The sequence below is a fragment of the Botryllus schlosseri genome, chromosome 14 (genome assembly GCF_051294905.1).
Source record: "Botryllus schlosseri isolate E-star chromosome 14, Bs_hap1, whole genome shotgun sequence".
Lineage (NCBI taxonomy): Eukaryota > Metazoa > Chordata > Ascidiacea > Stolidobranchia > Styelidae > Botryllus > Botryllus schlosseri.
The window spans coordinates 15,570,356-15,709,383 of NC_137249.1; the positions used below are offsets into that span (position 1 = coordinate 15,570,356).

At 40.9% G+C, this 139,028-nt stretch overlaps 8 protein-coding genes and 2 non-coding genes across 11 annotated transcripts; 4 read left to right on the forward strand and 6 right to left on the reverse strand.

Moving 5' to 3' along the window:
- Positions 1-5,078: 5,078 nt before the first annotated feature.
- LOC145455561 (stress-70 protein, mitochondrial-like) lies at positions 5,079-14,688 on the reverse strand. The gene is made up of 16 exons (XM_080333547.1): positions 14,533-14,688; positions 13,768-13,820; positions 13,604-13,710; positions 12,898-13,060; positions 12,632-12,833; positions 12,142-12,248; positions 11,941-12,076; positions 11,138-11,257; positions 10,380-10,520; positions 9,094-9,252; positions 8,344-8,481; positions 8,195-8,285; positions 7,540-7,671; positions 7,380-7,474; positions 6,718-6,840; positions 5,079-5,429 (listed from the first exon to the last, which is right to left on the reverse strand). Exons 1-16 carry the CDS (start codon positions 14,623-14,625, stop codon positions 5,220-5,222), a joined length of 2,070 nt encoding a protein of 689 aa, XP_080189673.1. The 5' UTR covers positions 14,626-14,688; the 3' UTR covers positions 5,079-5,219.
- On the reverse strand, positions 5,646-5,751 carry LOC145456607 (small nucleolar RNA U6-53/MBII-28). The gene has a single exon (XR_013920666.1). It is a non-coding gene; the product is annotated as a small nucleolar RNA U6-53/MBII-28 (small nucleolar RNA).
- Positions 11,337-11,441, reverse strand: LOC145456608 (small nucleolar RNA U6-53/MBII-28). Its single transcript, XR_013920667.1, has one exon. It is a non-coding gene; the product is annotated as a small nucleolar RNA U6-53/MBII-28 (small nucleolar RNA).
- Positions 14,689-15,153: 465 nt separating the features above from the next.
- On the forward strand, positions 15,154-19,094 carry LOC145455423 (putative ATP-dependent RNA helicase DHX35). Its single transcript, XM_080333393.1, has 2 exons — positions 15,154-17,230; positions 18,042-19,094. The coding sequence occupies exons 1-2, from the start codon at positions 16,044-16,046 to the stop codon at positions 18,961-18,963; spliced, it is 2,109 nt and encodes a 702-aa protein (XP_080189519.1). The 5' UTR covers positions 15,154-16,043; the 3' UTR covers positions 18,964-19,094.
- Positions 19,095-19,097: 3 nt separating this feature from the next.
- On the forward strand, positions 19,098-22,749 carry LOC145455422 (cap-specific mRNA (nucleoside-2'-O-)-methyltransferase 2-like). The gene is made up of 7 exons (XM_080333392.1): positions 19,098-20,070; positions 21,024-21,166; positions 21,227-21,391; positions 21,448-21,980; positions 22,042-22,173; positions 22,232-22,328; positions 22,397-22,749. The coding sequence occupies exons 1-7, from the start codon at positions 19,098-19,100 to the stop codon at positions 22,481-22,483; spliced, it is 2,130 nt and encodes a 709-aa protein (XP_080189518.1). The 3' UTR covers positions 22,484-22,749.
- An 18,470-nt stretch (positions 22,750-41,219) lies between these two features.
- On the forward strand, positions 41,220-42,639 carry LOC145455829 (peroxisomal membrane protein 4-like). Its single transcript, XM_080333846.1, has one exon. The coding sequence runs from the start codon at positions 41,220-41,222 to the stop codon at positions 41,820-41,822; it is 603 nt and encodes a 200-aa protein (XP_080189972.1). The 3' UTR covers positions 41,823-42,639.
- Positions 41,892-46,235, reverse strand: LOC145455826 (CCA tRNA nucleotidyltransferase 1, mitochondrial-like). Its single transcript, XM_080333842.1, has 8 exons — positions 45,247-46,235; positions 44,981-45,191; positions 44,126-44,252; positions 43,874-44,067; positions 43,488-43,600; positions 43,294-43,428; positions 42,362-42,493; positions 41,892-42,042 (listed from the first exon to the last, which is right to left on the reverse strand). The coding sequence occupies exons 1-8, from the start codon at positions 45,640-45,642 to the stop codon at positions 41,905-41,907; spliced, it is 1,446 nt and encodes a 481-aa protein (XP_080189968.1). The 5' UTR covers positions 45,643-46,235; the 3' UTR covers positions 41,892-41,904.
- A 1,063-nt stretch (positions 46,236-47,298) lies between these two features.
- On the forward strand, positions 47,299-58,416 carry LOC145455827 (sphingosine-1-phosphate phosphatase 2-like). The gene is made up of 6 exons (XM_080333844.1): positions 47,299-47,785; positions 49,158-49,329; positions 50,908-50,997; positions 51,053-51,185; positions 52,224-52,344; positions 56,584-58,416. Exons 1-6 carry the CDS (start codon positions 47,379-47,381, stop codon positions 56,876-56,878), a joined length of 1,218 nt encoding a protein of 405 aa, XP_080189970.1. The 5' UTR covers positions 47,299-47,378; the 3' UTR covers positions 56,879-58,416.
- Positions 58,417-58,892: 476 nt separating this feature from the next.
- Positions 58,893-66,894, reverse strand: LOC145455828 (heparan sulfate glucosamine 3-O-sulfotransferase 1-like). The gene is made up of 2 exons (XM_080333845.1): positions 59,326-66,894; positions 58,893-59,045 (listed from the first exon to the last, which is right to left on the reverse strand). Exon 1 carries the CDS (start codon positions 63,283-63,285, stop codon positions 62,158-62,160), a length of 1,128 nt encoding a protein of 375 aa, XP_080189971.1. The 5' UTR covers positions 63,286-66,894; the 3' UTR covers positions 58,893-59,045; positions 59,326-62,157.
- A 340-nt stretch (positions 66,895-67,234) lies between these two features.
- On the reverse strand, positions 67,235-105,420 carry LOC145455825 (uncharacterized). 2 transcript variants are annotated; one of them, XM_080333841.1, is made up of 24 exons: positions 103,095-105,420; positions 96,411-96,475; positions 96,172-96,345; positions 93,636-93,784; positions 92,815-92,965; positions 90,695-90,735; positions 90,302-90,354; positions 85,400-85,536; positions 84,689-84,813; positions 82,382-82,600; positions 82,122-82,226; positions 81,898-82,055; positions 80,399-80,612; positions 79,529-79,688; positions 77,312-77,468; positions 73,795-75,911; positions 73,365-73,442; positions 72,995-73,122; positions 72,444-72,522; positions 72,196-72,345; positions 71,467-71,621; positions 70,813-70,920; positions 70,318-70,449; positions 67,235-69,822 (listed from the first exon to the last, which is right to left on the reverse strand). In XM_080333841.1, the coding sequence occupies exons 1-24, from the start codon at positions 103,130-103,132 to the stop codon at positions 68,773-68,775; spliced, it is 5,943 nt and encodes a 1,980-aa protein (XP_080189967.1). In that variant the 5' UTR covers positions 103,133-105,420; the 3' UTR covers positions 67,235-68,772. The 2 variants fall into 2 exon arrangements, with proteins under 2 accessions (XP_080189967.1, XP_080189966.1); XM_080333840.1 differs by having other exon boundaries at positions 92,815-92,989; positions 103,095-105,418.
- Between the last annotated feature and the right edge of the window lie 33,608 nt (positions 105,421-139,028).

Here is a 139,028-nt window from a genome sequence, read left to right on the forward strand (position 1 = left end):
CACCTAGCATGTAACCGACTCGACTCAACTCGAACAATTTTTATTTAATCACCCAGTCAATCCGAAATCGAGTAATTTTACGAAAGATCGCACAAAACTAAATCACAATTTTCAGTCACGAATCATCAACGGGTCATGTTTTATCATCATGAACTAGAAATGTGACGTAATAGCTGATCTTCTACAGCATGGTAGCTTTTAAAAGTGATGTGATAATGTAGTTTGTTGCGATGTCAGTGATTTATAGCAGATTTAGGGTGAACTTCAAGTTCTTGTATCTAAAAAAGATATGTGGCACTGGAATATATTGTCGAATACTTGAAATTTCGAAATGCCGTCGCGGGCCGCACAAAATGCTCTCGCGGGCCGCATGCGGCCCGCGGGCCGCGTGTTTGAGACCTCTGATGTACATAGTACAGCAAACGGATTTTACTCAAAAGCCGGTATTGGTCTCCATTGATTTTGACGATGTTCTATACCGAGATCGGTCATGACATTTGGCACGGTAAGTGTTAGTATCGACCGATGTAACAAGTTTTAAGTTTGTCACTGAACTATGTGGGTGGTAATTTCGTTTCCAAAGTCGAGTAAGAGCTGACTCTTCATTTATCGCCAACAAATTTACGCAAAAGCCATTATTGGTCTCTATTGATTTTAACGATGTTCCATACCTAGATCTGTCATGAGCTTTCACACGGTATGTCTTGATTTTAGTATCGAACGCGGTGCCAAGTCTTAAAGTTGACACTCAATGATTGAGGCAGTTATTTCGTTTTCGAGGTCGAGTATGGTAGAGATGCGCGCTGATCTGATACTTAGCCTACCTACGTCATTGCGGATCTCACGCAAAAGCCGGTGTCGGTCTGTGCTAATCTATAGTCTGCGTTCCATAACGAGATCGGTGATGATATTTCCAATGGTATATCTCGATGATCGCATGAAACAGCTAACCAAGATTCTCGGTTTGCATTCAAGTATTCGCATAATTTTGTGTTCGCCAATGTCCATTTCACTGTGAAATTGTGGCCTTCAAACCATTTGCTTACAATCCCCTGTCAATTGCGATAGCTATTTCATTTTCGATGTCGGCTAACAGCTGATCATTCGATCAGCCTATTCCTCGATCTATTTTACTCAAAGTTCGGTGTTCGTCTGTTTGCATTGATTTTGACAGTGTACCATACCGGAATGGGTTATGAGATTGCGTATGCTACTTCTCGATGATTTCTTGTAACAGTATACTAAGTTACGGCTTTTATTCATGTATTTATATATTAATATATTTTCCAACGGCGATTTCGCAGCAGACTTATAGACAGTAAGCCGTATGTGTTGTGTCACAGTCTCCAGTTTCAAGGCCAAAATGTCCTACGTTGTTCCGAGACCGAAGTTCCGAGGCTGCTGTCCTTAGTTCTTCAAAGACCATTCAAATTGATGTTCTGGACTCAATATGACAGGCCCAATCTATGAGATAACAATTGCGTATGTGTCCGAACTCGTTGACCTTTCCAGTTAGGCTTACGCAATCTCTCGAGTTCTAGTCATTGGAATTAGTCAGGTCAAGTCAAGTGCGAACATGAGTCGTATTGAATCTTTATTCCGTACGTAGTTTACGCAGTTGCCTTTGGAGCGAAAATGAGAGGTCTAGAAGTTGTCCAGTCTATTGATCTAATCGTACGCCGGGTGCCTCCGCTTTGGTTGCCTATTATCACCTGGTCGTAACCAGAGATAGCCACAGTCCGGTTCAGGAGCAGGAGCAGGATTTCAATGTTTTTTTACCTGGCCGGACTGGATCCGGATTTCGAATTTGGGGTGACGGTCGGATTTTAGGGTCTATCGATTTGCGTAATCTATAACTCTACCATGAAATCAAAACGCATGCTACTAAGGATGACCTGATACTTGATTCGTGGCATAGGGACGATTCTTAGTTCACGTACATTTTGTAAAATAATCCTTTGATTAAAAATAAATGAATAAAACATTTGTTACCACACTTCAAGTCACGGCTCACCGGCAAACCTCTCGCGGCACCTACGTTACAATCACTGTTGTCGGGAAATTCATGTGACCATCATAAAGTTACTTTTTTACGTTGGAAAACGCCATTGTGACGTCATGTTGATAAAAGTCGCTCGCAGCCCTTGCCCCACCACCCGATATTGTCACGAGCCGCCACTGGTTCACACACAGAACGCGAACGTGAACCTCGCGTTCACACCATCCCTACTGAGATATAGTAAATCACCGACCAAGTGACGGTGCGACGTGCTTTTCGGGACTTGAGCCAGAAAAATGACCTTCTTTTAGTCAACCAAGCACGAAGTCGGAAAACATTTACGATTTTGTCCCAGTATTATAGGTATCAAAATTTTGAAAAAGTGTCCTCTTTTCAGATTCCCAAAATATGGTAAGCCTAGTTTTCGCACGGGAAAGGTTGATTAGAAAAGGGTTAACACCAACCCATGTCACGTGGGGTGGATCATTAGGGAGTGGAGTCGGAAAAATAACCTTCTTTTAGTCAACACATCAATAGTAATAGCATAGCCTTTATAAGGCTATGGTAATAGCATAGCCTTTATAAAGGCTATGGTAATAGTGATATTTCCAAATTCCCCGTATTAATGAATCGGTAATTCATCTTTTGTGATTTGTATAAAGTGTCTTTTTAGGATCTCAAAATATGGTAATGGATATACTATCCCTAATAATTTCGTTGGTTTTTGTCGAGCACGTCCTGAGGCTGCTCAAAAATAACTTTTTTTTTCAGATTCCAGTGATTCACTGGTTAAATTGTGAGGTTACCCAACATAAACAGTGGCGAGATAACGTAGTGGTATAATCCACAGCTACTACACCAACGGGTTGTGGGCAATGTTCCCTCTAAGCTGCACACGTGCGCAAATGCGCAGTGCTGAAAGGGTCTCTGCGCACAGAAAATTTACGCTGCGCACAAAAAATCAGAAGTGATGTTTTTTTTATAGTTGTTGCGCACTGTTGTCCAATGGACCACGCAGGCGCGCAGATTCGTGAAAATTAAGATGGAACATTGCCAGGGCCAAATAGTGTTATCACTGAAGTCTGAAACCGAGGTACAAGTGCGCCCCGCAAAGGTAACTATTGCGCTCCGTGAAGAAATTAGAGTTCACAATCACCTGCGCCTCACGGAAGATATTTTTTTTGTATGGCCTCGTACACGTGAGCGATACTGATATCATTTCAATAGCGCATTATTTTCTGGGAATGGCGAAATAACATGGTTTAACAAATTTATAAATAACAATGGGCTAGCTCGAAGTTAATCTGCGAGAAACTAACGAATGATAGTCTTCTTCGCGTGGCATGAACATTGCGTAAGATTTACTCAGGACCGTAACTTTCGCACCCCAAACCCCCCAATTGGAGAGGTCGAGCTCGAAGGGGGTCGAAAATTATTTCGAGAATTAACATAAATCATGGTGTATTTTTTGAAATTTTTCAGGATTTTTTTTCGCGCTACGCGCGTTTTATTATTGTAAGATATCTGATTATTGGGTACCCTTTCCCAACAAAAATTAGGCAAGATTTATAGAAATGGGCAGTTGGGCGTCGGCCATTACCGCACCATGACGCGCCAAGACATATGAAGTTGAAGGCTACGTAACATGCGAATCCAAGAAGTGCGCCAGAACGATCAGCAGCGAGAAAACCTTGGGCGAAAAAGACTGCCCCGGTGCTGACCGAAAACTTCGATATCTACAAATATAGGCCTATGTGTAATTGTCCATGTCCATGGGCGCTTAAATGGCTGGCGCCGAATGTTCCTGTCCTGGCGATCCGAGTCCCACAACAAGACAAATGCCATATCGAGGGAACATTATTTTCCAGTTAAGAAATACCAATTTGAGATCGTGTACGTCTTTTACTTTAGTACGTTTTGGCGATTTCAATATCTTTTGACATAGCAGATAGGGGGTCACGAAATAGCATCTTGTAACGAAGTCATTATATGGACGGGTACGCCCGAAGATGTTTTATTATTATTTAGAGGGCCTATCTATTCCAACACACCTCACTGGATAAGCTCTACCGGTAAATCTGATTATGTGAGCAGGGAGAGGATAAAAATTGATAGCAATATATATGCAATTCCCGATCATATTGGCCGATGCAATCATGAATTTTAGAAATTTTTTCGCGCTTCGCGCGTTTAGGGACGTCACTACTAAATGGGCACCCAATGTACATGATAAGTACCGGAAGAAGCGTAGAGCCGTAGGGGGGTCTGGGGGGCGAAGCCCCCCAGTAGTTAGTTTTATCGCCCTATTGGAGGGTGGTTGCGCACTGTGGTCCGAGGGCCTGCGCAGTGAGTTGGCGTGTTTGCGCAGACTCTTGAAAAATTAGAGGGAACATTGGTTGTGGGTTCGAATCCTACCTAACTGTTGGTTTTATATCTAGGCACCTTCTCGCCATCTCATCCGCGTAAGCGCCGTCTTACAAAGCTTAGAAGTTAACCACAGTTACGGAATCAAACTAAGGAATATCAGCCTAGTGTAAATGACTATTATAGTCGATAAACACCATGAATACCACAAATAACTCTAAAAAACGCTCCACACCAATTTCGGTTCCATTGTAACAAGTACGCTATAAGCCGCCGCAGAGCCAAATTAAATCTAATTTATCATGAAAAATTTTAATTTTTCTGCCAAACTCGGTAAATTGCTGAGCTGTCTTCAAAATAGATGCAAATCCAGAACTTTCAACAGCAATAACTTCGGTCTCAAGAAATATCGGCCTGGTGCACACGACCGTAGTAGACGAAACACGATGAATGTACTACACAATCAAGGACCAACCTCAAACTAACCCACACTCCCCTGTCAAAGTCGACATAGGCGCACAACTGCGCAGCCAATAGAACACAACCCCAGCACTACACAAATTCCCAATGGTACAAGCCCTTACAGTGCAAACCTCTACCAATCAAATACATTATATATTTCACAGGGTAAGTGTCACAATTTGCCGCAAAATTCAAAATTCCTTCGAATGAATGCAAAAAACAGCTTTGACACAATAGCAGACCACATTGTGAATGGACTCGGTTACTAGTAAATTGTATTGAAACAAGATTTTGTTTTTGTTCGAGCAGGCTTGAAACTGGTACAACGCTAAGTCCACACAGCTCTGCTGACGTGGATTTTCAAGACAAAAGTGCTGCTGAGGGCTGTACGCATTCACTGCTGCTGCTTTTTCTTGTCTTCTTCCTCTTGTGTCGTTTCCGGCGACGATGATGAGTCGCTACTGCCTCCGCTTTGATCTCTGTCAGCCGCCATTTTCTTGTAGGCCATCTCGAAAAGCTTGAGACTCTTCTGTTGTAAGCTGGAGAACGCTTCCCGAATGGTCTCGACAGACTCGTTGTCTTTGTTGGCAAGAACGTCTCTGAGCTGGAAAAATAACGTCGCATTACGATTGGTGCTTTGCTATAGAGATACTGCAGTTCTACCATCCAGGATATGGACTTTGACTGGGAAGCATGTGAAATTTGAAACCCGCAGTTCAAACCGAGCGGTATCGGCCAAGGACTTGATTCAAAATATCCAATTAATTCTTTAACGATTGAAAGCCAGCTAATGATAGATTATCTTACTCGCAAAAAACCATGTCCTCAGTTTAATGAGAAAGTTGAACTCATTGCTCCACCAAGAAATCCCTCAACAAGGACTTCCCAGGCATCTCAGTATTAGCATGGCTGAATCATCACCGGACATGGTAGCACATAAACATCAACTCATTCACCAACTTCGGGCATGTACATACTGAGAATTTATCAATAGCACAGCTGGCTAACATAGTACAAATGTGATTAAATAGCTGGTTCGTGGTACAGAACTTGAATATAGCTTTCAATACAATATCCATTGTAAAATAATATTTATCGAACTCGAACTCAAGAGTTCACGACACACTAATGGGATTTAAACAGATTTAAAAGCAAAACCAAAAAGGCAAAGTATGACGCAACAATCAAAATCACAGACCATGAAATTCGCATTGTACCAATGGCAACAGTAACAAACTATGAAGTATACGGACTATAGTAGCAACGAAATTCGTAAATAAACAGTTACACGCACGAAACAACACGCACTAATGAGAAATTTGTAGGTTACAGAGAAAATCTTTTTGTCTACATAAAATAGGTTTGTTCAACTGAATAATAGTAGACTCCAGTACTTTTAGCACTATGATGACAATATGTTCACTGTCATTGCTCGTGGTAGGTCTTTATTTCATCTATAAGTACTGGAGTCTACTATTATTCAGTTGAACAAACCTATTTTATGTAGACAAAAAGATTTCCTCTATAACCTACAAATTTCTCATTAGTGCGTGTTGTTTCGTGCGTGTAACTGTTTATTTACGAATTTCGTTGCTACTATAGTACCGTATGTCCGTATACTTTATAGTTTGTTATTGTTGCCATTGGTACAATGCGAATTTCATGGTCTGTGATTTTGATTGTTGCGTCATACTTTGCCTTTTTGGTTTTGCTTTTAAATCTGTTTAAATCCCTTTAGTGTGCCGTTAACTCTTGACAAGAGGCACCCGAAAAGTCTTCGAATTTAATAAATATTATTTTACTATGGATATTGTATTGCAAGCTATATACAAATGTGATGTTCCTAAGATGCAGCATGAAACTGTTCTCAACTTAGCACTTGAATACTGTACCTTCTGAATTTCCTCCTTGATGGCATCCACCTCATCAGCAGGAAGCTGATCTTTAAACTCGTCCATCTTGGTTTCGGTATCGTGAATCACATTTTCCGCTTGATTGACGATCTCGACAGTTTCCTATCATATGCAAGCAGTTGAACTACCAATAGTATAATACCTGAATTTACAAGTTACCCTGTATTTAGATGTTCAAAACTATGCACACCGGCATATACATTCAACCTACAGCTAAAAATGCAAATTCTTGCGGCTACTCATCTTTGATGATGTTGCAATAGTCTGCACAGGACTTAACTTCATATAAACAAGCATTTCAAAAATTATTAAAAGCCCCCACAATATGTTGAGTAAATTGCCTCAACTTGGCACTAAAAAATTCCAATTTATGACTTGCCGCACAGCAAAAGGCGACAAAACAGCCATAGATTATGTTGTAATCAAAACTCTCGAATAAATATATTTTCGAAACATGAAACATTGAAAGCATCTAGCTAGTCGGATAATGTGACTAAAAGCTGGTAGATTGTTCCACAGAACGACAGTCGAAGAAAAGGCTCTGAGCCATAACAAAGGCTTCTACGCATAGAAATCGGCACCAGAGGATTCAGACTGCAGCGCAAAAAGATAAGGCCGACATTTCAGGCACGGCAACATACCTTTCGTTGTTTGTCTTCTTCCGCATATTTCTCAGCTTGATTGATCATGTTCTCGATGTCGTCCTTGCTGAGTCCGCCGGAAGATTGGATCACGACTGAAAACAGAAGAAAAAGACTCGATGACAGGTTGCTAGATTCCCGACAGGCGAAAAACAATTACTTTGTTGTTCCCGGCCCGTGCCTTTATCCTTGGCGGACACATTCACGATGCCGTTGGCGTCAATGTCGAAAGTAACTTCGACCTGAGGCACGCCTCGCGGCGCTGGCGGGATGCCGACAAGTTGAAACTGACCTGCGAAAAGACGAATTCCCGTTTTAACTACTGACAATCCCAATTTACGGGGCACCTCGCTTTAAACATGATGTGGTCTCAAATCAAACCAAATAATACAAAAAACATTTTGGGACCAGTCAGTTTCCTCAGAAATACGCTGAATCCGAATGGTTCCGTTCCACTCTAGTTATGCCAATAGTGTTGAGGTCATGCGTCATCGCTTCTTGAAGCTTTTCGCAACATTTCTGGATATTCTCCGGGTGACTGCTTAATGGCGTCAAGAACGTGCAACAGTGAAGAATGCATGCCAGAAGTTGCGCAAAACGTTGAAAGATGACGTGTGACCTTGATACCATGGAGATTGATGAAGTGCAATGGAAGCACTTGTGTAAGTTTTTTTAGCTTAGCCTACATTTTGAATACGGTGGCTTTTTGAGAAAAAAGGATGAGACGGCCAAAATTCTTTCACTCTCAACTCTAAATGTAGACCACACCATATTTAGAGTACATCGCCCCTTCAAGTCCTGACAAAAGACATTACCCAGCATTTTATTGTCGAGAGCCATTTCTCGTTCTCCCTGGTGCACTTTGATCTCGACTTGGGTCTGTCCGTCAGCGGCGGTGCTGAAAACCTGAAAATCAACAATGGCCTCAGTGACAGAGCGAGTTCTGAAGCGCGGGCCTGCGTACCTGGCTCTTTTTGGTCGGAATGGTCGTGTTTCTTTGGATGAGCTTGGTGAAGACTCCGCCGAGCGTCTCGATTCCGAGCGACAGCGGCGTGACGTCGAGCAGCAACACGTCGGTGACATTTCCGGCCAAAACACCGCCCTGAAAGTTCAATAATCAGTGTTTGGGAGATCGTGAATCAAGAAAGGAATGGATGTTTTTCACCACTCGGATTTGAGTTCAAACGTAGTCACATATTTATACGATACACGTCTCATGTGGAATTCACAACATTTTCAGCCAAGAAGATGAAATTGATAAATTGCACGTAGGCAAAATCCTGATCTTGAAAAGCACGGAATCGGGATTTCCGTATTTATGGTGTGACCAGTTCCTAAACAACAATTAACAGAGTCTAAATTACAACAATTCGAGTTGACAAGTGTAAGACGCTTTTTCAAGTTCGAAAATTTTACACCCCTTTCCACCAGACTCAATTACTTTCATCCCGGCGTGGAAGTACAGATTGATCAAATCCCAGCATCCAGTAAATGTGGTACAAAGCTGCAGTACAGTTACATTAATACAGTATAGTAATGTATGGACGATTGGGCGTTGAACGCAATAGACGAGAAGCTCACATCACAAGTCAAGTTTCCTTTCGTAAGTCAGGTGACGACAACAGCATCTTGCACTTGAGGCGGAGATAATGAAGTTGGATGATCGATAGAGCATTCTATCACATCGGATTACATTCACATCACACACACACACCTGTATGGCGGCGCCCATGGCAACGGCTTCGTCGGGATTGACCGACTTGCTAGCAGCTCTTCCGAAGATTTCTTGCACGGTCTGCTGCACTTTCGGCATTCTTGTCATGCCGCCCACAAGGATGATATCCTTGATGTCGCCCTTGCTGATGTCGGCATCCTGTTAGCGAGGGATAGTTACCATCCAACTAATCAGTTTATATACTTTGTATCTTGAAAAGTAGAAGCGATTTCGCGACAAGGTAGCATCGCTTTTATGAGCGAAATTGTCACAAAAACACGTAAAACAGTCCGTGTATCACGGCAACCGAATATATTTTTAAAGATTCTACCTATTTGTATTCTCGTTAGTCATTTTTGATAAGTCGCGAAGGTACATCTAGCTACATCAAAAGTAACAGACTTCGATCACCAATCTAGCATCCGACCCCCTCGACACTTTGAAAAGTAGAAAGCAATTTTGTGACAAGCATGCATCACGAGAGTGAAATTGTCATAAGAAACGCATGACATATCCCCAGTATCACGGAAACCGAATATATTTACAAAGATTCTACAATCTACATCCCTGTAGCGTAGAACTGCTGAGAGCGTGTGCCCTAGGGTTATGTTGTGTTCGGTAGTCACAAACTATGAACTTTTGTGTCTTGATTTGAAAACTCACAAAAGTTGAATGTTAAAACAAGAATCTCTCGTACCAAAATTTTCCAGTTGTCAATCTATGAAGGATATGCTTTCTTTTATAGTTACAGACTATATAATATATATATATATATATTGACTAATTTGAATTTGACTGACATAATTTCAATTGAGAAGATTTAAAATAGTATTTTGGTAAATTGTGATTGCCCAGATTGAGTTAATCCTATCGTGTTCTTGTTTACAGTCAAAAATATATAATTTTTCATTTCGATTTTAGATGTAGACTATAACATAATTGCAGGAAGGGAAGTCAAATTGATGGATGAACTTTACCAGAAGTGCAAAAGGACAAACACTTGAAGATTAAATTTGTAAAAAAGAAAAACTGCTACAGGCAAATTCTTTTTTTTCCAAGTCATACCCCTACTGTGCCCCCTCGACTAAATCTACATTTTGAAACTACTCGTACTCTTCAGACGTTTCATTTACTGCTTCCATTCGAAGTAGTTTCGACATCAACATATATCATAAACTGTCACTTCTTCTTAAAGTGAGCAGAAATTCACGACGTTACTTCAACTTCTATGCGAGCAGCGACACTTCGACCTGCCCTGTCTGCAGCGTCGTAATATCAGATCTCACCTGGATGGCTTTCTCGCAAGGCTTCACTGTTCGCTTGATCAAATCGCCGACGAGACTTTCAAGTTGAGCTCGCGTCATTTTCAAATTCATGTGCTTCGGCCCGCTGGCATCCATGGTCAAGTATGGCAGGTTGATGTCGGTCTGTAATATTTTCGGTAGAGAAATCACACCAATGTTACACTTTGCAATGACGAGACGGAAGTGAATCGCTCCGTGAAAGCAATCGGTTAATTAATCCGCCAAAACCAGGACTGGCGAGTCAGTTCACCATCGCGGTACCGCCATCACCACCAACAGACATTTTCGATATATATCGATACCGGGAAACTAAACACACCGACACGTAATAATTTCCTCAGAGCTTCGACATACCTGTATATCTATTAAAAAACCATACGTTTATCGCATTTCATGCAGTTACTATTGTTACCGAGAGACTCTTTGATATACACAAAATATATTCCGATTGATGGATCCCCTGAAGCTTGAATCAGAACAGGCAACTGCCATTGGCAAACATTGAAAGAATAATCCTATTTTTTTCCTCGCAGCTCGCAGGAAAAATTACTACTGCTGATGTGCTCAAGTCTGTCTACCAAAAAAACTTGACAGCTTTGTAACTGCAACGTTTTTTTTAGTAACAATGGAGAATATTTGGCTTGATTTTAGAGTAGCTGGAGTCTGAGCGTTTTGACAAACTTAATCCCGTATGCGTTACTCACTCAGACTCTACTGCCCTGGTCAAAACAACAACGCACCTGCAGCGCAGAGGACAGCTCCATCTTTGCCTTCTCCGCAGACTCCTTCACTCTCTGCATCGCCATCGCGTCCTTTGTGAGGTCGATCCCTTGTTCTTTCTTGAAGGTTTTGACGAGAAACTGTGACAAAAAGCAACCCGTCATTCTCGAGAAAGAGCGGTGTACAGACGTGTAAAACTAAGACGCTACCATCAACCAGCGTCCTCAGTGGTTAGAGAAAAGTTGAACTCAATGACTCGCGCGCGTGTCCCAAAGCGGGGCCGCGGCCTGTCTCAGTATTAGCATGGCTGAATCATCATCGGACTTGGTTGCTGATAGCTGACATTTCCATAGACGAGGTGGACAACTGTTACACTAGATAAAATATCGGGAAATTGCATCCAGTGTAAGGGTCGGTAACCTATTTTGCTCTGCGGATCGGATTCAAGATGGAAAATTTTTTACCAGCTAGTCTTCAAATACAGGAATATTTTTACGGGAAGGTGTTCCAGCAGCAAGTTGGTAGAGTCATTATATTAAAAACAATTTTCACGCTACTACGAGTTTGAAAATGAGACGTATATTCAATCCTAAACAGTGATGGTTTGGGCATACAAAACACTCCTTTGCCCACGACAATCAAGTTTCGATTAGGAGATTAGATTGAATTATTCATCAGTCCTTAATCATACGTTGCTGACCACTGCTACAGTGGACACTTCTACGCATCTCACGAGCTATTGACATTATTTGCAATTGCTGTGAGTTTGTAAGGGAGTCAAACATTGCTGTGATTATGCTGCTATCAGTAAAACCATCCTTACTTGTACAAGAGTGTTGTCGAAATCTTCACCACCCAGCATGGTATCTCCGTTTGTTGACTTGACTTCGAACACGCCCTTTTGAATTTCAAGAACAGATATATCGAAAGTACCACCGCCGAGATCATAGACAGCAATTCTAAAGAAATCGTCAAGAAATTTGTTAATCTCTGCAATTGCAACATGCCACACTTCAAACCATACATTTTATCCTCAGTCTTATCGAGTCCGTACGCTAGAGCGGCGGCGGTCGGTTCGTTAATGACACGAAGAACGTTCAGGCCGGAAATTTGCCCGGCATCCTTCGTCGCCTACATGTTATGGAAAGGTAAGTTACAAATGACAGATCCCGAGTAACATTAGCGATCATTATTCTTTACTAGTATTCCTCAACATTGTAAATTCGATTCGACTGAGGAAATTAACAAGGTTACAATAGTCCTGGAGTAGTTTCCAACCTATGGGCCATGGCCCAGTAGCGTGCCTTGCCGAGCGCCGTTTCCAGTGGATACACATACATACAGTCAGGGTTGTCTAATAGTCCTGATTTGGTAGGGCAATTTGTCTCGGATTACTCGAACGCAGAAATTGATATATCTTGCAAGGAACATCACTGTACTGTACGAGCATTCAAAGAAAATTCGGGAATTGCATCACGATGCACACTTCCGAATTTGCAATAATGCCAATGCACCTGTCGCTGGGAGTCGTTGAAGTAAGCTGGAACCGTGACGACAGCATTTTTAACCGGCGTGTTCAGGTAGTTCTCTGCCGTTTCCTTCATCTTCATCAGAACGAAGGCACCAATTTGTGACGGAGAATACCTTTTGCCATCTGTCCCCTCGACCCACGCGTCTCCGTTGTTTGCACGGACGATTTTGAAAGGGCTCGATTTACTGCGTACAAACAGTAGCCCAAATGAAACACCGCAGAATTCGATGCGAGATGTGAGATACTTACAGTTCTTTTTGAATGAGCGGATCATCGAATCTTCGGCCGATCAGACGTTTCGTTGCGTAAAATGTGTTCCCGGGGTTTGTGACAGCTTGTCGTCTGGCTGGGGTACCCACGAGTCTTTCGCCATCCCCAGAGAATGCGACGGCGGAAGGAGTTGTTCGGGATCCTGACCATAGGATAAAAGAATACAGGAGTCATTTCTACAACACGAAACGATGCAACCGAAATATTTGTGTTAGTTGGGCATATACTATCATATGTTAGTGATTTCCTTAAACAATTTTGGTTTTAGTTTTTCATTAGCGGTGAGCTGCTAACATCACTTGTAACTAATTCGGCAAGGCTTCCACTCATAGAAGGCCACCAAATTTGTGCATCAGTCAGTTTCAAAAACAATTGCATGCTGCATGGGTTCTCTATATCACAGTTCATCTTAAAAGGTGAGGGTAAGAAACAAGAACTTTCACCATGCAACAGCAACAATAGACACTTTCTATACAAGTGTTCTGACAAATTTGTGAATCGGGGAAAACCCTATGACCAGACCATAGTAGAATACGTAGCAATGTCACATGCAACTTTTGTTCAATTTCTCAATTGTTTTATGCAAGAAACCATTTTGTCACACACAATATATATAATGCAGACAACTGTTTCCAAACTTGCCACCAGATATCTTATTCAATACCTCTAGCTCCCCACGACTCACCTTCTGCATTTTCAAGAACTTTTGCTTGCTTGCCCTCCATGACAGCAACACAAGAATTAGTAGTGCCGAGATCAATGCCAAAAACAGCTCCGCGAACTGCTTCCGATCTGTAATAGATTTCAGTATGAATTCCTAGACTTATAAATAAAACCAGAATATCTTACGCTTGTCGTCTGCCTGTAACATTCTGACTCTTGCAAGCATCTAATATTGAAACCTGAATGCAATCGGCTCATTATTTATAGCTTGATAGAAAATACATGATTACACAAATAGAATAGGGACACTGGAAAACCCGCAAAAGCGAGCCATATTTAGGTAATTGTATCTTTTACAATATTTTCACTGTATGCCCCAAAATATCATGGATTAGTTATGAAATTGAACTGCCGGTAACTGCACAGAAGGGTTTTGCGGCTGTCTGGAAGGGTTTTGCGGGTCACTAACAGGGTTTTGCGGTTTACTACCCAGGTTTTGCGGTTGTATAGGAGGGTTTTGCGTGTTAGCCCACTAGCAGGGTTTTGGGCGTGATTAGTCAATCTCAACACCCTGCTAGTTACTCTCTTCTACAACCACAAAACTCTGTTAGTCAGCCGCGAAACTCTCCTAGAACTGCAAAACTCTGGTGTAGACAACTGCAAAACCCTTCTATACATCCGTAAAACTCTGATAGACAACCGCATAACCCTACTATACAACCGCCAAGCTCTGGTTGTCAACGGCAAAACCTCATTTTCACCCGCCAAAGCCTTTTAGTAAACCGCAGAACTCTTCTAGTTACCCGTAAATATTTTACAGCAACTTAGGATCATTAAAACATCACATATCAGTGAAATCACCGTTAACAAGATAAATGGTTATTCTATACGGTATATCACGGAACGAGACCGTGGCCTGGGCCTCAAGACACTCGTCGTTATGTTACTCACATTTTGCTTTTTCAAGTGAACGTGTCTGGCTGTTACATGGCGACAAAAACTTTGTCCTCGGTGTCGGAGATAAGAAGCAGTTTTGGATAACATTACTATATTCTAGAATACGTCACTAATAACTGAATGCAATCAACAAAGTTAGCTTCGCAATCGCAGACATTACACAGCAGCACCGCAGCGCAGACACACGCACCCCTTGCGGACAAACTGCGAACAGCAAAACTCAAGGACACATCAGTTGCGCAAGTGTTGCAAGCGCGCAGCACATGCTTCCCGAAAAATCTTCGATATCAGAGTGCCACAAGATGTCGTTCTTTATTCTCGTTGTCCTCAAAGTCACTCAACTATGACATAGTTGAGTGACTTTGGTTGTCCTATGCAGGATGTAGGCAGTAGGCCTCGTCGGCTGCCGCAAGGAGGCAACTTCGGACAAGTACATTCGAATGGAGGTAATTTAGACGAAGGAAACTTCTGTTGTAGGTGGACTATCATGACCAATTATATATATATCATTGACAGAACCGAGGGCTACATCAAAAACATCATGTTGGTTTGCTCTCTAGCGTACTCTCGCGAACCGACATAATCTCATTTTCATTTGTACGCGCCACAACTACATCAACACGAACATTATTATTATTAGTCGTTTTCCGATGAGATGTTTTGGTAGTTCGTGATTTCATAACGCAACGGCTGTATGAGGGGGCTTCATCCAGATCTTCGGAAATAGCAGAGCTCCAAGTAAGGCAACATTTATAGTAATGTATGGGGTCAAGTTGCATTAGCACTTTCGGTGATTGGATGCACATTGCACATACATCGAGTTGAGCTGAGAATTTGTGTACAATTTGGGAGACCGGGTGAAATAAGTGTAACCCGAAGGGGAGTTCCATACCGACCTTTATCTCCATACTATGGTATTATAATCAAACCTCCACGAGATATGCAAGTGTACGAAGTACTAACTCCGTCCGGCGTGTCTGAAATCACACTTTTCTGCCTTCAATGCTTCAAATTTTGTTAGCTACAATATTATAATTGCTCAACTCAATTTACTTACATTTAATGCCATTGCAACAGATCAGAATAGGGTTATCTAGGACAGGAGAGGTCAGCTCAGCTTTAATTAATGTTACCTGTCTGGCATTGACATCGGCAAATCGCAACTTTTTGCGAAATTCAATTCCGAGAACTTATAGCATACATACCGTATGCCTGCATCATTTACTTTTTCGTATATTGCTTCTGTCTATAATACCGTTACCATAGCTTTGGATCTTAAAACCTAGTTGCAAACCAAACATGGTTTTCCGTACCTTGGAAGATGGCCCTGTTCGTGGTTTCCGCATAACATTGTGTCTCTCCCTGTCATGAAAAAGTTCTAAAACAAGCATGATGTATGGTAAATAAAATGTTTTAATATGATAGTATTTTTCATCAAGTTGTTTTGAGCCTGAACTAAAAACGCATTTCATTCAAAGTCTTAATATACATTCCTTGCTATAATCATGTCACAACAATCCAACCGTCAGAAATTTTGGAAGCCTGGAGACTCATCTCCACAACAACAGCAAGTCCTCCAGGAAAGAGGAGGAAACGGTGATACTGCCGTCATCTACGACACGACAGAAGCCGACAAGTCACTGGAAAATCAACGACAAAGACTGCCCATCTTCAATTACAGAAATCACATTTTATTTCTTTTGGAAAATTACCGTAGTCTTATCATTGTCGGTGAGACGGGGTGCGGTAAAAGCACACAGATACCTCAGTATCTGCTGGACGCGGGCTGGATAACAAAAAAGAGTAAAAAGATGGCGATAACCCAACCGAGGCGAGTTGCTGCTGTTTCTCTTGCGACGCGAGTGGCTGATGAACGACGTAATCCTTTGGGAAATGATGTTGGATATGCGATCCGATTTGATGAATGTTGCGATGAAAGAAACACGGTCATCAAATACATAACAGACGGTGTTCTGTTACGCGAAATGATGACCGATCCGTTGCTCAAGCAATATTCTGTTATCATGGTCGACGAAGCTCACGAACGCAGCTTGAATACCGACATGTGCATTGGACTGTTGAAAAAAATTCAAAAGCATAGACCTGAATTAAGACTCATCATTGCCTCGGCCACCATCGATGCTGAGAAATTTCAGAAGTTTTTTAATGTTAACGACGACCAAGGGAATGACACGTGCACAATTTTATCAGTAGAAGGGCGAGTTTACCCGGTCGAAGTTTTCTACAGCAAAAACCCAGTGCCTGACTACGTAAAAGCCACTGTTAGCACCATAACGGATATTCACATGTCTCAAAAAGAAGGTGATATCCTCGCCTTTCTGACAGGGCAGGAAGAAGTGGATCGAGCCGTGACTCTTGTGCGAGAGCAAGCGCGAGCCGCCGCAAAATCAGGGATGAAAAAATACTTACTCGCCCTACCGATGTACAGCACTTTGCCTATTAACGAGCAGCAAAAAATCTTCGAAAGAACATCTCGTAAAAGTAGAAAGGTTATAATAGCGACAAATATCGCAGAGACATCAATTACCATCAATGGAGTCGTATTTGTAGTGGATTGCGGGTTCGTCAAGATGAAAGGATATAATCCAAAGACCGGCATTGAATCTCTTATTGTTTGCCCCACGTCGAAAGCTTCCGCGCTACAACGTACTGGAAGAGCTGGAAGGAATAGGTATGTCTGATTGCATGATGTCGTACTTGATTAATTATATTCTTCTAATCAAAAATTTAATTGAATCTAGACATGGTTTGGAATTCATGCCAGGGCACCGTTTGTCACTTGCAAATTAATAGCCTAGAAATGAAATTGGAAGTTAGGGTTGTTCAAAAATAACTTTTTTTTCTTCGGATTTTGGAGGTTCACTGATTGAATTGTTAGGTTGTCTAACAAAAAACACTGAATTTCAAATTTGAGTGCACTGCAGTGGTTCTCAAACTTTTTACTACACGCCCCTTTTATCGTGATATCAAAAAATATTAAAGAGAGCAATCGGAACGCTTCTGCTGATTGGAATTGTGTCGGATTTGTTTTGCATCATTTTTCTAGAAAACAATTTCATGGGGTTGACAGTAAAACTTGAATTCTTTTTTTTAAATTTTTCATAACAATATTCAAAAATTTCAATTGGCTCTGCCCCTACATTCATTAGTCAAGATGCCCATGTTGTATTACCAGTTGTGCTGTGGCTTTTAATGTAACCTATTAGAAGTTAATTTAGGTAGACTCCAATAGATTTCAGCATCATTTGCCTGTGATAACGGTACATTAGTTGCTGTTTATGCTGGCAATACTAATTTTAGAATCGGCTGTAATTTGAGCTGAATTGAAAATTTCCTGATATATATATCCTGAAACGGGTTGGATTCCGATCTGCAATCGTTAGCAACATTGACTGACAGTCTCATAGCGATGTAGCAAATTACTATTCCGCATGCAATATTTATTGTGTCTATCATACTGACTGCAAACATGATTCGTACAGGTTCGGAGAAGCATATCGACTATACACAGAAGAATCGTACGAAACCCTCCCAGATGCGACCGTTCCGGAAATGCAACGCACCAACCTTATACCCGTTATCCTCCAACTGAAGTCGCTCGGCGTCGAAAACGTTGTCAGATTCGATTTTTTATCACCACCCCCAGCGCAGTGCATGGCAAACGCACTGGAGACCTTATACGCATTAGGCGCCATCGATGAAGAAGGCTACCTGGTGGAACCCCTTGGATTTCAAATGTCTGAGTTTCCGTTGGACCCGTTGTTCGCGAAGATGATATTGAATTCCGAAAAGTTTGGCTGTTCGGAAGAAATCATATCCATCGTCGCGATGTTGCAAGTGAACACTGTGTTCTCCATGTCAGCAAGAACCAGGGCAATGTCAATGAAGCAACATCGAAAATTTGCGGTTTATGAGGGCGATCACATCACCTTGTTGAACGTCTACAACGCATTTGTGACGAGAGGAAACGAAACAAAACAATGGTCAAATAGTTACTGTTTAAATTACGAACGGTTGAAAAGGGCATGTCAATTGAGAAAACAGCTCGCAAAATATCTAAACCGATTTGATATAAAGTCAGTCTCGTGTGGAAGGGACACGGAAAAAATTCTACGTTGCATAACGTCAGGATTCTTTGCCAACGTTGCAAAACTGCAAATGGATGGGACTTACTGTTCGTTGAAGGGAAAAAACACGTTACAGATTCATCCAACTTCGGTGCTGGCCACGGAGAAGCCTCCTAAATACGTGATATTCAACGAGATCCTTCAGACGACCAATTATTATATGCGGGACGTGTCGGTTATCAATCCGGACTGGTTATGTGAGCTGGCGCCGCATTATTATGAATCAGGCACCGACAGATCGATCGAGGCCAAACGCATGGGACCTTTTCGGTTATGATCTTATTTAGAAATCGTATCTTGGCGTTATTTTCATAAAGTTTATTGAGTAACGCTGTCTCGAATTGAACTTTTCATTCATATGCATTTATGATTTTCACAAATAGAGTGTACCTACGAATGTAGGCCTTATTTATGGAGTTTGAACCGGAGAAAGTGTTTGAAAAAGTGCATATTTTGAGCGATGGCAGCAACAAAAACTGGGAATTACCTGCAATCGAACTTTACTCCGTCAAGTCTCATTTACAAGACAAACGTTTGGTCGAATTGAAAAATTCTTTGAACCAACTGAAAGGGTCTTTGAACGGGTATGAGATCGAAAACTGGCATAAGCACACAACATATTGCAACCCATCTGGATCCGTGAACCGTGAGATTCGACATCAATTTCACCCAGAGCTGTGCACGCAAGCATGGTGCAAATTCCATGAATTACTGTGCTTTGACGAATTTCTTCCTGAATGGGCGTTGGCTTCACGAAATATAGCTGCAGTTCATCTATGTGAAGCTCCCGGCGGGTTTATCTGCAGTTTGAACCACTTTTTGAAGTCGCGCTACAAACATGTTCGATACAAGTGGATAGCTTGCACTCTGAATCCCTATTACGAAGGCAACGATGCTGAATCATGTGTGGCTGATGACAGATTGATATTTCACACGTTGGGTCAATGGTGTTTCGGAAGCGATAATACTGGAGACATATTCTCGAAATCCCTGCTTGATGATATCCGTAAGAGAGCAACGGCAATGGAAAGCGTTTGTTTATTGACTGCTGACGGGTCTTTCAACTGCCAGAATGATCCAGCCAAGCAAGAGTTGAACACGGCACGATTGAAATTCACAGAGCTGATGTATTGTTTACACATTCTTTCTCCCGGTGGATCGTTTGTGCTAAAGATTTTCACACCGTTGGAATATACATCAGTTCAGCTCCTGTATATACTTGTTTGCTTATTTGGTTCTGTAACAGTCCGCAAGCCAGCGACCAGCAAACCCGGAAATTCTGAGCTGTATGTTGTGGCCAAGGATTTCAAAGGCATAAGTTCGGAACACTCGTTACTTGCTGCCCTGCATAAGTCTTGCATTGATGACGATCAGAGCCCATTAGGTAAGTGTTTGAATGTAAAAGTTCTGTGTGGACAACTGGACAACACACTCCAATCTTTCATTATGGTGTGTCAAGCACTAAATTCTTGTGCAGTGCACTTGTGCTATGATTAGTCATTACTGCCTGTAATCTCTCAATTTTCTGTTTGAATATGATTTTTCGCAGACTGAGTATCTTCAGTTCGAACTATTGCATTCATATTAATATCTCTCACACCTATCTAGGACTAGACTGAAACAAATTTGAAGCTAGTATTCGCCGAGATAGGTGTTCCTACAATAGACTGTTTTGATCGTTGTGTTGACAATTTACATTCTTAGTGTCACAACCAAAATATAAACAATAAATTCCATGAGGCTCTCGTATAACATGATCTAATTTGGATCATCATCAATCTTGCTATGGTATGAGAAATGATCAGAATCTCCAGTAGTTCATCTAGTATTAGCAGAGATGAGCGGATTTGGAATTTCTATGTCCCAATCCAATCCAAATCCGAACCTTCAAATCCAAATCCTAGTCCGTAACTTTTTCATATTCAAGTCCATGTCCAATCCTAATCCGATTCTAACTGGAAATTCAGAAAAAATGCTAATTTATGCAAGGAAGGAATTGGAAAATTTTCTTTCTCAACCAACGATTCCCTTGATTCAAGATAACTTAGTAACCATAAGTACATTAATAACTGATCTGAATAAAGTTTTGTCGCCATTCGCCACACGACATATCGATCTCCCAGAAAATAGGTAAATCCAATCCAAATCCTAATCCTTTCAGAAAAAAATCTCTAATCCAATCCAAATCCGACAAAATTTCACGAATCCTAATCCATGCTCATCTCCGAGTATTAGTCAAAACAATTATCAATTAATCACCAGAATGCTTTCAAGTAGTAACCATATACTTTCGAGGGATGAACTTATGATCAATGCGTTCTTTCTAATTCGGTACAGAGTTGTTTTCAACGGATTGTCTGCCTGGTGAGTTCGTTTCAGCGTACATATCATGTGTGGAAAAATTTGTCAAATACCAGACGGACGCGATACAGCAGAACATCCTGCAGTTTGAGAATGGGAAAAAGCTGAATCTTGACGAAGTAGTAGTTATGGTGATACCATTAACGAGTTGCCGTAAAGACACGATTTTTCAATCGTAGATTCATAAAACTGTTGCGGCGTTTGCGGTCGAGAAGATGAACATTAAGAGAGTACCGAGGAATCAATGTATTGTTAAGAATGGAATATTAAAAACGATAGCTACTTCCAACGTCAGTTTGAGACCAAAAATGTTTGGAACTTTCGTCGATAGGAAAGTAATCAAGGTATGTATTCAAAGTCTATGATATCACTGCTTTAATTTATAGTTTTCTTTTTCTAGCCAGTTATTCACGACGCTGCACAAAATCTGACAGAGATAACGTGGGTCCCGCGGAACGTCGATGGGCGCCAGTACGATCATTTGCTGACCTATGGAAGGCCACTGAACTCCGTCAGAACGTCGCTGTTTTGTGAAACGAAGGATCTGTTCGCGCTTCACCGCTCCGACAGTACAAGTTTTGAACAGATCACCGACTACGATATGAATGAAATCCGACCGATAACGGACGCTCTTCGGAGTATGCTGTCGAATGGAAATGGTCAGTCTTATGAAACGGAACTTTTGACGGACGGGAAACTGTGCCGAGAACTTCTCGGTCAAACCTGTGTGGATCTTCTACGTTGCAAACAATTGAATCTGCCTACCGCCAATTCTTTGGAGAAAGGTGCCACACTTTTTGCAAGTTTGATAAAACGCAATTATGAAATGGGCAGTGTTCGTGAATTATCAACAACTGGTTCTTTGATGAAGCTTGTGTTGCATGCTATGAAAAAATTCAATTCGGGAGCGAATTTGGTGGTTATCTTGCCGAGGTATGTACGCGAGTTTGACATAAATTGTGCGGATATCTCAAACACTCCATTTTGTGTTCAGTGCCTTCACCCGGCTTACTGCTGGTTTGCTGCATATGCTTCGAGCTACCTTCAAAGACTTTGCAATTGCTGCGATACCATCGTCTGACCCCTGCTTAGTTGTTATTTGCAGCAGCTTTGCTCATTCGCAAGGGTATGATGTTGCTAAGACTCGGATTGATGTTGTGAATATTTCCATCCTATATTCTTAGATACCAGGCACATTTGGAAATAGCCTTACGAAGTTCCGACGAAAGACCTGATGATGCATGCCTTTTGGGGCTCATGCCTATTCATCAGTTGGTGGAGGTGAGTTTAGGAAGCCCTTGATTAAGCACATGTTTAGACTCATTGTGACAGCTGAAATATTGTTGCAGGACGAACGTTTTGTGAAGATTTTGAAGAAATGCAATCATATGATTGTCACTGCCATGCTGAAAAGTTATAGGGATTTCCTTGTGTAGTATGGTTATTTTGAGCATTAATTGCGACAATGTCGAATAGGCTAACTAGTATTACTTTATTACTATGTTTTTCAAAATATTCTCTGATATTGCCGGTTTCCAATTACAATTGTGAATTGGATGTCATATGTCCGTTTCACCACCAATGTATTTTTGCCACATGTCCGTGATATGGTTCGCTGCACACTTTCTCCGTGACATTGATTCATTAAACCACGCCGAATATGATTTTTTCTGTAAGAAAGAAAGAAATGTGTGCAAGTCAACGTTGGACATTGTAGCATACGCAATTACATTGGGTCACCATATTTGGGAATCCGGAAAGGAGGACTCTTTTTACAAATTATAAAAGACAGAAAGTAGAAAACTACTGATTCTAAAATTTTTACCAGGAACCTTGTGTTGACCTACACCCGAATGACCCGCTCGGGGTGTTCAAAAATGACTTTTTTTTCTCTCAAATTGTACTGGCTACTTGATAAAATTGTTAGGTTACCTAATTAAAGGCTGCATACCAAATTTGGTTCAATTCCAGCCAGTAGCCGCATTGCTGTAGAAGAAAGTTTTTTAATTATTATATAAAAAAATGTTCTGTTCATCCCATGAAATTGTTGGGTTGTCTATGGAAACCACCAAATTTGGCTCAATTCCAACTAGCGGAGGCGGAGTTGTTGCCATCGAAAAATTTAGATTTGAATAAAATAGGATTTACGGTGGGCAGACCTGAAATGAATAATTGAAGAATATGCCACAGTAAATACTACTTTTCTCAAATTCAAATTTTTCGACGGCAATAACTCCGCTTTCACTGGTACACTACGTTGATATGATTGCACACTTGAGCAGTTGTGTACTTATGGAGAGTAATAGGATATAACAAAGTACAAACTATGAAATTAAGTGGTATATGGCGGTCGGCGAAGTAGATGTGTCGGATTGTGGATTCGTGGTCCGGCAATCACGAAGAGAATCTGCTTGAATATGAGCCTTGAACGTGATCGAAGACTGTCGGATTGCCTGCGAAATGACGTTCCACGGTCTCGATCCGGAATACTTAATAGGGGATGCGTGTTATTGTAATTCGTGTTGAACATATCGTAATTGGACGAAGAGGCCACTCCTACGATGTACTCTTGATTCCGAGGTGAAGCAATGTAGCGTCGGCCCGCCACCTAAAAAGGTTGAAGACACGTTGTGTAGGAGTATTTTGTTGGGAAGGACTTGTAATCAATGGGTCGATTACTCATCATCATCAACATTGGTTTATTAGCAATTTTATCAGTTCAATACACCACAAAAAATGCGATACATTGAAAAGAAAGGAAGATGTCGAAGTGACTAGGAGTTGTCTATGGAATCAGACACCCACCTTGGCCTAGGCGAAGTAAAGAGGAGGCATGCATATACTGAATGAAAGTAAAGAAGATAGTATAGAAAAAGGAAGCGACAAGAAACAGGGCTGCATGTCATGGGAAGCGAGATCGATAGGTCAGTCGTGGTCCGGTAATCTTGAGGTCGAAAACAAAGGCCAGCAACTGCGAAATTGGTGACATCGCTGGCCAACCAATTTCCAACACTAAAAATGCCAAATACCTTGGTGTTTTACTGGATTCGGACATGTCCTAGAAGAGTCACATACATCAAAGTTACAATACGGAATTCTTTGTTGGGGTGCTGCCTGCAAGAATACGATCGACTCACTGCAAAAACTTCATCCGTATCATTGCCAAAGCCCCACGGAGGCCTGGATATGCAACTGACAAATCGCTTATTAAAAGATTTGGTGTTCTAAACAAAAGATATGAGAAAGCTAGAGAGATTGCCAAGTTTATGTATCAGCTCCATTGCGGTCAATGTCCCTCAAATTTCAACGACTACTTCACCTCGGAGTCAAAAGCGCACAAGTACAGCACACGCGCGTCAACGAAGAACAACTACCATATGATCAGGACGGAATACAAGAAATCGCATTGCTCTATCAAGTATGCCGGACCCCAATTGTGGAACTACATCTCGCCGGCTATCTGACAGTCGTCGAGCATGTCCGCATTCAAGTCGAAATACAAGCAATTTCTTCTAAATGAATACTAGCCAGCCTTCAGGATTACAGGACCACGACTTAACATCGACCTCGCCCTCCGCCACATGCCACCTCATTTTGTCGCTTGCGTCTTATATTCTCTGCATTCCTTTTCATTCAGTGTGAGTAGTATGAGTAATGTGCACGACGCGCCCATTCGCGATTTATAATAAACAAACAAAGATTATCAATATAATAATTAATTAAAGAATTAGCTCATTCTCAGTTTTGCAGCAATACGCGAGGGGAATTCCCTTCTGACTATGCGGCAATCAAAAAGGGGGATTAATGCTAGAGAGAAAACGAACAAAGAATCTGGATTGACCTTTGTACTCAGACTGGAGTCATTCTACTTGTACTTTTCCACTCCTGATTCTGCCTCGCCTGACCTCTGGACACGAGACCTGGGCTTGGTAATAGTTGCCTGCCGACAAATCGCCCTGGCCTATCGTTTTGTGGTCCTCGTGACGAGGCTTTGGGAATAATTGCCTGTCAAACCACCCTGGTTGACTTGTCGTTTCGCGATTGACTCGATTTCGTGGGGCATAGGAATAATTGCCGGTCGTGACGTCAATAAAGTTTTCTCCTGATCAGTGAGATCCTGGTGCGTGTTTTAGGTGTCTATACGTTCGGCTGTGCATAGTGACGCATGTAGTCTGTTCCATACTGTCGTACTTGCTCTTGCTTTGTTGTCGACTTAAATAGTAAGGAGAAATGTTCTGGTTATAAATATGTGTGTCATTTTGAGTCATATCGAGAACCAGAATGTCGTGTATTAGAAATAGGTATTAGGCGCCCCCGACATAGATTAACTTGAATAAAGTACCATTTAGAATATAATAAGTAATTAAAGAAATAGCTCATTCTCAATTTGACTCGCATCAACGTGTTAATTTCCGATATTGTAGTAATTGGTGCAAGCAAAAACTGCTGTTCCACACTTTTACCGCTTTCTAGCGTCTTAGGACAGACAGTCCCAACCAAACAATGTGATGGGTTCTTTTACTGCTTCACGTCTGGTCAAGCGTAATCATGCCGGTGTCTGTAAATGATGTGTAATTTACCGCGGTATATTATTTTTGTATGATGTACATGATGTACAACTTGAATCGATCAGTTGTCGAACTAATGTTTTACCGGTATGTACGATCGATCGCGAGCTCACCACGCACTTGTCGTTCGAGAGCGACTCATTTCGCTATAGGCAATCAGTTGTGTTCGCGTGTACCGTGTACACTTGTTATGCCAACACCTCCAAGCATATTTACAATATCATGCTAAGGAACTATTGCTTCGGCAGCCACGCACTGTCGTTCGAATTCGACTAATTTCGCTGTAGACAATCAGTTGTGCTCGTGTGTGTCGTAACATATCCTCATCAACCCATGTTATGCCAACACCGCCGAGCATATTTGCAGCATCATACTACGGATATATTGAACCGGCGAAGTGTTACCGTCAGAGAATTGCTGCGCCACACCTTCGAGCCTCGCTTTCCCGCTCGGTAACTGCGAGTACGATGTCAGATTCAATTGTCCAGTGACGAATCGGGGTAGCTCGCTTCATCGGGGTGGACAGACCTTATTTGGCTGAAACGCGCTCGGTGGTGCAATAATGGGAATGAATTGTGACAGATCATACCTGATACGATCTATAGCCTGAGGTGAGGTATAAAGTAGAGTGGTAGATTTCGAAATCGGAATCCACTGCGACTATAGGATTGCAAAATCAAAGTCCAAAAAATCCGACTGGCCCGTAAAGTCCTGGTATTTCCATGTATTAGGCTGGTAAAATGTAACATAAATCCAACTCTCAAAGACACTTGGCCGCATCCAGTCCGGGTTTAACCAAAACTGATGAAATCTGCGCCGGGTCCGGAAACGAATCGTGACCACCCCCGTCCAGACAAAATAGTTCTGCTGTAAGGGGAGTGTCGTTGTACATTAATTTGCGTACAGCGAGACTTTGTATCGACTCATTGACGGACTTCTGTTTGTATCGCGTTTGGTTTAGAATCCCAATTCTATATAGTGCGGCCCGCGAATGGATTCAAATGTTGAATGCGGCCCGCGAGCTCAAAAGTTTGCCCAACCCTGATGTATATTGTACCACTTGAATCGATCTGTTGGCGAACTAATGCTTTGCCCGTCTGTAACATACACATATCGATCACGAGCTCACCACGCACTTGCCGTTCGAGAGCGACTGATTTCGCTATAGACAATCAGTTCAGTGTTGCCAATTTAGCGATTTTCGCGCTAGATCTAGCGATTTTTCATCCGGTTTAGCGCTAAAAATATGGATCTAGCGCCCAGCGATAAATCTAGCGATTTTTGAAAAGGTATTTAGCGATTATTCAGCGCTTTTTACCGAAAATAACTAATAAAGATCGGTTCTGGCCGACGACTATGGCGACTCATCTGCCACCAGAGTGCGGACTCCAATGATATGTAATGAAATTAATGATAGATTACTAACGTACGGATAGATACGCAACTCCTGGCGGTTACGCATGGGCAAACAGTGTCTCTTCTTGCTGTGTAATCTAAAAGTAGCATAATTGACAGTGCTACATCTGGCGACCTGAGCGCTGCAATTTAATATAATTGGCCTTGATCGAAAGCTAGTGTCGCAGTAATTTCGAAGATACAAAATAAAATCTCGTCAGAACAATGGAACCATGCACCCCGAAACAGCCCTCGAAGTCTGAAAACCAGCATTGCTTCAATAATGGCACCGCCGCAACACAATGGACATAACAATGACCAATTTCGTCCAGCGATTGTTCTGATCAATGTCGATTTTCAGACTCTTGGGGCTACTTTGAGGTCGTTGCATTGTCTTTACAAGAATTTAATTCGTATTGTCGGAATCAGTGTGACACTGGCTTTCGTTTAAGACCAGATTCATTAAATTTCTTACTCCGGGTTGGTCCTCTACTTTTAGTGGCTGGCAAACCCGGTTCAAGTCGTGTTGTATCGGGTCAAGTCGCATGTTGCGTACAAGTGTGTCAAGTCGCATGTCGTGTTCAAGTACTCCAACTCAGTTTCGAGAAGTCAAGCGCATTTCCACGGTACATCGCATCACTATTCACGGACGCATGGAGCAAGGCACGCTTATAGAGTGAGCGGTTATGCCTGCAAACCGGGTCAGTGGTCACGTATAGCGATCATTGCGCAAAGCGATCCGCTCTACCGAAACGCACTGCACGTTTTGTTCCGCTTAGAGATGAATATTACGTATTATGAACTAGAAATATGATAAGTGACTTTGGCCCCCAGGCGAGTAAAATACAGCTGAGAAGAGTGTATTGATATTATGGTTCAATTTAACACCTTTAGCAATTAATGTAGATCTAGCGTTATTTTTAGCGCTTTTTTCTCAATATTTAGCAACATCTAGCGATTTTTGACACCAGTTTTAGCGATTTTCTTCCATCCGGAGTTGGCAACACTGAATCAGTTGTGTTCGCGTGTACCGTAACGTATCCTCAACACTTGTTATGCCAACACCAATATCATACTAAGGAACTATTGCTTCGGCAGCCACGCACTGTCGTTCGAATTCGACTAATTTCGCTGCTGACAATCAGTTGTGCTCACGTGTGCCGTAACATATCCTCAACAAATGTTATGTCATATTTGCAGCCTCATACTATGGACGTATTGACTCGGCGGAGTGTTACCGTGAGAGAAATGCTGTTTGACCCCCTCGTCCTAGCCTTGGATTTACCGTTTCGAAAAATTCCACCAGAAGAAGCTGTGATCGAGTGTCACAATCAATGTCAGCCACGCTCCATCAATCTGTTGTTTTGACCAGTACGTATACGCCGGAGATGAGCATTGATTAGGATTTAGAAAAAACGTATTTGTGAAATTTTTCTGGATTAGGTTGAATTAAGTTTTGAGATTGATTTACTATATCGTACGGGGCAAGTACTACCGAGACCCGTCGTGACGAAATCGGATTAATCAGTCATGGAACGACAAGTTAGGGCTAACCGCTTATATTCCTAGTTTATTCTTGAAAGCTCTATAGATTACTGGTTAGCTGTATGTTGCGGGCGATTGACAACAGTTAGTTGTCGCTGTTATACAATTTACACTTTGTGTTATACATTCCTCGTTACCACCGCGAACTAGGAGGTCAATCACGACGACGGGCAACTACTCCCAATTGGCGGAATACTGTTTGATTCATCTGTATAATCAGGTTTAGCACCGCAAGAAGTATATTAGTAGTTTATGATTGAATGAAATCTATCCATCAAACAACGATAACAACTATATAGATCTCGTTCGTATTACTATGAAAGCTAATCGATCACGTCCACACAATATTATTACGTAGCATTCATTTGGTGGGGTTGTTGTTGTTAGTATTGTAGCATGGTGATCGGTTACTATGACCTTTACACCAGTTCTAAAAGGGTAAGGAATTGGTTAGTGTTACAGCTGTCTGACGGTGGGGTATTCGACAAAATTACTATGTTTTACTACGGAAGCTATGATCACACGGACGGGCTCTCATCACTTATCGTACGAATGCTTGTAATTTCGGTGTGATGCACACGAATCAGCTGTGATCAGTCGAGTGTGACACGATCGAAGTCACTATTTACTGTTTGAAATAACTGGTATATTCCGTTCAAGAAGTGTCCCTCATTTGTCCAAATATCCTCCTTTTTGTCAAATTGTCTTCCTTTTTTTTTATCTTAAAATATCCAAAAAGACTACGAATGGCACTAAATGATGAACTAGTTTACGAGAGATGGGTATTTCGGGAGTCAAGTCAGGGGACAAAATGAGCTTTTTTAGTCAACACCATGAAATTTGATGTATAAACATACAAATCATTCGTCCGCTATAGTAACTTTTTGCAGCTCGTGAAAAGTGTCCTCCTTTCGGGGCTTATGTTAACCCTATATTTTACCAGCTTTTAGTCTCGATTTGAACATCGAAGTTTGCACATAATTTCACATTACATTCCCTATGACAAGCATAGGCTATTACGGTTATGGGACCTGTGCTCTCAAACATGTATTGATAAATAGCGAAAGCGACCACAAGCTATCATTACATGAAAAAAAACGAGCTCACTAGCCCGTCCATGTTGGGATGTACACACCAATGGCCATGTCCATGTTCTGAAGTTTGCACATAATTTCACATTGCATTCCCATGACTTAGCACAGACTATTACGTGGGTATGGGGGCTGTGCTTTTCAAACATGTATCGATGAATACCGAAAGCGACTCAAGCTACCATTACACGAAAAATCGAGCACACTCGTTCCCCCCTCTCGGGGTATACCCACCGTCGTTTCGTACAGACAAATGGTTCCATGTTGCAGCGAGAATAGCGAGGAGGGTGGTAGATCATTATCACAATAAGTACCTTGGGATGAGTGTGAAATCGACATCGTCCGTTAAGCGACTGAAGCAAGTCGCAACTACAATCACTCTCTGCGTAGTGCGTAAACGCAACGTACAAAGCGCTGCTGGGTAAACGAAACTACGGATTCTAGCCAAAGCGAGGTTATCGAGATAGCTGTAGCGATTCACAGCACATGCTAAATCTCCTTGAAATGGGAGTACAAAATGTATCGCTTTGAAATACTCAAGTAGAAGTAGTTGTTAAAGAGTAATTCGCACCGTAAAATTGCAACTGTTTTGGAGTGCTAATGTCACACAATTGCTTTATTGATCACTCGCTTATGTATAGAAAGCAGAAATTGACCCCTGGGTTGTACGATCTCGTGTCCTTGACAAACGTTCTATAGTTCAAAAGTCACTGTCATGTTGGGCTTTGATTGCTGTTGTCCTCTTGTTAGCGTCGATATTCATTGGTACGTGTTTTCATGGTCTAAAATGTTGGTTATTATAGAGTGTTTTCGTAAAAGGTTGGGAGCCACTGATTTAGGCCTTGATGGGTTCAACCAAATACACGTGTAACACATCCTATTCCTGGGCCGTAACCGATCCTTTACCACACCTTCTATACGATAAACGTCCTTTTTATCCAGAGGTAAGCCGACGACATACGGGAAATGCAGGCGCTGACGTGCTATTTTGTTATTCTCTCCGCGTAGCATGAAAGAAGGTATTGAGGTACCCTCCCAAGGTCACTGCGAGCGTAAGTTAAGTCAATCTCTGTGTATGTAGTGTTAATGTCGCACCGTCGCAATAATGATCACTTATGTGTAGAAAGCAGAAATTGACGACTCGATTACTTGTACGAGCTTGTAACTTTGGTAAGCTTGCTGAAGCGGAAAGCCACTCAAGTTGGACATTAAATTGATTGGTGTTCGTTCTCTTGTTAGCGTTGATAGTCGTTGGTACGTGCTTTCGTGCTTTAAAATTTTCAACGAATTTTAAAGATAAATAAAGAAACAGCTGATTCACACTTTTGCAAGCAATACTTCCGGGTATCCCGCTGTGCGGTAATGAAAAGAGGAGATTTAGGTCATAGCGAAATAGAATAAACTTCAAAAAATGGTGTTGATAAATTTTGTAAAGTACCATAAGACATACTCAACATCAACTAATGAATTAGATATGATGTCTTGATGTCATGTGACTATAAAATCGGTTACACATTGTAACACATCGGTATCAGACAATAACTTACACAAGCTTAAATGTGTGTTGATTTGCTTTGTAATGTGTGTTAGTGGGCATGGGGATGATTATTTCATCAATTGAATCGATTGCGATTACGATTACTGCTGAATCATCCGACTATAATTACGGTTACAGAAAAATCCCACAAGTAGTCGAAACGTAATCACCAATGTGCTAATTTGTTATCTCTACTCCGTCATATGTCCCCGGGTATAGGCATTGATACAATGCAGTATTGAATGCGATCCTAATAAGAATTGATACTATGCAGTGTTGACCGTGATACGTGAGGACCCCTGCTGTATGCTAATATGTCTTTTTACAAAAGTTATCACTCGTAACCCCCACAGTGTGCGAGTTATCAACAAATCGCAGACACACTACTTCGCATAGGGGAGAATAATAACCCTCCACTCTTAGTTTCAAATAGCAAAGCAATTATTGACGTTTCTTGTGTGTCAAACGCATTTGGAACGCTGCTCATTGGCCAGTAGTACGAACAGCGGACATCTATTTGAAGTTTTACACTCATCAAATAATACATGACAAATTTCCACATCAAAGCAATAAAATCATCGGGTACCAAAATAAATCATAACCGAGCCTGGTGGTAACGACAGCTCGCGGACTTGTACGAATTATCTAACTAATTGGTTGACGGTCAGCCATCTGCGGTTTTATGTAGTTATAGTTGCGGAGTTAAAAAAGTCAGTTGTTCGAGTTCTAGTTGCGCATTCTAGAACTGATTTCGCTGTGAAACTCGAACTGTAGAATAAAACATGTGTCGCGGTTTGACGTAAATCATGATACCGATGTTCTGTTATTTGATGTGCTTGCGGCCGTTGTTAGCTCACAGTCAGCGATACTAACAGTGGCTTAGGAAGGGTTTCAACCACTTCAAATTCAAAGACCTATCCTTTCAAAATACCGATTCTATGTCTAATACTTCTTAGCGCATTTCCAAATCATCATTAATTCGTATTATCGTACAACCTAGTTTATATTGCTACTTCATTTATGTACCCTCTTCATTACTACACACTAGGTGGCGGAAACGAGTAAAAATATTTATTTAAACGTATAGCACGCAGTGGGGGTACTTGTCGATCGCGTTGGACACTGTATTGTCGGGTACCACAGCCCAATGTCTACCTACCCTGTCATGTGACGTCGAAATAATAACGAAATGACACGTTAGTGCTGCGTCTTCACAGATCATCGTGCTACGTATGAGTAAAAGCTACGTTTACCATATAGAAGGTGTGGTAAAAGATCGGTTTCGGCCCGGGGTAGGATGTGTTACACTGTTACACGCGTATTTTGTTGAACACATCAAGGTCTAAATCAGTTGTTCCTGCCTATTTATGACCATCCTTCGATGATAACAATAACACAAATTTTAAAGCACGAAAGCACGTACCAACGACTATCAACGCTAACAAGAGAACGAACACCAATCAATTTAATGTCCAACTTGAGTGGCTTTCCGCTTCAGCAAGCTTACCAAAGTTACAAGCTCGTACAAGTAATCGAGTCGTCAATTTCTGCTTTCTACACATAAGTGATCATTATTGCGACGGTGCGACATTAACACTACATACACAGAGATTGACTTAACTTACGCTCGCAGTGACCTTGGGAGGGTACCTCAATACCTTCTTTCATGCTACGCGGAGAGAATAACAAAATAGCACGTCAGCGCCTGCATTTCCCGTATGTCGTCGGCTTACCTCTGGATAAAAAGGACGTTTATCGTATAGAAGGTGTGGTAAAGGATCGGTTACGGCCCAGGAATAGGATGTGTTACACGTGTATTTGGTTGAACCCATCAAGGCCTAAATCAGTGGCTCCCAACCTTTTACGAAAACACTCTATAATAACCAACATTTTAGACCATGAAAACACGTACCAATGAATATCGACGCTAACAAGAGGACAACAGCAATCAAAGCCCAACATGACAGTGACTTTTGAACTATAGAACGTTTGTCAAGGACACGAGATCGTACAACCCAGGGGTCAATTTCTGCTTTCTATACATAAGCGAGTGATCAATAAAGCAATTGTGTGACATTAGCACTCCAAAACAGTTGCAATTTTACGGTGCGAATTACTCTTTAACAACTACTTCTACTTGAGTATTTCAAAGCGATACATTTTGTACTCCCATTTCAAGGAGATTTAGCATGTGCTGTGAATCGCTACAGCTATCTCGATAACCTCGCTTTGGCTAGAATCCGTAGTTTCGTTTACCCAGCAGCGCTTTGTACGTTGCGTTTACGCACTACGCAGAGAGTGATTGTAGTGGCGACTTGCTTCAGTCGCTTAACGGACGATGTCGATTTCACACTCATCCCAAGGTACTTATTGTGATAATGATCTACCACCCTCCTCGCTATTCTCGCTGCAACATGGAACCATTTGTCTGTACGAAACGACGGTGGGTATACCCCGAGAGGGGGGAACGAGTGTGCTCGATTTTTCGTGTAATGGTAGCTTGAGTCGCTTTCGGTATTCATCGATACATGTTTGAAAAGCACAGCCCCCATACCCACGTAATAGTCTGTGCTAAGTCATGGGAATGCAATGTGAAATTATGTGCAAACTTCAGAACATGGACATGGCCATTGGTGTGTACATCCCAACATGGACGGGCTAGTGAGCTCGTTTTTTTTCATGTAATGATAGCTTGTGGTCGCTTTCGCTATTTATCAATACATGTTTGAGAGCACAGGTCCCATAACCGTAATAGCCTATGCTTGTCATAGGGAATGTAATGTGAAATTATGTGCAAACTTCGATGTTCAAATCGAGACTAAAAGCTGGTAAAATATAGGGTTAACATAAGCCCCGAAAGGAGGACACTTTTCACGAGCTGCAAAAAGTTACTATAGCGGACGAATGATTTGTATGTTTATACATCAAATTTCATGGTGTTGACTAAAAAAGCTCATTTTGTCCCCTGACTTGACTCCCGAAATACCCATCTCTCGTAAACTAGTTCATCATTTAGTGCCATTCGTAGTCTTTTTGGATATTTTAAGATAAAAAAAAAGGAAGACAATTTGACAAAAAGGAGGATATTTGGACAAATGAGGGACACTTCTTGAACGGAATATACCAGTTATTTCAAACAGTAAATAGTGACTTCGATCGTGTCACACTCGACTGATCACAGCTGATTCGTGTGCATCACACCGAAATTACAAGCATTCGTACGATAAGTGATGAGAGCCCGTCCGTGTGATCATAGCTTCCGTAGTAAAACATAGTAATTTTGTCGAATACCCCACCGTCAGACAGCTGTAACACTAACCAATTCCTTACCCTTTTAGAACTGGTGTAAAGGTCATAGTAACCGATCACCATGCTACAATACTAACAACAACAACCCCACCAAATGAATGCTACGTAATAATATTGTGTGGACGTGATCGATTAGCTTTCATAGTAATACGAACGAGATCTATATAGTTGTTATCGTTGTTTGATGGATAGATTTCATTCAATCATAAACTACTAATATACTTCTTGCGGTGCTAAACCTGATTATACAGATGAATCAAACAGTATTCCGCCAATTGGGAGTAGTTGCCCGTCGTCGTGATTGACCTCCTAGTTCGCGGTGGTAACGAGGAATGTATAACACAAAGTGTAAATTGTATAACAGCGACAACTAACTGTTGTCAATCGCCCGCAACATACAGCTAACCAGTAATCTATAGAGCTTTCAAGAATAAACTAGGAATATAAGCGGTTAGCCCTAACTTGTCGTTCCATGACTGATTAATCCGATTTCGTCACGACGGGTCTCGGTAGTACTTGCCCCGTACGATATAGTAAATCAATCTCAAAACTTAATTCAACCTAATCCAGAAAAATTTCACAAATACGTTTTTTCTAAATCCTAATCAATGCTCATCTCCGGCGTATACGTACTGGTCAAAACAACAGATTGATGGAGCGTGGCTGACATTGATTGTGACACTCGATCACAGCTTCTTCTGGTGGAATTTTTCGAAACGGTAAATCCAAGGCTAGGACGAGGGGGTCAAACAGCATTTCTCTCACGGTAACACTCCGCCGAGTCAATACGTCCATAGTATGAGGCTGCAAATATGACATAACATTTGTTGAGGATATGTTACGGCACACGTGAGCACAACTGATTGTCAGCAGCGAAATTAGTCGAATTCGAACGACAGTGCGTGGCTGCCGAAGCAATAGTTCCTTAGTATGATATTGGTGTTGGCATAACAAGTGTTGAGGATACGTTACGGTACACGCGAACACAACTGATTCAGTGTTGCCAACTCCGGATGGAAGAAAATCGCTAAAACTGGTGTCAAAAATCGCTAGATGTTGCTAAATATTGAGAAAAAAGCGCTAAAAATAACGCTAGATCTACATTAATTGCTAAAGGTGTTAAATTGAACCATAATATCAATACACTCTTCTCAGCTGTATTTTACTCGCCTGGGGGCCAAAGTCACTTATCATATTTCTAGTTCATAATACGTAATATTCATCTCTAAGCGGAACAAAACGTGCAGTGCGTTTCGGTAGAGCGGATCGCTTTGCGCAATGATCGCTATACGTGACCACTGACCCGGTTTGCAGGCATAACCGCTCACTCTATAAGCGTGCCTTGCTCCATGCGTCCGTGAATAGTGATGCGATGTACCGTGGAAATGCGCTTGACTTCTCGAAACTGAGTTGGAGTACTTGAACACGACATGCGACTTGACACACTTGTACGCAACATGCGACTTGACCCGATACAACACGACTTGAACCGGGTTTGCCAGCCACTAAAAGTAGAGGACCAACCCGGAGTAAGAAATTTAATGAATCTGGTCTTAAACGAAAGCCAGTGTCACACTGATTCCGACAATACGAATTAAATTCTTGTAAAGACAATGCAACGACCTCAAAGTAGCCCCAAGAGTCTGAAAATCGACATTGATCAGAACAATCGCTGGACGAAATTGGTCATTGTTATGTCCATTGTGTTGCGGCGGTGCCATTATTGAAGCAATGCTGGTTTTCAGACTTCGAGGGCTGTTTCGGGGTGCATGGTTCCATTGTTCTGACGAGATTTTATTTTGTATCTTCGAAATTACTGCGACACTAGCTTTCGATCAAGGCCAATTATATTAAATTGCAGCGCTCAGGTCGCCAGATGTAGCACTGTCAATTATGCTACTTTTAGATTACACAGCAAGAAGAGACACTGTTTGCCCATGCGTAACCGCCAGGAGTTGCGTATCTATCCGTACGTTAGTAATCTATCATTAATTTCATTACATATCATTGGAGTCCGCACTCTGGTGGCAGATGAGTCGCCATAGTCGTCGGCCAGAACCGATCTTTATTAGTTATTTTCGGTAAAAAGCGCTGAATAATCGCTAAATACCTTTTCAAAAATCGCTAGATTTATCGCTGGGCGCTAGATCCATATTTTTAGCGCTAAACCGGATGAAAAATCGCTAGATCTAGCGCGAAAATCGCTAAATTGGCAACACTGAACTGATTGTCTATAGCGAAATCAGTCGCTCTCGAACGGCAAGTGCGTGGTGAGCTCGTGATCGATATGTGTATGTTACAGACGGGCAAAGCATTAGTTCGCCAACAGATCGATTCAAGTGGTACAATATACATCAGGGTTGGGCAAACTTTTGAGCTCGCGGGCCGCATTCAACATTTGAATCCATTCGCGGGCCGCACTATATAGAATTGGGATTCTAAACCAAACGCGATACAAACAGAAGTCCGTCAATGAGTCGATACAAAGTCTCGCTGTACGCAAATTAATGTACAACGACACTCCCCTTACAGCAGAACTATTTTGTCTGGACGGGGGTGGTCACGATTCGTTTCCGGACCCGGCGCAGATTTCATCAGTTTTGGTTAAACCCGGACTGGATGCGGCCAAGTGTCTTTGAGAGTTGGATTTATGTTACATTTTACCAGCCTAATACATGGAAATACCAGGACTTTACGGGCCAGTCGGATTTTTTGGACTTTGATTTTGCAATCCTATAGTCGCAGTGGATTCCGATTTCGAAATCTACCACTCTACTTTATACCTCACCTCAGGCTATAGATCGTATCAGGTATGATCTGTCACAATTCATTCCCATTATTGCACCACCGAGCGCGTTTCAGCCAAATAAGGTCTGTCCACCCCGATGAAGCGAGCTACCCCGATTCGTCACTGGACAATTGAATCTGACATCGTACTCGCAGTTACCGAGCGGGAAAGCGAGGCTCGAAGGTGTGGCGCAGCAATTCTCTGACGGTAACACTTCGCCGGTTCAATATATCCGTAGTATGATGCTGCAAATATGCTCGGCGGTGTTGGCATAACATGGGTTGATGAGGATATGTTACGACACACACGAGCACAACTGATTGTCTACAGCGAAATTAGTCGAATTCGAACGACAGTGCGTGGCTGCCGAAGCAATAGTTCCTTAGCATGATATTGTAAATATGCTTGGAGGTGTTGGCATAACAAGTGTACACGGTACACGCGAACACAACTGATTGCCTATAGCGAAATGAGTCGCTCTCGAACGACAAGTGCGTGGTGAGCTCGCGATCGATCGTACATACCGGTAAAACATTAGTTCGACAACTGATCGATTCAAGTTGTACATCATGTACATCATACAAAAATAATATACCGCGGTAAATTACACATCATTTACAGACACCGGCATGATTACGCTTGACCAGACGTGAAGCAGTAAAAGAACCCATCACATTGTTTGGTTGGGACTGTCTGTCCTAAGACGCTAGAAAGCGGTAAAAGTGTGGAACAGCAGTTTTTGCTTGCACCAATTACTACAATATCGGAAATTAACACGTTGATGCGAGTCAAATTGAGAATGAGCTATTTCTTTAATTACTTATTATATTCTAAATGGTACTTTATTCAAGTTAATCTATGTCGGGGGCGCCTAATACCTATTTCTAATACACGACATTCTGGTTCTCGATATGACTCAAAATGACACACATATTTATAACCAGAACATTTCTCCTTACTATTTAAGTCGACAACAAAGCAAGAGCAAGTACGACAGTATGGAACAGACTACATGCGTCACTATGCACAGCCGAACGTATAGACACCTAAAACACGCACCAGGATCTCACTGATCAGGAGAAAACTTTATTGACGTCACGACCGGCAATTATTCCTATGCCCCACGAAATCGAGTCAATCGCGAAACGACAAGTCAACCAGGGTGGTTTGACAGGCAATTATTCCCAAAGCCTCGTCACGAGGACCACAAAACGATAGGCCAGGGCGATTTGTCGGCAGGCAACTATTACCAAGCCCAGGTCTCGTGTCCAGAGGTCAGGCGAGGCAGAATCAGGAGTGGAAAAGTACAAGTAGAATGACTCCAGTCTGAGTACAAAGGTCAATCCAGATTCTTTGTTCGTTTTCTCTCTAGCATTAATCCCCCTTTTTGATTGCCGCATAGTCAGAAGGGAATTCCCCTCGCGTATTGCTGCAAAACTGAGAATGAGCTAATTCTTTAATTAATTATTATATTGATAATCTTTGTTTGTTTATTATAAATCGCGAATGGGCGCGTCGTGCACATTACTCATACTACTAGTGTGCACTGTGCAGTGTGCTTGCCTCTTCTTTACTTCGCCTAGGCTAAGGTGGGTGTCTGATCTTAAAGGCTACTCCAAGTTGTTTCGACACCTTCCTGTATTTTTATTGTATCGCAGTCTTGTGATGTTTTGAAAAGATGAGAATAATAATAAAACTGATAGATTGATATTCGTGACTCTGCTATGATCTTCGAGTTCTGAATTCATTACATAGGCTCGTAATCTTTATTCTGACCCAGCACATCAACCAAGTGTACACATCTGATGGGATACTATATGTTAGAAGCCGGTCATGATCTTAGAGGAGACGATGAGCCATCAAATCAGGCTATCTATCTAGCTGGAGCAGCTAGCTACTATACTGCAGGGGAGATAGTGTAGTGCAGTGGTTCTTAACCTGGGGGTAATTACCCCCAAAGGGGTAATTTGCCAATTTCGGGGGGTAATTCAAAGTGACATTTCTTATAAACTTATGATGCTGCACTTATAACGTAAATATTAATGTAGGCTAACATATATTTTTGAAAGCTTGTATATTTTGTTTCACTTAACACGCCATGCCTGCTCTGATATCATAGTAACCAGAACCAATATAGTGATTGTGAGTAACAGGGTCGAATGTAGTTTAGTATAATGCTAGGTAAGTCCAATTTATTTTGCAGTAGTGAGGATCATATATTGTGACATATGCTGACAAATTGAAAGACAACAAGGGCCGTCTAAGTTCAGCTTTACGCCTATGAAGCAGTAACAATATCGTAAAATATAGTTGTTAGTATTGAAAAGTGTAGTGGTATAGTCCAGTCAGAAAAATTATGTCAGACATCATCGAAATGCCTTCCAAAAAAATAGGGGAAGATGTTGGAACCTTTTGGGTTCACCTTCAAAATGAATAACTATTTTTCGTCATAATAGCGTTGAACTTTTCGATTGAATTTCCTTCAATGGTATCCATCAAAACGAAATATGTTTGCGATTGACAATTGCATGAGATGCTATCTATTATCCTCCCCTTATCCTAGATGTGACCACTGCATAACACAAAAATAGCATCAGCCTTCCCATTGATTTGATATTCTTAACAGGCATTTCAGTGTACATTATGACGTCACTTTGAGTGCAAGCTGGAATTTGTTATTTTTTGAAAAGGGGTAATTGTATCCTGTCATTATCTTCTTGGGGGTAACGGTATGGAAAAGGTTAAGAACCACTGGTGTAGTGGTTACGATAAGCGCCCAGCACGCAGGCGAACCGCATTCGATTCCCGTCGGAGGTTTATCTGGGCTCCTCTTCCCCTGCCGTTGCCGTTCTTACGGCGACAAAAAAGCCCAGAAAAAGACCCGACGAAAGAAAGCACTCACAATGAATGGAAAAGAACTAGTAGAAAGGGCCGCGGCTTCAAACAGATCAAGACCGAAAAAGAACTGTGACATCGGGCACTCTAGGCCGAGGTGGATGTTAGAGTAAAGGATCGCTACTGATGCGTGTCGTTCTACATCCTCCTATCTGTTCATGACATCGCATTGTGTCGTATCGCATTGTACATTGTGTGTGACTTGTTCAGATAAAAATATAACCCAACCATGTTATGTTATGTTACTGGTGGCCGTCAGTGGGTGATACACAATCGCAATGCGACTACTCTAGTTTTACTCACCTCGCGACCTTTGAACCCAACTTCCCAGAAAATACTTCATTTCAATCATTTGCTTTGCTGTTCGTTACTGCAATGATGTGTGCATTCTTCATGTGCTTGTGCAAGGTGCTGCATCGCCTGCAGGTGTCGTGCGGCACTCGTGCTGCTCATGCAATACGATAGCTATCTAGCTAGCAATTATAATGCATCAGTATTTCATATTGTGGTATTACTATCACATATTATTAACATGAAGATGGAATAAGTACCAAAAAAGCAAAAAAGGTATAGCATTGTGGTACGTCTACGACGGTATTACAGCATTTTAGCAGGATTTTATATGAAGGTTAGCGCAAGCATATACGATTGAGACCCGCAAATTACTGCGTGGCAACACTTCAGAAATCCCCGACTCAGCGTGCAAGTTTGCTGTTGCGACCGTTATTAGCCTATGTGGCAACAGAATGCCCTCATTACGTCATTATAGTTATAACTCGCAGCATATCAACCAATTTACTGAATTTTCTGTGCGAGACCGTGTCAGTACTGCGCACGCGCGCAGCTTAGAGGGAAGAGTGCCGATTAACAGGTTCGAATCTACGACTATAGTCCTATCAAATCTGGTTAACCTGCACTTAATGCATTGCATATTGTACCAGCTGCAGGATTCCACCTTGCTAAAAATAAACTTTTGTGGCCCATTCCGACTTACCATACTATGCAATTCTTCATCAGCACAGATATAATTACAACTGCCTGACGATGGAATCAGTGAACGCCGTTCTCAACTCCGGCCGTTACCATGATCAACTGATGCTGTTGAAGGCCATACGCAATGGCATTGTGTACGGATGCAAAATTCGATTTCCCCACGCACTGGTCATGACTCTCCTATGGCGTCGCGGCTCAATACAAAAAATGGCAAGGACAATACTGAGAGCTACATACCAGCACGCCAAAAACCTTGGACAATTTGCATTCCTGTACAAGTTATTCAATCTAATTCTGAGGAAGCTGACCACAGGAAAGAAGGAACAGTGGCACGTATTCTTGTCGGCGTTTTTCGTTGGAAAATATGTGTTTGGAGCCAACAATCCAATTAACACACAGATCAACATGTATCTGCTGTCCCGTATCCTATTCGGACTGTGCAGACTTGGTGCGGAAAAAGGCTACCTGCCGAGCGGAGACCCAGCAAAGGGTGGTAAAGATCCCTTCCCTTGGTTTGCTGCAGCCATGTGGGGCATTGTCCTTTGGCTTTTTGAATACCACAGGCATACGCTTCAACCGTCCCTACAATCGTCAATGACATACTTGTACGACGACAGCGAAAAGTGGACTGGCATAAGGGACTTTTTACTTTGAACTCAAAACGTTGCTGATACGAGGTTCGAGGTAGCCAATTGTGCACATAACGAATCCCAAGCACACAAGTGCAATAGAAAATTTATTCCACAGACTCCAATAGCTTAGGAATTTGTTCGAGAAGTTCACTAGGCGATAGCAAAAAGTCACTTTCTTTCCACATCTCTTTGAGTGATTTCATGATGATTCCGACCGTTTTTCCCTTTGGCACTCCTGCGTCCTGAAGAAAGATATTGAATCATGATCGTGCTTATTGTCTTCATCTATCCTTATGATAACTGCTAGCTACCTAACTAAATATATGTTGATGGGCAAACCAGGATTACAATCAAGTCATAGCCAGGCACAGTGAAACTTGGAAATTAAGCGAAGGAAATTGGTATGACACGGGAGGAGTCATTGTGACAATGTGTAATTAAAAAAATTGGAAATACGCAAAGGTGCGTTTCCGCCGTCTTGACCCCTATTATTATAGTTACTCGTTATTTTTGAGAGCCAAAGAGCTTAAGAACACACTGTCAGTATATTGAAATGATTACCCGAAGCATTTTCCCATTCACCGGGAATTTTGGTATCTTCCAGTCCTGAAGTTGCTGCATTGTTTCAAAATCGCCAATGTATTTGAGAACTTCCATTAGAAAATCCCGATGACACCCTTCATGCGGAGGTATCTGACAACAGTAATATTTGCCCGCAATCAGAACTGTGACATGATTTTTGTACGCTCTATTATTATAAGCATTACTAATCTTTCTTGCAGTGTTCATATGGCGAATAATGTTGCTTTATCAATTGAAATATAATATTCAAAAAAGTATCGATCTAGTTGTATGTGTTGCTGAATGTAGAATGTTGCCAGAGGCTAGCAAAGGAATTGTATAGCAAATAATAACAAGTTCTGATTTCAAGAAATTAGTGCCACCAATAATGGGGATAACATTCGAGAGAAATGTACCAATCGGATTCTGTACTCTTTATGTAACGGAAAAATGTGCAGTACCAAATAGTCTATTTTGACATCCACTACTTTGAGATTTGTTCTCAAAACGCATTAGTTTTCAAGGCAAAATGCCTCTACACCCTTATTCAAGTACAAAGTATTTTGTAGCAGATATTCTTCATTTTTCATCGGCGTACTCGGCATCACACTAGGGATTACAGCTGCGGAAGCTGTACCATGATCATAGTGTACGGCTGTGCCACCTACTTTTGCAAGCAAGGTGCGTAACTCTTCTCTTCTGGAAATGCGCAACGGACGCTTGTATGAAAACTACTTGTCGAAAATGACAAGTAATTTGACTGCGATATGATTGAATGACGTACAAGTTGATCAGTTTGAAGTTTAGAAGCATTTTGTTGCTGACCAACTCTGGGTATTGGTAGCACCCACAGCCATTCTATATAACTCACAGGAATGCAGCCTGAACTCCTTGGCTCGAAGGAGAAAATAATTCGTTCGAATTGTACTTACATCAATTAGAATATCTTGACAAAATTTCAGCCTTTTTGGATCGTCCAACTTTATTTTATCCCGGTACAAAATGATGAAAAGGGACGTCTTTCTTTCGATTCTTGAAAATTGAACTCGTTCTTCAAGTCGCAGAACCTAAACAACCAATAAAAATTGGGAAACGAAGTGTACTCACGCATGAAAATGGTACATACATCTTGTTCCGTTGGAAGGAGAGCGCTGGTGTATGTCATGTGATTGACGTTCAAATGTTTAGTTTTGTTGTATATAACTTCAAGTGAGTCAATATCAACCTCCTTGGGAAATCCTAAGAAATCACGTTTAAAGAAGTAATTGAATCAATTTGTATTGGGCAATAAATTATTTAGAATCTAGCATTTATCAATTTAAAGAACCAATTGCAACTATAAATAGTGTGGTATACTTTTTTGGACACTTCACAGTAGTAGTGTCTCTTCTACATACATGCCAAAACAAAATTTCTATATTAACTTACTCCTTAACTCAATGCTAATATAACCAGAGCATCAAGCAGTCGATGTAAAACGGCAGAATTGTTTCGCGCCAGAACACAATTTACCGATATACTGAAGGACGTCACAGTGATTCATCTGTCGGAGAATTTTCGCGATATAATTTCCCCGTAAAATTTTCGACATCTCCATCCATATTCTGGGTCCTGATATTCCCAGAAGACCTTCTCCGCCGGCTTTGATCGCGGCAATAGCATCTTGGTCAAACGACGCATCGTCATTTGCGATCCTCCCAAAAAATCTGCAAGAAAACAAGAGCTGTAACCGCATTAAGACGCAATGCTGGCTCACATATTTACCGGAAGTATCTCAAAATTCTAAGGTAATCCTCTTTAATTCGTGTCGAAGCATCGCCAACGAACCGTACTTTTCTGGATTTGAGATCTTCAATCCCGTTGAAAAAATCTATTACATTTCCTTGCAAATCTGAGAAAAAATATACAAGTGATGCAACAATTTTCACTTACTCGAGAAACACACAATGTACAATAGGACATGCAAGTCACAATTGCAATGCAATTAACAGATGAATGGGTGTCGAAACGACAATGAGTGGTCAATCATTCAAACGTGAATGTGAATGGACATATTATCTGGGCTTAAGTAAAAAGTTGGTAGCCGTTTAAAATATACAGAATCCTGTATGTTGTGAATATACCTGTGCACATAAATTCAAATAATGAGATAATGGGTAACATTTAAAGATGCCGACTCCCATATATTGTATAAATTACTGAAAAACTTCTTTCTTTTATTAGAGATATACAATATACATATACATCAACCACTTTATTACTATGATTACCAAACATAAAACTTACATTAGAACAACAGAATTTCGTTAATCTCACGACATTTCACTGAAATTCAAATGACAGATTTTATTGAAACATTATGAACATACCTGGACTTACCATAATATGAATATTACTTGACAAAAATAAACTAAAAAGCATCAACTCCCACCATGTGAGCACATGTGAATCCGTCTTCAAACTGGATATCATCAAAATAATATAACAAATAACATTTCTCATGGTAGAAAATATCTGTCAGTAGTTTGGAACTGGTTTCATTATTCTAATTAGTTATTATTTCGTTATAATTTGAAGAATTGGTTAATCCTACAATGGCTTGTCCAATAGAAAATTTACCCAAAAATATTGAATTAATGGTCAGATCCCTCCTCGATGCGTCTAGATACCAATCTTTTGTAAATTCGACGATCGCATGTCTACCGTCAGTGATTCTATCGATTCGAAGAGTCGTTATCTCAAAATTTTCCTCATGTACACGACAAGTAACTGTTCCATGTGAAACCCCTCCTTCATTGATCATTCTGATGTCTTCCCTTTTGAACATTGCCTGGAAAACATAAAATCTTGAAAATATGTCTTGTGGTTCCAAAGCATAAACTCACGATCATTTCTTCGGGGGTGGCAGTTGTAGCAAAGTCAATATCTTTCGGGGTGTCCCCCATCAGTAAGTCTCGCACAGCCCCTCCGGCAAAACATAATTGATGGTTATTTTGCTGGAACAATTGCTTGACTTGCAGTAGGCCAGGCGTGAATAATGAATGGAATTCTGGAGAATTAATCTTCATCTTCACAGGTCCAACATGAGATGATGCGGAATATTCAGAGGCGTCCATAGTTGATTGGATGAGTTTGTGGAGGTGTGGACGATTTTTGGAAAATCTTCGACAAAATGAAGTCAGGCCCAAATCCAAATTCGTGGTGTGCGTTAAATGACAATTATTGTTTTTGAGACAAAATCCACTCAGAAAAGTTACAAGTCGTGCTCTTCCAGAACCCATAAGATTCACACATTCCTAATGTTTATCATATGCAATAAAAAATATATAAAGGTAAAGAAGAAAATATATGATTCTTGCAGCCTAGAGCACAAATGCAGAACTAATGATTAATTATCGGCGGATCGCTTTTCATAACTGAATTTACTTTTTGCTTTTGAGAAATAAGTAATCGCGATTCGCGACAAGGGGCTAGGTGGTATTCTTTGAATTTCTATTGTTTTAAATCTAACAGCTAATTCTCACAGGAAGTTCGCAAACATATTTTTCCTATCTTTCAATTGTATTATCGCAGTCTTGAGGTGTTTTGAATGATAAAAATATTAACAAACTGATACTGACATTTCTTGGAGCACATCGTAACCGCCATGGCCGACATAGGCTACCAGCTTGAATTGACAGAATTTTTATTATTGGAGTCATGTTCCTCGATATACACACGCCCTAGGACAGTGTTGTAGCAAGTGTCATTTGACATGCTCTAGCTAGTTTATAAGATTCTATTTCTTTTTTCATTGATTCTCAGTAATTTAGAAATTATAAGTGAATGTTCCAGTTACCAATTATTAACAAATATTTAATGATTAAAATTTACCTTAGGCTAAAACAAACGGCAGCTATATCTATACTTCCATAACTATAAGCCCTATATCACGCGTGGCCATTGCATCAGCTGTTCGCAGTGAAGTTATTTTGATGCAGTCGAAACATAGCCAATTTTGAACCGCTAAACGGTAGCAGAGATCATTTCGGCAACGATGACCCAGCAAATCTCGTGATTTACTAGCAAGGGAACTTCCCAGCGAAAATCACGTGCCTGGATGCGTGACAAAAATGCAATGACGCCGTCGGCAAGGGAGTATTTTCTCTCGTTTCACTGCTTAGCGGTTTGTTGATCGAAATCCGTAGTATTTGTCGCGGGCTTTTGTCAACGCTCGGCGTTGCTGCGGCATGGAACTTCTATGCAATCAGATAGTCGAAATTGCAGCAAATGCAATTTTACAGTCAGTTAAGAAATAATATAATGGTCTTTTACACGAAATCTTGTATATTTCAATCTCATACTGCTTCAGCCGTCTTTTCGTTTGCTAATTGTCGGACAGCAGGTAATTGGGCGTCATATATAGCGCTATAGCTACATATGCATTTGGGTTCAGGAAAGTTTCGTACTCATGCCAATCTCACTTTTCATTCTGTTCCAGTATTGCAACGTTTAGGATCTGTCATGTACCTGCACTTAATGTAATATCGATACATAGGCTACACACCAGTTTGCTTATCAAATTGAAAACCCAATCTGCAATTTGCAGTGTTTAATTATTTGGAGAGCTTCTTGAAGGTACAGAACTTCAATATACAATTGAATAGTTGAACAATTGAAATGAATATATACTATTCAATTGTTTAATTATTGTAACTTAATTTTCAAAAGAGTTATTACAAGCAAATAGGATTATTCTGCAGATTATAGTTCTTTCCCAAAATTCAAATAAAATAGTCGACATTGAACGAGGGAAAAAATACAAAAAATATTTTGATTAAATTGGTTACATTCAGAATCAGTTAACTGTTCGTCTCATAAGGAAAACGTTCTTCTTTTGACTAAACATATGTATTAGCTAACTTGTGTTGTGTTGTATTATCTAAGCTTCCAACTCACTTACCAATTTCTTTTTAATTTAACTGAAGGCTGCTTTGCCAGTTGGCAGTACCATCTTCATATAGGCACTGTAGTTGGTATGGATTTGTTCGACAAATTCGTTGATTACTTCATGGACTTCAATAAGGTCCGGAGTTTTCAAGAGTTCTGTGGCCTGTCGGAAAACAAATGTGTCGATGGGGGTCATCATCAGCAAAGAGATGAGTTCACAGAAGACCAGAAAGATATGTTGCGGAAAAACGGTGCCAGAGAAAGACACGGCGCTGGCGGAAAAACTGAGCCACAGTCATCCTGCTGCGCAGAAGACAGTACATTGAAGGAGAATTCTGTAAATTACAAAGTTAATAACAAGATTCTGCATCATATCTTTCTTCTTGGATCAATGCTTGGAACGGAGGTGTTTTATATTACAGCATTGCCTGTGATATTTTGGAACTTCGATATGCGTGTCGCACGTATGGTCATAACCGTATGGGTGGTCACAATGTAAGTATGACTTATGCCTCATAATTTCAATATGGATTATAAACTTTTGATTGCAGTGAGATGTATGTTCGATTAACTGAAGTATGTTAGATATTGAGGTTTGTTCGCTTAGTGGCACATACATTGTAAAATATATATAATTACTCATTTTTTTAATAATCTAGTCACATTCCCCGTATACTCGAAACTAGTACCGCGTTCTGAATACAAAATCTTGGCAACATAAATGATTGGGGTGAAAAAATAATTAACCTACCGTTTGAACATATCAAATTGGTACCAGATTATTTTTTGTATGTTAATTTAGCTCATCGTAGAGAGCCACAGGCATTGTCCATTCTTTACTTTGTTTTTTACTTTGATAACTTGATATGATAACATTTTTTTTCAAAATGAAGTACGGTATCAGTTCTTATAATGATCACTTAATGAACTCGATAAACGAGGTCAAGTCACTCATTTTAAAACATCTAATATTTAGTTAGAAAGTTCTCAATTTGTAAAAATTTTCTGTGTATTATCTACCCATTACACAAATTATTATGTATTGTACGCCTACAGCAGTAGGCAAAAGCTGATTTAAGTGTAGTGTATCAGATGGTTTTTGACTTGATGCTGGTGAATTAAGAATGAGAAACCCACTGCTTCAATATTTGCTCCTCTTAATCATTTATTTTTGAAATCGTTCCATTTCTATTTGTTTACCCAGTACGGTACCGATCGTGACTCTGTCCAATCAAAGTCTAGCGATGCTCTGAGACGTCATGGATGAATCAATAATTTTTCTTGATTGCTTCTATATTTTTGTATTCGATAACTGGCCGAATGATAATGAGGATAAATGTAACAATTTGTATCGTAGTACTCCTAAAAATAGAAAGTCTGCATGGTCTGTAAACAATATACTTTTATGCTTGTCAAAAGTAATAAAATTGTTTATAGGCTATTATAATCCCTGTAAATGTGGTGGCTTTGTTAGATAACTGCCTGATTCTGACTTTTTGACTGTAATCTTACTATACTGAAACGTTTTATCGGAAGTATCTCAAAACTTTTTTTACAGATAGGTTTGAACTGACCATCATAATTGTCTACCAAGTCAGTGGTTCCGAAACTGTTTTGACTTATAACAAGCTCCGGACGTGAGGTCGTCTCGTCTGTACGGTTATATTTATACTTTTCTGTAGTATTCAATTAGGTTGTATTCACTTACTTTAGTAGTTTTGCTTGTATACTGCTACTTCAACACTTCTGTTTAACCGGCCGTCTCTCAAAATCGCCCACTTTGAGAACCACTGTACTAAGGCACCTAGCTAGCTATATACGGTATCTAGTAAAAGACAACTTGTTACTTCTATTCGATATTTTACAGGTACCTTGGTCAGGCAGCTAAAGATCTTCTACGCTGGCCACGTCCAACCTGGCCTCCTGCATTCAAACTAGAAACAAGGGTGGAAGCTGAATTCGGGTTACCGTCTACTCATGCAATTGCGGCCACCGCAGTTCCGTTCACGATGCTTTTTGCTTCTATGGGACGGTACAATGTATGTATGGATGAGGTCTTAAGTTTTCACCATGTGAACTTTTTACATCCAAACAGCTTGTAGTAACAGCTAGGCAACAGACAATAATGCATGTCAATCCAACGTCCATACATAGTGGTTTTGTAATAGGTAATAGAATTACACGATAGATCATAATGCATCCATATGTATTTTCATTGCTTTCAAACTTTGTTGATGCTGTTTGCTAAACGTTTTACGGCTGATAGTTTTTGTATTGGGCCTGTCAGGGTTGTAAATTGAGAATAAAGTGTTTTACTGGTCACTCCTAAGAAAAGCTGCAGACCAAAGATAGAATAATCTCTCATGAAAATAGTTATTAGGGCATTGAGGTGCCAAGTCTGAACTGTGTTCTATTCAATTCCACATATCTAGCTAGTAGCCATCAAAATTTGATAATATATCCAGATTTACCTCATCAGATCCCATTGTCAATTAGAGTACAATTCGTCTTGCAACACAACATTTATTACACATTACATTAAACATATTGGACCTTTTGTTATGACCACAAAAGAAGCCTAACCGTGATGACCTAGTTAGCAATGTAGGCCAAATACCAGTGCTGTGACCTCATGATGCCTTTTTGTGTCATAGTGTTTGCATTCTCAGTGTCAGAGTGATACACTTTGCCTCAACGCCTCTGTTTATTTCTCATGATGGGTGAACTTTGTCATCACAGACAAAAACATTCATTGAAGCATTTTAATGCAAACTGGAACTTTGAAATATGTATCAAACAAATGCATCGTGCAGATGAACAGCTTGTTACTTGTGCTGTTGGTGTTTTCGTCACTTTATCTCAGAATAAACTTTGTAAATGCAGGCAATTTACGATTGGCATAACATTATTCTTGTCACTTTTGACTCGGTGTCAGTGTCTAAAACTCTTGTTTTGAATTATGTAGGACATATTGATCTTTTTATGTGTGCAGTGCTGCCCTGATAATATCGTGGCTGTCTTGTAAGTCTGACAATTTCAAAATCATTTGGTGGATGGTGTGATACTATGCATGCAGTCTGCATAAGGGCCATTTAGTGCCTAGATCAGTTGATGACTAGGATTTTAGCAAGTGCGTTTGCGGACATCTTTTCCCCAAGATGGAAAGGATTTTGCTTCAATTCCTCTGAATGCCTTCATTGACATCATCTGTTTTCAGTAAGCAGCTGATTAATCCAATATTATTAGTTGATTGAAGTCACGTAATTTGAAGTCTTGAATCATATCATTAAATAAATTGACACTATTACATGTGCGCAGCAAACGTCTTTGATTTTGAAAAGATATCCCACAATGAATAGTTGTTAATACGCTGTAAACTTTATACTGTAGGCCTACGAGTAGTAATACAATCTCAAACATGTGTCTTGGCACAATGACAATTCAGAAGTCGAGAGTCTGGTTTCATGAATGAAAATTCATAAACAAGTGGAAACATACAGGATGGTCTACATACAATCTGCATGATATTATCGCATCAATGATACTGCTGTAATAGAATCAGACACTATGCGAATTTTAGTTCTGTGTATTCATGGAATGCCATTTTTATGATTCAGATAAATTTTCCCCTCGGACTATGCCTTGCTACATGTTGGTGCCTGCTGGTATCGCTGAGTCGGCTGTATGTTGGTATGCACTCAATTCTGGTGAGGCGTTATATGTTTTGTCGTTTTTGTGTTTAAATATTTTGATCTTTTGTAGGACGTGATGGCCGGCATTGCTCTGACTGCCGTCTACCTCTACTTCGGGTGGCCCTTCATGGAGATGGTTAATGACTATACTCTGTATTCTCAATATGCTCCATTTATTATCATTGTGTCTCATTTTCTACTCGGTAAGTGAGCATCGAATTCGTTTTAGCCCTACCTGCTAGTTAGCTGTGGTGTTATGATTGGCATGGTGTATTGCTTCCTGTTTTGCAGAGAAAAAAACAATTGACGATTCATGTAACGAGGTCTCAATAATGTTTTCCATAAGGTAGTAATATCCTGATAATTAGACTATCACAAAAGGCTTGATCACATGATCGTTGCACGGATCCTATGCCTTTGCCTTAGTAGTCTCAGCATTTTATGTATAGCGATTTTATCATGATCAAGCTACAACAAATTTGCAAACCAGTTTCATAATAACCTGACGAAGTGACGAAAGTACACAACATAATTCGAATTCAGTGGCTTACCATCAATATTGATCTATTTCTCTTGTGTGGTCTTTAGCCGCTCATTTTGGCATTTTCATTAAAGTAAGAAGACTGATTTCCGGCATATTGTGAAACTGCAAATTCACTCTAATCGTCATACACTGACTAATTTGATAGTTGACATCTTACCTTTTCTGGAGACGTGATCACTGATCATATTCAACGTATGTCTGATTTTAAACTGGAATCGACTGTTATTGTTGAGTTTCATATTCAGTTTTAGCCATAACCACAGGCCATAACCACAGCTGCAACCACACTCGCGCATCACATATGCAGTTGCTTTGTTGATTTCAAGTTACAATTTCCTATGATATATACTATTATACAATGTAATTCTTGATGTAATGCGCGATTGTGATCTAGTGTGGTCTGGTGTTATAGTCAGAGCTTGTCAGAGTAGTTACTAGTGACAACTTTCAATTTGCAAGATGTCCTGACACTTCCCTGACCGACGAAGAATGGCTAGAAATTGGCAACATTTAAAAAACTATAGTCTTGGATCTGCCAATTGCAAGACTGTGGCTATATTGTGTAGTTGCCGTAATAATTTCGCTGATATGATAATGCAAATCTATCAATATATTTTGTGTTTGGTAAGGGTAATACATTTTGCTTCAAGAGTTACATTCTGTATCCAATTGTTGGCATTCACTGTTCTTATTTCAGCTATATTTTATCCCAATTCCGATCATTGGAGTACCACCAGAGGGGACACAGTCATTATTCTGGGAGTTGGGGCCGGTGTACATTGTGCGTCTTGGTTTGGAAACTATTATGGTTTTGATTGGTGAGTTGCTTTGATATCACCATGTCGTCCATCTGTCTGATATCTCACTCTATTGTTGAGACACAAAGGAAATGAAAGTAACAATGCTTTCCGTTTATTCAGAGGCAGTGTGTCATTGCCAATTGTGAAATTATGACTGTATTTCTATTTTATAATGACAGGAACCGTTTTTAAGTTTGTGTACCAATTTCTTTGTAGTGAGATTGCTTACATCCTTCATTTCCATACAATGCATGTACTACTACCAGTATGTGTGTGTGTGAATATGGGTGACCTACAAAACAGATTGAACATTGAACGTGGGTTAACAATTTTCAGTAACATCAAGTGTGTGGCAAATCGGAAGCCGGTAGCGGAGGCCAGTATTGCTACATACTTACTACCTGCCTGGGCCTGGGTGTAATAGGTACTCGCATGACTGATGCTCAGTTACTTTATCTCAATGTAGTTCAGAGGTCGGGAACCTTTTTCGTCCGAAGAGCCACATTGACGGTATATTTTCCATTTTAACTCTCAAAGAGCCATACATGTCAATTAACTATCACATGGAAGCGCAAATTCGTCGTTTGCACCTATTTTCTCTGTAAAAACTCGTACCAATCATGCTGGTTGCCTTATTTGAGTAATGAGTATGCGAAACTTGAGTTACATAGATCTGTTGCCAGTTATATATTTTTAATTGTATTGCACTGAGAGGCCTGTGATATTTTTCGAAGCTCAAGACAGTTAGATTTCCAACAGACGTAGACTACAGTATGAGTATGGATATACTTTTTACACGCTTTTCCAGTTAACGCATCTTTTGGTGTTGCATGGTATTCCTGGTGGCTTTTTAGTCTGGTTGATAATCATTGTTCATACAAAATTTGAGACTTTCTTCACTTATGTGAAATCGGAGGTGCGTCTTGATTCTACATATGGATACAATACCTACGAATAGTAGAGCGTACCATTATTATAATCTGTTTTTGTGGATCTGAGGCATTACATAAATATAGGCTAATTATAAATCAGCACTAACATACGGGTAAACAAATTTTTAAACTCTCAAGTTTGACCTGTATGGCTTTGAAAAACAAATTGTTAGGGTATTTTGCGATTGAACAGCACTAATCGGTAGTCATGAGTTGGTCGTATCATTCAATATAGTAAGGATGGGTTCGTCTTGGTAGGGTCAAGGATGGCAGGAGCGTTGAGTGACTGACGCATTCATGTCTTGATCAGCAATGCTTTCGCTAGAGTTTCTAAAGATGGCAATTGTGAATATACCAATCTTTATAAATTAATTTCAGCGGTATGACTCTCAGCAACTCATCCTATGTGGCTTATTTCCCGGATCAATCCACGGCCGGAGTTGCCTCAATCATACATACTTCTGAATTATTCATTCTGTCCTATCATTTTCCTCGCACATTTTTCAAGACATTCAGCTGCACGCCGAACTTAGTACAACGTACTGACGAACCCAGCTTGTTTATTTTGAGCTGTTTATTGCGCAGACGTTTGCTTTGGCTATGTTTGTTTGGTTGGTACTAATTGGACTTTCTGTGATGTGTTTTGCGAGTTTATGCTGAGATCCGGTGTCTAATGGGTCAATATTGTAGCGCCGGTAACTCGCTGTAGATGCTTCTGTCTGCCAAAGTTCAGTAATTCAATTTCACAAGGTGAAATTAACGATGACCCACGTTCTCAAAATCGTAAAGAGATCGGTTGCTGGGGGTACCGTTGCTTAATTGGCCTTCAGCATCGAGTTTAACCGTTAAGGATTCTCTGATAACACATAATCTGTAGTATCTCCCATGAGATTCTATACAGAATTATCGAAATAGGAAGCATTCCGCCATTTCCCGGGATGAAACATCATGTAGGTCACTTGACTATCACGTGCAAACTTATCGGACAAAGTGCATGTGCCAAACAATCTATGTGCATTGTGCCAATGTGCATTCGCCGTCTCCAGAACTTGGAATGCCGGGGAATTGACTGAATAAGTCGAAGTTTGCGAAACCTGAAAGATGACTACAAATCTAGTGTGATCAAAAGGACGTAAGAGAGCGTGGTGATGCTTTTTCCTGGTATATAATTTAATACTTAACTCTGTACAAGGGAGCAATGCTAAATACACTTGAACGCCCTGCATTGTTGGCAACATCTTCAGTTCACGACATGAGTTATATAGTACCCTTCGATATGAGGTTTGGGTTAGCTAACACTGTTTTTGTTCTACTGAATAGACTCACAATACAAAATACCCAATGATAAAACGCAAGCAGAGAATCCATTATTCGGAATCGTTTTAAAATTTAGTTGAATGGGAAATGGAGTGATTTGCTTAGTTTGCAAACCGTTTCTCTGAATGTTGCTATTTCGAAGAAAACTAGGTTCGAGTGTTGCGATGCAACATCCCTTTCGGGTTTCCGCATTTGTCAGCTTATCTTAACCTCGAATGATGCGAGGCCTGCAACGGAAATATGTTAAGCTTGGTCAACGCAACTGAGCTCACATGATGAAGGATGCACATTTCACATTATCATACATGGTAACCCCGGACTTGGCACAATCATGACTATTTCATAGCCGAGAAAATATTGGCAGATAGCGTGTGTTCACTGTTCAGTCACGTCTTGCGTAACATGTCTAATGCAATAGCAGGGCTTCTCAAACCGTGTGTCGCAAAACAGTATCCGTTGCTTGCCCATGGATACAATCGGAGGTCACTTGAGTTGTATAGATTCTCTGGAAATCGCTTTTAATTTGAGCTAGTTTTAAACCTTTTTGACCTTGCGGCATCCTATCAACGGGATAAATAGTTCGCGGCACCCCTGCACTAGATCAACTTTTTGAGGTTTCAGAATTCCCAAGTACGATATAATATGGCGCCGAATAAGCTGTGAAGTAGAACGCATGTCAACGATCGTATTTATGTTGACGTGAAATGCTGTAAATGCGCAGCGTGGCAGCAACGAGTCGAGCTCCGCCTCTGCTGAGCTGAATCCACTCATTTATAAATAGGCCTGGTATAGGCTATCAAGTATCGATTGATGCGTGGCTGTCGCTATATCTATGCGTGTTGCCAACAACCCAGACGCGTTTATACCCACAGCCTGGCCATAATGTCTTTTAATCATTCCTGTTTTACGTTGTAAGGGTCAATTGATGTTGTTTATGGATCAGGAAACGCACTTGACGATTAATAACTTTAGACAGCCACTTGCCGGATTGAGTAATGGCGAGCGTAATGGCAAATAGGAATTGTTGTCGCAAGCCGGCGACCCGAACTGCAAATATATAGAAACCGGTATTATTTGAAAGTAACTGTCGTTTTTATTCCGGAAATGTCAATATCATTCTAGACTGGAGGGCACCGCGCACCGGCACCGTCGAGTGAACAGTGATATGATGCGGTTTTAGTCATCTATGTCCGGGTTGATGACCTTTCTTTAGTCATCAGCTTCCCGAACCGTACTCAAAGTGCCAGTGTACCACTAAATATACTACCCCTTTCAGAGGGTACCACGAGTTTGTGAACCTCTGGTCTATCGTGTTTATGCACTATGCAGTTTATGTTGCGCCGTATTACTGTGACCCCGGACGAATTTTACGTCGTAAAACAGATTCGCCAGTAGCCAGTGCCTTTCCAATCACGCGACACAACGTTACCGTGTTTCAAATACATAAAATACGCACCGTTCATGCTAAACAAAGTCATTGTCCGTAGTCTTGCAATGCCTCATTATCTCTCAGCACCCCGAGCATTTCAAATGGCACCCGAGTGCCGAGGCACCCCGGGTGAAATCCACCGAGCTATGCCTTTGCCTTTAGTAGCTCTTTTGGTTCGAATTACTCCATACAAAGACATTGACATTGTCAAAGTAGTCGCAGAATTGATTCGTCCTAACCTTATGCGTTCGAGTGTATGCCGCTCTTGTAATCAGGGCTGTTGTCGACGTGAATCATAATTAAGGATAGCCTGACCCCTGCAAATTTGGTAACCTGATGACTAAAAAAGGTCATCACGTTTGGCCAGTCTTAATCACGGTCTTGTTGCCGTCGGGCCTAGTTCATGGCTAAAAAGTTGAAGTGCATTTACTAGTGTTCGTATCATCCTTGTGGAATGTGACTTGTGGTGAGCACTGACAATAAGACAAAATGAGGGCAGTGTAGTTTATAAGGTATTGCCCTTCAAAATAAGGAGTTATCTCATGAATAGGGACTGTATGGCAGATTTTTTATTCTTAGGGAACCAGCCGGTACACTACCGTACGACCTTACTCTACCGACCGCGCACAGTCTCGCTATCGGAATAACCAGATACATCATCGGCGTGCTGGTACTTCTGGTGATCCGATCCACCATGAAGCATCTGAGCCTTCTCGTGCTGTGCCACGCCGCAAGCGTGCCAAAGGACGACGAGCTGTCAAGGCGGCGCACCGAAATCGAAGTACCGTACAAGTTATTCACGTACGCGTGCGTGGGCTTCGGCGCTAATTTTGCGGTACCGGTACTGCTGCAGTATTTGGGCGTCGTGGTGTGAATGTGAAATCCGAAATTGTTGCTGTTGTTTTTTTACGTAATATCGTGTGAAACAGTATTTCGCAGCTTTGGAAACTTCACGACTCAGCATCCTCGTCGTCTTTACACCGGCAATTGATAAATAGCTGTCGCTGTTAAATGAAAGTTCGCCTTATGTAAAATCACCCGAGTTATCAATAATGCATGTTTCATCACGCTCAGCGTAATCACAATCGATCGAATATCGCGCTTCTTAATTTCTTGTTACTGTAAACCGTTTGTATGCAAATCGTCTACTAATTATCTAATGAACTTTTAATTCTTTAATCAAGTGTGAATTCAGCATGAAGCCATTTTCTGATAACGTATTGCTACTTGTCTTTGCTCGGTAATAATCCGAGAGTGACGCGGCGCTGTTCAGCCGTGGCGCATCACATTTAATTTCTAGTACGCCGATTGTTAGGGAAACGAGTATGTGTTTATTCCTAATCAAGCTGAAATGACATGTTTTTTAACCCACACGGATACTATTAGTTATCCGTAGAGCTTCTTAGAGGTACAGAACTTGAATATACAATTGATTAGTATATCCATGTTGTAATTAACCCGAATATTTTGACTGACACTCGTCAGGGGTAATCGCCAGTAACTAGTAGAGAATCGGAAAAACATTGTATATCGACAATCGTACCACAAAATATGACGTCACCACTCTCCAGCATTTGGTTATCCATATTTCACTCCTTTGTCATGGAATCAAAAGACCTGCGCCAATTCCGAAATTATACAGATAGGGTACAATTTATTTTAGTTTTTGTTTACGTCATCAAATTCGCAGTTTCATGTAGTAGCGTCTGCTGCTTACATACCCTTCGTTTTGCCTCTACCAGCAATTTTATCATGTTTGTTAAGTCGCCTCCTATTCGATTATTCTCCCGAACATTGTGACATCATTCCGACTCATTTTTTCCTTTCATTTTTTCCCTCGTCGGCCTTCGTTTCCGCGACCATAATTAGTAAGCAATCTGACTTGATCTAGTATTGGAAAACTACCTTTGTATCTCCGTACAGTTACAGTCAGAGTGTTGTCGATTTATAGATGCATCTCGTGAGAATCTTATTTTTTTAATGAATGAAATATGCCCTATTATCTTCATTATGCAAATGCGGTCAACAGTCAGTTGCACTTTATTCCGTCCGGTGTGCTTATGAGATGTGGTATTCGATGGAGCACCGCGCGGCGTTGCAATACTTTGAAAAAGATGTCATATTTCAAGTATAAACCCGTCCTGGCAATGATGAATAACGAGGGCCGTGGCTCCGATAATCTAGTCAAATCACACGGGTGTTGGTCACGTAATGCAACGTGCCTTTGGTTGGTTATGGATTCATTTACCCTATTGTTGCAAGTCTATTTTCAGCATCGTGACGAATATCATTTTAATGAACTATTGAATAATGTATGTTGCTTTTGTTAATAATTCGCGATTTGTGATGTGCACTAATACAGTACGCGTACGTATTATGTCTCCCTTCTGTGAATATAAGGTTTCAGAGATATTGTGTATCTGTGAGTTTTCACTAGCGTAAGGCGGATACGCTACGCTCGGATCGCGAACCGCAAGTATCATAATGTGTCGCCACTTAACTCTTTCGACGCCGCGTATCCCCATATGTTCGCTAGAGATTGTCTTCAAAACGCCGCGTATCCCCATATGTTCGCTAAATCGAGAGAGCGTATTTTTGTCTCGAAAATCTGACATGCCGTTTTGCGTCCATGGCAGTCGGGGCATTGTGCGGTAATGAATTCAAAATTCAAGACTTGCTACTAAGAAACAATTTTGCTGGATTACCTGTACGGAATAGTAACTTTATTTCATATATATTTCCACGACGGTAATGATTTTCAACAGATGCCAATACCTAAAGACATTTTACATCATTATCACCAATCCTTAGCGACACATCGCGCGTTAAGTTAATATACGGATCTACTGAAGCCACAAAGTCAGTACATGTACTGCGGCAACACAGACTTCACACCAATATATACGTATTTATTCAAGTTTTTCAAACGTAAAATTGCATCGGGAGATGACGAGGACTCAACGGAGACAAATAATGATGTTTTTGTGCGGATCGTTGCTTGTAATCGTACACAAATGGGCTCCGTCGGTATGTTACTGCGCCTGAAAAACAAATTTGAGTACCGGTACTAGCAGAAGTCAAATTTCCGAGCCATTATTGCGGATTTGACGTCACAAAGACAACCTTGAAGCATCGACGGCCGAAGATCATGTCGGCAGCAGTATTTCACGACGGTTCTGAACCTCCGCATTGCCATTGAAAAGGAATTAACGATTTAAGGATAATATATTATCAATATATAATATAATAAGAATATTCTGTGAAATTTACAACGTCACAGCTAATCTATAAGTACCATAGAAACACCAACAAAATCCATACCTTGGCAGCAGCGCGCCTGAAATCAGCCAAACTTCAGTTCGTACCGAAGCCTGTCCTAGCAACACGACAGGATCAATCAAGGCACGTTACGCATCATTAGATAGATATCGTTCGCGGCTACAATACGGACGTAGGTACGTCTCGGTAGCTAAGGTAGCGACGAAGTTACGATCGGTTGAAATTGGGGTTATTTGGTGAAAATCGCGGCGTTTTGAAGACAATCGTCAAATTTAGCTCGGCGTCGAAAGAGTTAATGTTTCTGAGTTGTCATAATAAGCCATAAAATACTTTCCATACGTTCCAAAAGCAGAAATAGATAGCGCAGATCCGACTTGATGTTAGGAGATCCGAACTCGCATAGTTATGTCGGTCGGATGATTCGCTCATCTCGAAATGACTTAGCGCAGCTCAGAGCTTCGAGCAATGGTTAAATGAGTTCAAATCACAGAGTTGTCGAGTCAGATTCACTTCACCGCTGTTTCCAAGGCCGGGGGAATGGGTATAGGGTTGCGACAAGAAAAGCATCCTGCACGGTAAAAGCCAAAGATATATAAGATATTATACCTTGTCTTATAAATATAGTAATAAAATGATAGAACATGTTAAAAAGATGATACACATTTCACACTCAGTACGAAATAGCCCACAGAATTATCACGAAACGATCAAGCACTGAAGAAGCATGTGAATAAGCTAAGTCCAGATTCATGCTAAGCATCAAAGTAAACAAACACAAAGTCACTTTCATGCACTAGAAATTTTGAATCCTGTACTGATCCAGATCGGACACTTGGGTAAAATGTGAAGCCGGATCCAATCCAGCTTCAAAAACATGCAGGATTCCTGTCCGGTTAGAATCCAAAATCCTGACCCTGTATACATCGCTAGTAGTTATGCAGTAGAAACTGCTTTTATTTAGACTTCTAGGTGGTCACTGGCCACCAGGGTTGTAACCAAGTCACAATGCTCCGAGTCCATCTCACTTTTATAGTTTTGACTCGAGTCAAGTCGAGTAATTTTCAATTCACCACCGAGTCCAACTTAGCGAGCAGAGGGTCGAGTCCGAGTCTAAGTCATTGTGTTGACTGCTCAGTTTCCAATTAAAGTCTTGTTAATCCCACTTCTTATAAATCTTTTTGGTGATATCGAATGGTTCGCAATTACAATATAGTAATTTTCCTCACTTTTCTGATCGCATTTTCAAGTACCACTACCAATATACGAAATCCCAATAGTGTGGTTACTTTACTATTCTTCGAAATTACAATGAAATGTCGGTCTTGGCCGTCTGAGTCTTAGGGCTGGGCACAATGATTCGAGTACTCGAATCTGAATCGAGTATTAATTTTAATGATTCGAGTCGAGTAGTAAAATACTATTTTTTCGAGTACTGAAATTATACTCTCCTCGCCACTGAACGCTAATTTATCAACGAGAATTGTAGTTTCGATACTAATTTTCACTGTTGAAGCCTTGGAGCCTTGATTGGCCGTATCGTAGCATACCAAACATATAGTACAAAGCTACGAACGTTACTAGAAATAACACATTTCCGAAGTCATGATTATCCCACAACATTGTCACCAAGTGCAATGAAATCGGCATGGTCGAAAAAATACCAAAGTATCTTTAATGTGATGGATCACAGGAATTATAGTCTTTGTGGTCGCATAAAAGGTACATATTTGAAACTCGACATATTACATTATGTTGTGACGTCATAATGGGTGATACTCAATTACTCGACTCGACTCGAAGCATTTCACGTGATTCAGAATCGAATCACTCAGGTATTCGATTTTGCCCAGCCCTAGTCTTGAGTCATATGACTTGGTTCGAGTCATGAGCAATGACTCGAGTCCAAGTCGAGTCAATACACAGACTGACTCGAGTCGAGTCGAGTCATTTCCGTATTTTGAGAAAATGACTCGAGTCAAGTCGAGTCATGACTCGAGTCATTACAACCCTGCTGGCCACACTCGAGGACGCTCTGATATCCTTCGGAATACGGTTCCACATGGATAAATAAGTCGTAAAAGTGATGACCGAATCACAACATAATGTAACGAAATCAGTACTCGTTCTCCTACTGACAATATCAGGAGAATTCCCATATACGTGTTATTTGGTATTGGCAGTGAAATTCCAGAGATGTTTGTTATTTGGTAGCTTGATTTTTCTCCAAAACTAGTTCTGCCCGGCCCTATAATACGGTGTTTATAACCATAACGGCAAAATCTTATTGATAAATAAATTTTTCTAAATAGTGATAATTCACCACAATCGAAGTAGCGGTAAATAAGTAAATACATAAGTTGGTTTTACCCTGTTGTGGTATGGATCGTAGCCTGTACTACGTATTTACATTGTTACGTTATCCAGCGCCATTGTAATTTCGGCATCGAAAATGCTTTTGGGATTGATTTCCGGAGTCTCGCATACTTAGCTCATATCCGGCTCCAGTATAAGTTCATCGTACATCTCATTCGATTCGTTTCCATAAACCTGAAGTGTTCGTTCTGTTTTATTCCGTGTACGCAGTCCATTGTACTGTCTGGTCCAGCACGGGAAGACCAAAAGATGATTCGTTAACGATGTTATCTTGATACAGGCGTGGGAAATACAGTACGTTGGTCAAATATCTCCATAATCACTAGATAGTTTCCACAATAGATATGTTCGGTTCATTCACGGGGTCATTTCCACATCCTGGTAACTGTCGTCTTTTTATTCACATCGTGGTAGATCTGTAGAGTAAATAGTATGACCGACGTGACCGTGCTCGTCTCATGATTGTGATTAGTAATCCTTCAGCTATGCACTCTGGCTACGCTACCAATTGAATGTACGATTTATTATATCATATAATCGCAGATTATGGCGGGCATAAAACCTACGCAAGATAGACCGTGTTTTATCGTGCATTGTTCGAACACCGTTTCTCGTTCGCCCCTTGTTGACATTCAGGCAAAATAATTTACTGCCGTCCTCGAGCGTGACCTCGACTTCGCCACGTTTTTTGGCTTTTTTGTGGTACACATCGTCCCACCATTTATTCAAACAGTAAAACCCACTTTTCGGGTGCTTCACGAAATCGTCTCTAGTTATCAGCTCCGGCAGATGCAAAAATTTCTGCTCGGACTCTAACAATTTTCCGGGGTTTGTAATCCATTCGTCGCCATTTAAAATGAGGAGTTGTGAATTGAAGTTGACTTGCCACTCGAGAACGTGCGGATGATATATTCCATTGGAAAAGAGGCAATATTCTGGCTTGTCTTTACAGGCTTTTTTCGCTACATCAACTATGATATGCAGACTGTCATTACCAATGCCCACATCATCGAAATAACTCATGAACTGTACAGTTTTTTCGTGGAACACATCAGCCATCCTTTTCCGCGTGCTCAGGAGGCGGGCATGAGTGTGGCCAAAATCCGAAAAGGCTCTATCGGTAGGATCACACAAAGAAAGAATCAGTTTAGCTTTAGGAAGACTGATTTTAATTCTCCGACGAGCCTCCGGCGACGTAAAATATACCGGGGATTTCTCAGTAATCAACTGATCCTGATATGCATTTGGCATCATCGCCTTGTAATAATTAAGGCCCTTTTTGTAACGGTTAGATGTGAAAAACATGGTTTCCACGACCGTTGGTATTTCTATTAGTGGATGTTGAGCAAGGAACCGAATCGAAGCCCCTGTGCCACATTTTTTCACGCCGATCCCTATCACATCAGGCAGTCGTCTTGCTCGTCCCGCGTGAAGACTTTGATTTACAATCGAAATCCATTGTCGCCGTCTCTCATTCTCAGCTGATAGATTTGAGTAACGAATTTGATTATTTGAGAAATTTACCTTCTTCACTGTTACAGGAATATGTCCAAGATACCACAAAAGGAATAAAAATATCAAACAAAAACACGCTGCCCCCTTAGTTATTGTCGGAGTGAGATAACCCATAGTTCTTGCGGCTTAGCTCATTCATCCAGCACGGCCACGAACCCGAGACTTGAGAAACCGGTCGACTCGGTCATTATCAGGAGCATGTTTTCTTGTTGGTTCAAAGACTACTCTATTTTATCAGTTTCATAATCGAATGTTCGATAGTTTTATGAAATCTGAAGTTGCGAAACAGTGAGAACATATTTGTCAGTATTGCAAGTTGCAACTATCTTATGATATCCTGACTCGCACGTATGGCAGGAATACTCATTTATCTCCCTTGCTGATCTCTCTACCGTTCTTTGATACATTGCTATATTATGACTTTGGTCTTCATCCTTAATATCTAGACTGTGTATATATCGGATGTTCTGTGAGATTTCTTGGTCTCATATCTAGTGTCACTGGAATTTTCGACGTAGACCAGGAATAATGTCATTTAGCGCAGCAGCGTGCTGTACATTGAGCGATATAAAACAGTACTGTCAACCACTGAGCTTTACCCTAGGGCATTGCGTTGACACCACTAATTGATTTCGCATATCATGGAAAAACGATATACCAAATAGCGGCGATAACGCGAAATCGATATATATCCAATCAATTATATCCGATATAAAATTTATCCAAGTCGTATTGACACCTTCGTATTCGTATGTCTTCACTTCATATTAACCCAATATCGTAGTAGAATCGATCAAAATGACAATAAAACGAACCAGAACCGTCCAGAAAGGTATTTTCTACCGGGAGCCCAGGGTCTCATTGGGCCACTACTTACTATTTGTTTAGTTGAGCGTGAAGATATATTGGATTTGAATACGGGCAGAGAATTTGAACTGCCGAAACCCGGACATCACAGTCACGGGTATGCCAAATTAAGTTTGAAGCTCAATCCGAGAGACAAGTTCTTAACGAAAATATGAAGTATATTGTATATTGTACATTGTACAGTACGCATTGTACTAAGTACATTTGTACAACAATGAACCCAACCACACAGAAATCCTTCAGTTGGCTACCAATCCAATCGATGCTATTCCAGATCGTTCGTTTTGAAATAATTATTATCGGTTCAAATCAGCTCGGAACAGTATCCCGCCGGCCATCCGACAGTCGACGAGCATGTCCACATTCAAGTCGAAATACAAGCAATTACTACTAAATAAATACAGTCCATCCTCAAGATTACCGGACCACGACTGACCTATCGATCTCGCTTCCCATGACATGCCGCCCTATTTCTTGTCGCTTTCTTTTTCTATACTGTATTCTTTACTTTCATTCAGTGTGCATGCCTCCTCTTTACTACGCCTAGGCCAAGGTGGGTGTCCGATTCCATTGACAAATCCAAGTCGCTTCGACATCTTCCTGTCTATTCAGTGTATCGCATTTTTTGTGGTGTATTGAAGTGATAAAATTGCTAATAAACCAATGATGATGATGGTAACTTTAAGAACTACACAAAACAACTAAATAAGGTTGTTGAAAAGATGATATGCTAAAGAGCTAGGCACGTAGGCAGTCTCGAAGCACGAACGTTTAAATTCCACTCTGTTGCATTGAAATCGTAAAACTTACGCATTTCACTATTGAATATCTAAGACATATTATGTATATTTACTCAGTTATCTAAGCTTTATCTCACAAGTTTCCGCCGAATTCTGTTCGGCTCGATGGCACGCCTTCGCGTCTAGCTGTACCTGTACACATCCTTTCTACTTTTAACTACACGGCCATACCCTATATACCGACAGCCTGTGACTGTAAAAACAATATGCCTGTAATAATATTCACCGATCATACGCAGGATGCGCTATAACGTCGTGACTGTGGTGTGGATACGAAATGTAGGCTACAGGACTGCTTTCACAATATCCCTGAATATTATTTGTGCCTGTCTGTTAGATACCATGAATATGACTATTAAATTTCGGAACGACTCCATGTATTCTATTTCCTAAGCATCTTTATTGGTAAGTTGTTATCGCATTCCAGTGCTTGGGCAATGTGCATCGTACACAATGTGTTGATGACTCAACGATCGCGGCTGCTGGCAGCCAATTGTCTTGTATCACCTTTTGCGCTACCAAACTATCCTTACCGTTACTGCATACGCATTTCATTCAAAATATTATCTATTTCCTTCTAGTATCCCCGTCGTGGAAATGCATGACGGGCCTAATATTTTCAAGTCTAAATTATGTTCCGGATATCCGCAGCTTCTAGCAAAAGACAGGCATACGCTGGGAATTCAAGATCATTTGTTCAAATACAAATCATTTCTGCATATTCAGATTCAAGTGTATCAATAATCGCACAATCAAATTAACCAATTGTAAATTAACCTGAAACATTTTTATTGTTTCAAAACAACACATTATTGCACGATTACATGAAATGTAGGTTTACTACACAAATTTGACCAAAATCTTCTAATGGATTAGCCTACTTCTTATTTGAAATCATTTTATCCATCTGATTCAATACTATCCACCGTTCAGCTACTAACATGATGTAGAGGACTATGAATCTAGTAGATATTATCTCATCACCTGGCAAGGGTCCACCTGCAATACTATTACGTCAAATCATAGACAAAACCAGCTTCTGAACATTTGAGAAGGGTCTAGATTTATTCAGCGATTAAGATACGTAGACAGGATAAATGACGTTACAATAGTCTTACCGAAATTCAACACTCATTCTGATTAGGGAGCATCCTCGTTACGACATGTTAGTAAGTTTAAACATGTGCGGAATCCTCTACTGACTAGGCTATGGCATAAACGATGGGATGACTGCTATATCATAGGGTTACCATACGTCCTCTTTTAAGAGGATTTGTCCTCTTTTTTGACTTTTTTGAAAGTGTCCTCGGAGATTTTTTCCTCTTTTTTGAAAATTTAGGTCACATTTAGAGCAAAATGCGAGTGATATGCCGTAAATTAGCACAGAAGTGACACTCCGGCGGGTATTTCGGAGTGAAAAACGGTGATTTAAGCTCTGAGCGAAAAGTTGACCTTTTTTTTTAGTCAACCACCTAGCAATGTGAAGAGGAAAACGGTATTTTGAGCTCTGAGCGGAAAGTTGACCTTTCAACCGATCACAAAGTGAGAAAAATTCACCGGTTTTTGAGAATTCTTCTCCGGTTTTGCAAGTCTCACATTTTTGAAAAAGTGTCCTCTTTTTAGATTTCCAAAATATGGTAAGCCTACTATATCATGATATGTATACATTGTATAGTTACAAATATCAATTACAATATTCGCTCTTATGGAAGCTAAACAGCGATTATCAATTTTCTCCTTCAAGTTACCAGCATTTACCAACAACAAAACGGAGAATACGGGAAATTGATCGCTGGCTTACAAGTTTTGCTTCAAAATCCATATTTAATGTGGATTTTGAAGCAAAACTTGTAAGCCACTTGTAGCTGATGTATAGCGAACCACAAAATCAGGGAGTGGCGAAGCTGGATTGTGGCGCTCAAAATCGATACAAAGTTTCAACATGACACTTCAATTTTTTTCGCGGTCCACGAGATGAACCATTGCACGACAAATGTTTATTTGGATATGCTGATAACGATGCGGAGCCAATAGCATGTACGCAGCCGCACATCTCGTAACCTATTACCTGAAATTAATGGTCTTCTCGCGAGTAATGTGAAATGGCTCTGACTATGCTTTCTTCTGCTGATCGCATGCGTTCATAACTAAAGTCTCATGTTACAACAGAATAATCTTGACGCCTGGTTATTACATCAAGCGACCGAAACGAAGTTTCGCGCTAATGCATAACTTAATAAGTACCGTGACGTGACCAAGCCAGGCCATTGACTAATCCTTTTCCATTCAACGCTTCGATCATCTGCTGCAAGGATCAATGCAATTAATCGCAACGTCGAAACAGCGCTGGCTATCAGACGAACGGCTTTACGTCACTCCTGTCGATCAATAGACGATTGCAATATCATATTTTATTAGGACAGGTCATGCGCGAGATATCAAAGAATAAATAGAACAGCGCATCGTGGATCAACGTACGGTAACGGCATACCGTGAAAATAGGCAGTGAATATGGTTTCCCGAAACAGGAAACAATTTACCCCACGATCGTCACTTGAACTATACCCGTACCCGTCTTGTGACGCATTCATCGAACTGCCGTCGAATAGCAGCTGTGTAACTTTGTGGCGCGAAAATAAAAGCTGGTAATTTACAGAGTTGGATTTACAAAAATATATAAGTACGATATTTGACACGAGTAAAACCACATACGTAATGCCAGGGGCGGTTAACAACGAAGAACTTGTTCCTTTGCAAAGTACTCGAAGAGGGTTTTATCTATCCAAACCCCACTACTTATACTCAAGTACTAAAGTTCTTAGGCTAGGTCCTATACCTAAACATTATTTGAAGTCGAACTACGCAATTTAGGATTATTCCAATTTGTCAAGCGCAAAGTGGTATATCGTAAGTAGTATAGTAAATACTTCATTATTTCTCAGACCTTGGTTCTGTAGTCTGTAACCGTACTTGAAATTGAGCAGAAGTTTACGACATCAGTTTTAATTGTACTTGGTACGAAAAACTACATTGACCACAGCTGCAAAATAATCAATGCGTTATAAATTATCACATTAATGGATCCGGGGCGTGCGCCGATGGAATATATGAAATTCCCGTTACAGGATCGAGACTAGAAAAAGAGAAAGGACATGTTATCAAAGAAAGTTGCAAAACGGGTGTCTGGTGTTCCACGCCGATAAATGCCCGCGAAATACACATTCGCAAGTGCACGTTGTATGTGAGGTACGGGTTGGCATAATGATACAGAGTTGGGCGTCTTGGGAGCTGTCTTCGACTTATAGCACGGCCCACTTGCGCCCCAGATTTTTTGTAAGACACTGCTTATGCAGATCGGCGGGCGAGCAGGAGCCTAGATTAACCTCCAAAAACTTAGTAAGGGATCCTGGACTCGAATCCACGTTCCATTTGTGTCGCAATGGTGCAGAGTACCACCACGCTAATCGTAGTGCGGTGCCGCGAGCTATTTACCCCTATGAGAGGGTGCCATGAGGTCGAAAAGGTTGAGAACCACCGTTCTTGGGAGATGACACAATTTTTACAACACAACCTGGGTTGCCTAAGATCTACTCTTTTTTTACAGTCTTATAATATAACCAAATTGTCCTTAGTCTGTCGCATTTTCGGCAACGAGGCCGCGATAAGGGCTGGGCGGAAGTATCAACCTTGTTTTTTGTCATCAGTTTACCAAAAAGGACCGTGAACCAGGTGAGTTAAGATCTGGCAAAAGTATTATTTTTTCAGTCATCAGTTTACAAATTTACTTATAGTTCTTGATTGTCCTTTGTTTTTGATCCATGACCACGGCAACCATGCTTCCCGTGGTTGTTACAACGCCGTAGAATCGCCATGTCAAACCGCAGTAGAAACACTGTTCCCTGGCCTGCCATCCCCGACACTATACCATTCCACTTCACTTCTTTTTCTTTGCGGCGGCGTCCTTGTCAGACGAGGTCTTGCGTATCCGGACGGAGCGCCTTAATCGATTAGCTGCCAGTTCCGCAACAGACACCACTTTAGCGGCCGGGGTATTTTCCGAATTTTTCACCGCCGACTCGACTGATTTCCCAGCTTTCGGCACGCCGCCGGACCGTGTCTTTCTTGGCAGCACAGGGCCAGTGCTTTCGCTGTTTTGCTTTTCATCGGACTTCTCGGCGGTGGCAGTAATCATGGCAGGAAAGACGCTTTGAACGGGGCTGACCTCCGTTTTGGGTACCGGCGGATTCTCTACGTCTTGAAATTCCATATTAACATGGTCGTTTTCTTCGGTAGTTGTCGAATAGAACAGTTCTTCCGGTAACATTTCGATCGGGTCGCTTGTGGAAAATGAGGTGTCGCTTTTGCCGATATGCTCTGTTACATCGTCAGCATCACCAGGATCGGGCAAGATCGCGTTTTCGGCGCTGTCTGGCTCGCTTTCTTCACTACTCTCGACATCGTCTGCGATATCTGTTTTGATGGCGGTCAACGCAGTTTCGACTTGATTGCCAGTCATTATTATGTTTAGGGTTGAGGAATTTTCGACCTCGGGCTCACAGGGTGGCTCGATTTCTGGCAATTGCCGCTCGATATCTGTCTCTGGTGCCGTGGGTAGAGGAGAGTCTTGAACTGCAATCTGTGACTCCTTTTCGGCTTCTTGTTCAAAGTCATTATCGGCTTTTTGTACGAAGTCGTTATGGGTTTCCTTTACGAAGTTATTTTCAGGTTCTTGTTCGATGTCTTTTTCGTCTTCTTTTACAAGGTCGCTTTCGGATTCCATTATGAAGTCTTCTCCAGCCTCTTGTTGCAAGTCGTTTTCGACTTCTCCTACGGAGTCATTTTCGGATTCTTTTGTGAAGTCGTTTTCGCCATCTCTTACAAAGTCTTTTTCGGCTTCTTTTTCTTTCGTGAAGTCTTTTTCGGCTTCTGTTACGCACTCTACTTCGAATTCTTTTTCGGCATCGTCTCTTATGGGGGCCTCAACCTGCGAAAATTGAAATCATTGTCGACATAACACATCTTACATGAATTACACAAGCCTACTTCTTCGACACAATCAGTATTGAGTTGCGATGGAATCAAGTAGATGGATAGGGACAAATCCGGGCCAAAACTAAAATACTGTGTGTAAAATGTAAAGTTAGGTGTTCCCAATTAATTTTCGATGAAAAGGAAGATCGGTTTGAGGATTCATGTGTAAGTTTGCTTCTTCAAATCCTGTCCGGGAGCAATGCCAACAAAGCTTTGAAGCATTAATCATTAATTTATAACATCATATTTGATCCATTGTACCCAGTCATTGTTGAGTTTTTGTGACTTTAACCTTTAAAATAATCCCGTCTCATCAATAACGTTCCATAAAGCGTACTACATCAACGCCAAGGGCACTCATTATCATACCATTTCACCTATTTCGCCACACTTGGTTGGCAAATATGCAGTGCTCATTAATGCAATTGCTCTATAAGAAATTACATACCATTTCTTCGTCTTGACTTGGCGGCTCAACACTATTCTGGTCATCCACAAGTTCTTCTACTTTCTCATCACACGCGCTGAGTTTGTCACTAACAACAGCGCAGTCGCGTGGTTCCGACGGCTCGGTAACTTCCTACAAAAACACGACACAAGATTCTAAACTGTTGGTCGTCGGAATGAAATTACACAAATTCTCATGCCATAAATGTTAATCAGTCAAGTTAAATCGGGAAGAGCTAATCCGAGCAAACAAGCAATACATACAGCACATCATATCGCATGTTAATTTGCTTCCAGTAATTGTACAAGTACGAAAAATAGATAATAGTTGCATGGAAGCGAAAAATTCCAAATACTTGAATCTTGCCACAGCTACATTCAATCAAGTGAAATCTTCAATTAAACCGTTTATCCGTTTATTTTATTCGCGTGGTGGCAGCCGAAATCAATTAAGATTTGGTTGTACCGTTAATTCGATTTTGAGTGTATTACACACCATATCGGTTTTGTCGGCGCCGTCTGCCAAAGTTTCCGGCTCTGGAGAGCTTGTTGTGGTCAACCGCATTGGTCCGTCCTGTTCAACCAAAGTCCAGTACTTTTTGTGCTGAAACATACAGTAGCCTAAGTTGACCATGTGCGCTGGTATTTTTGGCGAAACCACAAAAAATGCAGTTTTTACCAGCGCTGTGGTGTCGGAGTTTATGAGTCACAGAAAGTTGGGTAAGCACATAGGCTACTGGATGGAGTCGAACTTAGCTAAAATGTTCCGACTCTGACTACTTTCAAATAGAACTAAATGTTCTCAGATGTGGCTAAGACGTGCCATTGCAGTTATATTTCACATTTCACAAACCAAATTTCTTTCCTCAGGCACAAATTCCTTCAAATTCGAAAATGTAGGATTATTCACTTGGGAATAACAATAACCAAAAATGCAATAAACCTATAATTCTCTGACTATATTTACAGGAATGTAATGACATGAGTCGGAGTTCTGTGAAGAAAATATTAGAAGCCGAAGTGTTTAAAGTTCCATAGTCGGGGTTGGTAAGTTGAAATATTTGAAGGCCCTGGCAAAGTGAGCTAACTCTACATCTACTACCCTGGTTTATTAGGAAAGTTAAAGACGGAAAGTATTTTACTGGCATACCTCGGACCCGGACGATTTGATGACTCTCAATTTCAGTTTCTTGATCAATTTCCTCGACGACGCGTCCCCCTCGTCGCTAAGCGAGTCACCGGGGTTAGAGTCGTTGCTGCAGGTGCGTTTCAGTCCACGTTTCGGATTAGAAGGAGCATCGTCGTCTAGAATATGCAATTTGAAAATTGATGAGACTGTTATGGCTGATATTTAGTCGCGAAATGCAGTAGATCAGAGGTGGTGAGTTTATTTGGTAATCGAATGTAAAATAATAAGTGAAATAATGCATCCAGGAAGTATAGCGAGTGACAAAATAGCAAGTGTCATAATAGCGACGCATTCAAAAGTGAGAGTGTTGAAATTAGGATTTAGTTTATGGATCAGTTTAGCTTGCCTTACTGTTAGGAGTTTGGTTAGGGTTGGTAGTGAGGATAGAACTAAAATTTAGGCTTATGGTTGACACTGTGGTTTTTAACATTAATAACATGCAAAACCCTTACGCTAATCTACAAGCTTTCGCAGCACCTCAAAATACATTACACACATAATACATTACTAAATAGTACTTCATTAGAAGGTTCAAGTGGGCACTCAGAGAGGTCAATGGAGGTCATAAAATTTATTAGGAGGACCTAATTTGACCAAGCCCCTATTTAGATTAGCAATACAGAAGCAGATTACTTGCTTTATCACATCCCCCATATTTGCAACAAATTAAAAATCCGAAAAATAAATTACCATTCGACAACACATTTTCCTCGCCCGGGTGAGCCTGGGTGTGCCTTCGATTCACGAGCTTCCCAGTGAACTGAAAGCCTTCGAATATTTCTGATTTTGGGGTCAAATTTTCATTCGTTCCACTTGAAGTCGGGTTGCACTTGACAAGATCTGAAAATACAGTCGAGATCAATACAACACATATACCGCTGTGCACGCTGCACTGATTTAGTATTGTCGCATCAAAGTACACAGACAAGTTACCATACCCATAGGTATAGATTCGGGCGCTATTTCAGGCTTCTGATCGTCGGCAGAAGTATTCCGTAAATTCTCGGCGACGTGTGACTGAAAAAGAATCAGGAAAAAAGGTAAATTATATTTGGCATCTTGAAATATCAAATGTTTGATCATATCGCTACTGCATGAGCTCGTGTATGGACTCGGAACATAATTTCCTTATCGATTATTGGTTAACGACAAAGGACTTCTGAGAAAGGCTACTATTGGTAATTGGAATGCAACTGCTGCTTGATGGCTTGCAATGTTTTGACACAGAATTCACCTATCGAGTCAGAAGTAGACTACTACAAAATCTTGTCACATGCACAACGTCAATAGAACATGTTACAGTATAATCTCTATTATTTCTGGTATTGAATATGTACTTTTTACCGAAGTGCCACAAGCACTTTAACAGACAATCATTCAAAAAACCCAATCACTTATGTAATTTAACGCTGAGCTGGTAGCAGTATTTTTCACCGAACAGCGCGAACACTGTCCCGAAATCTATCGAAATGTGGAAAGCGATATATACCTCGACGCTGGTGTCGCCATCTTGAACCTTTGTCACGTTAGATTCGCTTACGTCGTGGTTGGACTCCAAACCAGGAGTCATGGTCAATTTTTCTCTGTCGCTAATCTCTTCATGTGACGGCTCTGGTTCTGCAAAATACGCAATAAGCAAGTCATCATCAGAAAGGATCTCTGCGTGCGATACCTACTTTGTTTTTGCGACACAATTCAAGAGATTCATGGAGGTACAGAACTTCAATATACATAAGTATATTGATATTGAAATGAACCTGAATATTTTTGGCCCTGACGGATGCCAGCAGAAAACATTCGGGTTCAATCCAATGGGAATATGCTTTTCAATCATTACGGTTCAGTCACGATATTCCTACCTCGTTTGACAGTTTCTTTTGGATGTTCGCTGTGTTCCAAATCGCCACGTTTTGGATAAGACGATCGCATGGACGATGCTGCAACAGTGGGAAACAACATAAGTATAGATACAGCAATCTCCATTGCGCATGAAAAGCAATGAAACGTTTGAAAACAGTATTGTGGTATAGGTGCCGTTTTTTAACTGAAGGAGCCTGATATCAAATTGAAACAGGAGCAAAGCACAACAAATGTAACTAACGTACATTGCAAAGTAAATGTAGAAAAGAAGGAAGTACGTCAAAAATATCTACAGATGTTATGAATAAGGACAATTTAGTTTATAAGAGTAGTTTCAATAGTGATATGTCGTGGACCTCTTGTTAAGACCCCCTGCACTAGTAGCGCACTGGATACCGCTATAATAATAACAAATTTATCAGCACTCACTCAGATTTAGCATCTCAAACATCCCTGATCCGGCATCCACTTTTTGCGTCATCGCTTGATTCCTAACCCCGACATCGGCCGTTCCTGGGATGAACCGCGGCACCCTAGGTTTAATTGACCCGGGGGCCATCGCAAAATGCTTGTCACGACCCCTTGACCTGTCGCTGCTAATCTTTTTGATATAAGACGAGATGCTCTGGCTGGTTTTGTAAGCGGCCGAATTCCTGTCGAAAGCCTCGCTTTTGGCGCGCTTGACACAATCGTTGGCAGGTTCGTTATGCAGGGACTGCTGCGCCTTTTTAATGCATCTATTCATCATATCTCTATCATCGAATATGTCCCATCTGTCAAACGGTGATGGCCCTTGAGATTTTTTCATTGCGAGTCTCTGTATCGAAGACGGTATCGGTCTGGGGTCATCTTTCCACGTTGACTTCTGAATCATGTCCGCTGACCAATCGGCTTTTGGCAGAATCGGCCTTAAATTACCCGAACTGGGACTCGATTGGTCAAAATGAGCGAAACGCGGGTCTCTGCGTTGGTCCGGATGCCAGTTATGATTGGGCCGGCGAGCGGGATAGGATGGTAAACTGTCCCGGGCGTGTGTATATCTCGGTGTCGCCATCGCATGCTGACTATAATGTGAGCCGTGCGAAAAATGTTTGTGCTGCATCTGACCTGGCATGATTTTATCAGTCATGTACGGTCTTGGGTCGTCTTGCGTGGGAGGAGGGAGGTACGCGTTTGTCGGTGTGTACCCACGTCGACCCATTAGCGACCCACCTCGCGGCATAGGGTACGGATGGTCCCAGTAAGATCGGAAACTTTGCTGCATCCTGCCCTTACTGTCAATCACAACCGGACCACGTGGGACAGGCGGTTTAAAATCGACGCAATGGAATTTATAAGGCTTGCCAGGTTTGGACGACGTAGGCCGGCCGTGTATTATATCTCTTCGGTGGTCTATTGCTGCATGGGATGGCTGGCAGGCGTCCCGGTCTATGTATTTTTGTCGACCGGCCCACGGGGGAATTTCTTCAGGAAAAGGCCGAGAGTAAGGCTCGGGGTAACGTCGGTCTGAAAACACGGCTGCGTTTTTGCGTGGTTCCACTTTAACGCGAGGGGGGTTTTGCACTGGGGGTCGTGGACCTTGGTTATCCACATGGGGCTTTGACTTGGTGACACTGTCCCGGGTCTTCTGGCTGAAATCCAGCACCCCGTCGTCTCTCACGACGTAGCCCGGGGTGTCTCGTTTGCACTGGACGCGGAGATCAAGGGGGGCGTCGTTTTCGCCCCAATTCTTATCGGACGGGACATCGGTTGCATTCTCGTTTTTGGGCTCCGGGGAGAACCCCGGGTCACGCCGCGAAAAATATGCAGCAGCCGGTAGATGCTCATTGGACCGTTCGATCGTAAAGTGTTTCATGTTGTATTTGAGCTTTCGGTTGGCTGAATTTGAGTCCCGCACCGGGACAGTCCGGTCTAATATCGCGTTTTGTGGCACGTCACATCTTCTTGAGCTGTAACACTGCGACAAGAAAGTCTCAATTCGCGAGGTGTCCTGGCGCTTTTCGGGCGCGCCGGATTGACGACGGTCGCCAGACCCGGGCCTGGCATGGTAAGGCGCAGACCGCTGTGATAAATTGGCAAATTGGTTCATTTTGACTGATGTCTCTCTCATATTATCTTCAGTACGACACGACGAGCTTAAACGCCCGTATCTCTCCCGGTTTGCGAATACTCCGTACTCCGTTTTCCTTTGCTCCACGTTAGACCGCGGACGCGTCCCGGTAGCCAGTACTTTCCGGTATATCCCACCTACCGTCCCAGGCTCTTTTTCAGGTCGTGATCCCACTTTTCGGATGTGTTGCTTGTAGTTATCGGGTATCATGCTTTTGTGTTTTGGAATTTCACGTGGGGTGTCGTCTTCTTTCACGGGGACGTGCTGTACGCTGCTGGGTTTTCGTTTGTTCCGTTTTGGGGACGTGGAATTGTTAGGCGAGGTCGTGTCGGCGAAAATTTGATTGCCAAACTCTTCTAGTTGTGAAATCGGTTCTTTTTCGGGGGTTACCAGTAACGGAGAGTCCATATTTTCTGGCGAAACTGACTTTTCAGCACTGTGAACACAATACAAATGTGGCGTTAATGTTTTGAGAATAATTTGTGCCGGAAAATGACATCGACAAGTAAATTGACATGACAGCTGCAACGCAATAGTGGCAGTATGTAGGATGATTGAAAGACTGCTCTAAGTCGTTTTGATATTTTGATCTTTGCATGGTATCACCATAGTGTCCTATATGGTGTCGACACAGGCAAATCTCACGCCTCAGTGAAATTGTATCACGTCACAATTTCCATTTGGCTACAGGCAATTTGACAGTCATTTTTGACCAGCTTGCCGAGCATTAAATTTGGTAAAACAGGTATCAATCGAAAGCTGACTCTGCACTGATTACGAAAATATAAATCTTATTCCGCTCGTGGCCCTGGAACTTTCACAATCAGCCTCGAATTTTTCTTTGTTATAGAGATTGGCATTGGGACGCAACAATGCTGTCTGGCAAAACGAGAGAGTAGCTCAAGAGAAAAAGAGCCAGACAGCATTGTTGCATCCCAATGCCAATCTCCATATTAAGAATGAAAAATGCCAGGAGTTTAGATAGCTGGTGGACGAGCGCCCTCTCTAGTTATTCAACACAAAGGCGTTACAACAACACAAACTAATTTACTTATCTCACAAATCTTGATCTAATCTCCCACGTTGGTCATACAACACAATGCAAGCACAAGCAACTCTTCACTGTTTGAATAAACAGTAGAAAAGAAAACTAGATGTACATGCTGGGTCTACATCATAATCTGCACTCAATGTTTTGCAAAGGCTAGGAAAGTAATGTGAGCAGCAAAGGAAGCAGGGTACTTCATGAACATGATGAATAGGCTATATCTGTCTAGCTGAGAAAAACTAATTTCCTCTGATATTATTACTAGGAAGTACACTTCAATTTCAATGGACTACTGCCAGGAGCTGCTGCTCAGGGAAACAAGTTAATATACAGCAGTGGTTTCCAACCTGGGGGGCGTGCCCCTCTTGTGGGGGCGTGAAAGCATCTGAGAGGGGCGCGAAGAAACGGTCAACTGAAAAAAAATTACCTCCGCGATTTACCTCCAATTCACGCGTGTTTGTCTATATATAGACCGAATTTCATATTCTTTAATTCTCTCATCAACAGTTATAACCTTCCATGCCATCAAACAATCGGTTGAGGTTGCTAGCATCCCGGTTGGATTTTGTGATATGACGATAAGGAGGGCGGGAAATTTTTCACTATCATAAAGGGGACGTGTCTAAAAAAAGGTTGGGAACCACTGATCTACAGTATCAGTAGATGATATTTCATTCAAAGAATAACAAAATGCTAGTGAATGCTAGAAAAGAATGTGCATAATTACAATGTACTACAGCTGTGTATACGCTGTGTGTCTCATACAGATTGATCAGTAAATATCTTACTTTATTTTGCTCGCAAGTCTCTGAACAATACTACTCAATTTCGAATGTTTTCCAGGTTTGATCTCCTTCTTGACTGGCGTTGCAGTTGAAGTTGAACAAATTTCGTCTTTTACAGACTCCTGGCCTTCAGTTGAGTCATTTGCCTTCAATGGTCCATCTTCACCCATTGAAATAGACATAAAAAGCAAGGTATAAACCTGAACATAATGTTTCTGTATGGTATACAACAGTGATATTAAAGATGGTGGTGTTATCTTCTCCACCAACTGCTATTTCCAGGTGTTGTTGATTCTGGATTAGCTAGCTAAACCAGGCCCTAAATACTGAGAGGAGGTCACAAATAACTACTTCAACTACAATTCACATGGGCAGCAAGTTTGCAGTAATTCAGATTGGAATACCTGACTAACATTCCTGGATCAGTTTGTGAGTAAGGTTCTGAAATTTCAAATCTAGCTTCATGATAATATTTATCTACATAATAACACAAAACGGCAAATTGCAGGCCTCCTCAATAGGGCTCTTCAAAAATGACTTTTTCTCTCAAATCGTACTGGCTACTTGATAAAATTGTTACGTTACCTAATTTAAGCCTACACACAAAATTTGGTTCAATTCCAGCCAGTAACCGCTTTGCTACAGGAGAAGTAAATTTCTATTTATTATATAAAAATAAATAATGAAAAATTTGAAAATTTTCTGTTCACCCCATGAAAGTGTTAGGCTGTCTATAGAAACAATGCTGACCAAATTTGGTTCAATTCCAACCAGTGGAAGCGGAGTTATTGCCGTCGAAAAATTTTGATTTGAATAAAATAGTATTTACGGTGAGCACAATAAACAAAGAATCGGACACCGTAAATACTATTTTATTCAAATCCAAATTTTTCGACGGCAACAACTCCGCTTCCACCGGTTGGAATTGAACCAAATTTGGTCAGCATCGTTTCTATAGACAGCCTAACACTTTCATGGGGTGAACAGAAAATTTTCAAAATTTTTATTATTCATTTTTATATGATAAATAGAAACTTTCTTCTCCTGTAGCAAAGCGGTTACTGGCTGGAATTGAACCAAATTTTGTGTGTAGGCTTAAATTAGGTAACCTAACAATTTTATCAAGTAGCCAGTACGATTTGAGAAAAAAAGTCATTTTTGAAGAGCCCTACTCCTCAAAAGAGATGCATTAGTGAATCAATTCCACGTGATAACAACATAGAGACTGAAGAAACAATGGTTTTCTATTACATGAGTTGAAAGTTTTCAAACTTAAATATATTGGATTGCATGCTAAGTGTTTTTGTATTGTAGGCATTAGCTTTATTGCTAACATATATATTGGAAGATAACCATAATCTCTACTCAGAGCACCCATAAATAATTGAATTAACCCAGTTCTCTAGGTAGTCTTCTATGGGTGTATCTTTGTTTTGATGTCTCAATCATTCATTTGGAGTGATATGAGTGAATCCCTGCAGCTATTATGAACACTTCAACAGGTCCTTTGTACATCTTATATATTCCCAGTGAATTGAATTGATGTTATCAAGTTTAAACTGACTGACAGGCGACCTGTTTATATGTTAATCAGTCTGAGCTATATAGCCAAGTGGTTGTGGCGAATTTACTAATAAAACAATGAGAATTCATGTCAGTACAAACACTCACTAATTTCTGCCTGGCTAAATTTGAGAAGTAGGAAACAAGTACTTTTGTTCCAAATACAGCTTACTCAGTGATCAGCCCACTGCTCACATCACTGCAAACACTCAACTAAACTCAAATTTCATGATTGTTGGTCTTAGAACCATTGACTACTAATAACACAGAGAGAAAACTCTGTTTATAACTATATTTTAGGAATTCCTAAACTAATTTCATGAGTTCCACTCAATTTTGACAGGACCAACATCCTTCCCCATCACAAATTGTCAGGAGAGCAAACAAAAAACATATGTCAAAAGATACTTGATTAATTAGATCAACACACACACCTGGACTTACAGCAATATAATAAATCATGTACATTGACTCTTGAAGGTGGCATGCACAATTGAATTCATTGAGTGGGGAAATACAGAAACATATATAGCATAAGTATTACATTAAAATAAAGTATGCAAGAAATGTGTCAAGCATGCTAAAGTCGTAATCTGGTCAAGAGCATTTTAACTCAAAACTGCTGACAACCATGCTTTCTTGAATATGGAGCCTTACCTTCATCCTTATTATCCGAGTTGTCATTTCCTGCTAGTAAAGTCGGTATATTCCCCTTTTCACCATTGCTTTTATCTTCTTTATTGACATTAGACGCACCGTCATCCATCATTTTATACTTCTCCACAACCATGCTCACTGGCTCAGCACTTTGATAGATCTAGAGGCAAGTTTGATTCTAATCAAAACCAACACACACATGCACTTTCTGCGCAGTAAATAGTCAAGTCAATCCTGTTCTGTGCAATAGTAAGGAATTGCTTATACATACACGAATCAATGGTCAGAGAAGCCCTATCATTACATCACCCCATTAATAGTGAGTAACCTGTCTTCTTACAGATAAAGGTAAGGAGTAAAGCATCACAATTCATACTGTACATAAAAATTTCCAGTCTGGTATCTTATGCCAATAAAAAGAAGCCACATATTTCTATGAACCAGTATACACCACAGTAAAAGTAATACTGACATTCACAGTCACGCTGGTCTACTATATGAACCACTCATTACTACTACAGACATAATAGCATTACAAAAATACATTGCTATGAGTCATGGAGATTTCTTCATAATATCCTATTCTGAGATTAACTCATTTGACCCTAATCTGCAAAATCATACAAACCCTAGAGAGTCTACCACTGTATACATGTTTATATTGACCTACATTAGCATTACTACCATGACACCTCATTATACTTTCAGACATTTATCACATACCTTTCAAGCAAGTCACATATACTGAAGTAATAATGGAAAGAGACATGAAATCTCATAAGCTCATTGTTTTATAAAGGCGTGCACCATCATTTAAATACACTTGAGCGAGTATTGGTAATAGGAGACAAAAAGTAATAAGACACTGACCTGGTTCCTTTCATGCTTCAACTTATAATGCCTTCTCAAGTTAATGTTGCTTGTGAACATTTTCGAGCATTCTGGGCATCTGTGCATCTTTTCCATCTTGCCGTCCTCTCCCATGATCTGACTGGGCGGGAGGTCTCGAAGATTGGTATTTTTAGCAGGGGAGTTCCCGTTTTTGTTTCCATTCGAGGATGTGTCCTTACCACAGTAGTTGGATCTGCATTGATTGAACATGGAGAAAAGAACAGTCACTCAGGTCTCTCAGAACTGCTAATTGGTCGGAGCAGTCATTTTAAAAGCGCAATATGTAGGCAGGCAACTTTGGAAATTAGTTTGGCAAGTCGTGCTCCAAGCTGACTTTAAAAGATAACAGCCCATCACAGAGTGCTGCAGAGGTCACAGTTACCATTCTTATGGTTATGACATAGGAGCAGAGGTGGTCAATGGTCTAAAATAAAGCACCTCTTTGTGAGTACTCAAGTACGTTTTGCGTGCTTGCACTATCTGCTATAGTGGTTCCACCTAAAAGTTTTTGGACTTTACGTAAAACTAGACCTAGAATGGTTACTTTTTACTTACTTGGAAATCGCTACTAACACTTATACTTGAATATTTATTGGTGACATTACTTCTACTTCTACATGAGTAGATGACTACTTTGACCACCTCTGCATAGAGGTCATATTAGAGTTGAGATATGATATTCTTTTTCGCCTGCACCATCGAGACGCTTCAACGATGGAGATGTGATGCGACCGTAAGGTCACCTAGTCTGCACCCCCGTTTTTTCTCCTCCATGCTATCCGTGGATGCTGAGCGCCTAGCAGGATAGCTGCGGATACTAGTTTTCGAGTCTTTGGTCTGACCTGGCCGGGGATCGAACCCACAACCTACCGATCGAGAAGCGAGACGCATCACCATTACACCATCTCGCTTGGCTATTACACTTCAGCTGCGTGAAACCTGCCTTTAGAAGCACCATCTTTCATTCGTTAAATTGCAGTTACACAGTCTGGCAACATGAAAAGTTCTGACTGTCCTTGGTAAGACGCGATCATGGTAATGTAAAATATGACACAATTAGTCTCTCTATCCCAGAGACGGCAAATCGATCCATACCTTTTCTAATTCAGGAAGCAATACTGCCATTGATTTGTTTGGTAATTTTTCATCCCTTAAAAGCATTGCGCACTGCGATACCATGACAAGACATGATAACCTCGAAATGAGTTTGAGAAGTCTATTAATCAAACATGGACTGAATTTTGCTACTGACGAGTATCAATCGAAAAGGTTTTAGCGAATAATGAAGTTATTTTTCGTGGACTTGAATATGGAATAGCCTTAAAATGATGCACGTTAATTTCTAAAAGTGTGCGCTGGGCAAGAAAATATGACCAGAATCAGTGATAATCCTGCAGTATGATGTAACAGTAATTTGGTCGGAGCATGATAGCAAAGACCGGGGATTGCATGAATGGAAAAATGCATGAGATACATACGCAGACACTCCTTCTCCCATCAGAGTACCGCTGATGTGCTGATCAAGCTTTAAATACGCAGCAAAATCGATATTCTCTTGAAATTCATTGCTCTTGTCGGTTTCAAACACTTTTCCACTGCCATCGGCTCTACCGTTTTTGGTATGTTTGCCTTCATTCTGTATCATAATATAATAATCACAATATTAGGAATACCTATTTCGCATTCGGCATTGATAACATACCGTAAACCCAGACTTTTGCGCCTTCGTCTTTGTGACTTTCATTTTGTGCATAGATCTTAAATGCTTGACCATGTCGGTACGTTGTATGAAACCCTTATTACATATCTGAAAGTGATCGTTTTCATAGCCTCAGATGCGCACGCACATTCGAAGACAGTTCTCGGCAAATTATACTGCCAAGACAGGAGAGGAAACCGGATGTACTAGTATTGCCTACTGATAATATAGGAAACGTGCAATCACTCGCCAATTTGACTTACTTTACATGTATGAGGTCGATCGCCCGTATGCGTACGCTCGTGCCTGCGTGCATTTGTGGAAGTGGGAAAGGTTTTGTTGCAATATCCACATTGATAAGGGCGTTCTCCCGAATGCGTGCGCTTATGCCTTTCGAGTTCATGTCTTGTAGAGTAAGGCCTTCGACAGATATCGCACTTGAATAAACTGACTGGGCGGCGCGGCTCCGTGGTGTGATTTTCCTGTTTGAAAGGACAAGTGTTTTGGAATAGTTGCCAATAAAAGCCGTGACCTTTCCATCTTCCAGAGACCAAAGAAGGAAATCTATTCATGGTGTTATCCGGGAAATGAACATAGATTCTATATGTGTGGACAAAGCACTAAATAATTTTGTGTGATAAGACCTAAATTATTCTGATGAAATTGCAAAGATGAATAAGTAGGGCCAACAGAATAAAGGTAATACCAGTGACATGCGGCCAGGGGAGGCAAGTGAGGCAGCACCTCACCTGTCGTCAGGATGAGTAAGAGTAAATTGAGAAACCTTCAATGAATATAACGCCAATAATTATGGGTATTTTCTATCGATATTCATGAATGACTAATTCTAAAACATTTTTACACCAAAAATCAGGGAATTCGGATATTTGTTGTTTAAATATATAGCGCGAAAGGAGGTGTGAGGCGCAGACGGACCTGTGTGTGAATGGTGCTATTGTCATAGATAAGAAACAAGTCGTCAACTGAATCAGCTACAATTTTGGGTTTATATATTTGTGAACCGGACTCTAAAGCAGGGACGGGCAACATACGGCCCGTGGGCCGGATGCGACCAGAGATGGGATTTTGCGCGGCCCACAGACAGTTGCCGGTCGTACATGATAATGTGGCCCGCGGCAGTAGTCTGCCGCAATTCTCCACTATACTTGCATATTACGTCAAATTATAGTCACTGTGGGTTATTCTTTCTTTTTCCGGACAAAAATAGTAGTGAATATGTTAGTTACTATTTAGTTCTTTGTTTTCTTTGTGTCCGGCATGCAACCAGATTACAAAGAGCCTGTTCGCAGCTTTCATCGACTGCAGATGTCTCATTGAATTCAACAGCTACCGAAATACATTACGTTAATAAATTCATTGGGAACTGTTTTGGTCTCCATGCTTCAAACTTAAAGTTAACACTAAATACGAATAATCCTTGTGAGGGTGGATTAATACGAGTTTAATGTATCGATTCAGGAGCCCGGCCCGTCAAGTACTTCATTTTCCTATATCCGGCCCGCCAACTGGAGAAGTTGCCCACCCCTGCTCTAAAGGAATCAGTGCCTCACCAGCCATGAAACGCACCGTACGTCACTGGGTAATACTATATTATAAGGGACTTAGTTCTGTTTTGAGAGATTTTTAAATCTTGCTGTACTGGTTCAGCATCTGCTCAACTGGTGAGTGTTTCAGTGCAACAATATTGCCATTGTATAAATGCTGCTCAATTCATCCAAATTATGTGTGTTCATAAAATCTATGATGAAAATAATTACTGATGTGTGTATCAACTGAAAGATTCAAAAATATGGATGAATATATTTTGTATGAAACAACAGAAGTTCAACTTTTCCAACACAATGCAGCCAATGTATTATATGGATAGACAATCTTGGCCATACTGAATGGTTCAATATTTGCAAAGCTTTGTAATTCTTTTTTTTCAGACTTCCTTGGTCATTGAAAACGGGGCGTCGGTCTGTAATTTTGTGGAGGTTTGCACAGCCGCGGCCATCTTATCAGATTATGTTTCTAGCTCCATTCATTGCGCATTTAACTATCTTTCCGGAGTCAATTGCAACGGTGCTGTGTAGGACATTCAAGGCTAGTGGACACACAATATCTGTAGGAATTTAAACACATATACCGTACCACCACTTGATTATTTTACACGAATGCTTACGCTAGAACTTCCGAGAAATATGCAAATACTAAAACTGTATGCATGTGATGTGAGTCATCAATATTTCAACAGTGTTGGGCTACCGCGCCTCTACGCTAGGCAGTTTTCACTGAAATAGTAGTACAAATTAATTTGAACGTCACATTATCTCTATCATAAATTGGACATGAGTGAATTACCAGTTTCTGAATCCGGGAGTCAAAAACTAAAAACTGCTTAGAATTTGAAAAATCGTCAAATTGATATTATGCAAATTCCATCACAATTTATGTTTCCATCCAGCACAATTTCAAACTAAGCGAGTGAAAATTCTCACTATTCACCACAAAAGCGTAAGAGTATAAGGTCTCGCGTTCAAAATGTATGAAAACGGCGGATTATTTACCAGGCAATGGACGTGCAATTCATTCTTATGCTTAAAATAGATAAGGCTTCTTGAACACATTTTGCACGCATAGAGGTGTTTGTCTTGATCATCCCCATAGATATCAGCAGGCTCCTGTGATTCACCTGAAAATAACATTGGGTTATCAGAGGAAATCACAATGCAATATACAACAGCATATCATTCTCCTACTGATGAAAACTCACTTGATCTGTGATATTTTACTTACAACTCATTCGTTCGTTAATACTTCATCACTTCAAAACTGGTGTAAACGAATTGTTGCCTATTGGAGCCATATTGCATTTCCTCTACATGCTCCAACTCAAGGTTGTATCAATGCTACTTTTTCAAGCCAAATATTAATTAGTTTCAGGTTAGTGACTTCTGCATAGTTGCATCACATCATATCCATCTCCACATGATGCAAATATGAATGAAATTGCCATATGTACCACAACAAAGACAGAGTGCACGGCTTCCTGATTCAGAAGTGATAAAACAATAGCACGTTTCCAGTGTTGGAACAAAACATCAGTGGATGCCATTATCAGGGGTATGCGAAAAATGTAGTCTTGTACTCTTGTCTTTAGTCAATAGTTACACCCAGATGTACAAATTACGTTTCTTTGTCAATATGCATACCAATGAAGACTAAATCACACAGAATTAAAACTCGCATTAACGTGCGATTCAAATAAGCAAACGTACCAGCTTCGGTACTGGTTTCCGCATTCGCTGTCGCACTTTCCGTCCTGGGAGGAACATACTTGGGGTTTATATGCCTCCGCGTGTAATGGCGTCGAAGACTGAAGGATCGCGGAAACGTCATCAAGCATATGTCACACCTGAAAAAAAGTAATCATCACCGTTACCCTATTTGATACATTTGAGATTTTTTACAGTCGCAAGCAATTAGTGGCAAAGTATTTGTACTTGAAGGGAGCAATGGTGGAGCAGCCAGATAAACAAGTATATTTGATGAATTCAGGTGGCATTTCAGGCGTAATGGTGACGTGACATCCACTGCCATCTATGCAGCCGACATTGTTTAATTGTAGCCAGTAGCGCTAGCGTCGAAGGTTTATCGAGGCTCCTCCTCACCTGTGCCGCTCGTTCTTATGGTGTAGAAAATGCCCAGAAAGGATCCAATGAATGATGTATACAAGGAATCGAACAAAAAGGACAAGCAAGAGCAGGGCCCTAACAGCAGTTTGAAAGTCCATAAAACAAAGATGGTCTGGGGACCCCCATAGGGTGATCAAAACAACTTCTGGAGGATTTCGATCTCCAGACACCCTTCTGTGTGAAAATTTTGGAGGTTAATAAATGAATTTTGTCAAAAAGTAATGGTATCCACGCAGAGTACTAACTATTTTCTATGTTCTCTCAGCCCACATAATCAGGTGACTTTAAAAAATGTAGGGAACATACAGGGTTGTAACCAAGTCTCAAGGTTCCGAGTCACAAGTCAATCTCACTTTTATAGTTTTGACTCGAGTCGAATCATTTTCAATTCACCAACTTTGACTCGGGTCCGAGTCCAAGTTAGTATGTTCCAGACATGGGGTGATTACTTCACGAATGTAATCGATTGCGATTACGATTACTTGTGAATCACGCGATTACGATTACGATTACGATTACAGCAAAATCAGGAAGTAGTCGATTACGATTACGATTACATTTCAAAAGTAATCACGATTACTCACGATTACATTTGTTTTGCTTCTTATAACTAATATATTGGAAGAGATATTGGAGATATTGGAAGACAATATGAGACTTTCGATGAAAATAAGGTCTAATGATATAACAACTTTCGTTATAAATCATACGTCATTTGCTTGTTACGTCATAATGCACCCATTGCGCAACTCTATTCAGGATTATTCGTCGCACCCAACGATTTGCATTCTTGCCAGGTCCGTAACTGCCACACCACAAACTCCCCAATAGAACCGGTAGCGAGCTCTCAGGGGACTCAAAAGTATTTCGTAAATCAAAATAAATTATTATAAAGTACTTTCAAGGGAGTTAATTAACTTGAAAATTTTCTTCGAGCTTGATTTTGAAATACATACCTCTCCCCTCAAGAAAAAAAAGCATGCATCATTTATAGGAATATACATTTCGGTGGCAGTCATTACCCCGCCACGACACACCAAAAGACGTATGCAATTTTGGCCAACATGCAACTCCACAAAGTGTGCAGCCAAAGAATGACCATGGCCAAAACTTTGGGTATGTGTCCAAACTGTCCATTGTCAGTAGCCGCGCTCTGTGGGCGTAATGAATAGTGCGGTCCCTCCAATCTGAGCCCCAACAATGCAAATGCTAGCCGGGGCACTCACATAAGAATGAAGACATTACAATTTGTGTGTGCGTCTCACAAATGGTTTTCTTTTAGTCTGCTACGTTTGGGCGACTACAGTATCTTTTGATTATATAGAAGGCGGGAGGTCACGAATTAACAACATACAATAAATTAATTATCACAACATACCAGATGCTATTATTATGAATTACGTGCCCCCAGCTCTACCGGTAAATTTGAATGAATAGCGATATAATGCAATTACCAATACTATGATGAAATTCAGTCATCAACTTGAAAACTGACCACCATGGGGCCCCAATACCCAGGGTTGTAATGACTCGAATCGCAATTATTTGTTGACTAGACTTGACTCGAGTCATTTTTTCAAATGCTTAAATTGACTCGACTTGAGTCAATTTTTGTATTGACTCGACTTGAACTCGAGTCATTTTGCATGACTTGAACCAAGTCATATGACTCGAGACTAGAACGGCCAAGACATACATTCCATGTCACTTCGAAGAATAGTAAAGTTTATTATTTTTATTTCGTCTATCAGTCCTGTTACATGGAAATAGGGCCGTAAATCGTGAAAACTGATGAAAATTACTATATTATGAATACGAGCCATTCTATACCACTCGAGCAGAGTTGAAAAAAGTGGGTTGAACCGGATTGATTTGAAAACTGATCTGTGAACATAACGACCTGGACTCGTACTCGAGTCAAATACTATGACTCGGACTCAACCCTATACTAGCTGACTTGGACTAGGACTTGACTCGGGGGTGAATTGAAAATGACTCGACCTGACTCGAGTCAAAACTATGAAAGCGATATTGACTTGTGACTCGGAACATTGTGACTTGGTTACAACCCTACCAATACCAATGTTTGGAGTGGGGGACGAATTGCTGTTTTGGTCCTGATTGTACCTACAACCCACGCTAACATGGTGTATAAGCGGATGGCTATGGCGACAGGTATAAATGTCGAGTGAAGAATTGTGAAATAACGATCGGCGCACGTTTCAACTAGAGTCGTATGAGAATAAGATAAAGTGAACTCAAAATTCTACCTTCCACTTAATACAGATACTGCAGGCTGCCGTTACGAGAAACGGCAAAGAACGGCTCGGTTATAATATAAATCAGCAGATGTTGATTATACCATCGTAATGTTTTATTTGACGAGTACACAATTTCAAATCTTTGTCCGGCGTACGTACAATACCTACGTATACTACATAGATAGATAGACCTGCTGCTCGCCAAGCAGCAACGGCCAAACTGCGTTTAACTAAGCATAACCAAACATCAATACATAAGTTACTATTAGAAACTAGGCAGAGTGGTGATTATTATCTTGCTGCGAAGTAGTGGCGTCAGGAGCGTATTGCTAACCTGATATACGACATAGCTTACACTGTTCTAACAATCACACAACAATGTACATCGGATATATATTTACTACGTGTGGATGGGATACGTCTTACGCAAGGGCGAGCAAAGCTAATACTTCTGACGTAATAATGAGCAGTGGCGTTTGAAAATCAACCGTCTGCGTTATCAATAACCTGGTAGAATATCTCTTCCTTGTTCACGAATGTTCGGTTATGTCAAATTCATTGTACAAATAAAAAGTAATCGTTCTTTCATGAAGAAATCGATTAGATATGTGAAGTAGTCGATTACGATTACGATTACTTTGGATTTTTTTCGAATGTAATCGATTGCGATTACGATTACTTGAAAATGGTGTAATCGTCGTAATCGATTACGATTACTAATCGCGATTACCCCATGTCTGGTATGTTCACTGTTCAGTTTTGAGTTCAATCTGGTCCAAACCACTTTTTTCAACTCTGCTCGAGGGATATAGAATGACTCGCATTCATAATATAGTATTTTCCTCACTTTACACAGTTTCTGGCCCTATTATGCAAACAGCAGTACTGATAGACGACATACCAATAATGTGGTAACTTTACTATTCTCTGAAGTTACAACAAAATGTCTGTCTTGACCGTTCTAGTCTCGAGTCAATACAAAAATTGACTGAAGCCGAGTCATTTTACGCATCTGAAAAATGACTTGAGTCAATTTGAGTCACGAAAATATCGCGACTCGAGTCGAGTCATGACTTGAGTCATTACAACCCTGGGAACATAATTCTTCATCTAAAGTCATGCTCATGTCACACGGTTAAGACTAATTCAGGTTTTTGCGGGTTAGCTTCGAGCGAGTCGATTGCTAGTGATTACTTTGTTGAAGCATCCTGTTATTTTGTGACCTCCGGTAAAGGTTGTCGTTACTTGAGAGATATTGAAATCGCTCTCACGAACCAGACCAAACTAAAGGAAACACGGGCTCATGAGTCAAATGCGATTCCAAATTCTCATTTCTTCATGGGGTGTAATGTTTTGTTCTGTGAGTTGCATTTATATCGCAGGGCTCAGATTGCAAGGACAGGACTATCAGGCTTCAGCGATTTCGGCATTAAAACATAACAATATCGAAGGTTTCGGCACACCACTTGACTAAAGCCTCCTCACCGCCTCAAGCCAGGCTAGTAAAATACTGTTCTTTAATAATTGCGAATACAGTCAGATTCTGCTCTGTAAATTAAACGTAGTTTTTATTTTTTGGGGGGGAGGGGTCCACATTAAAATCAATAAATCTAGTGACACTAAAGCGCAAAGAAAAATTTAAAGCTAAATAAACCTGCCTAAAAAAACTCTACTTCATGTTAATTTTAAAAATGGGCTGTGGGGTTTGGCCTTTTCGTAATCTGGCCACGCCTGTGCCTCAAGCGGATTGTCACCAGTTTGCATCATATCACCACTTTTAGTCACAGTTTACTTGTTTTAAGAGTTACAGTAGTTAAGGCTTGTTTGCTACTGCTTTGGTAAGTTGTGTCTTGAGGAAAGTGTATTTTCATAATTGTGTTGTATAGTTAGCCTTGAAGATTAACTTCATAATTTTCAAAGCAAAACAATCACACTTCTGGAACTGAAAATCCAGACATCACTGTTTTTCGTTGTACCGTAGTTTTACAAAAATTAGGTATGAGCCGGTCAGTTTTTGGGTCACCAAGGCAAGTGACGGTCTTTTTTATTAGTATATCGTGGTATCAAAAAGTGGGTGACAAAGAGCAAGTGTCAGCGCCCCTGACCTATATGGTAGTGAGATCAATTGGATGTCTATAAGATCACCAATAAAGCAAACACTTTGACACCTGTTGCAAAAATGTCCCATCATGTAGATAAATTGAGAAATATGAAAATTCCATACTTGTATGCCGTAGGTCCACCGCATACGTTTTGAATAATATGGTCCTTTTGCATCTAAAGATCAAAACGAATTACCAGGACTTTATAATCATAATGTATAAAAAATAGTTCACCTACTTCAAGAATACTATTATTATTATTATCAATAAACAGTCAAAATATGAAGTAGTACAATCAGAATTGGCATGTCAACAGCATGGCGATTTCTCTACCAAGATCAGAATTCTGTTCTAACCTCTCACCATTTCTTTCATTTCTATTGATATTACATGGCCTTGACATTACAGTAGACTTCACTACAATAATCAAGTCTTCATTCGCGCTCACAAACTTTTCTGTATCAGCACTGCATCTGATTACAAATAAAGTGAATTTGTAAGAATATATAATGTACCTTGAATTTGAACTTGTTACTTGGATCCAATGTATCATCCTCTGTAGAATATAAACAAATTACTATTTGAAGAAGAATGTTTGTTAAAAACAGAGGTGCTAGAGGTCTTGACACTCCATGTAGGATATTTGCCAACTGTAACAAGCATAGTATGCGGACAGTAGCCTACATCATTACAGTACACGAGTACAGTAGACCTATATCATAAATAAGAGTAGCCCACCAATTATTGGCTAATAAAATTCTACTCTTTCAGAAGTATGATGACACTGGGGGCGCACCAGAGCTCCAAGCTAGTTTGAGTGCTAGGATAAGAAGAACAAAAGAGGACATAATTTAGAAATGTGACATAAGAGAGGCGAAAGTAATCATCAGCTAAACAGTGATGATCAAGAATACTAATTAAACAGGGGCACTATGCTCTGTATAAGTTGTCTTAAATTGAATTGAAAGTCAGAAAAAATTGAAATGTATTGATAATGAACTGAGCAGTGTGCATACAGTTAGTAGAGACTGCCCTAGTTTGCACACAATGACAAAGATACTAAATCAGTGGTTCCCAACGTGGGCGATATCGCCCCCCAGGGGGCGATTTGTCGGTCCAGGGGGGCGAAAATAGCCAAGGGGGCGATAGGGGGGCGAAAACGGACGAAGGGGGCGATAGGGGGGCGATGGCGCGTTGAAATGGCTATATTGGCGTCCATGACCGTAACTGCCACAGATAAACCCCCAATTGGGATGGGGGGCCTGAGCTCTAAGGGGGCCCACAATATTTTCGCGAATTAACATTAATTATAGAGTATTATTTTGGAAATTTAAACAAATTTTTCAAAAAATTTTGCGCTGCGCGCCATTTCCTGGTCACATATTTGTTACTTATTGGATACCCTTCCTCCAAGAAATAATACGCACGAGGTATAGAAATGGGCATCTCGGCGTCAGCTATTATCACACCATGACGCACCAAGACATATGTAGTTTCAGGCCATGTAACATGCGAGAAGAATGCCAGAACGAGAAAACCTTGGCGGAAAAGGCCTGCCTTTATGCTGACCGACGTCGATATATATACGATATACATATATGTTTAATTGTCCTTAGGCGCCTAAATGGCTGGCGCCAAATCTCCCTGTCCTGGCAATCAGAACCCCACAAAAAAATGCCATCTCGCAGAGAAAAATTAATTGCCAGTGCAGAAATACCAATTTGAAATCGTGTGAATCTTTTAGTTCAGTACGTATGGGCGATTTGAATGTCTTTTGACATAGCAGACAGGCCACGAAATGTCATTACGTAACGGAGTCCGCCCGAATATGTTCAAATATCATTTACGGACCCTACATTTTCTAAGATACCTCACTCAGCTTTACTGGTAAATCTAGATACATGAGGAGAGAGAGGATAAAAAATTGACAGCAATATATATGCAATTCCCGATCATATTGACCGATTTAATCATAAATGACATAATTTTTTCGCGCTCCGCGCGAATTAAACCAATTAACTGAAGAGTCAAACAATTTGTGCTGAGAAGTAGCGGCAAAGAGGTATCGGGGAAGTTGGATCTGAGGGGTGCAGAAGTTTGCTTTATTGTCCTATGGAGGGGGTCAAGACCAACGTATTGGGGAAGGGGCTGACGAAGTGCTGTTACGATTATTTGGGAATCAAGTCGGAGAAATCACCTTTTTGTTAGTCAACTCACCAAAATTTAGCTGGAAAACTGAAATTTCGAGGCCGAGCCGAAATTTTGACCCTTTTTCTTGGTCAACTCGCCGGTGATTTCAGTCTGTATACCCATTTTTCGGTCCCCAATATTTGGGGGGCGATGATCGGTGTGGAGTTTGAAAAGGGGGCGATGAGCCGAAAAAGGTTGGGAACCACTGTACTAAATGATCTTGAATGATACAAAATAGGTGACCCAATACCGTGATGTCTTGAAGCTGGATTCAAATTTATCATATTACAATGATAAAAGTTTGCGAGAAACAATTTGGTGGAGAGAACTTTTGAATGTAAATACCGTACAAACTGAATCTTCGCAAATTAAATAACAATAAACTGCACAGGATTCAATGAATCGGATTTCGGAAGGTACAATCCTGCGCTGTTACATGGCTTACCAAAGTCAGAGTAGGTAGTAGGGGACTCTGCTGGAGATCCGTAAGGAGAAACTTTTCCATCTGAAACTGTTTCTAGTTTTGGGGCCTTGGATGCTTTAATAAATGCCGGGACAGTTGCGGGCTTCTTGACTTTCTCTTTCTGTTTCTGTCCCTTTGAATGGAAAGCACGGAACTCCTAGATGAAAACCAGATACGTTGATGTAACGGAGAAATGAACAAATTCATCATAATATTTTTCATTCACGTAATGATTTTTTAATTGCGGTTCACAAGAAGACTGCATTTTTCTTTATTTAATGAAATTATCGGGCCGCATGCCATGCCATGCCTTTCCAATTCCATAGGCAGAATTCTTTCTACCACTTTTGTCACAAAGTGGCAGGGTATCACTTGAAATCAGCAAATACATTATGCACAAAACTGCAATTTAGGGCTGTTGCTTTACCGTTATTATACTTTCCGTCAATTGTTTTCTGGCTGTGCGCATTAGGGTTGTTCAAATATAACCCTTTTCCCGGATTCCGGGGAGTCACTGATTAAATCGGTAGGTTTTGTGGAGTGGTTCCGTGAACCCACTAACCGCGGATTTCGGAAGAAGATGACTAAAAAATCAGAAAGGTGATAGCCTGATTTCCTGTTGAAGTGCAATTATTAGTGCTCGTATGATATGTGTCGCTATTGTGACCTGTGGTGAGCATCGGAAATGAAACAAAATAAAATGAAGTTTTATAGTTAGAGTTTCAGCATTGGCCTTTCATGGACTCCTTAAAACTAGACTTTTGGAACCTAGTTTGAGAATCTCTGAATGTTAAATGTCTTACCTCTGGATTTATTGTTCGGTTAATATTCAGCAGGTTAGTTGGGATATCAAACATGGAGTCGTGATATCTGGACGGCTTGCGTTTCCTCCGGCCCAAGCTATCTTCAGAGGGAGGTGATACATCACCTTCACTCAGCTTTTCGTCAACATCTGAACAATGGATAAACAATAAATGCAAAAGATTTGACTACTGCTTCAATAAATCCGATATTTTGATGACATAATAATCTGAGGATTGAATGTCAATCAGTTGCACGCAGATTTGGGGCCAAAACAGTTATGCTTAGAAACTTAAAAGCATGTGAAGTAGCATTTGAGAGCAATTAGCATCAAAATATTTGTCAGATTGCTCAAAGTTTGATGCTAATGCTATCTCATAATACAATAATTGTTAAGCGCTAACAAGTCAACACCAAATTTCATAAACAGAAATATAGGTTATTGGACAGAGACAGATTCATTTACATACATTGAAGCAGGCCAAGTATAGAATTACTGGTTTGAGTTGGGAGAGTGGGAGTTGTCGGTACACCTACCGTATGTCACTTGGAAACCGTGAGACAAAAATAGTGATATTCATAATTAGCAGAAGAAAGCAAAATAGTAATAAAGGTTGTAAAAGAGCAGATACTTTATCAGAGAGAGAGAGAGAGAGAGAGAGAGAGAGGTAGAAAGTTTACGTAGGCAGTGCCATGGATATGAAAATCTTTGGTACAGAAAATTGAACCTGTATGGCCAAAAGAACCATGGTGGTAGCAACAGCAGTGGTTCTGTCCCTAAAAAATCGTGCCCCAATATTGTCAAATAGTTAACATTCAAAATAAATATACAGTTGGGGTACCACGAAACGGAAAGTCATTCTGGAATCTGGATGTGGATACCCATTCAGCCGATTCAGGTTTGAGTACACATTTGCGAATGCTGAAAACCACTTTAACAAGGTGTGAGGTAGAGAGACTCAACCATCAATTTTAATCAAATATGTCATTGCAGTAGCCTACTGACATGGTACCAGTTTTACTTGCGTGGTCTTGTTTGTTTTGACTTTCACTGTCCCCTAAACATAATTTGAAGTCAAATCAGTCAGTTTCTGGAAACTACTGGAAATAACTCACGTACATGATCGGTTGGATAGATTTCTTTTTATTAGACAAATCGCCAAACAACTGCCTGAAATTGGATGGAGCATCTTGAAATTAAACTCCGTTGTTTATCAGAACGAAGCATTAGTTTATGAATGGGTTATATGGCGTTTGAAATCTAATGAAAATAATCATTATTACTGTTGTGGAAGACTTTGAAGTTTCGCCACAACGAAAATCAATCCCAATCTAAAGATCGTAAGGCATTTAGTCATTACACAGAGGGTTCTGCGCCAGCATTAGGATCTTTCACCCACACCACATGCTAAGAACCAATATTCTTCAGGATTTGTTGCTCATCAATGATCGCCTATGATAAATTATCCAAATTTATCAAGTTATTACCCGTGAATGAAAATCACGTTTGGGATTTAGAAATATTACTATACATTTTAATTTATGCATGACTGATTATATCCCACTTTAATACGGCCGAGAAATCATTGCATTACATCAAGCATATCTTGTAAATTTCGATAAAGTAATCACCTAGGTCAGGTGTTAACGCTACTCAAATGGTAATATTTTCGGTACTTTGCTTCTGACAGACGTGATCAAAGTAGTCATCGATGGTAAGCCTACTCGAGTTAAAGTAGCATAGTAAACTCTAAAAAGTCTAGGCCTAGTTTTGCCTAGTCGAAGTAGAAATAGTCTATAACGCAACCAACTGAGTAGGTATTACAAGTGGGCAAAACCTACTTGAGTTATCCTAGTTAAAACGTAGAAGTACTTCGTCACTGATCACCGCAGGTTTATGGAGCGTTAAATGTAGATGCCGCCTATCAATACACATTCGCAAACTGTAAACTTGAGATTAATGACACTACCGCTGTATTTTTACGTATTTGCATTGATGTTCTTCATTCTTCCCAATCGCCTTTAGAATTTTCTAAATGTCTCAACTGTTTTATAGCCCATATTATGTGTCTGATGCCAGTTGATATCTCCGGTAAATTTGAAACTAAAACCCGAAACATAATACGCACTAAAAAGGCGATTATTTATTTGTCCTGTGGCACAACTACAACATTGGTAGATCAGCGGGAGTGGGAAGTTACGATTTGTGATCGTGAAGTTATACGCCATGTCAATCTTGTCAATAAAGGCAACCATTCGCGCAAGACCGCGACCTTTATAAGGAGAGGTGCACTGCACTGCACACTGCACGCACTAAATTCGGCAATCGTTTTTTTGCTCCGTGTGCTCCGAGCATGTCCGAGCCACTGCGCAGACTCGAGTCGATTCAATATCAGGAAGTAAACATCATGTACGATGTACTGTACAAGTGTACAGTTACGTATGCTCCTTTTGTACGGTATGTGCCAATTGCACCGATGGAAGCCGATAATTATCTTACTGACATGTTCCTTCGATGCTTATAACTAATTACCGCACCTTCAATCTCTGGTAGCGCGATTCCAGACTCTTCGGGGATTGCCTCTGAAACTAAACTATCCTCCGGTCCTATATCTTGGCCGACAAAAATATCGATCTCGTCGCCGTCAGCATTTGGGACAACGCCTCGTTGAGAAATGTCATTTTGTTGGGCGGGTATGTCGACGATCGCAACTGAAGATAACGCAAACTCGTTATTTGAAATCATGCACTATACTACCTCCAACTAATCGCCTTACCATCATGGCGCTCGGTGGTTGTAAGATCGAAATCTTGCAAACACGCGTCTTCCCCTGCGGATTCTCTGAAAAAAAATAAGAAATTTTAACAATACTATAAATATATTCAGTCGTTGGTAGTGTCATTTAACACAGCGCAGCGTCTAGAGACGCACGTAAATGTAACCTTGGGCAGATGATGGGTGTGATGAAAGTTTTGCAGACATCAATTGATGATAGGGATTGACAGTTACTGTTAAATGGTCAAACGGTTCATTATTACTCTGTGACTTATAGTCGACACTCAATACTGGCTAATTGGCATCACCTCGCTTCAAATATCTACCTAGCTACCCATCAATATATCCGGTGGGCACCTCGCTCGGGACTGATCAGGTAGAGTACATTTTCAGTAAAGGTCAGGTGTGCGCTAAATTGAGTTTATTGGATCGAAACAGCTTGAACTATAAGAAGCCAGAAAAACTTTGGTGATGCGAAAAGCATCGCTGACGTGGGTTTTGTCATGCGAGTTAATAATACTGCTGCTTGAAACTGAAGCTCACGGTTCTGGGTTTTACAACAAAGTGATGCGTATTACATGATTGTAGTCTCTTCAACTACCCTACAAATACTAAATAACAAAGTTCACTAACGCTATGTCATCGGTCATCGCTAGATATCAATGGTAAATCGGTCGGTGCAGTGTAAAGCTATGCGCACTGCGCAGTTGTCGTTGACCTCCTGCTGTAGCTTTGAACAAGGCTCAGGGGCCTAGGGATAAAGCTTGACTTGAAGCTTCGATGGCATCAGACGGCAATACAATACAATAAAAATCGGTGAGCAGTGGCCCTACTTCAAATAGCACGGTCTATTTCCTACGAGCACATGCAGAGAAAATAACCAGGAGCGTCTTCTCCCGCGCAGCTCTTTTTACCGAAACTATACAATAACGAACGAAAGAATGCAGACTTGAAGACGAGCATTCGTAAACATTCTTCAGTCGAGTTGACTTCTTGACTATCGAATATTATACTCGGCGCGCTGTCGGTCTCTAGTTACTTCATACTGTCGTAAGCTCACTATATAGCTACATATTATGCATACACGACGAGGGGCATGTCAGCAGGTGTTAGGTCGGAGTCACTCAGTCGTATTCGCTGACACCAATTGGCAGGGAGTAGGTCTACTTGATCATCGTCGAACGCAGTGCTAATTTCACAGCTTTGGCCTGTAATATCTCATGATTTTTTTTGAAATATATATGTCCGGAAACGACGTTATGGTTGAAATGGTCCAGTTTATCACACAGCCGCCACTCGGGAAGTGGCGGTCGAATCGGTAATTTCTGAATCTATCAATTTCCAGATATTCCCTGATAAAACAGATTTTTTTTGCCCATTGGGCTGAGAGTCGCTGAGACAAAACCTGGCAAGTTGATGCAGAATGGAAATTTGAAGTCGTCATTGTGATTTGTGACGTGCATGATATACGTGTTGCCACTTCGTGAGTGACCCGAGGATATCGGCCTATAGTGCAAATGACCAATACAGTCGAGCACCATAATAATTAATACACACACTTATCGTGAATAGGGCTGGGCATAATCATTCGAGTACTCGAATATGAATCGAGAATTAATTTTAATGATTCGAGTCAAGTAGTGAAAGACGACATTTTCGAGTACTGAAATGCTAAGTGCTACTAATCATCCACAAATTCACAATTCGCGATAAAATAATCATGTGGTCAGATGTCAACTACCATTTCGTGCCAGACCGATGGGCTACATTTATTTAGCGATTCCTCGTCCCGTCAACATCACACCCTGTGCTAGGCCATTTGTACAGATGGCAAATAAGATGGCAGAACCATTTGACAATTTTACAATCTTTGGTACTGAGCAGCACAGGTATTTCCCTGGACGTCTCAACGTTCAGCCAATGACTAGGTAATCAGAATGGTCTGCACTGTACACAACGCGCTATCTCTCGTACAATGCTATTTTTTAGATCCACAATTGGGCCGATTGCAATTCCCTTCCGCGGATTGAAAGGGAAGCCTGGGCAGGGTATTACACAGCACCGTAACTGCCGCACCCCAAACCCCCCAATTGGGGGGGGCGAGCTCGATGGGGGGCCCAAAATTATTTCCTGAATTAGCATAAATCATAGAGTATTTTTTGAAAATTTATGCAATTTTTTCAAAATTTTTTCGCGCTGCGCGCGAATTCACGTAGCCGTTTATCTTTCTTATTGGGTATTGGGCCATTACCGCGCCACGACCCACCAAGACATACAATCAAGTTTTAGGCCATATAACATGCGACTCCAAGAAGTGTGCCAGAACGATTGGCAGCGAGAAAAGCTTGGCCGAAAAGGTCTATGCCCTTATGCAGATCAAAGACTTCGCTATATATACAAAATACATATAGGTTTAATTGTCCATAGGCGCCTAAATGACTGGCGCCGAATGTTCCTGTCTTTGCAATCTGAACCTCACAAGACAAATACCATCCCGTTGGGAAAAATTTTATGCCAGTGAAGAAATACCAATTTGAAATCGTGTGCTTCTCTTAGTTTAGAAGCCTACGTTTGGGCGGTTCTATATTTTTTGATATAGCAGACTGGAAGTCACGAAATAACATCATGTAACGAAGTCATTTCAACGGTTCCGCCCGCCCGAAGATGTTTAATCATTATTTACGGGCCCTCCCGTTTTCAAGACACTTCACTCAGCTCTACCGGTAAATCTAATTACGTGAGTAGAGAGGACAATAAATTGATGGCATATTATATATGCAGTCGCCGATCTGATTTACCGATTTTATCATAAATTATCGAAAATTTTCGCGCTTCGCGCTGGCTCTCAGTACAGTACGGATAATTTCGTGACAAACGCGAACAATGTGATGGGGGGGGGGCGTTTTATCACCCTATGGCAGCCCAAGACCCACGTTTTTGGGGGCCTGACGAGGTGCTGTTTCGCTCCTGCCAACGGGTAGACGCCCGAAGATTTTTAATTATTATTGAGTGGTCCTACCTTTTCAAACACACCTCACTCAGCTCTACCGACAAATCTGATTTCGTGAGTAGAGAGGACAATATATTGATAGCATATTATATATGCAGTCGCCGATCTGATTGAGCGATTTTATCATAAATTATCGAAAATTTTCTCGCTTCGCCCTGGCTCACAATACAGTACGGGTAATTTCGTGACAAACGCGAACAACGTGATGGGGGGGGGTCGTTTTATCACCCTATGGGATCCCAAGACCCACGTTTTGGGGGGCCTGACGAGATGCTGTTTTGCTCCTGCCACCGGGTATACGCCCGAAGATGTTTAATTATTATTGAGTGGTCCTACCTTTTCAAACACACCTCACTCAGCTCTACCGGCAAATCTGATTACGTGAGCAGAGAGAAGATAAAAATTGATAACAATGTATGCAATTCCCGATCATACTGACCGATGAAATCATGAATACTAGAAATTTTGCGCGCTTAGGCGACAAAAGCTGATTCACTAAAGAAAATCCCAATGAATATGATGAATAGTGGTAAACAGTGTATCGCCAGAGGGGGGTCTGGGGGGCGAAGCCCCCCAGACGTTCGGTCTATAACACTATGGGGGGCCCAAGACCAAAGTTTTTTGGGGGGGGCTGACGAAGTGCTGTTACGGCCCTGGTATTACATAATAGGTAATAGTCTCCAATAATATTATGAAAAAGGCCTTATTCAGATCTAGCGGGAATAATAATTTTACACCCCTAATTTTGACACTTGACACTAGAATTTTGGAAAACAACCAAAAGCAGACTCCGAACCATAGATTTTCATGATCCGTGACCCCGAAATCGTCGATTTTAAGTAGGGCACATCAACTTGCACAACATAAACGGTAGGGTTACCATATTTTGAGATCAAAAATTATGAAAGCACTAGTACCGGAAAAGGAAACTGGCGAAATGAAAATTTTTCGACCGATAGCACTGTGTTGACTAAAAAAAGTCATCACTTTAACTCGACTCCCGAATTACCCGCTTTATACGTTACTTTTGTGGTGTTGACTTGAAAAAGTCATCTTTCCCCTCTCTACTCCCGAAATACCCGCCGCGCCGTATTTTTCGTTGATTGTCTTCCCAACTTTGGCGTTTGCTGCGTCGGAGTCAAGTTTTTGATGGCAATTTAGCAGGGTTGTAATGACTCGAGTCATGACTCCACTTGGACTCGAGTCATTGCGCATGACTCGAACCAAGTCATATGACTCGAGACTCAGACGGCCAAAACTGACATTTCGTTGTAATTTCGGAGTGTAGTAAAGTTACCACGCTACTGGCATTTCGTCTATTGGTACTGGTACTGATACATGAAAATGAGACCAGAAACTGGTAGAAGTGAGGGAAATTAGTATATTATAAATGCGAAGCATTCGACATCACCAAACAGAGTTATAAAAAGTGGGTTTAACAACACTTTAACTTGAAACTGACCAGTCAACACAATGACTTGGACTCGGACTCGAGTCCTAATACCATGACTCGGACTCGACCCTCTGCTCGATGACTTGAACTCGGACTTGACTGGGTGGTAAATTGAAAATGACTCGACTTGACTCGAGTCAAAACCATAAAAGTGAGATTGACTTGTGACTTGGTTAGAACCCTGCATTTTAGACCAATAGTAACTTTAACCTGACTCCCGAATTACCCGCATTTTTACGAAACTCTGACGTTCGCTGCATCGAGGTCGAGTTTTTGATGGCATTCTAATACTTTTTCTAGAAAACGAGGCCAAATTCCCCCACAAAAAATGACATTTAGGCGTCCTCCGAGGACACTTCCAATTTATTGAAAAGAGAGGACAAATCCTCCTAAAAGAGAACATATGGTAACCCAAATGAAGAGTCGATCTGTCAACTGACATCAAAATAAAGGTTTGAATTTCCAGCTTGACCCAATTTGCCAATAAACAACAATATTATTTTGCTGCACTCCAACAAGCATCCAGTGTGTTGCATATGTGCATAGTTAATAGTTATCAGTGTACAATACACAGAACTTATAGACACGATAATGGGGGTAATAGGCTATCGGTGCTATCCCGACAGACAGACTGTATAGAGTCACGTGTACCTGTTTGATGCAGGTGTGATCAGACTAGTTGACCTTCACGGTCGTATCGATCATTCCTGTCTGATACCAAATACTGTGCAGTGTGCATGCACATTGCACAATTGCAAATTTGCACAATGCACATATTCTGTACCCCCATCATTGCCGTCAGTTTGTTACGGATTTTGGTTGAATGAAAATAAAGATCTCTCTCTGTCGACCCTGAACCTATCATTTACATTTGCGGTAAAATAGTAGGTCAGAGAATATTGAAATTATACCGATGATAGCCAGGGCGAGGTCCCAGTCGAGGTACTACATGGCGGTTATTCTTCAGGAACTAAAATATGATCTCATCGGGCGCTGGTACGCCTGTCAAATCGTCGAATCCCGCCAATAATTAGGATCACTTTGTAACAATTATATTGTCAACTGTTCTTACTCATGACAATTACTTCGTGTCGATTTGAGCACTATTCTTGTACCTAAATATGTGGTGCTTGAGGTACGAAGTAACAGTTATGATGCTTGGACTAATTCTATATTAACACCGCATCCATATTTGCAAGCGCTCGCATCCAACTTACATATTGAAAATTATCAACGGCGACATTGGTGATTTGACGTTAATAACATAGATGCCAGGCCTGATGTCTTGTACAAGGTATTGTACATGGACCAGTTTACTGGTGGAATCCTTACTCAGTAGAGTGCCAGACAATTAAGGAAACGCGATTTCACACAATTGGCAGGAACTATGCCTACTTGCAAGGAAAGTTAGTTCATGGGCGAGGCATCTATTTCGACAGCTGTATGTCGGTTTGATATCGTGGCTCCCCGTCTGGAAGTTACGAATGCATGTCCAGCCGGCAGCACTTAAAATTATATCACTCATAGTCAGAGGATCCGTTTATTGTTTGACACCAGTGTCACACAGAGCTAGTGCTTGATTCGGAGCCTTATCGTGTCAGAACGTCTCAGTGATGTACTATAACTAAGGTTATGTCAATCTGCATGAACTCAAAACGATTCGGTCATATTCGAGATGTAAACTCCTTGAGTGAAATCCTAAAATGTTATTATGTGATAAATAGGGAGGCGGAGAGATGTTGGTAACTTTCGAAGTACTTGCGAATTTGGCACCCATCAATCCGGTCAGATGAACGCACTGTGGCGTTCTATCTGCCGATCACAAGTCCGACGAGGGTGAGCCCACTAAGCATTCGATTCTCTACTAGTTGTATCATGGCAGCTCCACCCTCTTTTGAATAACTGATTTTCCGATGTCACATCGGAATCGTGGCGTACATTTTCAGTTCGACTCTAAAAATGTTTCACTCAAATAGCTGCAGCCAGATAATGATTTCTCATGCAGTCGTTTGAATATGATGACAACGGTAAGCTAGCCGAATACTAACATATTATTTACGTATACAATATCTGTTGCATATAGTAATACGCTTCAGAAAATACGACTGTTTTGATAACATTGTCTCAAGCTCCATCACGGCTCTATCCCAGAGTCAATGCTCATGGGATATTTCTTTAGCTGTAAAGACATGATAATGAATGAAAGAAAGTTATCTGCTCACATAGTTTCTTCCTGGATAGGACACTCCTTTTCTGACATCTCCGTTCGATAATACGGGGTCCTTCAAAAATCAATATCATGAATAACAGACTCTAATATACATTTGGCTGTATACGAAATCTGTAGGAATTCGAAATTGAGTTAGTGAATTGCGATAAGAGGAAGGTCATATTCATAAATTCTACTATTTGCATCCGGTCAAGACACACGGTGCGTTGTAGGAGAATGTCGAAATGACCGACTCCGGTCTATCAATGTAACATCCATCCCGACCTACCCATGTTAGTGGTGATATTATAATGCCCGATGTCACAGCGTTCGATCTTGATATCTCGACTGCTATTCTCTTGGTGCTTTCTCGCTCTTTTCATGTACTGCCTTATATTTCTACGTCATACCTGGGCTTTGGCGAAAATACGTCGTAATATAGGCGACTCAGGGGGGAGGAGCACAGATAAATATACGACAAGTCGAAACATGCGATAGCGGATACTCCAACAGCAGCTTTCGTGCTGATGGCAACGGATTAACCAATTGCTGGCTCAATCCTACAACAAACTTTTGAACAAATGAACTCGACGCGAACTCTACTTTTTGAAATTGCTTTATCGATATTAACGCAATAAATTGACGATCGCACCGAACAATACATTCATAGTCGCAATTTATTCATTCTGTGCAACCGAATCAGTGGCATAAAGTCTTAGGTAAAATGTTTTACGAAGGTCAGCAACCAAATTCCACTCTTGAGTATAGCTAACAAACTACGCTACAATATCCTCAGTACAACTCCGTTACTACCCAGCAACCGCTATTATGGCTGCCCTATTTTAGCAAAAGCGAGGTCTGTTCTATCTTACCTCGAGTAAATACAGAAAGCGCGGTTGTGCGTCCGGTGTGTCACACCCGAAAACCCACTGCGAATAGCGTAGCGATTTTCTAAAGAATTCCTACTTGATGTATCGCAGTATTACTGGCGGCGACGATCAGACTCTGTCAATTATATATTCATTCGAGACCTACCTCGCAGTTTAGATTTAATAGCTAGCGAACGTCTGTATTTCGCATACACCGCGCTGTTCAAATTCAAGATAATGATTTATTACATACGCTCTATGTAAGAGCCCGCTCCGACGTAGAAGATCAATATCCTAGTCCACAATATGTACTGATACCGAACAGCTCTCGGAGACGTATCAGGCAACGCAATTACGTCATCGACAGAACCGTCTATGCTTGGAGCACTCTTCACTCGTAGAACTGTGAAAATAACGAACGCACATCTGCGCTGACAAATACCACTGTCGGTCAGATACTTTGCGGAAGGCGCTTCTGATTTGCTCCGTTGACCTATTTCTAGAAAGAGATTAGATCGGTGCACATTCCCTGCGAGAATTCGCTCTCCAACATGCTTGTTGAAACTGGTTTCCTCAACTGCTACCGATGAGTCGGCGTTGGTCGTTACGGCTATGGACGTATTGTACAAAATAGGCACCCAGAATATTCAATGCCAACGTAAGACATTTTTTTATCCCAAATTGGGTGTACAAAACGACTACATGAGAAATATTACGAACACATGATACTACCAGTCCACAACGTCAGTTACAACGTTGGTACCGTAGTACGGTCTCGTGCTTTTGTACTCCCCTGCTCCGGCATCGTAAAATCTGCCCACACCAATAAAGCGGCGCATCCATGCACGAAATACCATCAGTACACATAACATAGGCTGAGCTAGTAAAAAATCTATGTTACACCACACCAAAGATATTTCCTTTGCGCTTGTCATGGTATAGAAAAACCGCCCCGAGGCAGTTTGTGTGGTGCATACCTCAATCATTCAAGAGACTCGTGTGTCGCAAGTACAACTCCGACACGAAATTCCATTTTAAAAATATCACATGGTGCAACTATGATGTGACTTATATTTATTGATATCATAGCGAACAATATAAATATAATCTGCATCAACACTACCCCTGCTGCAGCATTCGCAATCTCGTAGTGGAGCACACAGACCCAATATTGCGAAATGTGCGATTAATCGGTGCTATTCATCACTAGACCTTATGAGTCACGGTAACAAAACTAGAACGATTACACACTGAGACGTCTCGGTTGGGTAGGGTTGGAAGACCTCAGCGCTGGGATCGTAGATTACTTCGAATTCGTTCCATGCACAAGCACACGAGAAATCAGTGAGCGTGTGTGTGTGCACGCGCGCACTTACGCTCACTCAAGGAGTCCGGAGCACAATGGGTGATTATTTGCAGTCGCCTTTCTGAAATAACTTCATGGCTATATTCTTAAAGTCTCTATATCCAACTCGGCATAACATTTTAAATTATCATTAGCGGACGTAGCACTCCTACTCGCCTATAGTTGCCAATGTTTGAAACCATAACGAAAACGATACTGCATGAAAGCAAGCAATCAGACCGATCCCAACAGCTGGAGTTGTCAGCAAAGGAGTTCATTATGGTATGGAGTTGCAGTCCAATCGCATCAATTATGGTCATGGTCAGCCTATCGGGCGGTATGCGCGTGTTGTTGTCTTAGTATTCATGGTGTTTCGATTACTATAGTTATTTACACCAGGCTGATATTTCTTATTATGAATCCTAACATGCCGACTTATAGCACGGCCCACTGTCGTTATAGACTTTTGTAAGACACCGCTTACGCGGATACACGGGTAATTCACAAAGTTAAGTGGATTTGAGTTCTGATTCACTTTTTCAACGTACTCAAAAACCTTATTCGAATACAGCCCCAAACAGTCTGTTGTTTAGCACCGTAGACGAGTTCGTGATCTGCAAAGAGTTGCTTGACCAATCACGATCATCCGATACGCTCGTGCGTATCAATAATTCACACACCGCTCCAAATTATTCAGCTCGACATAGTTTGAAATGTTTGCTATAATAGTGGTGCTCGCAATGATGAATGATGGCCCACGATTGCAATGGCCCGGAGCTACACGTCATGATTGCATGTTGAAAGTTCGTGCTTTCTCGTAACGTTGAATGTGACTTATGCACATTGCATGGTTGCACGCCCCATTCTCGATGGCTTCGCTACCCCGCTTAACCTGAATTGAGGAATACGCATTTTATAGCCTTTTAAAAATGAAACTCAAATAACGCATTTCCGGTGTGTGACATCTAGCCTATGTTGTATAAGAATACGTTAGCGTCAGATGTGCACGGTTAGTCGGATATTGCAAGGTAACAATATACGTTCGCTGGGTATCTGGCAATAAGACGCCATACTTGTAAGGGAAATTTACGGAAAAACAAATATTCAAAAGACGTTGGTAAAAATTTTTTCCCGAAAATAAGCGACTCTTGTTCAAAATTGAACCACCTGTCATTGATGATGATTACCCAGCGCATCAGATGCGATATCTGGACATAACAACTCTTGACTTCAGTGTGACTTCTACAAAGAATTTCAGAGATAGCATATCCCCATTTTTTGAATTTTCGATAAATATCAGATGCATATTCCGACGTATAGGTCATAGGTGGATGATCCAACACTACGAAACAGAGCAGTGGGCGCACACATCATACGCCAGATTTATTCTGTTTTGAACACTTCAAGGTTACCATACAAAGAAATCCCAAAGTAATTACACAGCAGCACTGATATGTATATTGTACAATGTATATAATTAACAAGATATAGATTATGCAAAATATCATATACTTTTCACAGGTGTTACAAGCACGATCTAATTATTTCAACGGGAGACTGACGCAAGTCGCTGAAGTTCCAAGTGAAATATAAGGCTATAGTATTATGCCCGAATTACTGTGCTATTGCATATGCTCGATTTGAAGTCGGAGATGAAGATCTTGAATAGACGTTCCCCGTGACCAAATACTTTAAATTGCATCACATACTGCAGCTTCAACATATACATGCCGTATTACGTACAATGTACATTTGTACAATGTACATCTACAAGCCCACTCTGGTTGCCTCAAAATGTAGGCTACAAGACGCAAGTTCCTGAATAGGTGTGCCTTCTTGACATAAATAAGCAGTAAGCGCCTTACATATCAACCAACTATCAGTACCACTACTTATTACTTAGCACCAGCATTGGTAAATGCGCTTTCCGGCTAGGTCAGTGAGCAGAATCTGCATGAGTAATGAGGTTATGTTATGAATGTGTTATGAACCACGGCACGATATTGCGTACAACCGCTTGTAATCGTGGATGTAGGCTATATCTATGTAATACAGAAACTTCAGATATTGAGCAATTATACATTGAGAAATTAGACTATCAGGATTGCCAGCTTCATTTTCCATTGTGCGGAAGCAGTAAATCAATAATTAGATACATGCGAAACACAATTGGATATGCCAGGAATATTTAATAGGTAGGCTATTTGGCTATTCGAAGTGCATTGCCAGTTCATCATGAACTCGTGATGAAATAGTCTGAATGCCCCGAGGTAACAAGGGAATATAGCCATATACATTAATAAGCACCATATACTTCGTACCAATGAATGTGCTAACGACTAGCAGACCTTATTATTTTACTTATTCCCCTGATGATTTCACAGCTATGAAAGCCGTATCGTTAAGCTGGTTGAGTGCTGCAGACAGGTTGCTGGCGAGATTGGCCCTCGTTACCATATGATCAGGACTGAATATAAGAAAACGCATTGCTCTATCAAGTATGCCGGACCCCAATTGTGGAACAGCATCTCGCCGGCTATCCGACAGTCGTCGAGCATGTCCGCATTCAAGTCGAAATACAAGCAATTTCTTTTAAATGAATACTAGCCAGCCTTCAGGATTACCGGACCACGACCTAACATCGACCTCGCCCTCCGCCACATGCCACCTCATTTTGTCGCTTGCGTCTTATATTCTCTGCATTACTTTCATTCAGTGTGCATGCATGCCTCTCATTTACCTCGCCTAGGTTAAGGTCTGTGTCTGATCTTAAAGGCTACTCCAAGTTGTTTCGACACCTTCCTATCTTTTCATTGTATCGCAGTCTTGTGATGTTTTGAAACGATGAAAATATTAATAAACCTGATTGATTGATTCAGTGTGCATGCCTCCTCTTTACATCGCCTAGGCCAAAGTGGATGTCTGATTCCATAGACTACTCCCAGTCGCTTGGACACCTTCCTATCTTTTCATTGTATCGCATTTTGTGGTGTATGTATTGAACTGATGAAAATTGCTAATAAACCAATGATGAAAGTTAAATCACATCGAAGTCTGTACTATTCCTTTCCTAGCGTACACTGAACCTTATTTACGGTACGAACATCATATCTAATGCCAGTAACGCTTCCTTTGATATTATGGGTTCTATACCAATACCGAGACATTACCGAGAATGGACATTACCGAGAACGGTCATTACCGAGAATGGACACCACCGAGAATGGACATTACCGAGAATGGCCATTGCCAAGAACCTACCTTACCGAGACGGACGTTGTCGAGAAATTTATATCTGACTCGAGTGACTAGAACTAGAACCAAGTCATATGATTCGAGACTAGGACGGCCAAGACATAAATTTCATTGTTACTTCGAACAATAGTAAAGTCACAACATTGTTAGTATTTCGTCTAACGGCAATAACACTTGGAATATTGGGCTAGAAACTGTAAGGACTGAGGAAAATTACGATACTATTAATGCGAGCCATCACTCGAGCAGAGTTGGAAAAAGTGGGTTGAGCCGGATTGAATTAAAAACGGAACAGTGAACACAATGAATTGGACACCGACTCGAGTCATACCACTATGACTCTGATTCGACCCTCTACTCACTGACTTGGACTTGACTCGATGCTGAATTGAAAATAGACTCGAGTCAAAACTAAAAAAGCGAGATTTACTTGTGACTCAAAACCCTGTGAATTGGTTACAACCCTGTCATACACCAAACTTCTGGGGGACGAAGCATCCCAGACCTCCTTCACGACGGGCTTTTTTTACCACTAACAAAAAAGCACGTTTTTTACTGTTAAATAGAATATGTCTGTGTATGCGTAGTCGGGCAAAGCGCGTATAAATTTCAAAGAAAGGATTGAATTATGTCTATAATATTGGTAATTGCATAAATTGCTAATAATTTTTCATCGTCTCCCAGTTCATGTGATCAGATTTACTGGTGGAGCTGAGGGAGGTGGTGACTTCAGATAGCATGCAAAATTTCAAGAATAATTAAAATCTGTCAAAAATTCGGGAGTGAATTTGTAGTTTCAATTTGCATGTCGACGGCCGCCAACACATACTAATTGAATTACGTGTCGACGGCCGCACAAATTCCCTTTTACGGCCGCAGGCTGCCCAGTGCTCACCCCTGGTTTCGACCAACACGTGGACGTAATTTTCGGCCAATGTATTATTTGGTAACACACTTCGCGAAGTCGCATGTTGGCGGAAACTGCATAAGTATTTGTGTTTCGTGGAGGGGTAAGGGCCGGCGATGAAACGCCTATTTTTTTTTTATAAATGATGCGTATATTTTTCTATGGGAGCTGTGGCTACTCATATTGAAAAGTAGATATTCAATTTCACGAAATCTACAACAAAATACTCGATAATAATTTATGTTGATTTGCGAAATAATTTTGAGCCCCCCCCTTCGAGCTCGGGTCCCCACCAATTGGGGGTTTGGGGTGCTGCCCTGATCGTTGGTGTGGCTATCGTGATGAGCACCGAAAATATGACAAAATGAGGACATAAGCCAAAAAGGACAGATCTTATAAATATGACGATGTAGTTTTAACGCGGGCCTTTTATAGGGCCCAGACTAGTTCGCGTACCCCCAAGTGGTACGTGGACCCCTGACTTAGTTGGTAAAGCCACCTCAATCGACGCGAGAGACCCGGTTCGAGTCTTGGCAGTAGCACATTTCGAAGTGTCGAAGGTTTGTCTGGGCTCCTCCTCCCTACGTCGCCGTTCTTGCGACGTTTTTACAAAGATGTCCAGAGAAGGACCCGGTGAAGCACGACTGAGTAAAGGCGAAGGAATAGAGCAAGGAAAGTCGCCTCTAAGGAAAGACATCCCGAACATCCAATTCGAACACTGCTACATCGGACAATATATTGTCGAGGCGGATGTTGGATTGAGAGATCTATTTGGTCGTTTCGAAGTCCTCCTATCTATTCATTATAGCGCATTGTGTCTTGTGCATCGCATTGTACATTGTGTGCCTTGAGCGGAAAAATAATAGAACCGCCGATTAGTTATGTTGTTCTCACGAGTAGGCCTATAACGATTAACTAACCATTGTTTTATGTGAAACAGACCGTAAAAACCCTCTTCGCATATAGATAAGTTGCTGTGGCAGGTAGTCATGACAGCAATACGTCGATGCCATTTTTAGTTAGCACTGGACGTGTTTCCAACTGAGATGTCCGATCATCCTGTCATGTTTATGCTCACGTAATACTCATATCAGTTTTACACTTGCATTCGTGAACATGGCGCATTATTGGCCTGCTGGTGGCGTTTCGTAGCATTTTAATGGCAGTAGACCTACACGTGAAAGCTATCTGCCCATTGTCATCAGTCTATGTTTGCTTTATCACTAATGAAACTCGTAAAACACTTCCCCGTATAGATTAGAGCGGAGCATGGATTTGAGCCTTATTGCAAGTTTGCAACTCGGCCAAATTTGGATCATTTGGACCGGAGCCGGATTGTAGCTTAAGTCACAGCTTTGACAGCATGACATGAACCGCATCGGAGTCAGAGGGGCGTCTCTAATGAGCATGAGCATGGCATCGACTGCTCAGTGCTCATGCCCAGACCCGTAGCTATATGTTAGCTTACGGAAGTGTAGAGGCGGTTCATTCGAGATCCAACACACACATCTACACACACAATGGATTGGAATCAGCGGCGGCCCGGGTTCAAGTCCCGCCATCGGAGGTTATTCTAGGCCAGGGTTCTTCAAGCTTTTTCGTCTTGGTACACCCTTTTGACGTATACTGAAAACTAGTACACCAAGTGTTGGGATCAAGTCACTACCTTCGAGTCACGAGTAATTTCGAGTCATTGCACATTTTGACTCGAGTCAAGTCAAGTCAATCGATTTTCGAAGGTGACTCGAGTCAAGTCAAGTCACTCAATTTTTGGAGGTGACTCGAGTCAAGTCGAGTCAAGTCAAGTCAAGTCACGAGTCAAGTCACAATTCAAGTCAAATTGCCTTTTCGAGGTATGAGGCATGATTACGTCATTGCATTTTGCTAGCTGTCTGAAATAGGGATTGAGTGGTCATTGATTTTGAACCGATGAACGAATATAGAGTTAAATATAGACGCAAGTAAGGCGCTGTATCGCTCACATATAGGCTACGTAGAGCTGCTAGACTACGTAAGTAATTGCATAGCCTCAGTTTATAGTTACCAGTCAAAATAGAGGATAGAGAACAAAAGGTTTGGTTTGGTTAAGAACACAGAACAGTAATAGACATTTTGCCATTACATTACTTTACTATACTATACTATACTAGAGTTTATGACAACGTAAGCTGTAAGCTTCGATCACTTTATTTGCGGTCAATATATTTGTGAGAGAACAATGAAGTCTCAGTAAAACGCACGATCATTGAATGATTTTTGGTCGCTCTCACGGGTTACATTAGCGTTGCGCAAACAATACGAACATATGCAAGATATGGTGATTTTTATCGACACCGATTACTTGATGACTTGAAATTGACTCTGATACGCCGAGTCAAGTCAAGTCAAGTCATTTTAGCAAGATGACTCGAGTCAAGTCAAGTCATACGAAAAAAGTGACTTGAGTCTGACTCGAGTCAAGTCATGACTCGAGTCATCCCAACACTGAGTCCCCTGACCACATATTACACCGATTCCGTAATAAGTCTTGGATTCAGGGATGATCAACCTTTTTGCGATATACAGTCACATTTCGATTACATATAGCAGGTGTGGGCAGACTAGCTTCATGCGCGAGCCGCATGTCAAAAATATTAGCTTGAAATGAGCCACAACACAACACAGTAATACGAATTTATGACGTGACAATGAAATGTAGGCTATCGAACGAAGTTTATTATTGTGTGGTTAAGCTATAGAGTACTCAAAGTACATACTGGTTAAACTATGCGTCTCCACCTGGGCTGCAAGGTGTTTGAGATCAGGATGATATGACGCCTAAGCAGTGTTGAGCAATGAGCAGTTCCTTCAAATGTTGATGGCAAGGCCGAACTCAGCAGTTATTGCTAGCCTTTACAACAAGGGTCGGCAACCTACGGCCCGCGGGCCGGATCCGGCCCGCCAAGCGAAATCGTCCGGCCCGCGACGAAATGATTATAGTTACCACAAGAATACGGCCCGCCGTTTCGTAATGAGTTCCAATCTGCAATGCAGCACTGCTTCGAAAAATGTCAAAATTTATAATGTTTTCTTCCACTTACTGATGATGATTACGGAACATGTAATTCACGCACCTACGGGGCTCGTTCACTTTCGGACCAAACTCAGTACAGCGTTATGGAGAAAAAGGGTTTTTGGTCCGAAAGTGAACGAGCCCGGTTCGTCATATTCCGATTTTAGAATCAGGCTGCTGCGTGAGTCGCAGAATACCACTTTTTAAATGTTAATCACCTTAATAGCTCTCAGAGAAACGCAGAGATACCTCAAATGTTACTGGCGGTACTGAACTTGAATATTGCTCTCAGAACCACATTCACAACAGCAGAATCCATCACCTCAAAGATCCCCCGTGTGCCCCCATCAATGAGTTAACGGCACAATAACAAGCACAAAGAGTAGGCCTATATATGCAATCCTAAAATATTAAATAAAATACCGCTAATTGTCTGTGTTTTGTATGATTTGATTTTCTCTTGTCAATTTATTATGACTACCGGAGTACCGGTACAGCTGTTAGCGATCCTTTTTATTATTGCATTGTTACGTCATATTTTGCCAATTTGGTTTTCGTAGGTTTTCGTAGTAAGCTCCTCTTGTGTCGCTAACTCCTGACAAGGCGCACGCGAAAAGCCTTTGAGTCAATATGTTCCACTGTAATGAATGCAGACCCAAAAGCAATAGTAAAGATAGGCCTACCCCAATAAGCATTGCTTTGTCACGTATATTTCAAACACAAGAACAACGAAACATATAGCACTTCAACTACAAGAAGCTGTTCGGCATTCCAAGCAATATGCGTTCTGCTGAAGTTTTCTGTGTCTTGGGCAAACCCGTCGGTTGCAAGTGTCACTGGCAAAACGGGTACATGCTTTGTTACGTCGAGATGCTTGCACGAGTGTATGAACTGAGAAATGAAATAGCAACTTTCCTTGAAAATACAAACATCGCCGACTCATAATCTTGTCATCGAAAATGGGTATCTAATCTTGCTTTCGTAGAACATTTAACGTCACATCTAAACAAATTGAATTTGCAACTTCAGGGGGAAACAACTAAATAAGCTCACTTTCCCATACTGGAGGAGAGTAAACCTACCAGCACTATACATTTGTAACTGTGATATAACAAATTTAATTAATGAATTTCCATCCACTTTTCCGACATTCGTTCTGTACAAAATAAATTCTGACTACCCAGTACTCAAATGGGCCCATTTGAAATGCCATGCAGTTGAATTGAATGACAAATTTCATACAAAGAGCATATCGCTGATCGACTTTGACAAAGAGTACGTTCTTGAAACGGGTCTTCATCCCAGCTTGACCAACAATGCAAAGGAAATAGCATCGACTTTTGGTAGCACGTGCGCATGTGAACAATAGTTTTCAACAATGAAATTCACGAAGAGCAAGCTAAGATCACGTATCCCAACGCACATTCTGAATATGGCCTGATTCTAGCTTCATCTGACTTGTTGCCAGAAGTTGAAAATCTATCACAAAGCAAGCTGCGCCAAGTGTCACATTTATCCTGCGTTGTTGAAGTGTAAATACATGTGTTTTGCTCTTTTTGTGATTTGTATGATTGAGATTGCAGCATTGTAGGGTAATATAGCGACGTGACTGTTAACTATAGTATTAAGAAAAATTCCGGTCCGGCCCGCCAAAATGTTGTGCACCTGAAATTTGGCCCGCGACTAGCAAAAGGTTGCCGACCCCTGCTTTACAATGTAAATGGAAGAGCTGAGCTGGAGTGTTCACTATTGCTAGCCCGGAAATGATTGTGACCTGTGCTGGCGTATAGTTAATTATCAAGTTTAAGGTTGAACACAAAGGGTTTATTATTGAATGATGACCAGGCATCCATCGTTGTGCGTGGAACATGTCTGTGAACTCGATTCGAGAGTTCAATTACAAATATCTAACTCTGTGATGCCGCCTTCCCCTAAATTGTACAAGTTTTGAGTAAACCATAAGGAAAGAAACAACACGATAAAATACTCATATTGTTAATACGGGGTGGAATGCATCAATTTATAATCATGTTAAACCTCTCTAGCAAAATGGCGAAACGCGACATGTGCACTGCATGTGCATTGTGCATGTGCAATCATTAAAGAGCCGCAATCAAAGGCTGAAAGAGCCACATGCGACTCGCGAGCCGCAGTTGGCCCACCCCTCTCATATAGCATATACGGTTGCATTCAGCGGACAGTCGTCATGGCCCATCTGGACGACAAATAGCCTACTCATGCTAAATTTACTATATGGGAACTTTGCGTCTGATTTCGAAGACTACTCCAAGTCGTTTCGACACCTTCCTATGTTTCATTGTATCTATTGTCTTTCGGTGTATTAAAATGATCAAATTGTTAGCAATAAATTGAATTGGATAGCTCTAGTGGCGTTCGGTGCTATCATTGATTTCTCGAGATACACCTTGAGTATAAAAGTTTCTTATTGTAGAAGCAGAACATCCCCACAGACTTTCTATAATGTGCCAAAATCATGAGAATATATGTTAGGAAATGTTATTGGAATTCGATCCGTTTCTGGTTTATAGAATTTATATTTCAACATCTTGAATGAATTTCGTCGATATTATTGGTAGTTTCATATATTACTGTCCAATATTGATCAATTATCAGCCCACGTGATCAGATTAACAGGTATAGTACTGATGAAGGGGTATCTTCGAACAATTTGCTAAACTTCGAAACATTTTTAGATTGAATTAAAATTTCTCATCGATTTGGGAACCAATTGCTAAATTCAAATTGCATATTGACGGCCGTCAACACCCGCATAATTATTGTTTCGCCGCAGCACGTATTGGCTTGATCGCAGTCAAAATAAGCGAGACTGCACCATTGTGCAACACAGTGCATGGTTCTCAAACTGGACCCCCGAGACCCAGTTGGCTACGCCCCTGCAATTATCTACACTGCGCTATTTATCTAGTTATATACATCTCGCAGGAAGTACCATTTCCACATGTTTGAGCTATCCCAGCGGTTTTCTAGAGAATCACTTTCACTATACACAGATATCGCAAGCGGAACAAATGTTAACTTGACCCTGCTCGATTCCAAAACCTATAAGAACATTGCCAACGGTTAAATGATGAGAAGCATTTGCTTATGGCATCACAAAAGGAATGCAATTTACAAGCTGCGAACAATTGATAGGAACATTTTACGACGTTACAAATCCGATCCATTGTAATGCGGATCTGGTACACCCCAGCAGACCCCACTCGAGTGTACTATACACCCTAGGGCAGGGGTGACCAACATACGGCCTAACGGCATCATGTGGCCGTAAAAGAAAACATGTGCGGCCGTGGACACGTAGCTCAATTAGTATGTGTTGGTGGCCGTCGAATTTGAATTTACGAATTGACTCCCGATTTCGTGAGAGATTTTGATTAATCTTGAAATTTTCTTCGCGCCGCGTGCGATTCAGTTAGACTTCATATTTCAATTTTAATATAGTAGCGTCATCTGCAATCAGAGCCCCACATTGCAGATGTGAACAGCAGAGGAAAATGATGCGTGTCATATAGAAATACCAACTCAGAATCGTGTGCTCCTCCCTATACCGACAACCCCGATGGGAGGCCAAGAAATAAGAGCATGCAACGAAGCGCCTAATAACAATTGGCCCAGGTAAAGATGCATCATCAATCCATCATTTATAACTTGCCCACAATTTTCGAAAACACCCTCTCCATCAACTCTACCGGCGAATCTGATCAAATGGGCTGAGAAGGGATGAATGTTTGATAGTAATATGTAAAAATACTAATATTAATGACGAAATTCATCTGTGAATCTGTAAAATTTCTCGCGCTTGGCGCGACTATGAACAATCCCATAACATGACCAGTAAGGCTGTTCAATAAAAAACCTTTTTCCTGAATCTTGCTGGCTTCGTGAATAAATCGTTAGGTTGCCTTAAAAAGTGATGCTCTCCAAATTTGAATTCCTTCCAACCGGTAATCGCGGATTTCGTTCAGTTTGAAAATTTTGAATTTACCCAAAACTGCAAAGAAAAAAAATTTCAAATTTTTCTTTCAACCACATGGAATTGTTGCGCTGTCTTCAAAAGGGATGCAAAACAAATCTGACTCAATTCCAACCCGTAGAAGCGGGTTTATTAGAGTTTTTCTTTGATAATTCTGGGATTATCCTTGATCCGTGGGTATTTGGCGTTCAGCTATAGTTCATTACGATTATGCCCCGGAATGTGGCCGTAGTCTACATGGGTAGTCGAAATGCAGCCGTGAATGGCATAAAAGGTTGGCCATCCCTGACCCAGGGTGTGTAATATACCCTGTTGAAGAGCCCTGTTCTATGCTCCCCGTCCTCCTTGTCACTGTTCTTACGGCGACCAAAAAGCCTAGTAAAAGACCCAATGAAGAAGGAAAAGAGCAAGAAATAGGGTCTAAAACAGTGATTCTCAACCAGGTGACCCCTAAGGGTCAGCGAAGCAATTTCAGCGGATCCGCGAAATCTCCAAATTTGCAAAATGTTTGATAGACAATTTGTATTTTTTTAAATTAGAAAAATCACGAAGCAGTTTTGCTTCATAACTGCTAAAACTTCAGGACTCACAAAAACAGAATGGCCGTATGCAATGAAATATCCTACTGTGTAACCTCCTTTTAATTGCCAATAGCCTACTGATAGAAGTATATTTCTGTTTAGAGATGTTTTGTTGGGGTTTTGGAATAAGTACGTTTGCAAAAAAGTCCATTTTCTCCTGTGATATACACATAACCGCTATTCAAGAATAACTTAAAGATGAGCTGTTAGATAGAATTGACTATAGGCTGGACGTTATATTGGTGCCATATATGTAGTGATCATACCCAAAGGTGTCATCGGAAGCGTTACGCGTTATTATTGTTACATTCGCCACCACCTATCTTCGTGAAAATTATTGGATTTTGGCACGTGTTCATGTCAAATAGACGGCGCGGATTTTCGAGACACGGCAGTGTATTTCAAGAAATGCAGCCACAGAATTTGCTTTGAAATAACTAAAGTCTTCCCAATTTCTACATAAATAGTATGATTTTATTTTAAAAAAAGCTCATTATTGTTTATATTTATCAGTTAAAAATAGCTCAGTGGTTCCCAACGTGGGCAATATATTTTTTTTTTTTAGTCATCCACCTAGCAATTCGGAGAGAAAAAACGTTATTTGCAGATCTGAGCGGAGAAAGATGACCTTTTTTTTTTTTTTAGTCAACCCGCCGGTGATTACAGTCTGTATGCCCAATTATCGGTGCACAAAATTTTGGGGGGCGATGATTGGTGTTGACCTTGAAAAGGGGGCGATGGGTCGAAAAAGGTTGGGAACCACTGAAATAGCTCAAGGCAGATGACCGTTGCACGATAATAGAGCTAAATTTGAACCAAAACTTTGGGGGTCCGTGACGTTCCAAAAGGGGGCAGCGAAGACAAAAATGTTGAGAACCACTGCTTCAAGAGGACCGAAGAAGAAAGATTAGCATCGAAGACATCGGGCACCCGGCCGAGGTGGATGCCTGATTAAAGAGACCGCAACTGGTCGTTTCGGCCTCCTCCTATCTGCTCATTATATCGCATTGTACATTGCGTGTGTCTTGGCAGATGAAAATATAATCTCACGATTATCGATTATAATTATAATTATCGACCAGTTTCACCCTTGTGGAACACAAAAGCGATGGTCTCATCCATGGCCATTGGCTATAAAAGGACTAAGTAGCACCTAAAATAAGAAATGTCTATATTTCGTGCCGCCATATTCTATCGATTGTAATTCCCAAAGAGTCATACAATGATGTCAATCAACTACGTCACAATTAAATATTCGTGACGTTATGACAACCCGACCGATTAGATTTGTACGATGTAGGTATAGACCTCTTAATAACTTGAATGCTCCGTATTGGCCCTAGGCCTACCATATTTTCAGCACCCAAATAGAGGACTTTTTTGCCGGCAAAGTACAACGAAAGCATAATTGTTACCCTGATGTTTTTCATGTCCTTGTTAGTTGCAGGCAAACGTTACAAACCTGAAGTAAAGATTAAATAAACAGTCCTGAAAAAAAACTTGCGCCGGACCCTCGCACGTAAAAAGGCCCACGGATGTACAGATAACGCCGAACATTGTTTACGATAACAATAAAGAAGGCAGGTCTTGTACGGCAAATTGTTGGGAAAACTTTTTACACCAGTTATTCAGCGTGTTCGATGGGCCATGGCGACAGTATTATTTTAAAAACAGGCCTAATTAATCTCGCTTAAAAGCCGAAATGCGAAAAAGAGAACATTTGGGTATTTTTTAGCGTCCTCTGAGGACTATTCATTTTTCTCAAGAAAAGAGGACAAATCCTCCTAAAACAGGACATAGGATAGGCAGACTTGGAAAACTAGATAATTCTAGTTGACTTATCTCGCCAAATTGGAGCGAAATACCAGTAATCTAATTTGGGAAATGTTTCTATGCTATAATAAATCTAATCTAACTTGTGAAATGTTCCTGTGCTATAATTTTAATTCTAATCTAATTTATTGTTTCCTGAAAATGCCTCATTGCACGTTAAGTGGGGTTACCATATTTTGGAAATCTAAAAAGAGGACACCTTTTTAAAATTTTGCGACTTGCAAAACCGGAGGAAAATCCTGAGAAAATGGCAAATTTTACCCACCTCGTGGTTGGTTGACTAAAAAAAACGGTCAGCTTTCCGGCTCAGCTCCCTAAATACCCGCCGGAGCGTTGCTTCTGTGCTGATTTACTGAATCTCAGTCGTATTTGGCCCTATATCTAACCAAAAAAGAGGACATTTAGGCGTCCTCCGAGGACACTTAAAAAAAAAGCCAAAAAAGAGGACGTATGGTAACCCTAACGTCAAGGCAATGAGCCAGTTGACTCTCTATCTATGGAATGCCGTTGCCATCGCCGAAGCAGCTAGTGTGGCATAGTGTTGTTGGGCACAGGCGAATAGCTTATTTTGAATCAAAAACAATAATTTGAAACTGAATCAATTTTATCATTTCAAAATGGTTTATGTCGCGTTCTTCCAAAATCACAAATCAGGTCGCCGGCCGCAATTGCGGTGGCCCCTGGTATAGTTCAAGACGAGCCGCAAGCTTAGTGTACAGACCTTAATCATTCTCAGGGTTCTGGTAATGCACTGTGATTTGAAATGAAGCGATTTTTGTTGTATTTGTTTCTCATTCACAATTTTATTCCATTTCCAAGTATTTTTTTTTTGCGAATTCAGTAATTCTAATTCTGACATAATTTGGAAAAAGCTGTGTAGCTCTATTTCTAATTCTATTCTAATTTGGAAAAAATTCTGTAGTTCTAATTTTATTCTAATTTGGAAAAAAATGTGCAGCTCTAATTCTAATCTAATTTGGAAAAAGCTGTGTAGCTCTATTTGTAATTCTATTCTAATTTGGAAAAATTTGTGTAGTTCTAATTTTATTCTAATTTGGAATAAAAAATGTGGAGCTCTAATGTACATGTACTTAAATATGGCACACACCGATTGTGATTCAAGTCACAGTTGACCAAAGCAGCTGCGACGCGATACCATCTAATTTCTCTGTACAGAGCCATCACGAGTAACCGAAGATTACGATAAGATGGACGACGATTGAATCGTGATAAATCCCTAGTTATGACCAGATCAGGTAAGCTACGTTGTAGTTTTTCAACGATATCGTTAGCGATTTCGACGGAATCTTGCGAAAGTATCATAACAGTTGACGAATTGTTGGGAATTATCAGTCATGTTACTAAATGTGAGACTGGTCTTTAAAGAAATAAGGTGAAAACGAAAAGAAGACATTAAAATTTTAGTAACGAGTTATCGCGAAAACGTGTCTGTGCGACACTTCAAGCAAGAGTAATGCAATAATGAGGAAGCATCATCAGAAGTACCACGATCAGTTTATGATGATATTTTGCGATTTCGTAAGTGGCGATATGGTGACTGTGATGCATGATTCTGGAAATGTAACCATGGTAACATCTGATGATTTGATCACAATAATTTGCAAAGAACAACTTTCGGTGTCATTACCTGCAGAATATAGGATAATACTACTAGAGGCGAGTACGATACCTAAAACATATGCGTGGCGAACGACACGAATTCGAAGCAACAAAAAGCACAGGTAACGTTTGACTTCATGCCGACGAAAAACATTTGCAAGTTTTGTAGCTAGCAATCATTGCTCAGCAGACGCCGTTGAGTTTGCGGCTTCGCCATCTTCGTTTTTCTGCGTCGCCAGTTTGACCACCTCGTAAAGGTTTCCTCCATTGCCATCCGTCGGAAATTTCGGACTGTCTTGTGCCGACCCATCGAAAAGATCACCTTCATCCTGGACCTTCTCCTGTTGACCAGGAAATCTTTCTTGATACCAAGCAACATATTGCTCAGCACTTATCAGCGTTTTACGACCTTCGCCGTTCAAGTCGGCTGGTATCAGGAGATAAGCATTTGGGTTCTCTGGATCAGGAACCGGTTCGGGTTCAGGTTCAGAATGAGCAGGAATCGGTAAAATCTTCGTTTCCACTTTAACCATCTCAGGATGTTGCAAGTCGTCAATTCGATATACAGTCTGCTCGAAGTAACCTTCGCCGGCCGTAGGGTTAGATTTAGCCATTATAATGATATAGCTTCAGCATCTGTAAACAAATACAAGTGGCAATTGAAAGCACGATTCTACACAGCAACATGTGTCCTGAGGGACGAGTTTCAGCTCTTTGACCGAGCTGGACGAGAGTATCTGGCTGATAGTATGTATGACTGACTTCCGATATTCTTAACTAGCTTGCTAATCCAGAGACAGTGTCTTTCCGGTACTTTGTATTGACGAACAGTGAGCACGGATCAACTAACCCAACTTGTTAACAAGACGTTAAAAAATACTTGCAAATACTGTAAATGAAAAATACATCACGTCAGTGCCCTACCAAACGAGGAGCTACTCATGACCATGCTTACTACACGGCCGTCGAAAGAAAGAGTGAAACGTGGTCGCGCTTCTTCTGCGGTCCGATGAGGCGAGTCGAGCGTGACCATTGTGACGAAAGAATAGTGTTAAAGAACCACCGTGACAACATGACTGTCATTATGAATGAACGTAAAGAGAGTCGAAACGCAACTTCCTGACAAACGCGAAACAAATTCGAAACATGACACGAATTGCACAATAAAACTGCAAGCCCAAATATTATTCAAGCAAAGAAGATGGGTAATAATATATTAACTTCAAAGGCACAAATGGAATGATGATCACGCACTGGTTAACTCAATATGTAGAACTTCAGCGTGATATGGCAGCATTATGAAGATATGATGTAGTCAATTGTTTTTTTTACTGACAATGTTCTCTTTTCAGCTTAGAAAAGGTTCATCGTCAAAACGGACGCAAAAACTCAAAAATCACACTGCTACATGGAAAACGATATATTGCAATCGAACGAACTAATATAAGAAATAAAGGAATGAAAACGCAGAAACGAAAAAGCTATTTATTTACAAATCCAATGAGATTTCCTTCTTGGTAATCAATAGAAATCGCAAGATAGAAGTAATACGGTAAAGAGACATTGTGAACGTCGAACAAGTCTGGCATAAGTACCGTTTTCCTAGCGAATATCATGACAATTCGTTCTGTTGTTTGCTTCTCATTGAATTTCGCCGCCGTCAATGGACGTTTTGAAATCCTGTGCAAGACAAATTGACCCATGTAGAACATATCGCTGTGGTAGTAATGATATATTTCACAAACCAGTTGTGACATGCGAGTGATACGATATCGCTGCGGGTCGTGGCAGCAATTGATTTTCGGTAAGCGCTCGTGTCGTTTTGACGTGTCAGTTATCGTTGAATGCAATACCTCATTGTCAAATTTACAACTAGACATAGTTACGTTTTCTGAAAGTTAATCCATTCGAATTTAATAAATATTAAGCGAACCAACTTTTGAGAACGAAACTATCCAGACGCGAAAAGCAACCCTCATATCAAGCAAACAAATAGCAAAGCGTAAAAAAGCCTATTACATGAAAGGCAAGCAATTCAACGTATGGGCATTTTCACGAAAAAGCAGACCGAGTTTTAGATTTTTACGAAGATTTCGGTCAGTGCCGATAGGAGCAATGTTAAGTGTTATCCGTTGGAAGGTAGCCATTGTATGCACTTGTGGTTGAAATACAACAGTTGTCTCGTACAACACGCCCATCCGCTATCTGTAAAAAACCGAAAGTCATAACTACAGACGGCTACAATGCTACATGTTTGGTACTTAAATATGGCACACACCGATTGTGATTCAAGTCACAGTTGACCAAGGCAGCTACGACGCGATACCATCTAATTTCTCTGTACAGAGCCATCACGAGAAACCGAAGATTACGATAAGATGGACGACGATTGAATCGTGATAAATCCCTAGTTATGTCCAGATCAGGTAAGCTACGTTGTAGTTTTTCAACGATACCGTTAGCGATTTCGACGGAATCTTTCGAAAGTATCATAACAGTTGACGAATTGTTAGAATTATCAGTCATGTTACTAAATGTGAGACTGCATGGTCTTTTAATAAGAAATAAGCTGAAAACGAAAAGAAGACTCTAAAATTTTAGTAACGAGTCATCGCGAAAACGTGTCTGTGCGACACTCGAAGCAAGAGTCATGCAATAATGAGGAAGCATCATCAGAAGTATCACGATCAGTTTATGATGACATTTTGCGATTTCGTAAGTGGCGATATGGTGACTGTGACGCATGATTTTGGAAATGTAGCCATGATTCTAATCTAACGTGGAAAAAGCTGCGCAGCTCCAAATAATCTAATTTGTGAAAACTTGTGTAGCTCTAATTCTACTAATTCGGAAAAGCTGAAAATTTTCTAGTTGTCCAAGGTGATGGTAGGCCTCGAAAAAAAAACATTTGTATTGGACTGATAAATGAGCAATTATCACTGGGGCTGGACAAATCGAGTACCTGGGTGGCTCGATTCCGAATGAGGTATTAGGCTTCGAGTCGAGTAGAGCACTCGAATATCACTTCTGATGACATCACAACTGTATGAATGTTGTGGAAGAGTGGGTCACCAACTCGGCGTCCACGGACGCCAGGTCACCCGCCAGGACCAGATGAATGGCCCACCGCAGCAATAGCAAATATTCAAACGAGAGCTCTGAAGGTCAAACTGGGGCAATGCAGGGGTAAACAACGTTTTCGGCCAAAGGGCCGCGTGAGATTAACGAACCATTGCGCGGGCCACTTGAATGTTGATGACTTTTTTCAGTCGTCTGAGAGGAGCGAACTGAATTAGGAAACGTTGAAAACAAGACTTATTTTACCACGCTTTAAAATTGATAACAATTATTTAATGAAAACTCTGTGTGCAACTGTGCAGTGTCCAATGTACTTCGTGTCCTGGTTGCGCGAATTTTTTTCGAAGGTAGTGAATGAATTCAATCAATAAATATGGTACTTGCATAATGCATATGCATATATTGGGGGCCACCTCTGTATACCACTGGGCTCATTTAGCAAGTACATGAATATTCGGCGTATAGACATTGCAATATCGAAGGTTTCGGTTAAAATGCCTCTATCATTTTGTACAAGTGTTTCATCGCCGACGATCTCGCTGCAAGCGCACGAGCGAAGTCGCATGTTGGACGACACATTAACTCCTATCATTGCGAATGTAGTTAGTTTAGACTCAATTCTGTAACTGACGCGTATATATAATTTTCAGGAGGAGGCTCCAATACTAAATATAAGAAATTGAGTGACAATAAATCACAAGAAGTGCTAAAAAAAAATTTCAAGTCAAATAAATCTGCTACGGAATATTCTACTTTATGGTCATATATCAAGATCTGCGATATATGTGGCTGGCCCTCGGTTACGCCAATGCGTCGGAACAGCTGTTTTAGTCATCATCAAATTTTGCGGTCAGGCTAATCAAATTTTGGTTGGCCTTGCAATTTTACCTGATGTTATAACTAATTACGAGAATTACCTCACGGGCCACGGGCTGGCCGCCCTGGTTCAAAGTGAACAGCAGTTGAACGTGTGTCAGTCGACCTTAGGAACATTCGAACGCGGATATTGGCGCTTCAGCGGGCAGTGCGGCAACGAAACTGAACTGGAAGACTTTGGCGTGAGTCCTGGAGGTAGTTATCTGTTCTTGTTGAGGAGCGGAAACCATGGCGAGTGTTGTGAATGTATAAACGACGTAATCCAACCTAGCACGGATAGACGTTGAGAGTAGCTGGTAGCCCTCCATGTTAATCAGTATCCAAAAATTAGCTCCTGGTTTCAAAAAGTTTAGTGACGCTTGATGGGGAAGTTCTTCAAATTAATAGCACACAAATAATATAGGCCTAATGCCAGTTCTACATCACATTAACGACTATTCAGCAGGGTTGTAATGACTCGAGTCACGATTTTCTGATGACTCGACTTGACTCGAGTCATTTTCTCAAAATACGGAAATGACTCGATACGACTCTAGTCAATATGTGTATTGACTCGACTTGGACTCGAGTCATTGCGCATGACTCGAGCCAAGTCATATGACTCGAGAGGCAGACGGCCAAGACCATTCCTACAAATAATCTCATCATTTGTTACAAGTGTGATGGATAATATAAATATATATCAGCAACTCATAATTGGTCTGCAGGCCGTATGAAATGGCTTGGCGGGTCGGATGCGGCCCGCGGACAGTATGTTTGACACCCCTGGTGAAAACACTTTGCGCGATTAGTAAACGTTAATAAAAAATATGGTGGATCGTAAAATGCCATATTGTATAGCTTTATTTCCGGAAATTAAAGGCATTACTACACTTGCTTTTATACTTCAACCTGTATGTTATCCAGACAGAAGAACTGATACTAATTAGAACTCAAATTATGATACTGGGAATTGAAAGTGAAATACAAATACTACTTCTAAAAGCGGAAAATTTATTTCATGTCTTTAGTCCAGAAAGTTTTAAAGGTTGTATGCTAAAACAGATTTAAAACTAAAAAAAGTCCACTTTTCCAGATTAGGACATGCCATGGACTGCTAGATTACGATATGATAAGTAAATGCTAGATTGCGAAACATCATGAGTTTGAAACGTTATGATAAGCAGAGTTAGATCAATTTCAATAATTCAGTTCAATTACAGTAACAATTACAATTACTTCCTTGCATGTTTCAATTACATTACAATTACTCAATTTTAAAATATCAAATTACACTTACAATTACAATTACTGTTAAACATGTATTGATTCGGTAGAGAGGTGTTCTTTGACAACCGTAGCGACGTAATTAGCTGCAATCTCAAGCTATCCATGTTTCATTCATGATATGTAGAATAGGGGAGATGTGGTACCGATGGATCACTGGGACCGAAAATACTTGAAAAATTCTCCATGATAATTCCATGATTACACTCCGTGAATTTGTCTACAATTACATGCTGACAGAATCTTTCCTCACATGTAAACAAATTCGACCTGCGTGAATTACGTTTTAGGGGGTGTAAAGTAAATTTGGATCGACACTTGCATTTTTTTATATCATCTTTCAGACTAACAAACCCGCCATAATTTTTGATGTGAAGTATAGGGCTTGCATCAGGGTATATAATGGTACATATTTTTTGAATGAATACCATCCTCGAGTGGACTATTTTCAAGTCAATTACAATATTTATGGGGTGGGGGACCTATGGTACCATAGCCAAATCAAGCAAACAGAAACTCGCCTACATATATATAGGATGTAAATCATAGCTACCTGTGGTGTTTTATCGCTATTACGAGGTCTTTGAAAGTCAAAATGTCGATTTGCGGGTAATATGTATGTGGCATTAATTTTGTAAGTTTAGGCGTAAATCATAACATGCTTTTATGCCAACATTTGAGTTGATATAATCTATTTTATTCTTGAAGGTCGCGACGAAACATTCTTCATTGGCTTGCTGTAACTTGGCTTATAGTACACAACAAAACAAGTTAACAAATTTGAGTTTTTGAGCGTATGTCTCATAGGTCCCATGGTCATGTGCGTTCGGACCCACCGGGTGGGGACCAATGACACGTTCGAGCAACAAACTCTAAACGTTTATAAACATTTTTTGAAAAGGCGGATATTCATGTAAATGTCCGCGATAGGTAGAGCTTGTATCGAAGTGTTGAGACAGCAAAAGATCTGCTATTCTCGGCTGAAGATTTGAGGGCCAGAGATCATTTTGCAATTTTTGATCCATCGGTACCACATCTCCCCTACCCTTTAATTAAAAAAAAAAACTCGAACGTATTCGAACTGTTCCTAATCATGAGTACTGAAAACTACAAACACAGAAAATGTTTCAAGCGACTGCTGGTAACAAACAAAAGTTTGAGCGACTAACAGCGAATAGGCTACAGGACCGTTAATGAAACGCAATCAAACGATTAGGCTACTCAGAGCTGAGTGAGGATAATGAAATGTAATTGGTAAGGCGTCAGCAATAAGGATGATACCGATAAGCAATGTTCCCTCTAATTTTTGACGAGTCTGCGCACACTCACCAACTCACTGCGCAGACCCTTGGACAACAGTGCGTAACGACTAAAAAAGAGGTCATCACTTCAGATTTTTTGTGCGCAACTTAGATTTTCTGTGCGCAGAGACCGTGTCAGCACTGCGCATTTGCGCACGTACGCAGCTTATAGAGGGAACCCGACAAGGTGTGTAAAATTAAAAAAAAAATGAAAAAGGAAAGAGCCTCCTGATAACTACGAATTACATTTTGGTTCGCATTTACATTTTCACTTGCTCGGAAACTGTTAGATTGCATTTGATGAACATTAGGGTGCGAAAAGTTTCTAGCCCCAGTAAATTTGGCTAAGATCGGAAGTAAGATTGGGATAACATCTCTACAAATGCGAGATCATAGTTTGATAAAGCCTTGGTTGGAAACTTGAATTTATTTTTGCAATTGTTGCAGCAAGCCTCGGTACTGGTCAGAGATTTGAAAAAAAAGACTCTGACTGTGGCGTAGGAAATGGTTCAGCACAGGTTTCAGAAGAGTTTATTTGCTGTTCATCCATTTTTGAAATATTAGGATTTAGTTTAGCCAACTGATTCTTTAACTTTTTTAGACACGCCTCTCTTTATGACAGTGAAATATTTCGTGCCCCCCCCTTTCACACAATGAAACCAGAATGTTAGCAATCCTTACAGATAGTTTCATGGTATGGAAGTTTGTGACTGTTGATGAGAGAATTCTCCAATATAAAATTCGGACTATACACAGAGCAATAACTATGAAATGGAGGTGAATTGCGTCAAGCACGGAAAAAATTTCAGTTTGCCGGAGCTTCGCGCCCCCCTTCAGATGCTTTCACGCCGCCCAAGGGGGGCATGCCCCCTAGTTTGAGAACCACTGGTTTAGCCTATATTGTAATTCACAAAGTTTTCTGTTGCTACTGAAGTATGGTAAACAGTTAAGCATGGCTGAATTATCTAGTTATAACGCGGCACGCATGGAACACCGATTTAAATATAGTCTAACTATTACAGGTGGCGACTGTGTGCTAAGGCCTTAAGGCCTTGCGGGTTACGGCCCCTCGTCGTCATGCTGTTCCGTACCGGATTTTCACTGGTGTGACGAATAAAAGATTGATTATTTTATGTTGTGATTGTCAGGTTTCCATAACAATGTAATTCAAATTGTAATTGAGCCAAATTTTTATCAAATTACAATTACAATTACATAAAATAGAAATGCTTCAATTACAATTACATGAAAAATGTACTTAATTACATTCAGCTCAATTACAAATTACAATTGATCCAACTCTGATATACAGTGATGAAATAGCTCATATGGGTGACAATGCGGTGTGAAGGGATCCACGCAACCCGCTACCTAAATTATATTTAGCAGCACTTTCGTGAAATCATACTGGTTACTCCATATCTACTGTGCGCGAAGCGCGAGGAAAATTCTGGGCTTTACTCAACTTTTATGAAAATTAAATGTTGATACTCCGTGAAAACAGCCCAGAAATTCCTCAGGCTATCTTCCTGATTGGAGGATTAAACTACTTCTACTTGACAAACTGAAAATAGTTTAAAGTACGTAAGTAGATCACAAAATATTACGAAGTAAAAGTAGCGAAAACAAGATCTTCTTGAGTAAGTACCAGAAGTAGAGGAAACTACTTTAGTACTTCGAAAAAGTAGAAGTACTTCGTTACTGACCACCTCTGGCCACAATGCTGATCGAAGTACATGCTGACTTTTTCAACGTCACCAAATGTATCCACTGGAGCGATCAAATGATATAATAATCCCAAAGAATCAATATTTTCCGTCCTTTTGCCAACAATTTCGACGAGGACTTGCAAGGGAATATAAGCCTACGCCTTAACGGTTTATGCCACACCAAAGAATTCATTCGGCGTCTAACTATACATTAATATTGAGTAGAGTGTAAATCGGGTTTCTATAAGCCTACTTGCTTTCGATATTACCCCACTAACAAGTTATACAGTAGCCAACACCCCACTCGCACGAATTTGTGTTTTATGATACAACAAACATATCAAATCAAGATGGATCCCGTACCCCTGCTAGATTATTTTTACATTTTATAGACATCGATGTATTATTTATACCAATTTCATTGATTGGTTGAATAAGTATCATTCGCTGACTACCTCCATGTAGCGTATTTCGCTCTGGATGTTGTGTGATTGCGGGTCAAGCTCTCGGCAGAGAGTCGTTTAGTGTTGATTATTTTATGCTGCCAGCGCCATGCATCCAGTGGCCCGAAGTTGAAATAATGAGAATTTCAATCAAAGATGTTATAAAGACGTGAAAAATTATAATATATGAAAACATTTCACAACAGTACAGAATCTACAGGTTCGTTTGTGAACGTGAACCTCTAAATTTCTGAGGTTCACACACAGAACGCGAACGTGAACCTCAGGCCTGGCAAAATCCGGTCCGAATCAGTACGATGCTCATCACTGCACCAGACGTATGCCTTTATCCAATCAAGCCACATGATTTATTGATAGAATCAAATTATAGCATTTACATTTCGTTTTATTACACGACACGAGATAATCACATTATGAGTGAAGAAAGAGAAATGCGCTCTAAACATGACGTGGTCTCAATCTGAAGTTATGCCATTGAAGCCATTTTCTTCAGAAAGCCGCCGTATTCGAACTGCATCTAAAAGATTTTCGAAATATGCACCGTAACACACGTGCGACTCTGTGGTGTTGCAAAGGGTTAAGAAGCAATGACGCGCGATGGTGATAAACAAGATAGCGTAATGGTTAAGCGTCCGGCTTCTTGGACGGTAGGTCGTGGGTTAGACCAAAGACCTGATTAGTAACACTGGTATCCGTGACTTTCCTGCTTGGCGGTCATGCATCATTGGGATGCACGGAGGGGTGGTGCATGACTTAGAAAGCCGTACAAGGCTATATCTGCGCCTTCCTAGTCCAGCGACATATATGCACTCATGGTATGCACAGGGCCGTAACAGCACTTCGTCAGCCCCCCCCCCCAAAACGTTGGTCTTGGGCCCCCCAAAGGGTGATAAACCTACTCGGCTGACCGCGCGAAGCGCGAAGAAATTTCTATAATTCATGACTGAATCGGTCAATATGATCGGGAATTGCATATATATTGCTATTAATTTTTACCCTCTCTCTGCTCACGTAATCTGATTCACCGGTAGAGCTTAGTGAGGTGTGTTTGAAAAGGTAGGAACCCTCAATAATAGTTAAACATCTCCGGGTGTATACCCGTTGACAGGAACGAAACAGCACTTCGTCAGGTCCCAAAAAAAACTTGAGTCATGGGCTTCCATTAGGTGATAAACCGTCCCCCATCACGTTGTTCACTTTTACCACGAAGTTATAGTGTTACCGTTTCGTGACCCAGCGCCATGCGCGAAAATTTTCGATAATTCATGATAAATCGGTCAATAAGATCGGGAATTGCATATATATTGCTATAAATTTCTTGTCCTCTCTACTCATATTCACCGGTATAGCTTAGTGAGGTGTCTTCGAAACTGTAAAGCCCGTAAATAATAATTAAACATATTCGGGCGGGCGTACCCGTTGGTATGACTTCGTTACATGATGTTATTTCGTGACCTCCTGTCTGCTATATCAAAAAATATAGAATCGCCCAAACGTACTAAACTAAAAGTACACACGATTTCAAATTGGTATTTCTTCATTGCCATATAATTTTTCTCTGCGGGATTGTATTTGTCTTCTAAGGTTCAGGTTGCCAAGACATTCGGCGCCAGTCATTCAGGCGCCTATGGACAATCAAACCTATGTGGGTTGTCCAAAATTTGAAAAATTTCAAAAATGCTGCGTTGTAATGTCTTATTCTATAGATTATTGATTAAAAACATCAACAAGCCTGAAAGAAGCTCTCAGGAACGTCGTTAAGATTTCTTACAAAGCGTTTGAAAGTAGCTGCCAAAGAGTGGGCGGGCCACCGACGGCGAAATTGCAACTAGGCGGGCAATGACGAAACCACGATTCTTGATTGGGTAATCGGTTATGCTTCAATGATGACGGCGGCTGTCAACTCTGATTTGGGTGCTTCACCGTGTTTGACAGAAGGAGTAGGTTTTGCTGCTGCTGAGTCTGTTGGTGACGGCTGTAATACTGTAAAAGCGTGTTGTGGTTTGATGAGTCAATAGTAGTAATGTAACAGTGGTTCTTCGAATGTATCAGTTGTAGCAGTAGTTTCTGTTTTGCGTAGGTCGAGTCTGTTAGTAGAGACGGGAATTTGTAAAGCGCATTGTGGGTTGATGCATCAATAGTTGTAATGCAACACTTGTTCCTTGCTCAATGTTTTAGTTGCAGCAGCATTTTCTGTTCTGATGAGGTCGATTTTGTTAGTAGTGGTTGTGGTTATGTACAAGGGCATTGTGGGTTGGTGAGTTAATAGTCGTAATGTAACACTTGTTACTTAAATGTTTTAGGTGTAGCTGTAATTTATGATAGAAGGCAAAAATATTACTGTCATGGCAGAGGCAAAACGGCGGAAGACTGTGCACTTGCCACAGAGAAGAACAAGATCTCGATCTGAGCATTACTTGGTCGGATATGCTTGCGATTACATCTGTGGCTCGAGATTACCAACCTTGCGAGAAGTAATGAGTTACTTTCTGCATCTGAAAGACCATTGCACTCAGTCAACCCCTACTCGTGAGCTATGTAATGTGGTGGTTCATGATGTCATGACAGTGTGGCAAATGGCGAGAATTGCCACAATACTTAAAGGAAATGCGGTGAAATTACTTGAAAAACTGAACAAAAAATATATTTTTCTGAAGGCGACCATGAAACGGGAAAGTGATCCCAAGGGTAAGAGGAAAAAATTCACGGAAGATTTGGACAAGTTGTGGGATATTGGAAGTACAGATGCGATAGCAATAATACAAAATGACATTTATCTATCACATGATAGAAAGCTCGAAGACATTGCATTCTATGAAGATCAACAGCAATCTCGCAAATGCATAATGTTGGGAAGAGACAAGATTCTCGCTAAAGACATCGAAAAGAAAACAGCAACCATGGCGGATAGAACTGTTAAAAACATTCAACATGACTCAAGTGATGACTATGTTGTTTTAGCATCTTCTTCATCTTCAAAAGAGGGTGATAGTTTGAGTTCAAGTTCTGATTATGAATTATGATGCTGATGTTGGTCTTGGCACCTCGACAGCCATTAAGCTGATGGCACCTAAAAATATTATGAATAATACCCATGTGTCCCAAGCTCTGGATCGATTGCAACTAACAGACAACAAGGCAACAATGCTGATCGGAGCATTTATTACGGCTTGTGGCGGTGACATAGCAATGTTCTCTCTGTCAAGATCTTCGACAAAGAGAGCCAGGGAAACAAATCGTCTTGAAATTTCCAAGGATATTTCAGAAAAATTTGCAGAAAATAAACCTCAACATGTTGCTATTCATTGGGATGGAAAGCTCACAGAGGATAGATTAGGAAATCGGTATGAGGCTCTGTCAATTGTCCTATCTTGTCATCCTCAATACTCAGAAGGAAAACTACTTGGCATTCAAAAGATGCAAAATGCTGCAGGTCAGACGCAAGCAGAAACCACTTTCAACATAATTGAAAGTTGGAATATAAAAGATGCTGTAACAGCTTTGGTTTTTGACACTACAGCAAGCAACAGCGGCTGGAAGAAGGGTGCAGCAAAGATTCTTGAAGACCTTCTAGGAAGGAAGGTGTTCTACCATGCATGTCGGCACCATGTGTATGAGCTGGTAGTGAAAGACGTTTGGAAATCTTTATTTGGAAAGGCCACAACTGGACCAGAGAATGCATGGTTTGCCCACCTTAAAAGGAACTGGAGCAGTCTTGACAGGGAACAGCAATTCAAGACTCTGACTATTCCTCTATGTTTTGCTGAACGAGCTGCAATGATAGTTGATAAGTTCAAGCTACTGTTGAACAGCAAAGATTTTTTCACACGGGATGACTACAAGCAATGTGTGACTAATGCTCTTGCTCTTCTCGGTGCAGATGAAGATATACGTCATCACAAACCTGGTGCAGCACACCATGCGAGATGGATGGGTACAATTCTGTATGCTCAAAAGATGTTCATGTGGGCCGACCAATTAGATTACAAATCTGAAGAAGTTGAACTGCTGCGCCGCTTCAATTTATTTTTGGTTCTCTTTTATATCCCTGCGTGGATGGATTCAAGCATTGGTCGTGATGCAGCTGGTAATGACTTGAGATTCGTTCAGCACATGTTGAGTTATAAGGAATATGATGAGCAAGTTTCCACAGCTGCTTCACGAAAGCTTTTGAAGCACGACTGGTATATTGTTGAGGAAACCGCTGTATACGCCTTGTTTTCACCGACGGAAAGCAAGGAAACCCGGGAAAATATGGCAAAGGCGCTCCTGCAAGTAGAGCGAACTTCCAGTTTCAGAAGGGGCCCACCCTCATTGAATGCAACTATACAGATCAACAAGGACAGTACGTTGTCTGACCTTATTGGGCCCCAGTCGTGGTACATATTTGAAGTTTTTGAATGCTCTGGGGATTGGCTGCGTCAACCGGTTGATGATTGGCACTTTTCAGATTCATTCAATAAAATGAATTGCTACGTTAGTTCTGTCAAAGTCGTTAATGATGCCGCAGAAAGAGGTGTCAAGCTAAGCACAGACTATGCTGCAATCTTGACTGACAATGAACAGCAAAGAGACAGTTTGCTTCAAGCTGTGGAACAGCATAGGAAGATTTTTGGAGACAGCAGGAAGTCTACTCTTATCAAAGGCCAGTGATCTGCAACACTGACCCTGCGATATACTTTTTAATGATGCCTTTTGTAAATAGCATTTTTGCCTTTGTTAAATCTTGAATAAAAAGTGTAATATGCGTTCGTTTTAGAGAGAGACGTCGACTTACCATAACAAGCCATAAGGAGAAATTGACTACTGGTTTGCAATTTATGAGTTACAGTCGTTGTCAACTGGTATGTTTTAGAAGGCTCGAAGGTAGCACGATGCATGCATCTAGTTCATTCTTATCTTAATTGGCCAAGCTCCTGTGCAAGAAGTAACAAAACTGTTATACACAGTGTTCAGGTAGAAAATATATTACTGGATCGTTATGCTGTTGTCGATGGCAGCATTAACAACGTCAATTTACCATATCGCCAATGCCACGAACAGAAATGGCTGCAAACCAACACAACAGAGTAGAACGAAATCGTGACCAGCAATGATCACAAAATCAGTATTTCAGCCAATCAGTAGCTTATTATTACAGGTTCCAACCAATCAAAATTCTAGGTTCGTGATTGCCCGCCCACTTCATCGATTCCCCGCCCACATGCAGACGGCTACTTTCAAACGCTTTGTAAGAAATCTTAACGACGTTCCTGAGAGCTTCTTTCAGGCTTGTTGATGTTTTTAATCAATAATCTATAGAATAAGACATTACAACGCAGCATTTTCGAAATTTTTCAAATTTTGGACAACCCTGTGTAATTTGTATATATAACGAAGTTCAGGTCAGTATAAGGGCAGTCCCTTTCGGCAGAAGTTTTCTCGCTGCCGATCGTTCTGGCACACTTCTTGGAGTCGCACATTGCATGGTCTAAGACTATACGCCTTGGTTCGTCGTGGCGCGGTAATGGCCAACGCTTATATGCCCATTTCTATAAATGTTGCGTATTTTTTCTGGGGGAAAAGTACCCAATAATAAAGAAATTTGGCAAGTTGAAATCGCGCTTTGAAAAAGTTGCACAAATTTAAAAAAAAAACACTCTATAATTCATGCTAATTCATGAAATAATTTTGGACCCCCTTCGAGCTCGCCCCCCCCCAATTGGGAGGTTTGGGGTGCGGCAGTTACGGTCCTGGGTATGCATATACACAGATCGTGTGTATGTATATCATGAGTCGGTGTATATGCCGCAAAAACATCAAGGACAAAAATAAACTACGTCCTTTCCTTTAAAGCCTCGACGTCACGGATATTGCACGTGTGCTATGGTGCATATTTTGAAGATCCTTACACGTGCAGTTGGAATACGGTGGCATTCTGAAGATAATGACAGCTCCAAAAATGGGTTGCATGCTCTTTTTTCTTGACCTCCCATCAGGATTGTCGGTATGGTCATAGCGGAAAGATATTGGAATCACCCAGACGTACCAGAAACGAATTTCTTTCGTGAGGAGCACACGATTACAAATTGGTATACAGGGTGCATCATGTTCCTCTGCTGTTCGTGTCTGTTGTTGCGTTTCATATCCATGGTATTTCGACTACATTAGTCATTTTACACGCGGCGAACGTTCTTCATTTTCATTCCGCATTTACCGACTCGAAGCACGGTCCCCTTCTAGGCTTTTTAAGAAATCGCTTACGCGGATCAAATTGACCGCCAACACTTAGGTAGGAATTATGAAGTCGACCTCGGTTGGACTCGAGCCCGCAATCCATTCCTGTTGCAGCTGTGGAACGACCACTACGCTCTCTCGCGACCGTTCGCATCTGTACTGTGGGGTTGAGATTGCAAAGGGCGCTACTATATCAAAATCGAATAACGAAGAGGCATTGAATCGCGCCGGGCGCGAAGAAAATTTCAAGATTAAATAAAATAGGGAGTCAATTCGTAAATTCAATTTGTATATTGTATGTGGACGGCCGCCAACACTTATTAATGGAATTACCTGTCGACGGCCGCACAAATTTAATTCTACGGCCGCAGGTTGGCCACCCTGGTGTAGGCCTACTGCGTTAAAACCAGGGCTGTAGCAACCAAGCATATCTCACGCCTCAGTGAAATTGATTCACGTCACAATTTCCATTTGGCTACAGGCATTTTGACGATCAGTTTTGACCGGCTTGCCGAGCATCAAATTTGGTAAAACGGGTATCAATCGAAAGCTGACTCTGCACTGATTACGAAAATATAAAAAAAATTCCGCTCGCGGCCCTGGAGCCCCCACAATCAGCCTCGAATTTTTCATTGTTATGGAGATTGGCATTGGGACGCAACAATGCTGTCTGGCGAAACGAGAAAGTAGCTCAAGAGCAAAAGAGTGGCTGCGCAGCGAGAGTGGGAGAGCTCAGCTGGCGTCGCGGCAATGTGCAATGAGCTTGTGTTTCGAAGTGCAATCGAGTCGCGCTGTTTATGCTTTCTATAGACCAGTGGTGCCCAACCGGTGGGGAATTCAATGGTTTCTGGTGGAAATAATCGCAGCTGTTAAACATTATATACAGCAGTGGTCGGGAACCTTTTTTGTCTGAAGAGCCATGTTAGCCCTATATTTTCCATTTTAACTCTCAAAGAGCCATACATGTCAATCAATTGTTACGTCACAATTTAAAATTTGTGGCGTCATCGAGGTACTAATTCGAACTCACTACATGGGATTCGTCGTGGGTGCCATATTTTATCTGTAAAAACTCGTAGGGTATTAGTCATCCTGTGGTAGCGCAATTCATCGTAAATAGCACGGAATTTATAGTTACTGATAGTAATCTAATATAACTAAAGCACTATGGTTCCGAAAATCTAAATATTGATCGACTTCTTAATTCGGCGGTAACATGAACGTTGCACTACACTAGGGTTGCCAGTCACTACTATTAGACATTGGTCGTAAACGAAATTTAGGAAGTAGTCAAATAGCATATGTCTAGTCTACATGAACTTAGTCAAGTATTCAAGGACTAGGACTTGTAGTCTTTCACTCAAGCAGCTAAGCTACACCACAAATATTTTTAATTTTGTCTAGTGGGAAGGAGCGTTGTTGCAATCAGACGATACATTTGCTCTGTCACAATATCATGGTATAATTCAAAGAAATGCATAAATTTGTGACTGCATCGCAAAGATGCATATTGCTTCTTTCTTCCTCTATGCAACTGAATGGTATTTGGCAAATAATGTTCAATTCTGTCTATGTCAGGGGTGGCCAATCCTTTCGACTAAAGGACCGCGTGAGATTTACGAACCATTGCGCGGGCAACTTGAATGTTGAGAACCTTTTTTTTTAGTCGCCCGATAGGAACGAACCGAATTCGGTAACATTGAAAACATGACTTATATGACAATACGTTTTAAAATTGATAACAATTATGTCATGAAAACTCAGTGTGCAACTGTACAGTGTGCAGTCATTCCCTCATCGCGCGAAGCACGAAATTTTTTCAAATGTAATGAATGAATTCGAGCAATGAATATATTATACTTGCACGTATTGGAGGTCGCCTCTGAATATCAATGGGCTCATTTGGCTAGGAAAGGATTATTTGGCGTTTTAGACATGGCAATATCGACGTTTTCGGTGAACATGGCTCTGTCATTTTGCGCAAATGTTTCATCGCCGACGATCTCGCTTCAAGCGCACAAGCGAAGTCCCGTGTTGGACGACACGTTATCTCCAATTGCGAGTATAGTTGACTCAATTCTGTAAATTGCGCGTATTTATAACTTCTAGGAGGGCTTCCAATACTAAATGCAAGAAATATAACAATAAATCATGCGAAGTGCTAAGAATAATTTCAAGTCAAATAAATCTGCTACGGAATATTCTACTTTATGGTCATATACGAAGATCTGCGCTGAATGTGGCCGGCTCCTGGTTACGCCAATGCGCCGAAACTGATGTTTTAGTCATCATCAAATTTCGCGGCTAGGCTAATCAAATTTTGGTTGGCCTTGCAATTTTACCTTATGTTATATCTAATTTCGAGAATTACCTCGAAGGCCACACAAAACCTTCTCGCGGGCCACATTTGGTCTGCGGGTCACGGTCTGGTCGCCCCTGATCTGTATCGTTACTAATAACAGTGATTGATGGTACATAAAAATCCTTTTACAGGTAATATTAGTAATTTGAAAGATCTTTGAAAAGAAATTGTTTACATGATAAAGAAGTTGGAGTCGGAGTCGAAGTCGGGGTCATTTTCACTAACTCCGACTCCGACTCCGGTCAGTATTTTTCCACGACTCCGACTCCAGCCACCACAGTTTTCACGACTCCGACTCAATCAAGCGAAAATTTGCCAAACTCCGACTCTGACTCCTCAGCCCTGGTTAAAACACTGGTATGACGACCTAATACCGGCGATGCACCCATTACTATCAAGACCAGGGGTGGGCAATTCTTTTCTCAGCGGGCCAAATCAGAAACAATAAGGAAGTCGGGCCAAGTCGAAAATTTAGCTGTATTCTACAGCGTAATAATTTTGTGTCTTAATTGAAAACAGTGATGATTACACCATTAATAAATTCTGCTCGGTGGATGTATTGATATAATTCAAAACATACAGTCATATTTAAAACATGATTATTCAAGTGTGACTGAAGAAGGAGCTACGTGAGCGTATGACCTTATCAATTGAAAGCCGGATTTCTGACAAATGCACAATTAGTTGAAATTTGATATCGGTGCATATGTTACCAGTCTGCCCAGCGGCCACCAATTTAATTGGAATATAGAAGATTCCCGTTTAAACGAATCGAATAAAATCAGAATTTTGCCGCTGAGGAGCTGATGCAGTTCAACGCCCTACATGTCAAAGTTGCGGCAACAGGGTTTTACAAGCGTTGATCGAGCAACTGATATGCGCAGCAATGAATTGCAATTCGCAGGCATAGGCCTATACACAGCAGACTGTCCAATTTCTAACTCCAATAAAAAGACTAACACGAAAATTACTCACGAATTATTTTGAACACGGGAATGCGACGCTCATGGTGCAAATACAATATTATTTAAAGACAAACGTGAACTTGCTCGTCCGATGGAGAGAAAATGGTGTTTTGGAAATCGACGTTTCTACTGAGATGGCGTCATTTCGACCGATTACAAATCAGTGATGCACATTTGTACATCTAAAATCGTCGTCAGTTTGGTCAGGTGAGCATCAGTCCCTTCTGCGAAAGTGT

Coding starts and splice junctions, on each gene's coding strand:
- LOC145455828 (XM_080333845.1), bottom strand. CDS start 63,285: ATGGGTTATCTCACTCCGACAATAACTAAGGGGGCAGCGTGTTTTTGT.
- LOC145455825 (XM_080333840.1), bottom strand. CDS start 103,132: ATGTCAGAAAAGGAGTGTCCTATCCAGGAAGAAACTAT. Junction 85,537..90,301: donor GGTGGACCTACGGCATACAA/GTATGGAATTTT, acceptor ACTTTTTTTCAG/GTGTGACATATGCTTGATGA. Junction 80,613..81,897: donor ATGGGAGAAGGAGTGTCTGC/GTATGTATCTCA, acceptor CAATCAATGCAG/ATCCAACTACTGTGGTAAGG.
- LOC145455422 (XM_080333392.1), top strand. CDS start 19,098: ATGGAGTTTGAACCGGAGAAAGTGTTTGAAAAAGTGCATATTTTGAGC. Junction 21,167..21,226: donor AAAAGCTGAATCTTGACGAA/GTAGTAGTTATG, acceptor TTTCAATCGTAG/ATTCATAAAACTGTTGCGGC. Junction 21,392..21,447: donor TCGATAGGAAAGTAATCAAG/GTATGTATTCAA, acceptor TTCTTTTTCTAG/CCAGTTATTCACGACGCTGC.
- LOC145455423 (XM_080333393.1), top strand. CDS start 16,044: ATGTCACAACAATCCAACCGTCAGAAATTTTGGAAGCCTGGAGACTCA. Junction 17,231..18,041: donor GGAAGAGCTGGAAGGAATAG/GTATGTCTGATT, acceptor TGATTCGTACAG/GTTCGGAGAAGCATATCGAC.
- LOC145455826 (XM_080333842.1), bottom strand. CDS start 45,642: ATGGGTTCTGGAAGAGCACGACTTGTAACTTTTCTGAGTGGATTTTGT. Junction 44,253..44,980: donor CATTAATTCAATATTTTTGG/GTAAATTTTCTA, acceptor ATTTTTTCTCAG/ATTTGCAAGGAAATGTAATA. Junction 43,601..43,873: donor TGACGTCCTTCAGTATATCG/GTAAATTGTGTT, acceptor GTGATTTCTTAG/GATTTCCCAAGGAGGTTGAT.
- LOC145455561 (XM_080333547.1), bottom strand. CDS start 14,625: ATGTTATCCAAAACTGCTTCTTATCTCCGACACCGAGGACAAAGTTTT. Junction 12,834..12,897: donor CCGCTCATTCAAAAAGAACT/GTAAGTATCTCA, acceptor GTTTGTACGCAG/TAAATCGAGCCCTTTCAAAA. Junction 12,249..12,631: donor TCAACGACTCCCAGCGACAG/GTGCATTGGCAT, acceptor CATAACATGTAG/GCGACGAAGGATGCCGGGCA.
- LOC145455827 (XM_080333844.1), top strand. CDS start 47,379: ATGGATTTGTTCGACAAATTCGTTGATTACTTCATGGACTTCAATAAG. Junction 50,998..51,052: donor TTGGTATGCACTCAATTCTG/GTGAGGCGTTAT, acceptor GATCTTTTGTAG/GACGTGATGGCCGGCATTGC. Junction 51,186..52,223: donor TGTGTCTCATTTTCTACTCG/GTAAGTGAGCAT, acceptor TTCTTATTTCAG/CTATATTTTATCCCAATTCC.
- LOC145455829 (XM_080333846.1), top strand. CDS start 41,220: ATGGAATCAGTGAACGCCGTTCTCAACTCCGGCCGTTACCATGATCAA.